The sequence below is a fragment of the Akebia trifoliata genome, chromosome 10, assembly GCF_017979445.1.
Source record: "Akebia trifoliata isolate Shusen 1 chromosome 10, ASM1797944v1, whole genome shotgun sequence".
NCBI lineage: Eukaryota > Viridiplantae > Streptophyta > Magnoliopsida > Ranunculales > Lardizabalaceae > Akebia > Akebia trifoliata.
In genome coordinates, this window is record NC_141384.1 from 22,770,879 (window position 1) to 22,915,057 (window position 144,179).

The 144,179-nt window shown below is 36.4% G+C and overlaps 2 protein-coding genes and 1 pseudogene across 7 annotated transcripts; 2 read left to right on the forward strand and 1 right to left on the reverse strand.

Moving 5' to 3' along the window:
- The first annotated feature begins 4,691 nt into the window (after positions 1 to 4,691).
- LOC147393309 (tRNA/rRNA methyltransferase (SpoU) family protein) lies at positions 4,692 to 111,930 on the forward strand. Of its 2 annotated transcripts, XM_086454984.1 has the most exons (36): positions 4,692 to 5,443; positions 8,956 to 9,052; positions 10,177 to 10,271; positions 10,361 to 10,824; positions 10,958 to 11,168; positions 11,313 to 11,624; positions 12,926 to 13,079; positions 13,213 to 13,350; positions 15,806 to 15,887; positions 17,662 to 17,927; positions 18,028 to 18,141; positions 28,237 to 28,299; positions 35,746 to 36,008; positions 47,344 to 47,592; positions 47,686 to 47,841; positions 66,672 to 66,809; positions 67,033 to 67,275; positions 67,611 to 67,738; positions 74,998 to 75,121; positions 75,866 to 76,030; positions 77,253 to 77,400; positions 77,506 to 77,606; positions 81,162 to 81,323; positions 82,189 to 82,236; positions 82,346 to 82,453; positions 85,054 to 85,128; positions 105,680 to 105,730; positions 105,833 to 105,979; positions 106,072 to 106,202; positions 108,132 to 108,219; positions 108,346 to 108,405; positions 108,474 to 108,726; positions 109,920 to 110,071; positions 110,195 to 110,265; positions 110,423 to 110,579; positions 111,032 to 111,930. In XM_086454984.1, exons 1-36 carry the CDS (start codon positions 5,294 to 5,296, stop codon positions 111,209 to 111,211), a joined length of 5,544 nt encoding a protein of 1,847 aa, XP_086311110.1. In that variant the 5' UTR covers positions 4,692 to 5,293; the 3' UTR covers positions 111,212 to 111,930. The 2 variants fall into 2 exon arrangements, with proteins under 2 accessions (XP_086311110.1, XP_086311111.1); XM_086454985.1 differs by lacking the exon at positions 28,237 to 28,299.
- Positions 111,931 to 126,844: 14,914 nt separating this feature from the next.
- Positions 126,845 to 130,263, forward strand: LOC147393310 (putative pentatricopeptide repeat-containing protein At5g52630 pseudogene; annotated as a pseudogene). The gene is made up of 2 exons (XR_015182399.1): positions 126,845 to 128,670; positions 129,441 to 130,263. The product of XR_015182399.1 is annotated as a putative pentatricopeptide repeat-containing protein At5g52630 pseudogene (transcript).
- Positions 130,264 to 132,478: 2,215 nt separating this feature from the next.
- Positions 132,479 to 138,696, reverse strand: LOC147393311 (Tetratricopeptide repeat (TPR)-like superfamily protein). Of its 4 annotated transcripts, none has more exons than XM_086456435.1 (6): positions 138,358 to 138,696; positions 136,205 to 136,256; positions 135,150 to 135,194; positions 134,718 to 135,010; positions 134,247 to 134,393; positions 132,479 to 132,910 (listed from the first exon to the last, which is right to left on the reverse strand). In XM_086456435.1, exons 1-6 carry the CDS (start codon positions 138,574 to 138,576, stop codon positions 132,608 to 132,610), a joined length of 1,059 nt encoding a protein of 352 aa, XP_086312561.1. In that variant the 5' UTR covers positions 138,577 to 138,696; the 3' UTR covers positions 132,479 to 132,607. The 4 variants fall into 4 exon arrangements, with proteins under 4 accessions (XP_086312561.1, XP_086312563.1, XP_086312562.1 ...); XM_086456437.1 differs by having other exon boundaries at positions 136,205 to 136,260; positions 138,358 to 138,468; XM_086456436.1 differs by lacking the exon at positions 135,150 to 135,194 and having other exon boundaries at positions 138,358 to 138,695.
- Between the last annotated feature and the right edge of the window lie 5,483 nt (positions 138,697 to 144,179).

A 144,179-nucleotide genomic window follows, 5' to 3' on the forward strand; every position in this document is an offset into this window, starting at 1 on the left:
CTAACACCTTCCAACCCCGTAACGTGATCCCCGGACTCTTTTTCTCTTTCGTAGATTAGTTTGCCTTTTTTAGAGTCAGTTTGGTTCCTAGACCTTAACAACTAGGTGGCGACTCCCAAACCTCAAGGGTCAAAAGCGGATCCGCGCACCCCGCGAATCGAGGGCACTTTCAATATCCATAAGGCAACTACGGGATAAACACTCAGAAAATTCTTTCGTAGATGTGAGATTGACCTTCCTACCACCCACCTTTTCAGACTGGTTCGACACAATTGAAGTCTCCAGACAAGACCCACGACATTCTAATAACATTAGCAGATTCGGTAATCTCATCCCATAACTTCCTTCTCTCCATTATAGAATTGCCCCCATAAATCACTGTTAAGAAGAAACCCTTATTCGTTTTGGAATTAACAAGAACATGAATTCTTTGCTCTATTTTACTTACAAGAAGAACGTTAACAACCAAGGGGTCCCAACAAATCCAAATCAAATCATTCATGACTTTGTCATAATTATCAAGTCTTCTCCAAGAAGGACATAACCTCTTCATCACTCTATCAGCATTCTGACTGTTCACCTTAGTCTCAACTAACCCAATAATCGACAGCTTCTTCACCTTGATGAGGTCCCTGACCTCCCTATGTTTAGTAGGGTCATTAAGACCCCTTATGTTCCAAGTTCCTAGAATCATTGGGAACTAATCACAGAAGTCCCTCCTGCCCCTGTTACTGCCTCAGAGTGAGCTGTAACCTCATTTTGATTCTTGCCTTTAGCCTCAGCATTGCCTTTAGGCCTATGTTCGTGCCCAGTTGTCCTAGTAGGAGTGCACTTACCTATGCTTATATCAAAGGAAGAGTCAATGGAGCCGGAAGAAGGCCCCTTCTCTGGGTAGGACTTAAGCTTGTCATTGGTTTTGCCAACCCCTACTACTGATTCAGGAATCGCATCAGCCAAAGCTTGGAATCTGTTGGCATTGGGGCTGCTTTTATTTTTCTTCTTCCTCTTCTTTGGAGGGCCTGTGCTACATCCACTACCAGCAACAATACTAGTGGGGGACTTAAGAGCTGAATTGGGAGGTTCCTTGCGCACACAACCTTCAGATAATTCAAGACCTTTGGATCCCTCACCTTCTTCCACCTCAATCCATTCTATATCCTCATCTTCAGAAGCCTCCACATCATCCTCTGATTGGGAGACAATTGTTTCTAGCTCTTTATCTAGCCATCCTTCCTTGATTACTATCCCAATGTTCCCATTAGACCTTCTCTTTTGGTGGGAGAGCTCAGCCCAACCCTCCTTGTTAGCATGAGAAGCACAGGTTTCCACTCCACCTTCCGCATCAACCACCTTACTACGATCATTAACCTTTTTTGAATAAGCCTGTGATGGTTTTTTAGGTTGGGTACATTTAGCATCTGAATGCCCAAAGGTTGGGGGGTACCAATCATACTCAATCCTCACATCAGCCCTGAGGGCTTTGTTAATCTTCACTTTAAGCACTCGGGGAAGTACAGAATCTGTCTTAACTTCGACACAAATCCTGGAAAAAGATAGTTTGCTGCCTTCATTTGTAGCATTGTCCATATATAGCGGCTTTCCCACTCCACTAACAACGTATCCCAACCCTTTAGTAGTCCAGAACTGCTTCGGCAGATTGTACAACTTAATCCATAAGGGAATTGATGCCTCTTCTCTTTTTTCCAATTCCACTATGGTGTCCCAGCGTTTGACCACCATGTGCTTCCCTCCTACAAACCACGGGCCCTTTGTCCAACACCCCAGCAAGGTCCTCATCCTCTCCAAATTTGAAGAAAAACAACCTATTGTCATCTAAGAAAACTTCCAAAGCCCCATTCACCTTCCATAGGGTGCTGACTGCATTCTTGACCAATATGTAAGGAATTTTAGCATTGAAGAAGTGCCCAATCAAGCATTTGTCCCATTTGGAAACTTCTTTTAGGACCTCATCCGGGCACTCAATTAGGATATCCTTCCCTTTTCTTGAAGGCTCAAAGAATGGAATTTCTTTCAGGCTCTTAGTTGAAGCTGTCGAGTTGAAGAGCTTGCTCCAAGGTTTGGAAACTTCCCCAATTGGCCCCCTGAAACCAGTGGTGCCCACTGTGCTTGCTGTTCCCTTTCTGCCTCTAGCACCATCTCTTGGAGACCTTTAGACAAACACCTTGTGGTTGCCTTTCCTGTCGGACCCTAGCAGGTGGCCTAGCTGAAGCAGAGCTTCTACAGACTGAGAATGGGGTCCCTCTTTGGCTGAACCAGCAGGGGGATTAGCCTTTACTGTCCTTTCCATAGCAGTTGCCGCTCAAATACAGGCGCCCAACGATCTCCCCACCCAAGAGATTCAGAACAAGGAAGTGTGTGTGACAGAGAGAGATAGAGAGAGAGAAAGGGATAAGTTTTACCTGGAAGAATGAGAGAGAGAGGGCAGAGACTCATGTTGAAGGTTTACCTGCTTGCTGTTCTATCGTTTAACTATTATCTCAAACACCAGTTTACATTGGAACCACATCAGGAACCCTAATCTTACTTTCATTTGGTAATGATTCTAATAAAAAATAGTTTAAAATTATAAAAAAAATTAGTTTAAACCCTAAATAATCACAGATTTTTCCACTTCAAATCAAAGCGTGCTTGCAATTGTAAAATATTTGACTTACTAAGTAGCATTTTCCAAAATTATTAAAGCCCTATCGAAGATTAGGCTAACTAAGTAACATTTTCCTTTTGAAATCCTTGTTCAACTTGAACCAAATTAAAGAAACAAAGTTGCTTTTGTGTCTGAAATTACCTCATTAATCATATTTCCTTTACAAAGACTCTAGGGTTTCTCTCTTCCCACAAAAAAAAGCTAATATGGTTCTTCCTCTAGTATTAATTAAAATCATAACATGATCATCAACTAGAAAATAAATAAACCTAAACAATGAAATCGAAAATCAAATTGTCAATCCCAAAATTAATATAAAAGAGTGATGGGAGGAGAGAGAGATAGAGTACTTGTCTTCGTTGAGAGGGAGTTGCAGCGCGTGTGAGTGAGAGTTGTAGCGAGAGATGGAAAGGTTTTTTGCAGTGAAAGGTTGAGAGGGAGGTAGTTGCAGCGAGAACGAGAGAGTGGGAGAGAGGGTTGAGAGGGAGGTAGTTGCAGCGAGAATGAGAGAGTGAGAGAGAGGGTCGAGAGGGTTCAGCGAGAGAAACGAGAGAGAGAGGGTTCTGTCAAACAGAACATAACTCTCTATTTTGTTTGGGTTTTAAGAGACTAGGGAGGTAGTACTAATTATGTAAAAACTTAAGGATGACGTTGTAAATAGTCGAGATTTTATAACTTAAATGTAAGTTTCAATCTCGTCCGTCCATCCGACCCTTATCCAACGATTTCAATATGTTTGGTATAACGTCTAGTGACTGGTGAATAATAGGGCGGCGAATGCCTCCCATATATATATATATATATATATATATATATATTAATATGAATATTAACATGAAATCTTGAAGGCTATTGTGTTAGATTTCCAATGTGGTAATCCATGTGTGCCTAACAACTCTTAATAAGATTTAAAATCTTACGAAGTTAGAAAGGCAAATATTTTTCTTTATTCTATAAAAACGTGAAAAAGTGCAATGTGTGAGGCAAGTGTGTCCTATTTTATAACAACGTGAAAAAGAGAAACATGTATTTTTTAGGAAGTGATCTCAATTGTTGGATTCTTGCAATACAATCTTAGATCGTTAAATATGTTTATGAGGAGTATAAAATCATGTTTTATATATAAACTAGCGGATGCTCGTGCCTATGACACGGGTCATTCATTTTTGTGCATGTGTTCCTTATGCGTAGTTGGATTATGAACCTTAAAATGAAAAAACATAAAAAATATCCCTTAAATGAATATTATCAATGAAACACTATCAACAATTTTTTATATGAAAACTTGATATATAAAGACCACTAATATCAATCCAACACCACACCCTCTACATTTTATTGAAGAAATCAAATTGAAAAAAAATAAAATTCAGTCTTCAAAAAAGAATTTATTATTCATTTTATAATTTTTGTTTTGATTAGTTATAATGTGTTGATTTTTTTTTTTGAGGGGGGGGGGGGTTCTAATATTAGTCATACGATGCCTAAAGCACGTCTAAATTTTATGCATTATTGAATTATTTTATAATAAATTTAAATCATACTTTAAATAATTCAATATTGTAGGCCATTTTCTTTGTTAAAATTTTTAAGCAAGCTAATTTGAAGATAACATAATAAAATAAAATAATTTTATTTGTTTTTTCAAAAATTTATTCTAATATTAAAGTTAAATGTAAATGGGTTGGAAATTTTTGATCCTTCAAATTTTTATGTCATATAAGTTTTGGTGAGAGACTGTTAAAATTATTATAATGCCATCATTTTCAATTTTTGTCATTAGAAAGAAAAAAAAAAAACACCTTCCTTACTAAGGGTATTTGGCTTCACATCTTAGGTGTTAAAAATAACAACTACCGAATTTCCAAATCTTAAAAATGAAATTTAACAATGAAAAATAATATTTGTTTGATTTTGATTTTTTAATTTATTAATTTTGTCTTTTAAGAATCTATTACTATCACGACCCTTACTAAGTTAATGAGGTTAGACCGATTTTTTGTCAAAACCTTGACCTCCCTCCCCCAAACCCATGTTGGAGGGCATGATCGATTCTATTAGATCCTGTTTTTGGATGCTCCAATATGAGTTCACGACCTTAGTAAGATTTAAAATTAAATCTTACTAAATTAGTTGGGTTAGTCCGACTCTTCTTTTATTTTATAGGAACGTGACACTTGATCGAAAGATTTGTAAAGTATGGGAAGTCAGGTAGTTTTATTTAGAAAGTAATCTTCATTGTTGGTTCCTCGCAACTCAATCTTAGATACAAAATGTCTTTATGAAGGTATATTCCGCTTTACATAAAGATGCCCTCAATGCTCGAGACTTGAGAATATTTTAGTATTAATTAATAATGAGAAACATAATCTATGATTATGTGTACGTGCCACGTCAGGAGCGTCGTCGCTCTGACTCTTCTAATAATCGACGCTCCCTCGCGTTCCATGCACGCTCCGACCCGCTTCACGGTCACTAAGAACCGCCCCCTTTAGGGTTTTTTCGTACTTAAGCCCTCCCGCCATCACTAAAAACGAACTCAACCTCTTGACCCTTTTTTTTTACGCCCATTTTTCTTCAGTTGAGCTGCATATTAAATACAGTATTTATCAGTTCTCTGCATCAGTCATGGATTCCATCCATTTGTTAACAAAGACCTTTGGCACTGTTCCTCTTTCAGCTATTCCAGTAATCCTGGATTGCGTTTTAACTTCAACTGGTCTCTCTTCGAATTCTCTTTTCGATTCTCTTCTCGATGATTTCTTCAATTTCACAAAGGTACTATTTTCTAGAACTTTTTTTTGAATTAAAGTTCACTAGATTGATACTGTCACTATGAAGTTAACGATTCTTAGTTTTAGAAATTACTTGACGAGGAATGATGACTTTTATAATTGGGGACCTTTCTACATCTAAGGCTGTTATGTAATGATTAGATGTATGGCAAAATTTTTGTATGAGAGCGTGATTTGAGTTCGTCGATTTGAAAAATTGTGAAATATTGGACTCATGGAAAGATAAGATGAGAGTTTTTTGATTTTAATATGTTATACTTTTGAGGATATATATGGGACCAAAAATTGGCACATATGTGCAAATGTACGCATGGGGTTTGTGCGTGCGAAGTAACTCTATGACTATATGATGGAAAAATTTCATATTTTTATGATCTTATTTAAGTCATTCCACTATTTTCTCTCTCTCTCCAGCTAATTCCCTCCAGAGTCACATGTGTTTAGAATTTTTCTTATTTCATTTAATCCATCCTCCCAAAAATCTCTTTATTCCAAACTTAAACTTCTCATTGAGTGCCTTACGCTCGCATATGAAGTAGAACGTAAATATCCCCTTAAACAAGAAGGAACTCCACTGTTGTGCTTGCTAGCCAAATATAATGGTATTGGAATTTTTTCCTTCGTCAAATCATAGGGAGCTAGAGAGTTCTAGAAGGACATGAAAACTCTTGAATTTTGGAGAAATGCATAATATTCTCTAGAAGTTTTGAAGAATATAGAAAATTTTAATGGGATTCTCTAATATACCATTAGATTATTGTATAGTCTTATATACCCTTTTTGTTCGTAGAGGGTCACATGTCAAAGGGCTGATGCACGCTGGCCAGATATGGTGGTGTTTGTATTTTTTCCTTCACCAAATCATAGGGAGATAGAGAGTTCTGTAAGGTCATAAAAAAGGCTTGAAGATTATAGAAGATTCTGGTGGATTCTCTTATATACCATTAGGTTTTTCTCTATTATTATATACTTTTGTTCTTCGTAGATGGTCACATGTCGAGGGTTGGTGCACACCTAGCCATATATAATGGTTTTGGAATTTTTTTCCTTCATCAGATTATAAGGAGCTAGAGAGTTTTGGAAGGTCATGAAAAACTCTTGAAGATTTTACAAAAATGTAGAATATTTTAGGGAAGTTTTTGAAGAATGTAGAAGATTCTAGGGGTTTCTCTAATATACTATAAGATTTGTTTATTGTCTTATATACCTTTGTGCTTTGTAGAAAGGGTCACATGTCAAAGAGTTGGTGCACGTTAGCCAGATATGATGGTTTTGAAAAATTTTCTTCACCAAATCATAAGGAATTAGAGAGTTCTGGAAGTTCTGAAAAACTCTTGAAAGTTCTAGAGAAATGTAGAATATTTTAGAGAAGTTTTGAAGAATGTAGAAGATTGTACAAGGATTCTTTAATACACCATAAGATTTGTGTATAGTCTTATATACGTTTGTGCTTCCCAGAGGATGTCAAAGTGTTGGTGAACGCTAACTAGATATAATGGTTTTCGAATTTTTCCTTAGCCAAATTAGGGCTTAAGATGAGTTGGAATTGGGCTGGATCTGAGTGTATCCATATCCATATTCGATTTTTTTATCTGGATTCGAATCTGTGTTCGACTCGGATCCTACTAGATGAAATCTTATCCGAAATCATTTTGCTTTCACTTAATCAGGATCTGACTGAATTGCTTGATTTGTGGTCGAGTTGGATAATTCCATACCATTCGACATTTTTTCTTCTATTCTTTTTGATATTTCCTATACTATTTTATTTTATGATTATAGTATTTTTATATGAATTCATCTTAGTAGAAAATGATATTTTGTAAAACCTAAAAATAATTTCAAAGTAATATATCATTCGGATCTAGGTATGGATCCGTATCCAACTCGGATCAAGAGATGTCAAACCATATTCAACTCCTTTCTTTTTGGTTAGGATCCACTCCAAGGGTCCAAACCTGCTAAATTCGGATTTCAGATCACTTGGATTTTGGATAAAATCGGACAAATCATAGGGATTTAGAGAGTTATAGAAGGTCATTAAAAAATCTTGAAGACTTTAGAGAAATGTATAATATTCTAGAGAATGAAGAATATAGAAGATTCTTGGGGATTTTCTAACATGGTATAAGATTTTTATATAGTTTTATATACCACGAGAATGATGCAAAGTAGAGATGTTCTAGTATAGATTAGGATAGTTGTAGATGCATCGTAGGAATATTATGGAAAATATAACTCATGATATAATTTTTGAGAAAGCCTTTATAAGGAGGGAGATGTTTCTATTCATAATCATCCCTTTGAGATCACTAGAGCTCGAATGAGGGTGAGAAAAGCTTCAAGAGTTAATCTCTAAGGCCTTGTTTGGATCTGCTCCCAGCTCCAGATACCCAAGGGAGTAGAAGCTGAAGTGTTGTTAGGATTAGGATCTGACAAGTGCCTTGGGCTAAATTGGCTTTTGACAACCATGTTGGAGAAATGCCCTTGTGTTTAGAAATTGGGGAATAGTGTTTGGTAAATAAAGCTCCAAACTACTAGATTTTGGCAAAATGACTAGGAAGCCTTTATATGCAAAATGAAGCAACAACTGATATTTTAGCCATCCTAAGAAAAATATTATGCGCCGAACTACATTTTATGGGTCTTATAAAAAAATAACATTACAAAATGTTACCATACATAAAAATTAACAAAATATAACAAAAAATTGAGTCCAACACCCCAATGTCAATGAGAACAGGCTCAAGGTTAGATCCGATGTGAATTCATAGGTGTTCAATAGATAGAGTGTCCTCAAGATGAGTGAGCAAGAAGATGGTTTGCTAATCAAATCAGTCCAAGGAGGGTGATGCCTCAAAGTTACGGTCCAGCTTTGCCGCGGACTATTGTTTATGAGATACGTATTTCTTTCCCTATGGTTGGAAGCTTAATGTAAGGCTAAGGAGTGGAAAGTGTTGCAAGTCGGCACTAGAATCCAAAGTTGGTGAAATGAGCAACATGAATTCTAGTTGGGAAGAAGTGCATGGCCAATATCAGTGGTTGTGGGAGGGAAGTAGAGAGGTGTCTGTTTCTTCCATTTCGTGAATGACATTTGATAGACAACTCTTTCCTGTAATTAGATTGGTTGCGTAGATAGGGACCTTTTCAACTCATGCCTATACCCGACTACATGTTGCATTTCTTTTGTGGATTGCGGTCATTAAATTTTTAATTATTTTAAGTTGTAAACAAAAGGGCAAGAGAAAAGTACCACCTTTTACCTTTTGGTGAGTGTTGCTGTATTGAAAATTGCCACGTATGGATTCACCGAGGTGGTAAGAAACACATGGATCACTTCAGCCAAGCATGTCAATTGCCATGTAAAATAAAGTCCCATTCTTGTAAGTGATCTGGATTGTCCTCCAGCGGCAACTTCTCCTTCATTTTGTTATATGAAATGTATTGTTTTTTATCTTCCTTTTATACGAATCAAATTTGATTGTTATTGTATAGGATATTCTCAACGAGGGGCATGAAAAATTGGATTCAGTTCAATCTAGCTACATTGCATCCTTCACAACTGCACTCTGTTACCTTCTAAAGAAGTCCGGTGAGTTAATGCTCCTCCCCCTGAAGCCAATCTGGAAATTGGGTATATTATCTAATTTTTCTTTTTTGACTGGCATTTTCTTGTGATTTGGATGAGAATGAAATTGGTCTTGTTATTCTGATCGCTTGGGAAGCCTATTTTGGAAAGAAGATAATTCTTTGTGGCTTTATCGATCACAATCTTCTCAATATCCAAAACAACCCTAACAATCATTAATCCCCCCTCCCCACCCCCCCAAAACACACACACACACACACACACACACACACACACATACACACGCACACATGACATGTTTTTTTTGGGTAAGTTAAATTTTCATGGAAGAAAAAATGGGAAGAGAGGTCGAGGTAACCCCAGAATTACAAAAAAAACTTATCAAAAAAGAGATGATTACAATTAGCCACATTAGCTAGCGATCTCAAAATTACAAATAAGCTCTCATCTAACTACAAAATCCTCAAAAAACACCCTTTGAACTCCTTAAACGTCTTTCCCCAGATAAATAACAGTCCCAAAACTGAGAGAATAAGATCGTGAAGTTGTAGTTCCTTCTCTTAGAAGATCCTATTACTCCTCTCAATCCAAAGTCCCCAGCATATGGAAAATGGAAGAAGACTCCATAGAATGCACTTCGAAGCCCTTAAAGAGAAGCCCCAAAATAACCACAACTCCAATAAGTCCCCAATAAAGCTCGGCAAACAACCAGTCAACCCCAAGAGGCCTAGGAAATGGGACTAAACCTGCTGGGCAATGTAACAAAAGATGATCAACTGTCTCATCACTCCTCCTGCATAAAGTGCAAACGTTTGGAGAAATAAAGCCCCTCTTTATTATTGGTCCATTGTGGTTAATCTTCCCAAAACAGCCTGCCACACGAAAACAGAGACTTTTTGGAGGGAACCTTAGTACCCCAAATGACCGAAGCTGGAAAAACTGGTGTCGTGGTAGGCAAGCCAGCAACATACATAGACCTCACTGTAAATCTCTCATCTCTCGCACCATCCCACACACGCCATGTTGAGAGTCAATGTCTGGTTGGATAATCTAAAATGTTCAGTATGGTATACGGGGTAACATCAAGGCTTCCTTCAGTTTCACTATTTACAAATTTGTCACTGCAGGAGCTAATCGTGATGCTTTGGAATCATTTATTTGGAGAGGTTTTATTCCACCACTGAAGATTACAAGTGTAAATGACCACCAGTTACTTAACCAGGTAAAGCTTGGTTTTCTCATTGAATGAATTTTGTGTCTTCTTATCTTTCTTCATGCTTGTTATGTTCGATTACATTTTTCTGATTTTAGATTGCAGAACAACTCTGTGATGTTGTTATCGAAACTAATGGTTGGGAGGTCATAGAAATGACCCTGGTGCCTCTTTCTCTACGTTCGGTCGGTCTTTCTATAGGCATGCTTCAAAACGAAGAGTCAGCCATTTATCAATGGAGTAGAGACTCTGTGCCACCTCTATCTGTATCCTTTCCATTGGCTACCGCCTGCCATATTTTAACTTCCCTACTTGTTACTTCTCTAAGAAGTCATCAAGCAGTGCAGAGCCGACCAGAACCAATAATGGTCAATGGGTGTTGTGCAGAAAATTTTGCTAGAAATCTGCTATGGGACCTCTTTGATATGGCAGTAAGAATGCTTTCACAATCTCCAAGAAACCGTTCCTGTACGATTCGCCTCCTTCTTCCGTTCGTTTTCAGGGCATGTTTTTCTCATTCTTTTCAAATCTCAATGCCTGGGCAGACATGTGTACTTTCCAGGTAGGAAGTTGAAACCTGGATGCATAGCAGAATGTCATATATCATTTATTTGACATCACTTGCTTTATATTTACACTGATATGCTTGATTGTCTTATTATGCTTCTCCTGTTTTTGTTTTATTTTTTTGACAGAGAGTATTTCTTTGGGAAAATTTGGGGATGCTGCAAATCACTATTTTCTCTTGGACCTCAAGAGCGAAAAGATGCATATAATGTACTCTCTTTGTGTTTTTCTTTTTACTTTCATAAAGAAGGATGTGAAGATGTCGCTGCAACTAATGGAGTTGAAGAAATCAATATAAGAGATGAACAAGAATTTTGGGATGAAATAAGAAGAGGCTTGGTACTCTTCCACAATTTACGTATCCATTCTTTCTTCTTTCTTTCTTTATTTACTTACTTTTAGCTGAGAGCCACTAATCAAAGTAGCAGTGCCAGAATCTTTTATTATGTGCATTTTTTAATTTGTTTGGTTTGATAATGATAGGTTGATAAGGAGAGCTTGGTGAGGAAGCAGTCACTATATATATTAAAAATGGCACTGCAAACAAAAGATGGAAGGGAATGTTGCACTGGTGTTTCAGAGACGATTATGTACTCAAAAAGTTCAACACCTCGTGGTATGACAAAGAGGGAGCAATGGGCTGAGACGGAAGCCAAGTCGTTGGGTGTGGGGAAAGTATGGGATTTGGAAGATCCATGTTTGAGCAGTCAGCAGAGATGGGAGGCATTCATGCTTCTATATGAAATGCTTGAAGAGTACGGTACACACTTAGTCGAAGCAGCTTGGAATCACCAGGTCAGTTATCTGGATTCCTACATTCTCTTAGTCAATTGACATGATTTTCTAATTAAACATTATATACTTCAGCAGCCTATAAAGATGAGGCATCTTTTTTTTTTTTTTTTTTCTATTTGCTAAAGAAGCTATTTCTAATGGTAATGGTGCTACAAACTTGATATGTTGGGATCAAGGTTGTGTCTATTTTGGATGGTGCTCTTCGTTTTGATGTTATGAACTTTTTTTCCTCAATTTAATGATTGGATAAAAGAAAAAAGATTGTTCCTCTTGTTCATGAATCATGACGTGGCAACAGAAGTGTGCTTGTCTTTTTGAATTATGGTAACATAAAAACAACTAGATCTTTATGGAAAAATAGACTGAAAACCAGAAATAATAGATCTGAACATCAACTCTCTACAAATTCGATGTCATTTGCAAATTTTTGTTTCAACAAAAACTTCACGTGTACTATTCATGCAGTAATGTTAACATATTGCCCATGAATGAAGAAAAAAGGATCCCACCTCACTTTGATACCAATTTGTAATTTGTCTGAACTCGAAAAGAATGAAAGATGAAGATAAAAGGAAGGATGAGAGAGGAAGAAGAAAGGGAAGGAGAGTGCAATTCTAAGCTTTCTACCTCTATACTTATATATAATATTCCAGTTAGAGAAATGTACATGAATATCTTGATTCTTACATGATTATCCATGCACACTAAATTGACATTTCTACCCTTACATAAATGTGACACGTTTTACAACACATACGACCGACACATGCAAGTGGAGGCTATTTATTTTCTAAGTCTTTAATCTTTATGAAGCATGAGTTGGAAGCTTTCTGTACCTCCTTTATTAACTTTGAGATGTTTGGCTGCATGGATGTTGTGTATAAATCCAGGGTGACAAAAGCTTTCTAAGCCCATGTTTTTTTTTTTTTTTTTTTTCTGTTTTTTTTGTTTCTTGTTGTGCCAAGAGAAACATATTTGGATGAGACATCCATGCAATTTGGCGTGCAAGGTGCCTTATCTTTAGATGGCATGGCCAAGCAACTTCACAATTTTCACTTTCCATGGATGGGGAGGCACAAAGCTTGAAAAGCCTTCCTATGTCCTTGCTTTGAAACACCCCCATTTTCTAATAGTGACATTTTATCATTTGGGACTATTTTGGTGAATATTCATGGTCCCATGGTTTCATTGAAAATGAGTCATCATCATCATGGCTAATAACATACACAACTTAATACATTGTCACTACTTGTCTGTTCTTATTACCTAATATTAAGTATTGACCAAATATTATCTTTCAGATATCATTGTTGCTTCACTTTTCTTGCGCTCAACATACTTCTTCAAATCCTGTTAATGGAGGAGTTCATCAAATTCAAATGGGTACTTTAAAGGGAATCTTTAGCTGGTTAGCGGTTTTATGGGAACAAGGCCTTTGTCATGAAAACCCTCAAGGTATACCCATCGTTTGGTGCTTTTAGTTCAATGGTATGTTTGAATTATGTAGTTTGTTCCTAATTAAACTATTTTTCCCTAGTTTCTTATGCAATTATTTAGGTGACGTAATACCATTTATTTCATATTGCAGTTAGGTGCTTGATCATGCAGTCATTTTTGGGCATTGATTGGAAGAATTATGAGAACTGTGCAAAACTAGTGCCTGAAAGTTTTATACTTGGTCCATTCATACAAGGATTAAATGACACTGTACACCACAGAGATTTTGGTGAGTTTCTGGTCGAACTGCTTATCCTCTTAGGCAGTTTTATACTTTGTCCTGTCATACAAGAGTCAAATGACAATGTGCGCCACAGATTTTTGCTAGTTGGTCAAATTGCCCATCCTTTTAGCCTAGCTAAAACAATTCTTCAATATGTAATATATACATATATAATCTAATATGGACATAAACTTTCTAAAAGATTCCTTAAAAATCTTGAAATTTAATATCTGATTGTTTTATAAGTTGCTGGCTTTGGGCAACAAGGCAGCAAGGTCATGGTGCCCCCCACAGCCAGTGAACAAAATAGCAGTGATGAAGCTCAATGTTGTGGCATACTGTTGGCCCATGTCTTTAAACGAATACTGTCTCAGGGTTTTGTCCATTGTGTGATGATGCAATGCAACACATAGAGCAAGGTATCCTACAGGTGTTTGTTGCAAAGAAAGTTCACGCTTCTTGAAATAATATTTTATTAATGATTCTGGCTTCTTGAAAACCTTCTTTTGTCTTTGTGAATTGTTAACCGATTTGTTGGCTTATATTTGTTTGTGAATTCCCTTTTTGCTGATTAGGGATGATCATCACTTCCCTTTGGAAGACTGGATACAATTCTTAGTGTCCAGCTTATATATATAGGACAGCATTCGGTAGACAAAATTACAGACAAAGTTTTGTGCTATATCTCTAAAAAGTTTCAGAATGGGCTGATTTTTTTTGGGAGGATGATCTCTTTGGTGAGGAGATCGTCCTCACAAAAAAATCAGCCCATTATGAAACTTTTAGCCTAGGACAAAACACTTTGTTTCTTGAACCCGGCCCATATATATATATAGCTAGTGAAGAACATTGCACAATTTATTATGTTGATAATAATGATATTATTTGCACTGTCGAACATGTCGTAGTACTAAAACAAGACACATCTTAAATAAGTTTAATCTCACATTGCTTGTCAAGTCACGATAAACATACAAGGTTAAAGGGATCTGGGAAATCCCTTTTTCATAAGAAGAATAGCATGACACAGAGGTCGAGATTATTTGGAGGTGCTTGCAATGAGCCTTGGATAGGTGAGGAGTTCTTGAGATTCTACCTAGACTATTGACTGGAGTAATGCTAGGCCACCTTAAAAGTCTTGTGGGCAAGGTTGACAGAGGATGTCAACATTATTGTGGTCTAGGTGTGTGTGTCGGGAAGCTAGAAGGCTCCGTCAGAGTTGTTAGTGAAAAATCTTAGTTCAGATTTTTTCTTTTGTTTTCTTCCCTCTAATCTGGTGGTTGTCACCAAGGGAGCACTTTTCCTTTGACATTTGGCATCTGAGAGCCAGGTGTAAGGAACTAGCAAGGAAAGCAATTGGGTTAGACATTTGGTCTTCCTCTGCATCTTGGAGTATGTTGACTTTCTAGGCTGTTGTTTTGAGTCCATACTTTGTTAATCTTTTTGTCGCGGCCTCTGATGCTTCACATCTTCTTTTGGCTGGAGTTCTTGTTCGTTATGACAGTGACCAGGGGTGATGGCCAGAAAATGACTAGTGATAGTGCTACAGTTTGTGATGCAGGGCAACCCAACCATTTATCCGAAAAGCCATGACTGATGGGAAAAGCGGACTCAATCCCTTTATCCCATAGCCCAAGGTTCCAGTCAATTGGGTGGACTCACATCAGTGCGGGGATGCTCCTGCATCATTCACCCACACTGAAAGACTCTCAAACTCGAGATCTTTTGCTCTGATACCATTTGATGCGGGGAGACCTAACCATTTATCTCAGAAACCATGATTGGGAAAGGCAGAATCCCTTTATCCCGTAGCCTAGTGTTATAGTCATTCGAGGGGGGACCCATATCAGTGCGGCATGCTCTACACTTAGGATGCTCTTGCATTACTTTGATTTTTAAGAAAGGATTAGGCTAGCTTAAGGATGTTCCAAGGGTAGCTTATTTTATTACTGAGGTAGATCAAAGGGTTAGCACCCATTCTTAAAGAAGAGGCATTGTTTTATTACTTGGAAGATCTTGCTGAAATGTGATGTACACCCTCTCGAATAAAAATTAAAAATGATTTTGGCATTATGATTTCTGCAATCTCTGTTAGGATCTTGGAAATATCAATTGTGTTCACAGTTTATTTTATTAATGATTTTTAAACTTTATCAACTCTGCTAATGTGAGCATTAGGCTTCTATTGCTGTCCCAGCCCGTAGAGAAGGGTTGTGTTAGGTTGACAACCAATGTAAAAATAATGTCAAATACCATCATGTATCTAATAATTTGAAGCTTTATCTCCTTTTTAATCTTTTTTTTTTTTTTTTTGGGTTTATTTATTTAACCCAAAATATTGACTCTCATAGTTCCATGGGATTGTTGAATTATATCTTATACTATTATTAGTTTGAGAATTGAGTATTTCCTGGATTCTGTTTCTAATATGTTATTATGCTTATTACATCTTCTGTTCTAGGTGTAAAAGGAGTTTATTCTTCAAAAACAGTCGACGGTGCAGCTGATTTTTTATACCAGTTTTGTGGTCATTTCTCTGAGAGGTAAACAATCAATACTTTGATGCTTTTCAGAGTTCTAGTAATTGCTTAGTTCCTAACAAAACACAAAATGCCATGCTTCTGCCAGGGTCAATACACATTTCTTCAATATTTATGTCATTTTCAAAAATTGTATTAATTTCTACACTAATCAAAATATTTCCATTTCTAGAATAATCGAAATAGACATTGAAATCAAAATTGAATACCTTGTCACCTGGACATATCTTAACATCTTGCAGTTTCTCAATAATATGTGAAACTATGTGCTGTAGTAAGTTATTTTTTACACTATCATCATCTACACTTTATCTTTGTTTTCCCTGCCGAGAAGTGTTGAAGTGCAATTGGACAGAATTTGTTGGGATTTCTTGTGGCTTGGCAAAGGGGGCACGAAGAAACATCATTGGGTTAGTTGGAGGAAGCTTTGTTTGCCTAAGAAAAATGAGGGTTTGGGTTTTAGAAACTTTGGATCTAGGAACTCGTCGTTATTGGGGAAATGACAGTAATTGTGGATAAATTTGGTGCGAGCAGAAATAGGTGGGAGAGAGGGCCGGTTAGAGGTGCTACATGGTGTGGGGTGTGGAAAGGAACTCTAAGAAGACTTCCACTATTTAAGAAAAAAGTGATTTTTATAGTCGGGAACGGGAGTAAGGTGCGTTTTTGGAAAGACTGGTGGTGTGGGGAAGGTCCTCTTAAAAACCTTTTCCCGGATCTTTTTGTTTTATCTTCGAAAAAAAATCAAGTGATTTCTCTTGTCAAAAATTTCATAAATGGGGTGACTAATTGGGACTTTGGGTTTAGAAGGACTTTTAATGATTGGGAGGTGGATATTTTAGGGAGATTAACTTGCTTGGTAGAGAATAGCCACATGAGGGAATCCTCGGACGACCAGAGAACGTGGAGCGGCATAAATCTATGTATGCTGGTATCACCTCAAGGAGTGTGTCGTCTTTCCCTCATTCTTTAGTCTGGGGCGGTAGAATCACTCCTAAGATATCGGTCTTTCTTTAGATGGCGGCTTTGGGTCGACTCCCAACCTTAGACTAGTTAATCAAAAGAGGGTTTATTTCTCCGAATCAATGCTTATGTGTAGAACTCAGGCGGAGACGGTGGGCCACTTACTCCTTCATTGTTGTGTGGCCCATCACGCTTGGTCGCATTTCTTATCTCTATTTGGTTTGGTGGGTTGCTTTTCTTGTTCGGTTAAGTCGACTTTGGAGTCTTGGCTTGCCTGGGAAAGCTCGTTTACGTCATCAAAACGGACTCTGTGGTTCTTGGTTCCTTTTGCGATTTGTTGGGGCATTTGGTTAGATCATATAGGTGTATTTTTGAGGGGAAAGTATCTTCGTTGGATCGATTGGTTTTATAGATTTTGGAGCTTCTTTTCACTTGGAGCAAAATTTATAAGGAATTTAAGAGGGTCTTCTTTGAGGATTTTGTTGTGAGATGGGATAGGGTCTGTTCTTTGTAGCCTGTTGGTGTTTGGTTTCTTTGTTGTTGTCTTTGTTTTGGGCGGGTCCCCTCGACCCCCCTTGTTTTTCTTTGTTTATCAATAAATTCATCTTTATCGATAAAAAAAAAAGTATCCTAGCTTTTGTCCCCTTTGTATGACACTGATATCTTCTCATACATTAGTTCTGATTACATGTCTTGGAGGGCCACTGATTAGTTTTTACTGTTACCATTTTTTCCCCTATGTTCTGGTAGATTATGTATCCATAAATATTAGTGATGTGTGGAAATAGTTGATACAGTTGACTCAGTTTTCTTGCAGGGAACAGATAGCATTTTTATGCAGTTTAGCGTCTGTAGTGGTTCAGCAGCCCTTAGGGCGAGCTGGATTGATGGCTCTTTCTGTTTGCATTGCTTCAGCTGCTTGTGGAGGAGCACAATGTTGTGAAGTTGGTTCATGTGACATGGTACCAGTTGAATCTGCAGATGGGAGATTTTACCATAATAACAAGGCAGATTTATTGGATATTTTGAGACTTGTTATTGAGAGCAGCAAACCACACTTCAATCCAAGTTATCGTCTTCAAGGTCTTTTATTTTTGAGTTTGTTAGATATTCATATTATTTTCAATTTTCATATTTATTTAATAGCTCAATTGAAGTTTGGTGTTTGTGATGGTTTTTTCAGTTTGTGAGAAAGTCTTGGAGGCTGCTGCTTCTGTGATGTGTACCTCTGATGTTCCTCTTGAGACACTCATGCACTTCTTTTCATCAGTGCCACGGGAATTTACTGATTGTGGTGGTAGGTTAGATAATTGTCAGCCAATTCAATTTTGTTTCACAGCATCTTGTTCTCTAATAATTGCAATTTCTTGTATAGCTAATTCTTTCTTCCTTCTTTTTTGCATATCATGATTTCACACAACTTGTTTTGCAAGATTTATATTATTATTATTATTGTTGTTGTGGGATGGTTGTACTTCTTGTGCCTTTCATTTGTATTTAAATCATTAAAGACTATAAGTTTCACTAGGTGCAACAATCAAGGTACCCATTTTTGCCATTTGGATTGATTTCTCATTTCAATTGGTTGGGAAGCTGATTAAGTAAGCATTACCTAAGAGACCATACCAAAGCCATGTTAGGATCATAAGCCAAGCGCTAAAGAAGTCTAGGTGGTGAGGGAAAGGTCAACTCTTAAGTCCTATTGATATTTAGAATATGCGGTTGCAGGATATGGAGTTCACAAATAAGGTTGAGGAGTGGTGGAGTTCTTTTTTGGGCTCGGTGTTGAGCCAGTTTATGCATACCAAGTGAAGTTGAAGGCTTTTAAGGACAACTCAAAGAATAGAACCAGGTGACTTTTGGACATGTGAATCTCATAAAGAAAGAACTCATGGACTAAATCGATTCCTTATCTATCGATGCCATTGATGGAAGGAAGAGGATAAGGGATTTCTAGTATATGGAAAGAGAAAAGGTAGAAATTCAGTTGTTTTGTACTTTCATAGAAAGGAGATTCATTGGAAGGAAAAAACTTGAGAGTAGATAGCTATAAGCAATGGATACACATTTTAAATTCTTTCATTTTGTTGTGTTGGGACATTAAAGTTTGAAGAGAACATTTTTCCTTTTTGGATTTTTTGTTTTATCTTATATTTAGCCAGAGACTATATTGTTAGAATATTTACAGCTTTGGGTTTATAAATAATTATAAGAATTATAGGGGCCTATGACCAATTCCTAATAGTTGTAGCAGTAGTAATAATTCAAAAAAGTTTTATATATGTTTTATTTACGTGGAGATCAAATCCTTCTGTTATTTGGTTTCTATTTTAGTAATCTAATCTTGTTAGGACTCTAGGATTATGTTCTTTAGTTTTATTAGAATTCTTAGATAGGGTTTTCTTTATATATAGATTGTATTAATATTTATTTTACAGAGAGTATGATGAATAAATAATTAATTTCTTTCGCAATGGAGTTTGTTGGTGTGATTTCTCCATTATTCTTGGTGTAATTCCAAGAAACCCTTGATGTGATTTCGAGGTTCTATCCTTCCATCCCTTCTCTTTCTTGCCTAATCATACTTCTCTTTCTTGATTTTCTTTTAATTTTCTTGTTTTTGATTTTCTTCTATTTCTGTTAGTAATGGAATTGATGGTAAGAATGTTTATGAGCTTTTTCCCTGGAAAGGTCATCTTAATCCCCCTCTTGTATTGCTATTTTTTTTGCTGGCAAAAGAAAGGAATTAAATTAAAAAGCTGGTTGAGATAACCAGCAAATAGTATAAAAGAAGAAGAGGCATACTTCTCCGAATACAAACAAACAGTACCTAAGAAACTAATACCCGAGTACAAACATTGCCCCACCTAAACATAAAATCTTCAAAGAATACCCGTTTTCGTTCCTTGAAAGATTTACTCTAATAAGAATTTCCACCGAGCACTCCTTATCTTCAAAGATTCTCCATTATGTTTCTTCCATATCGCCCAAACAATCACAAACAACAACAAACTCCACAAAATTCGCTTGCCATTTAAGAATAAACAGCCCAAATGTGACCATGATTCAAACACCTCTTCGATGGAAGAAGACAAACACCCCTCCACTCCTAATAACTTGAAGAAATGAGACCAAATTTATTTTGCGTTATTGTAATGGAGCAATAAATGATCCATTGATCCACCATCTCTGTAACACATACAACATACAACTGGACCACAAAATCCTCTCCTCATAAGCTGTTTTGAAGTAATTATTTCCCCCCTCATTGCCGCCCATATGAAGAATGAAACTCTCGAAGGAACTTGAGGGTCCCAAATAGCTGCATGAGGAAATGTAAGAGACTGGCCTGACAAAAGCTAACTGATAGTAGAAATTTTGAATCATGAAAATCCCCTCCCTGCCTCCAACCCAACTCCTTCCATCCTCCCTTCCTATGTCATTCACAGTCCCTGAAACCTGATGCAAGAGAGTAACCACATCTGGAATCCCCCAATCGTTGAGCACCCTCCAAAAACCCAGGTTCCAACCCCCACATTCTGACCCACACACTCCAAGATGGATGAAAATCTTTTCCTTGAAATCGAATATATAACTCAGGGAACTGATCTTTCAGTGGCCTATCTCCACCCCACCCGTCCTCCCAAAGTTTAACTCTATCACCCCTCTGAAGCTTGAACCGCTTTATTTTCTTAACATGTGGCAGTACCTTCATGATTCCCTTCCACATACCACACCCATACGCCTTCTTAGGATCCTTACTTTCCCAATCAAACCTATCACCCCCATATTTTGCCATAATCACTTTGCGCCACAAACTCTCCCTTTCCTCCCCAAATTTCCAAAGCCATTTACCCACAACACTTGGTTCATTAACCCCACGTTCCTAAACCCAAGACCTCCCCACTTCCTACTTGCACATACCCGGTCCCAACTTTTTTTTTTGATAAGTAAACCCAGTCCTTACCAAATGAAACTTGATTCTCCCTTCCTTGTTCCACAAAAAGTTTTAGAAAGGCTTATCCAACTAGGCCTCGACATTCCTCCTTTTGATAAATACACATTCTGTCACATTCTCAACCTTCTTTTAACCTTCTCAATTACCGGATCCCAAACAAACTTACTATTATAAGGAGCCTCAAGTGTGAGACCCAGTTACAAAGAAGGGAATTCACCAATGCCGCACTCTAAATTCAGCACCTGATCCACTTCAAACACCTTATTTTTAACCACGTTAACTGAGATCCCCGTAACTGCCTTGAAGCGGCAAAGAACTCCTCCCTAGAAATCTGATATGATGCAACTCTGCATCTACGAAAATCAGTGTGTCATCCGCAAACTGAAGATGTGAAAGTAAGGGCCCTCCTGCTTGGATCGCGAAACCTTCATACTACCATTTTCCACAGCCCTCCCAATCATCCTACCTAACACCTTGGCCACGATCAGGACTAAGTACTTCAAAAAAAGACCCCCTTGTCTCAAGCCTCGGGAACTCTTGAAATACCCAGTGGAGCCCCATTAATTAACACTGAGACATTATGAGTGGACACACATTTCATTACCCACTTTATCCACCTTTCCCCAAACCCCATACGGTCCATAAGATATCTCCAACAGCTCCAACTCACATGATCGTACGAGTTTCTTGATCCAACTTACATACCACTCCTAGCTTTGCAGATTTCAATCTATACATTCGTTGGCCACTAAAACACCATCTAAAATTTGTCTCCCTTTCAAGAATGCCCCTTGACAAGACCCAATGACACTACACAAGACTTCCCTAAGTCTGTTAGCGAACAACTTCGAAATAATCTTGTAAGTAGCCCCCACCAAGCTAATCGGTGTCTGATCATATATATCTTCAATACACTCCTTCGTTAGAATTAGAGCTAAATAGGAATAATTCAAACTATGATCTAAAAACCTAGAGTAATAGAAATCTACCTACAAAGCCGTCAAATCATCCTTTAGAATATCCCAACACACTTGAAAAAAGCCAAAGAAACTCATTTGGGCCCGACGCTTTATCCTTGCACAAATCATCTATCATCAAATGAACTTCCTCCCCACTGAAGGGCCCCTCAAGTCACAACGTTTGATATGTAGAGATGCTATCAAAATACAGCCCATCTAGCTTGAGTCTCACATCAAACTCCTCGGTGTACAATGTCTCATAAAACTTGACCGCCCATTCCCTGATTTCATCATCTCCACTCAACCATTCTCAACCAACTCTCAACCTTGAAATGAAGTTCTTATGTTGATGCCGCACTGTTGACCAATGAAAAAGTCTTGTATTGTTGTCTCCTTCCTTCAACCATCCGATTCTCGATTTTTGTCTCCTACACACTTCTTCGATTGTCACTAAGGACTGAAAACTCTCCTTCAAAGATCTTCTAATCTTCCCATTCGATGAAAGAATCCCTCCTTCCCTCTTGTCCAGCTCCTCCATTTTGAGCAATGTTTCCTTCTTCAATTCCACCCTTTTGAATACCCGCTTATTCCATTCCCTCAAATTTTCCATAATCACTTTCAGCTTCTTGCGAAACACATTCCCAGGATGCCCTTCAAATTGCTACTCCGCCCACCAATCCCTTATCAATTCCTTAAAGCCAGGATGTAACACCCACATGTTTTCGAATCTAAAAGGAGCCGGTCTTCGGATAAACTCACCCACAAGAAGAGAGAAGGGATAATGGTCCGAAATTGGGTTGGGTACAATTTCTTTCACAATGCTTGGAAAAAATTCCTCCCAATCGTCTGAAACCAAAAATCTATCTAATCTGTTGATCACCAAATTCGCCTGATTATTAGACCAAGTAAACTGATTCCCACACAAAGGCAAATCAACTAAGCCATTATCTGCCACAGACCTCCCGAAACTTCTCGTTCTTGATGAAATTCTAGTTCCCCTTAACTTCTCAAAATAAAATCTAATAACATTAAAATCCCCACCAAGACACTACGGGCGATCCCATTAAGCTAGCGTATCACTCAGCTCCTCCCAAAATTGATGCCGATCTCTTTCAAGGTTTGGACCATACACTCTAGTAAGAATCCACCAAAAATCTTCACCCACACGCTTGCACAACATTGAAATCGAAACAGCTCCCACTAGAAAGTCCATTTCGATGAAATTTTTATCCCACATTACCACAATCCCACCTGCTGAACCCATTGTCGGAGCATAACGCCACCCTATATCCCTGGAAGCTCATAGCTCACCAGCTAACCTTTCATTAAAACCTTCCAATTTTGTTTCCTATAAAGTTACTAATTGTGGAAAAAAACTTAGTCGACATCTAAAACAGCTCTTAATCGCTCTGCTCTCCCTCTAGGGGAAGATTTCATTGGGAATTCAACTATATTCGTCTCCAAATCTACTAGTTCCTTTTTCAGTCTCAAGTTTTTCTTCTTAGTAGTCTCAACAATTTTCTCCCCTTCATCACCAGCCACATCCCGGACCCTCCAAATCCATATCTTTTGCCTCTTCGTCCAAGATCTCCTCATCCACATAACTCAATTTGTCAAGCACTTTCTTTTGTAAAATCGTAGAAACGCTATGAAGAACCAGGCCTTCCTGTCCCTCCATCTCCGTTAACAAATCTACTAAAACTCCCACTTTGGCCAATTATCCACCAACGAACTTTAGTCTACACTCTTAGTTCCAGTTTGCGTTACCACTTGAGTTAACAAATACCCGACTTTCCATAGCAGGTTGATACACAACCCAATTATTGCGAGGCGTAACCCTAATGAAGGATTAAAGAAAGGGAATAACAAGCTTGGGTTTCCATCAAACTTGAATAGGAGAAGCTGATGAGATCCACTACAATAAACCTGTGGAGCCAATGAAACCCAAATTGACCTACCAAATGACTCATAAACCTCCATAACCCCCACCTTGCACAGTTCGAGTTGCTCTCCGCCCCTTCTGTCCTTATAACTTTCTTTTAACTTCGAAACAAGTTGGTCCTCAGAGAGCCTCTATTGGAATAAATTGTGCTCGACTTTGGATACCCCGAAAGGGTCCAAAAGATTGGAATCCAAGGCCTGCTCATAGCCCAGCCTAACCGAACAAACACAAACTATCCCTTCATCATGTTGAAGTCTTGGTTCGTTATTAGGCCCTAAATCCAATAAAGGCCTAACCCTACTAATTGGCCCTACCTCTATAGCCCTACTTAAAACAAGGGGATTAACCTATTCCTTTAAACACGACACCTTAGCTAACTCACCCACTCCCTCTTCCACTGAGCACAACACCCTAGAGATAATGTCTTCATCCACATTTGAGGAACTCTTCCTACTACCAGCACCCAATATATTAACTAACTTCTTTCTCTAGACCGTATTGCTATTTTATCTAAACTATCTGTCATAATATTTGCTAAATAACCTTATATTGTTTCATAATATGGCTTATAATTTTGATTAATATCTTTGTCGTAATTTTTGCTAAGCAATCCTTTTCTACATGATGCTTTTTTTTTTCGATAGGTTTAAGCGTGAAGGCGAGTTTCATTCAAAATCTTCTATATTTTAAAATCTTATTGAATCTCATAGTCAGCCAATACATTCTATTGTCTCATGTGTTTCCATACTTGCATCGGAGATTCAAGGTTTATAGTCTTTCATATCCTCATCTATATGTGAGCTTCAACTTTTGGTACCTTGATCATACTTTTGTTCTCTTTTGTGCCCCGCATGAAAGCATTATCTTCTAGTTTTCAACCCCCACCCATGTGGTTGTCATATAACATTTAATTTTAGCTACCTTTTGTTATAGGTCAAAAGTGGCTCAAGATCTATTAGTCATCATAAAGCAACATTTTTCACCTCATTTGTGTACCTAGGGCATTTTGCAATTCTTTTAGTCATTGGGGTACATTTTGAAGTTTTCAGAGAAAAATAAATGGCATCATTTTAATTTTGTAAGGAGGGAGTGTACTTTTAATTTTGGAGGTTCCCTCAATATGAATAGGGATGCATTCTCTCTATTTTATGTTTTTTTCTCTCCACATTTGAAATGGAGAAACATTTTTGGAGGGAGAGAAATGCATGTACATATGATGAAGTAACAGAGGAAGAGTTCCCCCTCATCATAAAGTTAATGTTGGGTGTTTTTTATGAATTATTATGTGGGCCACCTCCACTGATCAAACAATAGAGGAAATTTTATGAAACAACAACCACATCAACTATGTTTTATGAATTTGAATGTTGGGTAGTGCCTATATATAAGAACTTAGCCTTCGGTATTGCATTTGTTGTTGAGCTTATTGACTAGACGTGGCTGGAAAGCTGGCAGTTATATGCTGTCAAAACCTTAGCATTCTTGTTTATTACAAATTGTTAGGTGTTCTTGCTTGGTAAGTACAAGAATTTAAAAATAAAAATAAATGACTTGTTGCCGCAAGGAATCCCCTAATAAATGCATTTTAGAGCCACTAAAATGTCACACCCCAAATCAGACTATATGTCGACTTGGCAACATGATTGAGGGATACTCGATGCTGCCCCAAACCCGAAACTTGAGCATAAATCTCAATACTATTGGAAATAATCTAAGTTGTTATTTTAGTTCTAGTTGTTTTCTAGTAATAGCTTTTTTATTTATTTCTTATATGCAAGGGCAATTGTCTTTTGACTCTTTTTATTATTATAAATTCTTGGTAAGATCTCAAATTGAGACTTGACTTTATTCTTCTCAAATTCTTAGTATCAGAGACAAGGAATTTCGCCCCCCCTCTTCTTGGTCCTTCTCCTTCTCTTTATTCACTAAACCCCTAACCTAGAGCAGCCTCATTCGATCTTCTCCCTTTCGGGGTCTTTTAATTTAATTTTTTTCTTTTATCACATGTTGCAATAACCTTTTGTGCTGTGTTTCTACTCTATGTTAGGGTTTGTTCATTTGAATTAAATTTTTTTTCTGCAATAATCACTACGATAACAGCAGTGGCTGTTTTTGGGGTATGCGACAACAACTAGGCCACAACAGTGGCTGTTTTTTGGTGCTGCGGTACAACAACCTCTTATTGAATCCTGCCTTGCGACAACACTGCAACTTGGCCACAACAGTAGCTGTTTTTTGGTGCTGCGACATCAACCTCTTCTTCAATCTTGCCTTGCGACAGCACTGGGAGTGCTGTTGGGGATATTTGTTACCTACAACCCCTATTAGGAGCTTTACAGCCCTGCGACAACACTGAGAGTACTGTTGGGAAGATCAGTGACCTTGTAACAGACCTATTGGGAGCTTTACAGTCCTGCGACAACAACCTCTAACAGATTTCTGCCTTACGACAGCATTGGGAGTGCTGTTAGGAGGATCAACATCCCTGCGACAACCCCTATTAGGAGCTTTTCAGCTTGCCACAATTATTTGTAGTGTTGGGAAGACCTGTGGCAACATCTGCATAGCCTTGGGAGGCTTGCGATTGCACCTAGGGTGCTCGTAAAGTTTTTTTTTTTTTTCTTTGGCCTTCCAAATTCTTCTTTAGATCTCCTTTCAAACCAAAGCAATGTCTTCGGAAGAAGGAATTACAACTTCCGCTATAGTCCTTGAGTCTTTTAAGCCCAACGTATCACTACTGCTCTTCTCGATGGTCGGAATTTTCGGTCGTGGTCCCGATCTGTAGGACTTTATCCAGGTAGTAGAGGGAAATTGGATGGCTCTCTAGGACTGTTACTAAACCACCACTTACTGATCCTAAATTTAAATTATGAGAGATCGACAACTGCATTATCCTTGGGTGTGTATTTAACTCCATGGAACAACGCATTTATACCATGTTCATGTATCATGAGACTGTCACATTTTTATGATCAGTACTTACTCAGACAAACTTACATTCCAGGAATGACTCGAGGATTTATGAGCTTATTGAGACATTGCCTAGGTTATTCAAGGGACTCAGAGTGTAGTGGATTACTTTGGATTCCTTTAGTCATGTTGGGAGGAACTTTCTCATTGTGAGTTATGGTTGAGTTGTCTTCAGAGGCAATCGGTTATATGGTTAAGAGGATTGCTCGACATCAGACCTACCAATTTCTTATGGGTCTACATTTTGAATTTGAGGCACTTCGGACATAGATCCTCAACACCACTCCTTTACCTTCTTTATTTGAGATATTTGCGACCATTGACATTGACGAGTGTCGTTGCTGTACTGCTCATTCTCAGACTCAGGTCCCTGGCATTCTTTTTGCTCCAGCTACATATCAGATGGCCTTAGTTGCCAACTCGAGTTTTTTCGACTCTCGTACTTCTGGATTAGGGAATCGTGGTCGTGGTAGTCGAGGTCGTGGTAAAGGGAGTGACCTTACTTGCAGTCATTGTGGGAAAACTGGCCATGAGAAGGCCCGCTGCTTTCAGTTTTATCCTCATCTGATACCACGATCTCCTTCCATTTCGTCTTTGGGACAGTCTGTTCCTCGTGCCGCTATAGTGGAGTCATCATTTATTCCTCTCACTAATTCTCTTTCTTTGCTTGGCATGATTGACTTGCAATAGTTACAGACTTAGATTGTCACATTTGTTCAGGATTAGATTCATGCTCGCACTCACTCATCTTCGACTGTGGTTTTTATTACTACGCCTCCAAGTACATCCTCTTCTTTTCATGTCACTCAGTCTGGTTCTGCTCCTTTGACATGGGTTATTGATTTTGGTGCCTATGATCACATGACCGGTGAGTCTAGCCATTTTACTTATTCTATTTTTTTTACCATTCATAGGGAGGTTCGTCTTGTTGATGGATCCCTTACACCTATCCACAACAAGAGTATCATCCTCTTATTATCTAGGATTTCACTAGATTCTGTGCTTCATGTCCCTCACCTATCTCTCAATCTTTCGTTTGTGAGTAGTATTACTAAATCTCTAAATTGCTCAATTACTTTTTTTCCTATCCATTGTAGTTTTTAAGACCTGACTTTGAGGATTTTTGACAAGGGGAATGAGAGGGATGTGCTGTACTTGTTTGGATTTCAACTGACTGCTGCTCCGGCTTCTGGGCTTCCTTCTTTTGGGAGTCACACGTTTTCATCTCATACTCTAGACTTATGACATGCTCGCTTAGGACATGCAAATTTTCAATACTTATGTTCTTTGTTTCCTTCTTTAAAAATTGTTTGTAGTGGCCATAAATTTCAATGCTCTGTGTGAACTTTCTAAACACACACGTGCTTCTTATATTCCTCGTATGCATCGATTTAATGCAATGTTTGATTTAGTTCATTATGATATTTGGGGGCCTTCCTCTGTTACTGTTTTTAATGGTCATAGATATTATGTTATGTTTATTGATGACTATTTTCACTGTACTTGGGTTTATCTGATGTGTTCTCATTCTGAGGTGTTTCTTATCTTTGTTAAATCTCTTAGGTCTGATAATTTGCGAGGGGGGATATATATTTGATGGGATTCGCTCCTTTTTTCATGAGCATGGTATGCTTCATCAATTCAGTTGTTCTTATACTTCTATATAGAACGGGGTGGCGGAATATAAGAATCACCATCTCATGAATATTGTTCGATGTCTTCTTCAATGGATGCATGTTCCTAAGGCATATTGGAATATGTCAGTCCTCACTGCAGCTTTTCTTATTAATCGCGTTCCGAGTTGTACCTTAGAGGGACAAGTGCCCTTCTATATCCTTTAACCTGATAGTATACTTTTCCTCATTACACATCGAGTTTTTGTATGCACGTGCTTTGTTCAGGACAGAACCCCTAAGTGCACGAAATTGGATGACAAAACTATTCAGTGCGTTTTCTTAGGTTACTCTTCTATGTCGAAAGGGTATCGTTGTTATGATCCAGTTTCTTACCATGTTATACACTCCTTGATGTTACATTCTTTGAAAATATACTATACTTTCATGCCACATCTACTTTGCAGGACCCGTCTCCTATAGTGTTGCCTTATCTAGTCTTTTCTCCATCATCGTTGACGCTCAAGATGTACACTCGTTGCACTCGCCCTCTTCTAACTTTACTAACATTCTCCTTGTATTCAGGTATATCCCCTTTTATTTTTACACATATACCTGTCCTTACCTCTTTTATTTTTGACTCTCACTTGCCTATTGCCATTCGCTAAGGTAAGCGGGGGTGTGTGATTGATCGCCCTATTGCCAATTTATTTCCTATCAGGGTCTTTCTTTCTCTTATCAAGCCTATCTTACTGCCACTGATTCTATCTGCATTCTTTGGTCTATAATAAAGGCTTTGCGAGACACTCAGTGAACTTGAGCTATGACTGTTGAGATGGATGTTTTGCATAAAAATAAAACTTGGGAGCTTGTCATCTTTCTATCTTGGGAGCAAACTGTTGGTTGTAAATGGGTCTTCACTGTAAAATATCTCGTCGATGGGAATGTTGATCGGTATAAGGCACACCTCGTTGCTAAAGAGTTTACACAGACTCCTGAAAAAGATTTTGGTGCCACGTTTGCTCCTGTTGCCAAACTTTCCACTGTTTGGCTTATCTCTTTAGTTGCATGTCATTCTTGGCCATTTCACCAACTTGATGTGAATAACGTTTTTCTGAATGGTGATTTGAGTGAGGTTATTTATATGGACCCCCTTCTTGGGTTTTGTCTTCAGGGGGAGTATTCTAGGAAGTTATGTCGCATTCTTAAATCTTTGTATGATCTGAAGCAGTTCCCGCGAGTCTGGTTTCAACATTTTTCCGTAGTTATTTTATCTATGGAGTTTTTTAGATGCTATTCAGATCATACTTGCTTTATTCGTCGAGTAGTGGATGGTCGTTGTACCATTGTCTTGGTTTATGTCGATAATATTATTGTGACTGGTGATGATGCATAGTGGATTGATAGAGTTAATATGCTGTTGGATTGTGTTTTTGAAGTTAAGGACTTTGGTCCACTCAAATACTTCTTGGAGATAGAAGTGGCTCGTTCTCATTGTGGTATTTTGCTATCTCAACGTAAATACACATCGGATCTTTTTCAGGACATTGGGATGCTTGGTTGTCGTCCTGCTTCGTCCCTTATGGATTAAAATTATTGTCTTTAGACCGACTTTGGTGATTTTTTATCGGATCATTCTCCTTATTAGAGACTTGTAGGTCGTCTGATTTATTTGATTAGCACTAGACCGGACTTGTCCTTTGCGGTTAGTGTGGTCAGTCAGTTTATGCATATTCCATGTACTTCTCATCTTAATGCCGTTTATCGTATTCTTCGCTATTTAAAGTTGCATCCTGGTCTTGGGCTTTTATACTCTTCTACTACTCAGCCGCATTTGTCTTATTTTACAGATGTTGATTCTCTCACAGATAGGAGATCTACCTTTAGTTTCTGTACTTTTTATGGTGATATCGTGGAAAAGTAAGAAACAAAATGTGGTTTCTCGTTCTTCTGCAGAAGCTGAGTATCATGCTAAGGCGCTCGACACATGTGAGCTATTTTGGCTTCGATTTTTGTTGACAAAGTTGGGATTTCTTGTTTTTGGCTCTTTTACTTTGTTCTGTGACAACAAGTCTGCTATCAGGCTTGCTTCTGAGTCAGTTCTTCATGAAAGAACTAAGCATATTGAGGTTGATATTCACTTTCTTAGGGAGAAAGTTCGATCTGGTGATTTTCAGACATTCTTTGTACCTTCTTCCGATAAGCTTGCAGATATGCTTACGAAGTCTGTTGGCCCTTCTATCACTAATTCTCACCTTGTCAAGTTAGGTTTAGTTGATATATTTGTCCCATTTTGAGGAAGAGTATTGGAAATAATCTAAGTTGTTATTTTAGTTCTAGTTGTTTTCTAGTTATAGTTTTTTTATTTATTTCTTATATGTAAGTGCAATTTTGTCTTTTGGCTATTTATTATTATAAATTCCTTCTAAGATCTCGGATTGAGACTTGGCTTTATTCTTCTCAAATTCTTCTAATACTATGCGAGAGAGAGATCTGCTAACACTTAAAGCTTATTACCTAAATCTTATTGGTCTAGATATCACGCCCCAGGACTCCTGTGATTCCCAAGGTATGGGTTGAGAGCTGAGGTAACTCAAAGATTTTTTTACCTGAAGAAGTTTCAAATTACTTAGTAATAGAAAGAATTAATTATTCTACAAGCTAATAATTTGCAACACAAGAATTTTGATTTAAAGTATAAGTGATACTATCATATAAAAATGTTCAGTGACATAACATATCATAGTAATATCAAAAAGTAGTACATAGGGTATAACAAAAGTAAGAAACCATGTACGTCCCGAAGGACAATATACATAAATAGACAAAAGCCATCCCAACATCTAATAAAAGACCTACTATCGAGGAAAACAGATTGTAGTAGCGACAAACAGATGGCTCCTCAAGGCATGACCTCTGAATCAGGATTTGGCTCGTAGTACGGCTTTGGCTCCGACTCTCAGTATGGCTCTGGCTTCGACTCTCAGTATAGCTCCAACTCAACGTACTCCTCCATCAAGAAGGTGTCCTCTATAGGGAAACCTGAAAGGTGGAAAAAATGGTATGAGCGACAAAGTCGCCCAGCACGTACCGACTAACCCTAAGCTAGTCACCTAGGGGTGAGAAAACAATCTAGTATCTACGTTTTGTGTCTTTAAAATACAATATGTGAAATGAATTTTATTTATGAAAATCATGATACATAAATCGAGAATTATATCTAACTATAATTAAATGCATCTACTATATGTCATATACTATTAGAAGAAAACAAGTAAATTTCATGATAGTCGCATATCTAAAGCATTGCAATGATAACCAATTGATTATAATTCAGTTAGAGTTATATTATGACATAATAAAGATGCATAAAACATCACATTACAATACATGAGGCGAGGCATATCTTCAGCAAGTCCAAGCTTGCGACTGATCTTCTGATCAAAATTGGCCTACCTAGTCGTGCAATGTTCTACTATGCACCGGCGTAGAACGGAACCGGGGTCCCATTAATTTACCGATGAGAGATCTTAACATTGTTGGCTTTTTAACGTGGGTCGGGCGTCTTCAACTGTCTTGATTTTTTGGTCTGGCGTGGTAACTGTTGACTTCCATGGAGAGCGTGGGGTCATTCACAATATGCATCTTTTTTATCCCAGGTCATTATTTGACAATAGGGTCAGCGGCCCAACTAAATCTAATGGCAGCCAACCATTCGACGACTGCAGTCTAGGATGGATCCATGTCTAAATTAGGTGTGAACCTCGCGTTTAATGCCTATTGGGCGTATGTGTAGTCTCAAAACCCTTTAGCTACTGACCTCAACATCTTTACAACCAAAATAAAGGTTTATTGGAAAAGATATAACCAGTACTTCCCAGACTTCGTTGGGAGTGACTGTTTGCATCCTATACCACTAGGGAGCAAGTCAAATCCATCGGCATCTTAGGTAATTCATTGTTTCCGGAAGAGCCAAGGGATTACCTGCAAGGTAGTTTCACGGTCCTTTTCTGGCTCAGCAATTATACTAAAATAATATAAGTATGTGTTTTATTTGCAAGAAATCCCGAAGAAATCGGTGAGATGTTAAATCATCGGTATAATAATTGTTTTAATTCCGGATCGTTAAAAAGAAAATCAAAACAGGAAAACAAAACATTACAACACATTCCATGGATACCCAGAAATTGTCCGTTAATTCTAATGTCGTATTTCATCTTGATGTACTCATTGAATAACCCATCCATAATCATAAATAATGTACTATCCATATCTAAGATTGATTGTCCACCATATCACCCTAAACTACACCATCGGGTATCCATGTGACGAGTACACATCACAAGAATCATCTATATATACTTGGTAAATGCACATACTTATATCATAGCTAACTTTGAAAATATAAGAGGTTTCTTTGTTTCCAAAACAGAAACATTTGATTAGAAAATGAGATGTTCTTAAGTTATTAAACATGATATCTCGTAGTAAACATAAGTGGTTAAGTTAGAAATTATAAATTTCTTATGGTAAATAGGAAACATTACTACGATTTACAAAGCAAAACCTTTCATGGGTGAGATGAGATGGTTCTAGATTATTAATCAATGTTACAAAATAGAAAATTTCTTAATAAAAAGGAGTGTTTGTATGATGTAAAACATAAATATTTGAGAGCTTTTGAGGAATAAAACATAAGCATTTCATGGTAAAATGGTGTATATTTATAGAGTAAAACAGAAATATTGAGAACTTTGTGGATGATAAAACATATACACTGCATATTAGCAGTTCATGGTAACAATGATATACTTCCATATTATAAAACAGAAATATTACATGAATAACTTAAGAGTTTTATATGTTATAAAACAAAAATATTACATAACAATTATGAAAGATAGGTTGTAAGATTTCTAGTGATGTTTTTTCTTCGAATAGTTATTTCCTAGTGTCTAACAAGATGGTGAAAACAGTCCATAATTTAGAAGTATATAAACATTTAAGGATGAAACTTTCTTCTCTAATGATTCATATCAAATAACCAAGTCATTTATAATTAAGCCAAGAAAATCATTCTATATATGACAAGTGAAATATAAAACACACTATCTTTCCCTCCTATGTCAAATAAGTTGAATGAAGTAGATTTTTGTAAACTATTAGTTTTAAAATCAGCAATTCAAGTATTTTAGAAACATGTCGGATGGCCTACCTAGGATGAGAAGGTACATACATTCTCAAACCGCAAGCACAACTCACAAAAATCCCATTCTTTGATCTTGGTTCCATTCTTCGGCCCCGCCACTTTGAGTTCTTTTGGGGCCGAAATACAAAGATTTCATATTCTAGCTAAAGTTTCCTTTACTAATAGATCTTACTTAAGGTTATATGTGTTCTTTTTCAAGAATGCTTGAAGGTGGACTCTCCGAGAGGAGTTGATGTTATAGTTTCTAAGTGAAGGGAGAACCTAATAAGCAAGAATGGTGTAGGAATAAGAATTTGGCTAAAAGAAAATGAAAAAAATAGAAGAATATGTAGTAATGGGAAACCAGTTACCTTAATAAGTATAAAATGAAGACTTCTTCTCAAATACCAAACTAGGTGATATAAGAAGGTTGCTAATTTTTTTCTTCAAGAATCTTTTAGAACTTCTTAATGGTATTGAGAGAAGAGTTTTAGAAGAGTCATATGCACTAGACTTGAGTTATGAAGATTTGTGGAGGTAATTGAGGGGGATGAGAGGTCTGTAGAGATCTGATTATAGGTAGAGATAAACTAATTAGGGTCAAGTTAGTTAGTTAAGATTAGTTAGAATTTCCCCCTAGTTAAGGGTTGGTAAGTGTTGGTTAAAGTTTAAAGCAACCATGGTTAAGTTAAGTTCTTACTAGGGGTAATGCATAGGGGTTAATTAGAATCTTGTCTCTTAGCTAAAGATATGAAGTCTTTGAGTGGAAATTTGATGTGGCAGCTATGTTGAGGTGGATAGCACTGAGAAGGCTAAATTTTTAAGTGATAAGTGTGATTGCATACATGGTAGGTGGGTTGGACACATGATAACCAAGTCTTACATGCAAGAACATATGTAATAATTTGCAACAATGATGTTGCTGATGTAAGCAATCAATTTGAGGTGACTAGGGATGGATTTTTTTTATTGTATGCTATATGTAATAACATACAAAGTTACCCCTGATGGATGAGATTTCGGATCATTCTTCTAGACTCGTTTTGAGTCCAATTTGACGATCAAATAGTTGATTCTCATCTATTAGATGAGACCTACGCAATGGTGTAGTTCAATCTCATCGATGATGCTTTGATTAAGGATCATCTTACAAGTAGTTATGTGAATCTTGAGGCAATTCCTTGAGGTCCGATTTATGCGATCTAATAGTCTATCATGTTTGATTTATCTATATCTTTCTATTGGTCATATCTGATTAGATCTGATTTTTTTGTTGTTGCACGTATCTCGAGGTAATTCCTTGATATTCGTATCAACTTCGATCTAGGTGATCTTATAATCCATGCTAAGTATTATATTTTTTTCTTTATTTTTGAGGGGTAATCATTGGTGATGTTTGTTCACTTGGTTAATTCCTTGATTAACCTTTAATCCTTATCTAATCCTAATGCATATCTCGATGAATTATTGAAAGACATAGTTATGATTGTATAACCATTCCTTTTGAGATTAATAGCTATATAACCTATAAAGTAACATGAAACAGTTAAATCACATGTTCTTTCTTCGCTTGTCTTGATCGACAGGTCTCGACATGTGTTTCAAGAAAATTCTTAATAACTAAAATCAAGAATCTGAAAGTGAACCGGCCTATCTAGATGAGTGTCGTTTGGGGCTATCACATAAAAACTTTTGGAATTTGTCTTGGATTCATTTAGATGGCATTCTATTATTAGTCCATGGAGTGGGTTTTTCAGGGTTGTGGATGTGGGGGTCAATAATTCCTTTTTCGCTCCTTGTGTATCTTTCTTGGTTTGGTTTCCTCCACCACGATGGGGATTTGTTTATTGTTTCATATTTCAATAGAATCAACAGCCCCCCCACCCCCCCACGAAAAAAAAAAAAAAAAAATCCCAAAAAAGAAATGAAGTTGTTTGGCACTTTTTCTTTGTATAGGCCAATTCTTGATTGCATGATTTGCATATTTTAGCATGATCAAATTTGAATTCTATATATATTTTTTTGATAGGTTAGCTGAACTTGATCCCACAACCCCAAAGTTGCATTGCAATTTGTCAATCAGCGGAGCTATGGGTCCAAGCCCATTAAATTTGAATACCATGTACTCATTTGTGGATAATATCCAAAATTATATTGTATATTGTCTATTGATTTCAATTTAAAAGTTGGTCTGCTTTTGTTTTCTCATGCTTGTATCTCGATATATGGATACACAGGTTATAATTATTCTTTTGATAATGTGAATTCTAGGTTCTTTGAGAGGAAAAGCACAAGAATGGTTTTCTGAGTGCAGAAAGAAAAATTGGAGTTGCAACTCTTCCAGTTCTAAAATTCATCTTTTGAACTGTCTCTTTGATTTTCCTAAAAGGTTCATAGAACAATATCATTTTCCTGATGCTTTTGTTACTTATGATGATGAAGATTTGGATGCATGGGGATTTGAGGCCCAAAGATGGGCAAGGGTGCTTTTCCTTGTAATCACAGAGGAACACCATTTGGAATCTATTTTCAAGGTTGGTCATCTTAAGATCTGCCATCATTGCTAATGTTTTCTGCTGTAGTAACCTTTTCATTTCTTTCACAATCTTTTGGTACTTCGTTTCTTCAATACTATTTGTTGTTTACTGATGATATTTACTGTAAGAGAATACTCATGGATTAAAGTTTCATCTGGAGGCATTGTCTATGGTAAGGGTAAAAACCAAGATCATCTTGTTCTATACATTAAGAGATAAATCAAGACAAACCTGAGACATAGACGATATGAGATTTTTAGCCATGGGATTGGTTGATATCTTTGGTTGAAGAAAGTGGATTGTGGGCCATTGCAAGGTTGAACAAGTGGTTTTAATTCCTTCGAGTCAAGTGAAGGAATTGTTTCCCTTGTCGTATTTTGTTTCTTTAGGAAGCTCAAACTTTGCAATGCAACCCTAGTTAGGTTGTATGTCGTACATATTTTTGCTTGTACCTATTTAATATAATTCGCTAGAGAACTTAGACTTCCTTTGCAGTGAGATATTATTCGTTTTCTCTGTACATTCCTTTTTTGCTAACTTTGTTTCCATCATCTTTTTTTTTGGATAAGTACAAAATATTATATTAATTATTAATAGTGAAAAAAATGATACCAAAATAATCATGTAAAATTAGTTAATTATGTAAAATTTATCATTTGGAAAGAATTTTTAGAGGCAATCTTGAAGGATTCTAGCCTTCGAATTAATAAAAGCTATCCATTTCTTCAATCATCAAAATCCTTTTGCACTATATCTCATCGTGTTTGTTTGATTGGCATAGATTTATTCAATAGAAACAAAAAAAGAGGTCAAGGAGATCATAAAAAAAAGAAGCTGCCCAAAATACTAGTAAGTAGTAATGACCTTGTGAATGGAATGCACTTTTGCTCCAAAGGCACGACTATTACACTCCTTCAAAAATCAATGAAGGGAAAATCCAATTCATGTAGAAGAGTAAAATGAAGTGAGACCAAACAACTCGAGTGAAGGAACAAGGATTCAAAAGATGATTAACCAATTCTCCCTATCTATGCAGAGGGAGCAACTATAAATAAGCATAATTTCTTGAGTAATAATGTTATCAAAAGTCGAAATCTTATCTAAAGCTTTGACCAAATAAAAAAGGCCTCCTTGGATTGAACTCTGGGACCCCAAATAATTGAGATGGGAAAATTTAAAGACGAAGCCTGAGTCAGATTGTGATAACCCCAAACTATACTCGTCTAGATAGGTCTGGTCACTTTCAGATTCTTGATTTTAGTTAGCAAGAATTTTCTTGAAACACATGTCGAGACCCGTTGATCGAGATGGGTGAATAAATAACTTGCAATTTAGTTGTTTCATGTTACTTTAGTGGTTATATAACTATTAGTCTCAAAATGAATGATTATATAACCATAGCTATGTATTTCAACAATTCCTTGAGATATGTGTTAGGGTTAGATAAAAATTAAAGGTTTACCAAGGAATTAATCGATTGATCAAACATCACCAATGATTATCCCTAAAAAATAAAAGAATAAAAAAAACTACTTAGGATGGATTATAAGATCACCTAGATCGGAGTTGAAATGAATTTAAAAAAATTACATCGAGATATGTGCAAAAATCAGATCTGATTGGGTATAATCAATACAAAGATATAGAGAAATTAAGCAACATAGACTATTAGATCATGTAAATCGGATCCCGTTGTATTGTCTCGAGATTCGCACAAATTACTTAAATGATCGATCATCAATCGGAGCATCATTGATGAAATCGAACAACATCATTGTGTAGATCTCATCGAATTGATGAGAATCGACTATTGGATCGTTAAAATCAAAACGAGTTCGGAAGAGCGAATCGAAATCTTGTCCATCAGGGGTAATTACATATGTTACTACATGTAGCATACAATAGAAAACTCTGTCTCTAGTCACCTCAGACTGAATTCTTATATCAGTAACATCATTGTTACACATTATTACACCTAATCTTGCATGTAAGACTTAGTTGTCATGTGTCTAGCCTACCCACAATGCACCCAATTACACTTTCACTTAAGATTTGACCCTCACATTGCTATCTACCTTACCATAATTGCTACATCAGATTTTCACCTAATAATACCATCTCTCTAGTTAAGAGACAATTGTCAAATTAACCCCCATGCACTACCCCTAGTTAGAACTTTACTTAATAATGAATTCATGATTGTTTTTAAAGTTAAATCAACCCCAACCACCTATTAACTATGATGAAATTCTAATTAATCTTAGTTAACTAACTTGACCCTAGTTAGTTTATCTCCATCTATGATTAAATCTTAGTCCAATCCATATAATCCTATGCAAGCACTTCTTACAACTTGACCCCTTCTGCTTAGTCCATATGGCTCCATATTGCCATTTCAACTCATATTTCTCATCATTATATAGAACTTGGGTGAATCTCCAAGTCTTTACTCTTTCATACCTTCTCCATTGCATAAGCATCTCTTGAGACCTCTCATTCCCTCAATTACCTATCCCAAATTTCCATAACTCAACTCTAGTAGATATGACTCTTTTAAAGCTCCTCTCCAACACCATTAAGAAGTTCTAAGGGTTTCTTGAAGAAAAATCAGTAATCTTCTTGGAAGAAGGCTACACTTTATTCCACCGAGCTTGGCATTTGAGAAGAAGTCTTCCTTTAATACTTATTAAGATAAGTGGTTTTCCATCACTACATATTCTTTATATTTTTCATCTTCTTTTAGCCAATTCTTATTCCTACACCATTCTTGTTTATTAGGTTCTCCCTTCACTTATAAACTATAGCATCAACTCTTCTAGGAGAGTTCACCTTCAAGCATTCTTGAAGAGGAACAGATACAACCTTACATAAGCTCTATTGGTAAATGAAACTTTACCTAAAATATAAACTATAGTCATTCATTCTTAATGTAGTCTTTTGTATATTCTAGCTAAAAAAGAATTCAAGGTAGCGGAACTGGAGCACGGAATTGAGGCCGAAGATTGGGACTTTTGCGAGTTGTGTTTGTGATTTGAGAATGTATGTACCTTCTCGCCCTAGGTAGGCCACCCGACATATTTTTAAAATACTTGTGTTGTTGACAAGGACGGAATGATAGTGTGTTTTATACTTCACTTGTCATATGTAGAATGATTTTCTTAGCTTAATTATGCATGACTTAGTTATTTGATATGAATTATTAGAGAAGAAAGTTCCATCCTTAAATGTTTATATACTTCTAAATTATGGATTGTTTTTACCATCTTGTAAAACACTAGGAATATAACCATTCGAAGAAAGAATATCTTTAGAAATCTTACAACCTACCTCTCATAATTGTTATTTAATATTTCTGTTTTATTACATAAAAAACTCTTATATTATTCATGTTATATTTCTGTTTTACAATATGGAAGTACTTCATTGTTACCATGAAATGTTAATATGAAGTGTTTATGTTTTATTAACTATAAAGCACTTCATTGTTACCATGAAATGTTAATATGAAGTGTTTATATTTTATTAGCTATAAAGCTCTCAATATTTCTGTTTTGCTATATAAATATACATCATTTTACCGTGAAATGATTATGTTTTATTACCTAGAAAGCTGTCAAATATTCCTATTTTACATCATACAAATACCTCATTTTTATTAAGAAAGTTTTTGTTTTGTATCATAAATTTATAATCTAGAACCATTTCATCTCACCCATGAAAGGTTTTGTTTTGTAAATCATAGTAATGTTTCATATTTACCATAAGAAATTTATATTTTATAACTTAAAAATCTCTTATATTTTATAACTTAAAATTTTTTGGGTATCCATAGAATTGTTTTCGTGTTTTAGTTTTCTTTTTAATGATCCGTAATTAAAACAATTATTATACTGATGATTTAACATCTCACCGATTTCTTCAAGATTTCTTGCAAATAAAATACATACTTATATTATTTTAGTATAATTGCTGAGCCGGAAAAGGACCGTAGAAAAACCTTGCGGGTAATCCCTTGGCTCTTCTGTAAACGAGAAATTACCTAAGATGTTGATGGATTTGACTTGCTCCTTGGTGGTATGGGATGCCTTGGAGACGGTCACTCCCAACGAAGTCTGGGAAGTATTGGTTATATATTTTTATGATAAACCTTAGTTTTGTTTGTGAAGATGTTGCGATTAGTGTTAGAGGGATTTGAGATTGCACGTATGCCTAATAGGCATTAGATGCGAGGTTCACACCTGATTTAGAAATGGATCCATCCTAGACTGTAGTCGTCGAATGGTTGGCTGCCATTAGGTTTAGTTGGGTCGCTGACCCTATTGTCAAATGACGACCTAGGTAAAAAAAGATGGCATATTGCGAATGACCCCACGTTTTCCATAGAAGTCAACGGTTACCATGCTAGACCAGAAAATCAGGGTAGTTGAAGACGCTCGACCCTCGTTAAAAGGCCAACAATGTTAGGATCCCTCATCGGTAAATTAATAGGACCCCGATTCCGTTCTACGCCAGTGCATAGTAGAATTCTACACGATTGGGCAAGCCAGTTTTGATCAGGAGATTAGTCGCAAGCTTGGACCTGTTGGAGATACGCCTCACCTCACATGTATTGTAATGTGATGTTTTATGTATCTTTATTATGTCATTATATAACTATAACTGAACTGTAATCAATTGGTTATCATTGCAATGTTTTAAATATGCAACTATCATGAGATTTACTTGCTTTCTTCTATTGGTAGATGACATATAGTAGATGCATTTAAACATAGATATTTTTCTCGATTTATGCATCATAGTTTTATAAATAAAATTCATGACACTATATTTTAAATACACAAAAGTTAGAAACTGGACTATTTTCTCACCCCTAGGTGACTAGCTTAGGGTTAGTCGGTACGTGCTGGACGACTTCGTCGCTCGTACCATGTTTTCCCACCTTTTAGGTTTCCCTGTAGAGGACACCTTGTTGGTGGATGACTACATTGAGGGTACTTGGCTCTAGAGTTAGTGCCTTACTACAAGCCATACCTTGGTACAGAGATCATGCCTTGAGAAGCCATCTGTTTGCCGCTATTGCGATCTACTTTCTCCTACCGTAGGTCTTTTGTTAGTTGTCGGGATGTCTTTTTCTTATTTATGTATATTGTCTTTTGGGATGTACTTAGTCTCTTACTTTTATTATACTTTATGTACTTTTTTTGTTATCACTACAATATGTTATGACACTAAACATCTTTATGTGATAATATCACTTATGCTTTAGATAAAATTTTTGTGTTATGAATTGTTAGCTTGTAGAATAATTAATTCATTCTATTACTAAGTAATTTGAAATTTCTTTCGGTAGAAAGGTCTTTGAGTTACCTCAACTCTCGATCCATACCTTGGGAATCACAGGAGTCCCAAGGCGTGTATCTAAGACCAATAAGCTTTAGATGTTGGCGGCCCCCGCATAGTCTTGAGCTTTATGCTTAAGTTTCGGGTTTGGGGCGGGGTCTAGTATCCCCCAGTCATGTTGCCAAGTCGACATATAGTCGGATTTGGGTCTTGACACATATTGATATTATGTTTTGACAGAGAAGAAACCATTTCAACTCCATGGACAAACTTGCTAGTCCTCCTCTGTATAGAGATGGAATATCAAGAAATCTCGCTTCCAATTTGAGCCTTGAAATTTTGTTGCAGATGGTTTTTCTTAAAACAATAAAGATTTGGAAACTGTGTCACACCCTGAATCTGACATAACGTCGATTCGACAACTTGACTGGGGAAAGCACGATGTCGCCTCAAAACTCTAAACTTGAGCATAAACCTCAAGAATATGCGGGGAAAAAGATCCACCAACACTTAAATTCTATCGGTTTAGATACCACGCTTTGGGACTATGTGAGTCCCAAGGTATGGATCGAGAGTCGATACAACTCAAAGACCTTTTTACCCATAAAATTTTCATTTACTTAACAATGGAAAGAATTAACTATTGTAGATGTTAACAATTTATAACACACAAATTTTATTTAAAGGATATGTGATACTATCATATAAAGATGTTCTTTGTCATAACATATCATAATGATAACAAGAAGAGTAATACATAGGGTATAACAGAAGTAAGAAACCAAGTAAATCCCAAATGATGATATACATATAAGCAATAGACATCTCGACATCTAACAAAAGAACTATAGTCGGGGAAAACAGATTGTAGCAGCAGCATACAGATGGCTCCTCAAGGCACGATATCCGTATTAGGGTCTGGCTTGTAGTACAGATCTGGCTCCGGCACGCAGTATGACTCCTCAACATACTCCTCCACCAACAAGGTGTCCTCTATAGAAAAACCTAAAAGGTGGGAAAACATGGTACGAGCGACGAAGTCATCCAACACGTACCGACTAACCTTAAGCTAATCATTAGGGGTGACAAACAATCTAGTTTCTAAGTTTTCTATCTTTAAAATATGGTGTGTCATGCTCTTTATTTATAAAATCATTATGCATAAATCGAGAAATATATCTAACTATGTTTAAATGCATCTACATATGTCATCTACTAATAATAGAAGAGAACAAGTAAATCTCATGATATCCGTATATTTAGAACATTGTAATGATAACTAATTGATTACAGTTCATTTATAGTTATATAGTGACATAATAAATATTCATGCAATATCACATAATAATACATGAGGTGAGGTATATCTCTAGTGGGCTCAAGATTGCGACTAATCTGTCAATCAAAACCGGCCTGTGCAGTCGTGCAGAGTTCTACTTTGTACCGGCGTAGAACGGTAACGGGGTCCTATTAATTTACCAACGAGGGATCCTAATTTTTCGGTTTGGTGTGGTAATCGTCGACTCTCATGAAGAGCGTGGGGTCATTTGAAATATGCCATATTTTTCAGCTCAGGTCGCCGTTTGACAATAGGTTCAATGACCCAGCTAAACCTAATGACAATCAGCCATTCGACGACTATAGTCTAGGATGGATCCATGTCTAAACCATGTGTGAACTTCATGTTTAAGGGCTATCAGGCATGTGTGCAATTTCAAATCCCTCTAGCTATTGACCTCAACCTCTTTACAACAAAAACCATGGTTTATTGGAAAAGATATAACCAATAATTTCCAGACTTCGTTGGGAGAGACTGTATTTAAGGCATCCCATACCACCATGGAGCAAAGCAAACCCATCGACATCTTGGGAATTCCTCCTTTTCAGAAGAGCCAAGGGATTATCTGCAACGTAGTTTCCAATTCACCAATTATGCCAAATAATGTAAGTATGTGCTTTATTTGCAAGAAATCTTGAAGAAATCGGTGAGATGTTAAATCATCGGCACAATAATTGTTTAATTCTGGTTCATTAAAAAGAAAATCAATACACGAAAACAGAACATTACAACTCGTTTTATGGATGCCTAGAAATTGTTCGTCAATTCCAATGTTGTATTTCATCTCGAAGTACACATTGAATAACCATCCATAATTATAAATAAGATACTATCCTTATTCAAGATTGATCGTCCATCATATCACTCATAAACTACACCACCGGGTATCCATGCGACGAGTACGCATCACAAAAGTTATCTGTACATACGTAGTAAATGCACATACTTATATCATATGTAACTTTGAAAATAGAAGAAGCTTCTTTGTTGTAAAACAAGAACATTTCATAAAATTAATTATATATATATATATACTTACTTACCAAACATAATATCTCATAGTTAACATAAGAGGTTTTTAAGTTATAAAACAAAATTTATCATGGATGAAATGGTTCTATGTTATAAAATAATGTTACCAAACAAGAACTTTCATGATAAAAATGATGTATTTGTATGATGCAAAACAGAAATATTTGAGAGCTTTGTAGGTTATAAAACATACACATTTCATGGTAAAAATGATGTATTTTCATAAAATAAAACAGAAATGTTTCATGTTAAAATTGAGATATTTCAGTGTTATAAAACAAATATTTCATGGCAGTTATGGGAAGTGTTTATTAGGTTTTCTATCGATGTTCTTTCATGGACTAATTATAATCCTAGTGCCTAATCACATAGTAGAAACAGTCCATAAAGTATATTGATTTAGGACTAAAACATTCTTTTTCTCATGGTTTATATCAACTAGATAATGCATAATTAAGGCATGAAAGTTATTCAAAAGTATGGTAAGTGAATTATAGGACACACTATAATCCCATCCTATGATAAAGAAATTGAATGAAGTAGATTTTGAAAGTGATTAGTTTTAAAAATCAGTAATGCAAGTATTAGAAAATATACCAGGTAGCCTACCTAGGGTGAGAAGGTACATACCTTCTCAAATCACAAGTACAACTCACCAAAGCCCATTCTTCGGCCTTGGTTTCGTGCTCCGGTTCCGCTATTTTGAGTTCTTTGGGCTGGAATGCATATAAGATTATTAAATACGAATAACTATGATTTTTATTAGAGTATCTTTGACTATATCTTCCTTTAAATTTACCTAAGGCTTGAGTGGGTGTGTCTCTCTTCAAGAGTGTTTGAGGGGAGACTAATATGATGAGTTGAAACTGAAATTCCTTGGTGAAAGGAGAACCTAATGAACAATGTGGTGTAGAAATTATAAGACTAAGGATTAATAAAGAGAAGGTTGAATAGAGAAAAGAGTATGGAGTTGTGAGGAACTGCTCACCTTGATGACTATTGAAGGGGACTTCTTCTCAAGATTCCAATTTAGGTGACTTAAAGAGTAGTCTTCTCCTAAAAAGGTTGCTGAATTTTCTTCAAGAATCTTTGAACAATCTTAGTAGAGTTGGAGAGGAGCTTTAGGTGAAATTATATTTGATGGAGTTGAGTTAAGGAGATTTGGGGAGGCAATTGAAATAATGAGAGGTCTTTAGGGATGCATATGATAATGAAGAAGGTATGAACGTGTAAGGACTTGGAGACTTACGTAAGTTTTATATAATGAGGTGAAGTGTCTAAGTTGAGGTGGTAAGATAGAGCCACATGGATTAAATAGAGGGTAACTAGGGTAAGGTTAGTTAAAGTTTTCACATTAATTAAGGAGTGGTTGGGGTTGGTTTTAGTTTAAAAGCAACCATGGTTAAGTTAAGTTCTAACTAGGGGTAGTACATGAGACTTAATTTGACACTTGTCTATTAACTAGAGACATGGTGTCATTGAGTGGAAATCTGATGTGTTAATTATGGTAAGATGCATAGCAATGGGAGGGTCAAATTTTAGGTGGCATAGTGTGATTGGATTCAAGGTAGGTGAGCTGGACATATGACAACTAAGTTTTACATGCAAGACCATGTGTAATAATATGCAACAATGATGTTGCTGATGTGTGCAGTCAGTTTGCGGTGACTAGGGACATATTTTTCTATTGTATGCTATATGTAGTAACATACAAAGTTACCTAGATGGACAAGATTTTGGATTGTTTTTCCATACTCATTTTGAGTCCGATTTTGGCTATCCAATAGTCGGTTCTCATCGATTCAATAAGATCTACGCAATGTCATTGTTCAATCTCATTGATGCTGCTCTGATCTAGGATAAATCTTTTGAGTAGTTTATTTGAATCTCGAGGCAATGTCGTGAGGTCCGATTTACGCAATCTAATAGTCTATCTTACTTAATTTCTCTATATCTATCTATTGGTCATACCCAATCAAATATTATATCTTTTATTTCTTCTATTTTTATCTCTATGTTGCATGCATCTCGAGGTAATTCCTTGATGTTCGTTTCAACTCCGATCTAGGTGATCTTATAATCTATCCTAAGTAGTTTTTTTGAGGGATACTCATTGGTGATGTTTTATCACTTGATTAATTCCTTGGTCAACATTTAATTCTTATTTAACCCTAATACGTAGCTCAAAGAATTGTTGAAAGGTAAATTATGATTTTAAAATTATTTCTTTTAAGACTAATAACTATATAACCACTAAATTAACATGAAACAACTAAATTACAAGTTTTTTCTTCGCTCACCTTGATCGACGGGACTCGGCATGTGATTCAAGAAAATTCTTGATAACTAAAATCAAGAATCTGAAAGTGACCCAATCTATCTAGTGGAGTGTAGTTTTGGGTTATCACACTATGCTTTAAGTGTGGTGTTGCCATTCCAACAATCTTCCCATGACCAAACCTATTTCCTCTTCCCCACTTTAAGAACTATCCTCTTACGAAACTCAATAAGCACTTTGAGAACACTTTTCCAAACACCGAACCCATTAGATGATCTCACTAAGCCACTTTCCCACCCTTAGTCACCCACGTGATATTTTTCCTGACCAACTTTTTTGCCAAAGACTATCCTAATTAGCTCCAAAATTTCGTAACCATTTTCACACAATGTTCAATTCATGGCCCTAAGTTTTCAGAAACAAATTCCATTTGTCTCAGGTGGACAAATGGTCTTTTAGATCACTAGGTTGAATTTGTGAATCCCATCCTTATTGTTTCAAAAAAGCATGATTTTTTTTTTTTTCTTTTCCATTTGAACTTTATACTCCTCATATTATATAATAATGAGAGAGATTACATAGGAATGCTTGCAAGAGTTCTCTTGATAAGTGTCATTTTTTGACCTTCCAACAAAAACCTTGACGTCTATGAACCTTGACACTTCCACTTTCGATCATTAGATCCTAGATAGCTTTACTTGTATACGCCGCTCCAATAGACAAACCAAGAGAAGTTGCTAGAAATGACCCTACATGACAACCCACCCTGTTAGATTGGATGGCAACCCAACCCCAAAATAATGAGATTAATTTCTAGTCCATGTACTACCCCAAAACAACAAAATAACCTTCTAAAGAAACCTAATTTAGTCAAGGGAAGCGTTTACGAATATAAAGTATCATTGGTGTCATGACAGAGAGTGACACCACTTCTGCAATATGTGAAAAATTTAGATAAAACAGCCTGGCTATCAATGTTAGAAGACCATCCAGTTATTGAGAATTTATATCAAGAAGGTATAATAAGTACATAAATAAGGAGCTTTCCTCCAAGACTAACAAGAAAAAGCAGATTTAAAGTTTAAAATAATAAAATAACCATTTCTTGTCAATTAAAGCAAACTTAGCCCTTAGGAAGAGGCCCCTAGTTGTAATTAACAACTCTCCTAATGAAGATTTTTACTGTCTTTCGTTTGAGTGAGCTCTACGTTCTGCATACCATTTATATTCCGTTTAGTAATGTCTTCTTTTGTGGTTTATCTAGATGCTTGACTGGGTAATCTTTGGTGAATCATTTTGTTTTAAGGAGCCCCTGACCTTTTTGTTTAAATGTATTTTTGCAGTTTCTCCAGAATTATGGCATTAATATATGCATCAAACAAAATGACCGTTTGGACTGGATTCCTCCAAAGTTTCTAATCCTTGCTATAAGTTTGGTCCAAGAGCTTCGAATTATACAGGAGAAATCCCCTGATTGTGCTATGAAAATAAGAAACATGAAAGTTGGCATGTCTGACTCCTTGAATCGATTCAGTTTAACAGAAATTTCCATTGTTTTTCGGAAATTTTCTAATACTTTTCTCTTTATATTGGTATGGAACGCATAAGCCTATCACAGTCACTCACTTTGTATTCTTTAACACCACTAATTTTTGGAGTATTGTAATCTTTGCATACGCATGCAGGAGGAGCTTGTCTTGTTTGCCAAATCAGCTTGTTCAATATTCTGGTCCAGCCCTGTGGTTGTGGATGCACTTTTGCCTTGTTCTGTAAGAGGAAAGCTTGGAGGTCCGAGTCAACGACGGTTGGCTTCTAATACCACTCCTGCTGTGTTGCAAGCTGTATGTTTCTTTTGCATTCTTTTTTGTCTGGTTTAAGAACACAATTTATTCTTTAAACAGAACATATCCTTTACTCATCGTATTTGTCTTCATGTTCTGTTCTAAGGAAATGGGCTGTAGTTATGTTAATTCAATTGATTTGTCATTGTCATTTTGGCTGATTGTCATCACTGGTCATAGATAAAATTTAATGAAATGATTGAAGGTGCTCATCAAGTGTAGCCTAAGGATGCTTTACTGTTGGATCAGTGGTCAATTAGGCATACACAGGGTTTCAGGTTGCATTAAGATTCTAGTGCCTAAACCTCCATGCCATTTTTCCTCGTAGGTATTGATGAGGAAAATGACTTATTTTTTGCTGCAAATATCTATCCTTTTTATTTTTATTTGAGGATAATGAGTTGTGCTAACTGAAGGAAAAGATAAGTGGCCAATGTCCGAGTATAGGAGATGAAAGCATCGAGGAGGAGACTATCACAGGGGAGGTGGTTAAATATCTGCAAAAATCTGTATAAGGAACAATATCAGTTCAAAAATCGTTGGACAGTCGTGATTTTACTTAGATAAGCCCTTTCAAGCTAAGTTTAGAAAGATAAATTGGGTAAGAAGTTAGGCAGGCAATTTTGCATTTGTGTGTAATGGATTAAGTATCACCTTTTTCAGATAAAAAAGTAAAGTAAGAAGTTGGTTTAGGAATTCGAGGATGTTTACTTGGATTCTGATTAAAATTAGACCTGTATAACTTTGCTGCCTAGAAAGGATCAGGAGATCCATGTGGACACTCTCATACATTCTACCTTTTATTTTGGTGGGCAGGGCTTATAGATCATTAGTGAGGTGCTTGTATTCAGGTTGATGGAGGTGGTGGATCCATCTTATCTCCATTCCAAAAGTGCTTTTATCAAAGCAAGGCAGATATTGGGTGAGCTTCCCATCGTGAAACGAATTTGTGGATCCAAAGGTTAGGTCTGAGAATCCGAGTGTTTTTTGCAGTGTTTTTTCAAAAGAATTATGATTATATTAGTTGGGGTTTTCTTGATTATATGCTCAGAAGACTAGGCTTTATTTTCAGGAGGAGAAAATTGATAAATGATTGTGTATTGTCTGCTTCTTTCATTGTTTTTGTTGACTTTAAAAGCTCAAAAAGGAGGCAGTGGGATCCTCTGTAGAGCATATGATTAGCAAATAGAAAATGATCCCTAATACGCGTTACATTTTGGGATATTGGATAATCTCTTTGTTTTTTTCTTGTTGATAAGTAGATCAATTTTATTAAAAGACGGTCTGGTTGAGGTAACCAGCCAAGGTACAACAAACGCATACAAATAGGAATTTTAGTAACCAGCAAAAAAAAACTACAAACAAAACACTAATTATTGCACATAGCATCCCTTCTGAAAGCGAAATCGTCAAAGAACACCCCTTTAAAATTCACCTCCATTTTGCTCCAAAAAAACATGAGGCCAAGCACCTCCATGATGATATCTTGAAACTCCATCACCTTCCCCCTGAAGACTCTTCTGTTTCTTTCTTGCCAAATCACCTAACTCACAGTAAAGGGGGTAATAGACCATAAGTATCTTTTTTTGCCGACGAAAGGATTGTTGTTCCAAATTGATACTGGATAATCTCTAGTCCCTCTCTTTTTTAGTATAGCTTGCAAGATTAATTTGGAAGAAATTTTGAGGTCTTTTGTTATGTTATGGACCTTTCCTCATAGTTTACTTGACAAAGTAAAGGGATGGAGTCCTTTGTCTTTAACTTGAGAGGTCGATTACCTTGAAAGGTTACCTCATTTTTTATTTGTTTGGCTATCTGGAAAGAAATAACATGAGATCTTTAAAGACAAATAGGTGGATGAAGCTTCTGTAATTATTTATGATAGAAGAGCTCCTTCTCAATTGGACATCTTTTCTTTTGAACTACTGGGGTAGAAGATTTGATATCTTTGTTATAGAAGGGATATAGTTGAAAATGTTTTATAGTGTCTCTTTTTGTGAGCCATTAGAGTGAAGCCTTTCTCATTCTAGCATCCTCTTGTTTTTTGTTTTCTTTTATTTTCAGTAGAAATTTGACCTACCCAAAAAAACACTTAATGCCTTCGATCGACAGTGTTTGTGCGTCCATGAGTGAGTTGCGTGCGAGGGTGGGGGAGGGGTGTGGCGTGTGTGAATGCGTGGGGTTCACGTGCGTGTGTGTGCACTGCAATGCGAATAACACTATATTTGGATAATACTCATTTTCCAAATTGAATGAAATTGATTACATTTAGCAACAAGAATACAAGAACTCAAGAAGCTAAATAGTCAATAATATATAAACTATTCATGATACGAATGTGGCCTACTTTAATTATCAAGTTCTAGTTCTAGATAATTAAAGTGGACTCTGTTTTAATAGTTTAATCATTGGATACTATGATCTTATGTTAGAATGCATAAAATCAATATTTTGAAAAAATAAAGTAAAAGTAAGACTTTAAGAGAATATGCGAGTGAATGAATAAAAGAAATAGCTTAGAATCACTCAAGTGTTTTTAAGGAACCCTTGAGTGATTCTAGGTCTTTTCTCTTCTTTTTTCCTTTCTCTACAAGTTTCATATTGCTTTTTAATGTTATTATTGCTGCATTATTTAACTTGTGAAGCTTGAAGATTGATTGAAGACTTCTTGTTGATTGATATTTTTGCAAATAAATAAAGTAAACCCAAATTCTTGTTGGTTCTGCATCAATTGTTATTAGAGTGAAGGTTGACTTTTAGAGGAAGATTAACTGATGCTCAGCGAGAAGTGTTCCTCTTCAAGCTGGTTGAGAGGGTAGATGAACTTGGATTTCAAGTTAGAGACTGCAAAGCCATTCAATTGGTCCCAACCTTAATGAAGGCAAGGTTTAAAATCTAGTTTCGATTCGATGTTTTGGTTTTTTCAAAAATCGAAATGAGACCGAGACATTATTGAAACATTCGATACATTCAATACATTGATTAATGATTAAATAGAAGTCTTTTATAGAGGACCATGGTCAAGGGAAGTGTTATTAGTTTAAAAAACGAGGGTATCTCAAATACTTGGCAAAAATATGAGGATCTTTCTCTAAATAACCAAGTCTTCTAGAGAAGACTACGGTCAAGGGTTTTTCATAGAGTTAAAAGCAAAACATTAAGCGTTTGAGAAGGAAGTAAACCTAGAAAAAGTTGTAGATAAGAGAGGAAGAAGAAGGTGAGAAGGAGAAGAAGAGGAAGAGGAAGAGGAAGAAGAGGAAGAGGAAATGGAAGAGGAGGAGGAGGAAGAAGAAGAAGAAGAAGTGAGGTGCACAAATCCGATGATTCAGCGACAACCCACAAGTACCTCTCTCTCTCTCTCTTCTTTTCTAGATTTCTCATTCATGGAAAATCACCGAAACTAACTAATATTTTGATTTCATAGTGGTTTCGTCTCGGAATGTTGAAATAGCAAAACGTTTCGGCTGAAACATTCGGAAACGAAATGAAATTTTAAACCATGAATGAAGGAACAAATGGTGGAGAAAGTGGTGTTGGAAGCTCATATAATGAGGCAGAGGTTGACACATTCAATAATGTTGTTGGACAACGGGTTAACATGACACCTAGAGCCTATGAGGGTCACCTATTCAAGGAATGTTACTCCACATGTCACTTTAGATAATGTGTTGCAAAATATGCTTCAACAGTCCAAATTTGGATATTATGACCAACAAGATGAAATAACTAAGAAAGTCATAGTTGAAATATCTAATTTCAAAGGTTATATTGATCCTCAAGCCTTCTCAGATTGGCTTGCAGCCCTAGAAGAATATTTGATTGGTATGATATGACAAATGATAAGAGAGTTCGATTTGCTAGGATAAAGTTGTTGGGTCATGATAAAAGTGTGGTGAAGAAATTTTGAGAAGAAGCACCATAATATGGGAAGTTTCCTATCAGTAACTGGGAAGAGATGGCGACCTATCTCAAGGAAAAATATTTACTTCATGATTTTCAAGATGATCTTTACGAGGAAATGATCTCACTCCACCAGGGCAGCCTATTTATAGTGAAATACATGTGGCACTTTAATCAGTTAGCTATTCGTTGAAGATGAATGGCAAAAACTTGCTCGTCTTAAAAATGGGTTGAGGGATGCATTCAGAAGAGATATGGCTATTTTAAGGGTTTATGATTTGGAAGATGCATTCCAAATGACATTGCGGGTTGAGAAAAACCTATGACCACCTATGACGAGGAGGTTTGGAAACCAAACCAGAGAATCATTAACCCTTAAGACTTTTGATGGGGAAAGACATCTAGGCCAGCATTGCTTAATGCTAACACATCTAATCCTGGTGGATCGCAACCTTATCTAGGGGTCGATCCAAGAGGAAGATGTGCAACTACAGATGCAAACAAGAAATTAAAAAAACCAATAAAAACCCAAAAAAATCACAAGATCCATCCTCATATCAAGGCTTGCTTATTAGTCCTTTTCATCTTAGAATAGTTCTTCAAAGGTTGTTTAGGATTCCCATCAATGAATTTTTCTGGGATGGTTTCTTAGATCATGGCTCAAACTGTACATTTGTAGCCCTTATTCCAATAAAGGACGGAGTGGAGATATCTTTGATTTGAGACTGATCAGTTTGGTTAACTTTTCTTATAAGATTATCTCAATGCTATTGGCTTTGAGAATGAAATAGGTGATGTATGGTATTATTAGTTCTGCCTAGGGAGCTTTCATTAAAGGGACGCAGATCTTGGACGGTGTTCTTATTGCAATGAATTCATCAATTCCAAAATTAAGGATGAAAATCCAGGTTTAGTTTGTAAGATTATTTAGAGAAGGCTTATGATCATGCTAATTGGAGTTTCATCAAATACTTGCTTTTTTCGTATGGGTTTTGTTAGAAATGGATTCAATGGGTCATGAAGTGTGTTTCGATGCCATTTTTCTCAAATTTAATTAATGGATCTCACCTTGTGATTTTTTCAAGAGTTTTAAGGGCCCGAGGTAGGGGATCTTTTGTTCCCATTCTTATTCATTGTGGTAGCTAAGGTATTGAGTAGGATGTTGTCTTTGGGAGATGGACATGGATTTATCAAGGGTTTCTCAATTGATAGTAGGGGGCTGAGGTTTCTTGTTTTTAATTTGTTGATGACACTTTGGTTTTTTTTGATATGTTTTTGAGTCAGCTAAGATTTTTGAGTGAAGTTTTGTGTTGTTTGGTGGTAGTCTCTTGACTTTTAATTAATCTTTGTAAGCTTAAGGTGTTTGTGGTGGGTAATTTGCCTGAGTTAGAGTTGTTAACGGCTTCTATTGGTTGCCAGTGGAAAGCTCTTTTGTCTTCATATTTGGGTTTGCCATTGTGAGAAACATATAATAGTAAGACAAATTGGGATCAAAAGTTGGAAAAGATTGGTAGGAGGCCTAGTTTATGACCGGCTAGATAGTTGTCTAAAAGAGGTAAGACCACTATGATTAAAAGCTCCTTGACTAGTATTCCATTGTTTTTGCTGAAAAATCTCCAAGGCTTATTTTAGGAAAATAGGACATTCTTGATTATTTTTTGTTTTTCTTAACTTTCTAGAATATTCTTGTAATCTTCTACAATAGGATAGTTTTCTAGAATGTTCTTGTATATTCTTATAATCTTCTACAATAGGATAGTTTCTAGAATATTCTTGTATATTCTTATAATCTTTTACAATAGGATAGTTTCTAGAATATTCTTGTAATCTTCTACAATAAGATAGTTTTCTAGAATATTCTTGTAATAGGATAGTTGGTCTATAAATACCCTATTAGGGCATTTGTAATAGATATACAAGAATTCTCAATAAATTCAGTTTCCTACATGGTATCAGAGCCTTAGGTTCATATCCTGGGAATCGATTTTTTTTTTTTCTCTTTTTTGCCATCTTGTTCGTTGTTCATCTGTTTTTACCCTCCCTTTATTTTTTTCCTTGTGATCTTTGCTAAATTCACGATGTCAGAAGAGTCAGGAGCCACCAATCAGTCTGTGATGGTGACACTTCATGGGAGACCACAAAACTTTTCTAGTAGAAATGGGGGAAGATCAAGAAATTGGCAACAGAATTGGCAACAAAAGTTACATGCTAATCTGGCACGAACCGGCAGTGATGGCTCGGATGCTCAAGAGAATTCTAATAGCAAGGAGATCAACAAAGAAGACATTGAATGGCTAAGATCACTTCTCAACTCCTTGGAGAAACCATCGGGTATGTGTTCATTTGCACATTCAGGTATGGTTTCTTCTTCTCATGCCTTTAGTGTCTCGGATAGTAACTATTTCGACTCTTGGATCATTGATTCAGGAGCAACCGACCATATGACTCATTGCTCCTTTATATTCTCCACATATAGTCCATGTTCTAGTAACAGAAAAATTACATTGGCCGATGGGTCACTTGCTACTGTAGCAGGTCAAGGAGATATTCACATAAGTCCTTCATTAATTCTGAAAAATGTTTTGCACGTTCCAAAACTTACAATAAATCTAGTCTCTGTCCAAAATCTTACAAAGGATTTGAATTGTAGCTTGACCTTTTCATCCACCTCTTGTATTTTTCAAGACCAAGCTACGGGGATGACGATTGGGCATGCTAAGGAAAGCAGTGGCCTCTATTACCTTGATGTGCAGAATAAAAATAAGAGTTGTAGGATTGACAATCCATCTTCCTTATTGTCAGATACAAGATCTCCAATAAAAGACCAGATTTGGCTTTATCACCTTCAGTTTGGACATCCTTCCTTTAGGACTTTAAGTGTCATGTTTCCTTCCTTATTTAAGAATATTGATATTCGTGAATTTCATTGTGACATTTGTGAGTTTGCCAAACACAAACGAGTTTCTTTTCCTTTGAGTAATAAAAAATCCTCATTTCCTTTTCAATTAATCCATAGTGACATTTGGGGACCGTCAAGAATTTCAAATATTTCAGGGGCTAAATGGTTTGTCACGTTTATTGACGACTGTACTCGTGTCACATGGGTTTTTTTGCTAAAACAAAAATCTGATGTTTGTACGGTTCTCCCTATCTTTCATGACATGGTCAAAAATCAGTTTGGGGTTAAAATAAAAAAAATAAGATCTGACAACGCAAGAGAATATTTTAATCAAGTATTATCTCCATATTTTCAAAAAGAGGGGATAATACATGAATCCTCTTGCATAGATACACCCCAACAGAATGGAGTGGCAGAAAGGAAGAATGGCCATCTCTTGTCAACAACTCGTGCACTGTTATTCCAACGGAATGTCCCCAAATACTTATGGGGTGAAGCAGTTCTCACATCAGCCCACTTAATAAACCGTACTCCATCTCGAGTTCTTGATTTTAAAAGTCCCTGGGAGGTCTTTTCCAAATTTTTTTCTGATTTTGCATCTCACAATCGATTGTCACCTCGAGTTTTTGGATGTGTCTCGTTTGTTCATATTCATTCTCATGGTCGTAGTAAACTTGATCCTCGAGCTCTTAGGTGTGTCTTTGTGGGGTATTCCTCAACTCAAAAGGGTTATAAATGTTATCATCCACCATCTCGCAAAATCTTTGTGTCCGCCGATGTAACTTTTGTTGAAGGTGAAAGTTTTTTCCAACCTTCTCTTCAGGGGGAGACACTTACTAGTGAAGATAAGGATCAAGGGGATCATGGCTTTCTAATGGACTTTCCTGCTCAAGCTAGCCAACCACCAACCCAAAACACTCCACCATTTCTCTTGCCTGAAATTGAACCACCAAAACAACTTGAACAAGAACAAGTTGAGCCTTCAAAACAACCCGAAGTTGGACAGCTTGAACCTATAACCCCAGGACATACTTGTATTGAATCAGTTATCACGAAACCATTGCAAGTTTACTCAAGGAAGAGAGGTTCCACTGCTAAGCCGAAGCTAACTCAAGCGTCTGAACCAACTCTCGGAAATGAGATAAATATTGATATCCCTGTCATCAACTTGTCTTCTGAAGTTGTTGAAAAAAATGATCTTGACTTACCCATTGCAGTTAGAAAAGGTACCCGAAATTGTACAAAATATCCATTGTCTCATTTTGTGTCATTCGAAAAAGTGTCACCATCACACAAAAGCTTTCTCACCCATCTAAACTCCACAACCATACCACAAACACTATCCGAGGCCCTAAGCAAAGAAGAATGGAAACATGCTATGAAAGTAGAAATGGATGCACTCGCGAAGAACAAAACCTGGGAGTTGGTAGAGCTACCCAAAGGAAAGAAACCTGTTGGATGCAAATGGGTGTTTTCTCTAAAGTATAAAGCTGATGGATCACTTGAACGATACAAGGCCAGGTTAATTGCAAAGGGTTATACACAAACCTATGGAGTGGACTATGAAGAAACATTTGCACCGGTGGCTAAGATGAACACAGTAAGGATTTTGTTGTCATTAGCAGCCAACTTAGATTGGAGTTTACACCAATTCGACGTGAAAAACGCCTTTCTTCACGGAGACTTAGAGGAAGAAATTTATATGGTGAGGCCTCCAGGATTTGATGACAATTCAGGAGATAAGAAGGTATGCAGGTTGAAGAAAGCATTGTATGGGTTAAAACAATCTCCACGAGCATGGTTCGGAAGGTTTACAAAGACAATGTTAGGAATGGGCTACAAACAAAGTCAAGGTGATCACACTTTATTCATAAAACACTCAGCCTTTGGGGGAGTAACTGCACTACTGGTATATGTGGACGATATTATTGTCACTGGTAATGATGCGAAGGAAGAAGGAGCACTCAAGAAACGTCTTGCAGAAGAGTTTGAAATAAAGGACCTAGGCAAGTTGAAGTATTTCCTAGGTATAGAGGTTGCTCGTTCAAAGGAAGGAATATTTGTCTCACAACAGAAGTATGTGCTAGATCTTCTCAAGGAAACTGGAAAAATAGGTTGCAGGCCCATGGAGACACCAATAGAAGCAAATCATAGGCTAAGTGAAGCTCTAGAAGATGAGATTGTAGACAAAGGGATGTATCAACGTTTGGTTGGAAGACTGATTTACCTCTCTCATACTAGGCCTGACATAGCATATTCTGTTAGTGTGGTTAGCCAATCATGCACAATCTTAAGAGTATACACTTGCAAGCCGTATACCGCATCCTCCAATACTTAAAAGGTAGTCCAGGTAAGGGAATTTTATTTAAAAAGGGAGCAAACTTGCGTTTTGAAGCATACACAGACTCAGATTATGCAGGGTCCATGGTGGATAGAAGATCGACATCCTGTTATTGTACATTTCTAGGAGGAAATCTAGTTACATGGAGAAGTAAAAAACAACCGGTTATACCAAGATCAAGTGCAGAGGCAGAGTTTCGGGCAATGGCACAAGGAATTTGTGAACTTCTGTGGATCAAAATAATTTTGGAAGATCTTAAAATCATCTGGGATAGTCCAGTGAGATTGTATTGTGATAACAAGTCAGCCATCAATATTGCTCATAATCCAGTGCAACATGATCGTACAAAACATGTGGGAGTGGATCGACATTTCATAAAGGAAAAACTAGACAGTGGTTTAATTTGCACCCCATACGTTTCAATAGAAGGGCAACTGGCAGACGTTCTAACGAAAGGATTACCTGGAACCACATTTCAAAAGGTCATTGGCAAGCTGGGAATGGAAAGCATATATTCACCAGCTTGAGGGGGAGTGCTGAAAAATCTCCAAGGCTTATTTTATGAAAATAGGACATTCTTGATTATTTTTTGTTTTTCTTAACTTTCTAGAATATTCTTGTAATCTTCTACAATAGGATAGTTTTCTAGAATGTTCTTGTATATTCTTATAATCTTCTACAATAGGATAGTTTCTAGAATATTCTTGTATATTCTTATAATCTTTTACAATAGGATAGTTTCTAGAATATTCTTGTAATCTTCTACAATAAGATAGTTTTCTAGAATATTCTTGTAATAGGATAGTTGGTCTATAAATACCCTATTAGGGCATTTGTAATAGATATACAAGAATTCTCAATAAATTCAATTTCCTACAGTTTTTTATGTCTTTTATCTATCCCTCTTTATGTGGGAATTAGGTTGGATAGAATGGTTTGAGATTTTATTAGCATGTGGTGTGTGGTAACCATTTTTGTACCCCCTAAGTTCATGACATGTGTCCCCTCTGAACCGAGCCCGATTTATAGGGTATCATTGCACTCTTCCTCAGGATCAGCACTTGTGTCAGGGGATTTGGTAACATCCCGTGCACTAGGTCAAAATGAACATTGAGTCAAGTCAGTAAGATGATGGAAGTCCCCATTTGAGTAGACATCACCCTGTCACAATCAATTAGTTTGGTGAAAACCTTGTTCTCAGACGGAGGACATGCATAGCAAGCTTAGATTATCGTTTAGCTCGGCCAAATTGTCATGTGGTGACACTTGCCCTAGGGAGAGCAATTATAAAATTCCCTCTCAAAGATTGAGAGACGGTTCACAACTTGAAATCTCATCTAAACGGCTCCAAAGTCGCTCTGCAATTTCACTATTCATCTTTTTCTACTCTTCACTTCATTTTCAGTTCCATACACCCTTTCTTTCACCTTGTAACCAACTTGATCATCAAGGCATCTTTGGCATGCACCACATTGACGTTTCCACCTTCTCTCCTTAATAGAAGTCATCTTTGAAGCCAGTTGAAGAAGCAACCCTTAATCAAGAACAAAACAACCACTAGATTAAGCCAAAGCCCATCCTAGAAGCATCGCCCAATTCTTGAGAAGTGGAAGCCTAAAAAAGCCTCCATAGTGTTGCAGGAAAGATGAAGGATCCCATAGTCAGTTGGAAGCCGGTTTTAAGCGCAAGAAACAAGAAGGTTTGAGACCTAGAAAATTGGGTTAGATGGAAGCAACTCTCTTGTTTAAATGGTTATGGAGATTTTATTAGCGTGGAGGGAAATAGTTTATGGAGACATGTAATTGCTGAAAAAGTTTGTGGTGTTGAGGAATGGTTGGGAAAATTAGTCTAGGCCACGAGTTGTATGGGTGTGGTGTTTGGAAAGGGGTCATGAATATTCAACTAGTGGTTAAGAAAAATTGCATTTTTTTTATTGGAAAGGACCAACATGGTTCAATTTTGGGAGGATTGGTGGTGTGGGGAATACGGAGCAGTTCCTAGAATTGTATTCAATCTCTCATAGAAAGAGGCAGCTTGTCTTAGCTTTTATTGTAAGGGTGGGAATGATGTTTTGTGGGAGTTCAATTTTAGGTCTTTTAATGATGTCTTGTGCAAGATTTATTAACGTGTTGATTTGATTCCGTTCTGTGTTGATATTGTAGATTGTGGAGTGTGGCAAGGTCCTTGTAATGGATGCTTTTTAGTTAGATCTTTTTATACCTTCATTAATCAGGTGGAGTCTGACTCCTTTCTAGTGGCATTTGTTTGAGATGCCAAGGTTCCTTTAAATTTTTTATATATTTTTTTTGGTCTACCTCTAAGGCAAAATTCTTACCTCGAATCAGCTAATCAAAAGGGGTTTCTATGGCCCAAGTTTATTCTTCCTTCGTAAAATTGGTGTTGAGATGACGGGTCATATTCTTATCCATTGTGATTTGGCTTTGGAAGTTTGGTGACGTCTCCTTTCCCTTTTTGGAATTGCAGGGTGTTTTTTGTCGTCGCTTAAGGCTCTTCTTCTCTCATGGTTGTTGTGGGGGGTCAAATTTTCTTCCTCCAAGAGAGTTATGGAACATTATGCCCTTCGTTTGTTATGGGCTTTGGAAAGAGAGGAATCACAAGATTTTTGATAACAAAGAACATACTGTGAATGATATCATCATTTCTATCGCGGGTTTCATGTTCTTTTGGTGTACGGTGTTTATGAGTCCAAGGGAGTATTTTTTTAATGATATTTTTGGGAGATGGGATTGGGTTTTAATATTTACTTTCCTTAGCTCTTTTGTATGTGCTTGTATGTTTTGCTTTCTGTGGGTTGGTCTTCTTGGTCATCATCCATTTTCTTATAATATTCCTTTCATTTATGATAAAGAAATATGTTTATTGTTTCTTCTTGTGGTCCATTGCATCATTTGTGCAAGAATTCTCTCCAAACTATCTATTTTTCCTTTGCTACCAATATCTTTTGTTGATTTGACTTGATACAACTGAATAAATTCTACTTTTACATCGTTCTAGTTTTTTACTTAAATTCTACTTGATGCTCACTTGATTGTGCTTTTAAGGCAGTGATTGGGTAACATAGTTATTTGAAATATTGGTTGAGAAACTTTTAGTTTTACCATTTTGGTTGCATAATACATTGAAAAGCCTCAAGGAGACATCTTATGGAGTGATAGAGATGTAAAGAAGAGGTTCCATCTTTTGTAATGTAAATTGGTCTATCAATCAAGAATGTTAGTGAGATTAGTTTGAGAAGGTTAAGAATACATCTTAGAAAATGGTTGTGTAGCTTCAATATTGTAGATAATGCTGTTTGGCGAAGGATCACGAACTATCAATATGTAATGCAAAATTGTAATTTGGAGAAGAAGATTCCTAAATATGTTGTAAGAGGACTAATAGGGAGTATAGAAAGAGAATTGAATCAGGAAGTAATTTATTTGGTGTTGGCAAGTTTTGCAATGGTTCGGCTTTCTTGCCTCTTATGTCATAATCGGTCGGTCATTCACTTGGGCTCTTTATGTATTTTCCCATTGAGTGGTTAAGGCAGAACTCTTAGTTGGTAGAAGAGATGAAGAGCTGGTCTGGTGTCAAATCTTTAGGAGGAATCAATAGAATGGAGATTGAGGAGTCTGTCTTAATTATCTTGAAGGGGCGAACTTCCGTACAAATAGGGAGGATTCTTGTATGTGGAAATAATTCAACAAGGACCTTTGAAGATTGTAGTAAACCATTGCTGGAGGTTTGCAAGTCTGTTGGTGTTCCATGTGCAATGAGTGAGCCTTTTGAAAGATTCTATGTACTCAGATGGAAGGTTTTCCAAGAAAGTAGGTATTTTTTCCTAGATGTTCATTTTTTGTCCTTTTTTGGAAATTAAGCTCTTCCCTTCTATTGCACCTTTGCACATCCTTAAAAATAATATAATACATTTTGTTATTGATAAAATGAAAAGTTCTATCTAGCATTGAGAGTTAAGATTTCTTGATGTTTAAGAAGAATTATAGAATAGTAATTCTCAAGTCTCGAAACTGAGAGCTTGATATATATATATATATATATATATATATATATATTTGTGTAACCTAAAAAGTGAATAGACATAAATGTCCTTACAGAATTAACATAAGCAACTACTAAAGAAGCTACTACAAAAAACTACAGTATTTCCAATACTTACCCTCAAGCTGGTGCAAATATATCAACTAAGCCCAGCTTGATAAGATAAGAGTTAGTGATAGAAGGACCAACATGCTTCGTAAGCATATCAGCAAATTGTTCTGAAGAAGATACAAAGACTGTCTGTAGAGCACCAGAACGAACTTTCTCTCGAAGAAAGTGAACATTAACCTCTATATGCTTGGTTCTCTCATGAAGGATTGAGTTAGAAGCAAGCATGATGGCAGACTTGTTATCGCAAAACAAAGTAGAAGGGCTAGAGACCGGAAAACCTAACTCTATAAGTAAAGATCTAATCTAAGTAAGCACGCAAGTGCCAATGGCCATAGCATGATACTCAACTTCAGCAGAAGAGCGGGAAACCACACCTTGTTTCTTACTTTTCCATGAGATCAAGTTACTACCATGGAAAGTACAGAACCCAAAGGTAGATCTCCTATCGGTTAGAGAACCAGCGTAATCGGCATCAGTGAAACATGACAAATGTGGTTGAGCAGTGGAGGAGTAGAAGAGTCCAAGACCAGGACGAGACTTCAAGGAGCGAAGAATACGATAAACTGCATCAAGATGAGAAGTGCGTGGGGCATGCATGAACTGATTGACCACACTAATCGCAAAGGTCAAATCTGGTCTTGTGTTAGTTAGATAAATCAGGCGGCCTACAAGTCTTTGATAAGAAGAAGGATCAGATAATAAATTACCAGCTTCGGCATGAAGACGATAATTCTGATCTATAGGGGAAGAGGCAGGACGACAACCAAGCATACCAGTGTCCTAAAGGAGATCCAATGTGTATTTGCGTTGAGATAGCGAAATACCACGGCGAGAGTGGGCCACTTCTATCCCCAAGAAGTATTTGAGGGAACCTAAATCCTTAACCTCAAACGCACGACCTAATAACATCTTAACCTTGTCAATCCATTGTACATCATCTCTAGTTACTATAATATCATCCACATAGACCAATACAATAGTACAATGGCCATTCACTCCTCGATGAACAAAATAGGTATGATCTGAGTGGCAACTAGAGAACTCCATAGATAAATTGACCTCAGAAAAACGTTGAAACCAGGCTCGCGAAGATTGCTTCAGACCATAAAGGGATTTGAGGAGGCGACAAACTTTCCCAGAATACTCCCCCTGAAGAAGAAACCCGAGAGGGGGATCCATATAGATAACCTCAGTCAGATTCCCATTCAGGAAGGCATTCTTCACATCCAACTGGTGAAGAGGCCAGGAATGACAAGTAGCTAAAGATATGAGGAGGCGGACTGTAGATAGTTTAGCTACAAGAGCAAATGTAGCACCAAAATCCTTTCCTGGAGTCTGCGTAAATCCCTTAGCAACTAGGCGGGCCTTGTATCGATCAACAATGCCATCCACGAGATATTTGACAGTGAAAACCCATTTACAGCCAACAGTCCGTTCCCCAAAAGGAAGAGGAACAAGTTCCCAGGTGTGATTTTTCTGCAAAGCATCCATCTCAGCCGTCATGGCTCTAGTCCACTTAGGATCACGTAAAGCCTCTGATACAGACCGGGGAACTCGAATAAAATCAGTAGCAGCAATGTAGGCTTGATAAGAAGAAGAAAGTCCCTAATAGGAAATAAATTGGGCAATAAGATGATTAGTAACACACCCTCGCTTACCTTTGCGAAGTGCAATAGATAAGTGAGAGTTAGAAATAGAAGGAATAGGTGTAAGAGTAGAAGAAAGTATACCTGAGTCCAAGGAGGAGGTTGGCAAGTCCGGAGAGGGGTGAGGACGACGAGAATAGACCTGAAGAGGCGGCAAAAAAGATGAATCCTGCAAAGAAGATGAATGTGGAGAAAAAACTGGAGAGGGTAGCACTACAGAAGAAGGATCCTGCAAAGACGATGTAGTACGGAAAAAATGAACATTTTCAAAAAAAGTAACATCTAAAGAGTGAATTACACGATGAGAAAGAGGATCATAACAGCGATAACCCTTTGACATAGATGAGTAACCCAAGAAAACACAACGAATGGCTTTGTCATCTAATTTAGTACGATGAGGAGTCCTGTCCTGAACAAAACAAGTACATCCAAAGACTCTGGGTGTAATGGGGAAGAGAGTGCTATCAGGTCGAAGAACATGAAGAGGCACTTGTCCTCCTAAGGTGCGACTCGGAACGTGGTTAAGGAGAAAGGCCGCAGTGAGGACTGCCATATTCCAATATAACTTGGGAACATGCATACCTCGAAGAAGACAACGAATAATGTTCATGAGGTGACGATTATTGCGTTCTGCCACCCCATTCTGTTCAGGAGGATAGGGACAAGTCAACTGATGAAGTATACCATGCTCATGAAGGTGAGATCGGACCCCATCAGAAATGTATTCCCCACTATTATCAGACCTAAGAGATTTAACTGTGACGTTGTATTGGGTCTGAATCATTTTAAGAAAATTAACAAAAATGTGGAGCACTTCAGAACGAGAACGCATCAAATAAACCTAAGTACAACGAGAATAGTCATCAATAAATGTAACATAATATCTATGACCATTAAAAGCAGTAACCGGGGAAGGTCCCCACACATCAGAATTAACTAAATCAAACATTTTATTAAATCGATGCATGCGAGGAATATAAGAGGTGCGTGTATGTTTAGAAAGCTCACACACAGAGCACTGAAACTTATGTCCACTACAAGATGTTTTTAAAGTAGGAAATAAAGAACTTAAGTGCTGAAAATTAACATGTCCTAAGCGAGCATGCCATAAATCTAAAGTCTGAAAAGAAAAAATATGATTCCTGGAGAGTGGAAACACGGATGCCGGAGCCGCAGTAGGTTGAGATCCAAACAAGTATAGCCCATCTCTCTCATACCCCTTGCCAAAAATCCTCCTCGAAGTCAGGTCCTGAAAAATACAATGAGTAGGAAAAAAAGATTACAGAGCAGTTTAGAGATTTGGTAATACTACTCACAGATAAAAGGTTAAGAGATAGATTAGGAACGTGAAGCACAGAGTTAAGAGAAAACACAGAAGATAAGGGGATGGTACCCTTACTGTGGATAGGAGTAAGTGACTCATCAGCAAGGCGAACCTCCTTATGGGTAACAGGAAAAATAGAAGAAGTAAAATGGTTAGACTCACCGGTCATATGATCAGAGGCACCAGAATCAATTACCCAAGTCAGAGGAGCAGAGCCAGACTGAGTAACATGGAATGCAGAAGATGTACCTGGGGCCATAGTAACTGATGGTGCAGTTGAGGATGAGTATGGATCTGATCTCGTACAATAGCAGCAATTTGAGTCTGAAGTTGTTGTAAATCAATAGTGTCAAGGGAGGCAGGCATATCAGTAGAAGGAATTGATGACAACTTTACAGTAGCAGCACGAGGAGAAGATTGTCCCAAAGAAGGGGTGGTAGAGGATCGCAACAGATGGGGATAGAGCTGAAAACAATGAGACTTCTCATGTCCAATCTTCCCACAATGACTGCAAGTAAGACCATTCCCTTTACCACGTCCACGATCTCCACGACCTCGACTCCCAGATCCCTGAGTGCGAGAGTCAGAGAAACCCGAATTGACTGTTAAAGCCATCTGATCTGTAGCTGGAGCAGAGAGAATGCCAGGGGCCGGAGTCTGAGAGGGAACGACACGGCGACGACGCTCATCACTATCAATGGTCGCAAATATCTCAAATAATGAAGGTAAAGGAGTGGTGTTAAGGATCTGGGTCCGAAATACCTCATACTCAGGACGTAAACCCATAAGAAACTGGTATGTCTGATGTCAAGCAATCCTTGTAACCATATACTTGGCTGCCTCTGCAGACAGTTCGGCCATAGACTCATAGTGAGAAAGCTCCTCCCAACGAGACTGGAGGAATCCAAAATAATCAGCGACGCTCTGAGTCCCTTGGGTAGCTTGGGCAATGTCTTGGTAAAGTTCATAAATCCTCGAGTCGTTCCTAGCATGCGCGTATGTTTGAGTGAGAGCTGTCCATAAAGAGGAGACAGTCTCATGATACATGAACATGGTATAGATGCGCTGCTCTATGGAGTTAAAAAGCCATCCAAGAATGGTACAATTATCGACCTCCCATTACTCAATTTTGGGATCAGTAAGGGGTGGTTTATTAATGGTGCCTGAAAGCCATCCAGATTTTCCTCTACTTCCCAAATAGAGCTGAATAGATCGAGACCATGATTGAAAATTTCGACCATCTAATAAGGCATTGGTGATTCGTTGTGCTGAGAAATTTGCTCCAAGAACGGTGTTGGAGTCTTTGGTCTCTTGATACGATGCCATTCTCAATCAAAGAAGAAAGAATCACCAAGCAACAAGTGTTGCAGTCGCCAGTCAAACGAACCACAAAAAAAAAAAATCAGCCGAATTGCTGCCGCAAGTCTCAAAGAATGATCCTAGGTGCTATCGTAGGGTTGTAACAAAGTAGAGAATGACAGCAGCACAAATCTGATTGCTGCTGTCGTGGAACTGCACGTAGCCTTCAAAGACAAAATTTTCCCAAACAGCATTCGCAGCAAAAAACAGCAAAAAAAATAATAATTATAAAATTACACAGCAGCAATTAGGCTGGGCGGCAAAAATATTGGGCTATTTTCTTCACCGAGTTTTCAAATCATCATGGAATCGAGTGAGACCACTTCCAACGTGTAGAGAATTTTCATATGGACCAGATCCATCAAGTAAACCTTTGCGAAAACCCCCCACGAAATTAGACGAACAGAACTTCGAGAATCTGATTTTTTTTAATTTTTCTGAAAAACCTTCACAAATTAGATCAAGAACTCATCTAAAATTCTGGCAAAAAATACCAAAAAACACTATAAATCATTGTAATTCAAACCATGAAATTTTCGACCAAACCCTGATGATGTCAGCAGATGACGTCAGCAACAAATTCTGTGTTCTTCGATGGAAACGTGAAAAACAAATAAATTGGATTCCTTGGCTCTGATACCAAAAAGAATTATAGAATAGTAATTCTCAAGTCTCGAAACTGAGAGCTTGATCTATATATATATATTTGTGTAACCTAAAAAGTGAATAGACATAAATGTCCTTACAGAATTAACATAAGCAACTACTAAAGAAGCTACTACAAAAAACTACAGTATTTCCAATAGTTTACTGTCATTTGCATTTTTTAAGTTTGCTTAGTAGGCTGTTCACCTTATGTTATTGTTTTATGAGGTTCTTAATGTTGGTAATAAGTTGTATACATGGTAAATATTTTTTTGCCCCCATCTTTTCCTCTTTAGCTTTCCTTTGGAGTTCCTAATTCCCTTTTATTTTGTTCGGGGTGTTCTTCTTCGCACTCCATGGTATTTATGTTCTTGATTGGTTCTTCCATTTTGGATTTTGGACATCTTTATCTGATTGGTTTTTTATGTGGTTTCTCAATCTATTGGGTCATCGACTAATTCCTATAACTTGTATTGTTAATACCTTGTTTGCTTTTTTATTTATTTATTTATAATTTTGTTGTCTTTTGTCTATTTGATTGAACAGATATTATCCATAAAGACTGTTGCATCTATATCATCATGGTGTGCTCAGTTTGAAAATGATATTTTGCTTGATTCTGCTTTTACTTTCTTATGGAGTTTCTCACAAAAGGTTATCTCATCTCCAACATGTGACTCGGAGGTATGATCTATTGTATCTGCAATTTTTATGTAAAATTTTGACCAATTTATGTGAGAATGAAGATGCCCGTTATTATTCTTAATTTTTTCTATCGGCAAAAGAGAAATTTATTGATAAAGACAGACTTTCTTTTGATGCCCTTTATTTTGGAATGCTTTCTAGTTCTTCATGATTTTTTTTCTCTTTTTTCCTGTCATTTGATCTTCTTGAAATGCTCGAGTAGACTGGAGCAGAAATTCATCTAGCAGCATATGAAGCATTAGTTCCCGTTTTAAAAGCACTAGCTTCTGCAGTCTCTCCGATGATTGTTAATTTGATAATGGCCGATGTCACATCACTCCAACCAACAGTAGAAGACAAACCTTGGCTAGATCCTTTGGTTCTTGGGTTTCTTCAGAACATCAATAATTTCCTTGCAGTTGGAGTTCTAGCACGGAGTCGAAGGGCTGTTTTGATGAATTGGAAGGTGAGTACTCTGTTTTCATGTAAGCTTCTCAAATGTTGTCCAGTACCTACGGTTGTATTGTTCAGAAGCCTTGTGATGCCCATTTCTGACTACGTTGTTGCCTATTGTGTCTGGGTTGTCCATGCATAATTACTCCATAATTTGTTTAACTTGGTTTATGGATATTATATATTGTTTATTTTTAGGAGTAATTTATGTGAACAAATCATTCTCTTCTTAGAATTTTGCTGCTTGTTGTTGATGGCTTTGCCTGCAACCACTCGGTAAATTTACATAATACATGCATTTAGTGTGAATTCAAAAGATAACTAACAATTCTAATCTTTTTGATTCAGTGGCTCTGTCTAGACTCTCTGTTGTCAATTCCGTATTGCACCGTTGAAAATGGAGTTCATCTAGGCAGCACTACTGCGTTCTTTTCAGGTGGGGCTATCAAATGCATTTTTTCTGATCTTGTTGAGAGGTGAGTAACAATCTGAGCATTGAAATTCTATTTTGTGGCAGCGATGTAATAATGGTGTTATTTACTTGAGCCAGTATGTTCCATCCATTTTCGTCATATATATTTATTTCATGTGAATCATAATGTGTGTATTAAACTTTTTCTTTGGAAAATTATGGTTTCCATGTTTGCTTAATCAAATTTCCGTCTTTTGCATGTTTTGAAAATAATCTAATGTCACATAACCATGTTGCAGAGAGATAGACTTAGGGAGTTGTTGTGACTAGGAGGCCCGCAATGGGTTCTTTTTAGGATTGTTGATCGTTGTTCTGAGCCTCTTGGTGTTCCTCACCTCCTGCAAGGCGTGGTTGAAAGAAGGCTGTTACAAGATCTCAGACAGATCTTAGAGACAAGAACCTACAAGTGGCAAGCTAGAAATCATGCTGTGAGATGTGGCTGATCTTTGTTCTGAGCCTCTTGGTCTTCCTCACTATCTCCAAGGCATGATTGGAAGAATGATGTTACAAGGGCTCCGATGTATCTTAGAGATAGGATCCTGCAAGTGGTAAGTTAGAAACCAGGGTATGAGATGGGGTAGGCTTACAAGAAATTTGTTGATCTTGATTGACATAAGGTCAAACTCATGAAAGGGTTTCACCTCTTTTCGGAGGTTGGAAGGAGGTGGGAAGAATCCTGGATTCAAGGATGAACGGGAGATGCAAAAGGGTTCCCTAAGAAGTGATGGTTAGTCAGAAGAATGACCATTTGTTTCTGTTCATATTTCACTCTCTAGAAGAACCCAACCAAGTGTTCAAACTTAGAAGAGAGACAAAGAAGAGTTGGCATATCACTTACTCAATTTTGATTGTTCCATTCCAGGCTGGGTATGCCTTGCCTTTGCAGTCTCCAAGTTGCAAATTGATGGATTTGGATTATGGGCTTGCTACCATATCTTGTTTCTTTGTTAAAGTTGAAAACAATAGGTAACTTGTGGTATGCCTTCATTGAAGTGGATGAAAACACATCTCTGGTAAGAAATACTGGTGGTCTCAATTGATGGCAAAGGCTGATGGACTGATCCCAAAAACGGTAGGGATAGGGGTGAAGACGTACCTAGTCCAATATCAGTGGAGGCGGCGATGGAGGTTGTGGCTAAGCCTTCATTTTTATAAGTGGATTGTGACGAATGAGCCCATTGTTCCACTATAGAGTGGAGGTTGGCAAGGTAGAACTTGTTCTTATTAGAACCTTGATGGTTCTCTTGTATCCCTATTAAATGATGAGATTAGATTTGGATCAGGAGCCACTGTGGTTTATTAACAGTAGAATCCTTCTACGATGACATGTTTTCTTATCTTGATTCTATTATTCTGGCCTCCACTATGTGGATCAAAAGTTCCCTCTAAAATTACCTTTCTTTTGGGATGCATTAGACCATGTCAAAATCAAAGTTCCCTCTAAAATTTACTTGTTTTTCACAGTTGGCATACTCTAGTTTTCTCCACTACTGAGAAAATAAGGACATGTAATATACTTGATGACTGGAGAAGGTGCTTTTGATAAGAACCTCTTTACCCCATACAAATAGTGGGATTTGTGAGTCGCTAGTTTCCCAAACCTCTCAATGATTGGATCCCACAAGGTCGTAGAACTTAGCTTTCTCATCATTTGCAAAGAATGCATATCCCTTCCTCGGATGTTCTTAAGCTCCCAATGTTTTAACCAAACCCCCTTTTTCCTAGTTTACTGCTCAACTCATAGACGACTTTATAACAATTAAAAAGATTAAGAACCTATAGAGGACCCAACAACAAAAAATTGTATCATCAACAAACTACAATGGGAAATTGTCACTCCATCACTACTCTTTTCAAAACTTTCCAAAACTCCCCATTTCTTTTTCTTGGAAACTATCCTTCCAAAGCTTCCACCACCAAAATAATCTGGAAAGAGAATAGAGGATCCCTTTGCTCCATGCCCTTATAACTCTTCATAGCTAGTAGGGGATCCGTCCACTATGATTGAGAAGGTGACATAAGAAGCACATTTATTAGTCCATTTTCTCAAATTGAAGTCAATTCTCAAGCAAAAAATGTCGAAAACTCCCAATTTGATCCGTTCACAACATCTCATCTTTAGTTTGCCGACATTACCTTGCTGAAAGCTTTGACTGTACAAGTTGGTGTCCTGAGGTATGTGTGTTTTGAGGCGGAATGTTGCATTTGTATTTATCTTCAAAGATTAGTGTTTTGTGTTGGGGAGGTTAATATTTGGGAAGAATCACAAAGAATTTGAGGTGCAAGTTGGGTGCTTGAGTCATTAGTTATTTGGGCCCATCTTTGGGGACTTCCTACATATTGAAGTCTATATTGGTTTCACTAATTGAGTGTTGAGAAGACTTGCTTCCTGGAAAAGAGGCTTTCTATCCTAGGTAGCTATGCTTATTAAGTTAGTGCATTTATTCAGTTTTCCCATTACCTATCTTTCATTATTTGTCTCCTTACCAACTTGTGTTGCCAAAAGATTGGAAAAATCCAAGAGTTTCTTTCGAGGGATAAAAAAATTGAATTTAAATACGGTCTTGTTAGATCGAAGAAGTTTTTCCATGCAAAAGAATGGGGGTCAAAGCTTGAGACAGTTCTATTTGGTTATTGGGCAAGTGATTTTGGTGATTTGGGGCTGAGTAAAAGGCCCTCTAGAAGAGGGTTCTTAGCAATAATATGGAGGTTGAACAAGGGGATGAAATTTTCTTACCCTACGTCTTATTGGCCTAGCATGCAGAAATATATTTGTAACAATTGAATTGAGAGAAAAACTTGATTAATTACAAAGCCTTAATTAGGTTTTAAAGGGATTACAAAATCTAATAAGTGGAAAAGACAAAAAGGATAAAAGACATAAAATAGAGTTATTCAACATTCCCCCTCAAGTTGGTGCGTGGATATTGACAACTCCCAACTTTGACAAGATACCTTCAAAGGCGGTTTTGCTGACACCTTTGGCAAGAATATTGGCAAGTTACTAGGATGTAGGAATAAAGGGAGTACAAATCTGCCCAGAAACAATTTTCTCTCTAATGAAATGTCGATCAACTTTGATATGCTTCATTCTGTCATGCTGAACTGGATTTGCTGCTATATTAATTGTTGATTTATTATCACAATATAGTGAAAATAAGGCTGTTATTGGAAGACACAAATAAGCTAGTAAGGTCTTGAGCCACAACAACTCACACATTCCAAGGGCCATAGCTCTGTCTTCTGACTCAACACTTGATTGAGAAACCACATCCTATTTCTTACCGCGCCAAGTTACCAAGTTGCCACCAACTTTAGTACAATACCTAGAAGTGGACCGTCTATCAGTTACTGAACTAGCATAATCTACATCAGTCCATGCCTCAACGCGAAGATGACCATGATTAATGAACAAAATACGTAAACTGCAGTAAGAACTGCGTCGGCCCAATAGGATTGTGGTACGTTAATGACAATACAGAGGACATGAGCTAACTTTAGAATATGGCGATTTTTCCTTTCTGATCTACCATTCTGCTGAGAGGTCTTAACATTGGACATTTGACACTCAATGTCAGACTATAAACAAATTTTCAATACCTCACTATAGGTGTATTCGGTACTATGATCAGAATGGAAAGTCTTGACGGTACAACCAAACTAGGCATGAACCATAGCAAGAAATTGTTTGAATATCGATTGACCCAAGTGATACGATTGTGGTCATCAATGAACAAGACAAAATAGTGAAAACTAAGAATGGATGTGACGGGGGAAGGACCTCACACATCATGGTGAATTAGGTCAAACAGAGCAGGTGTAGTAGTATTCATACTAATAGGATAATTAGAACGAACATGTTTAGCTAATTGACAAGTTTCACAAGAAAAATCAAGCAAATTTGTATCATTAAATAAAGTAGGGAACATGTGTTTCAAATATTCAAAGGAAATATGGCCTAAGTATAAGTGCCAACACATTACAAGTGCCTTATTAGATTGACGACTACTACTAAGTTAAGAAACAGAATGAGTGCTAGGTAAAACAGACATGTCCAAGAGATATAAGCCATTCACTTCACATCCAATGCTAATCGTCTTCTTCGACTCTAGATCCTGAAAGACACAATGGGAGGGATAAAAGATTATACTACAATTCAAATGTTTGGTAATGCTACTAACAGAAATAAGATTAGTAGTAAGTGGAGGAACATGCAGTTTATTAGTTAAGGATAAAGAAGGTGTAACAGAAACATGACCTTGACCAGCAATAGAAGATAAAGAACCATTAGCAAGGTAAACCTTGTGATGACCAGAGCAAACTCTATACGTTTTGAACAGGGAGGACATACCTGTCATGTTATTTGAGGCTCCGTGAGTGAGTGAAAGTAGAGACCAGCTGAGATGAAGTCTCCATCTGATTGAAGAATTTCCGGAACTTATCATGCTCAGCCTGAGACATAGATACCGACTCCGATGAAGAGGTAGTAGTGGAAGGGAGTGCTTGATCAGTAGTCGATTGAGACAACATGAGCTGAGGATCGGTCAGACAGTTGACATTGCTGATTAGGACGACCATGAAGTGCATAGCAATGGGTCTTCACGTGACTCAACTTTCCACAATGATCACACTTATGTCGTTGACGTGGAAGTAAAGATTTGTTATAAGACTGTGGAGAAGGTATGCGAGCAAGCATAGCAAAGTGGTCTCCTGAAGAGTGGGGTAGGACAGTTGTATGATGACTCTCATCAGCTAAGACATAAGAATACGTAATCTGTAAGGATGGAAAGGGATCCATACCCAATAAATGAACTTTCGCATACTCAAACTCATCCCAGAGCCTAGTTAGAAACTGAAAAACTCGATTCTTATCTAGAATCGACACATATAATGCCTCATCAAGAGAGTCCTCCCAAGTAGGATGAGGAGTAGAAGGTCAACTCTTCCCGTCAAGCACGTAGCTGTGATATATAGGTGGTGACTGAAGAGTCACCTTGCGAAAGGTGGGAAATTTCACACTTTAAGTTAAAGATCCGGACATTATTTTGACGTTGTGAGTAAATACTCTTTACGGAATCCCATATCTATTTTGCGGTCTTGGAGAATATAAAACCAGCCGCAATGTGTAATCGCATAGATTTAACCAGCCAAGAATGGACCATAGAGTCATTAACAAACCATTAGAGATAAGAAGTATCAGTCAGTGCAGGTTGTTGGTCTGCCCCTGTGAGGTAACCAATAAACATTTCAACCGATCGGGCCCAAAGAAGGTAATTAAGACCATCTAATTTCACGGTGGTAATTTGGATACCTAGAAAGTAGGTCGAATGAGAGGGAAGACCTCTCGATCCATCACTATTACCGGTGATCGAGGAAGAAGATGTCTCGGAGACTATAAAAAAAAAAATCTATGTGTTTTGGTTTGAAGGGAGTTTAAATAAGAAACTGATCGCAACACCCTAAAAGTGGCAATACACTGTCGTAAGAGGCATGGAAGGTGATCAAACACTATTGAAGGTGACCCGAACCACCATTAACTTAATCGTAGGGCATCAAAAAGCAGCCCTGCGGCTGCTGTAATCGCAGCCTCCAAATAGCAGGTCCGCTATTGTTTCAACCCTCAAACAGCAAGCTGTTGTGATCACAGCCTCCAAAACAGCAGGTTTGCTGTTGTTGCGACCCTCAAACGGCAAGCTGATGTGATCGTAGCCTCCAAAACAGTAGGTTTGTTGTTGTCGCAACACTCAAATAGCAAGCTGCTGTGATCGCAGTCTCCAAACAATAGGTCTGCAGTGATCGCAGCCTCCAAACAGTGGGTCTGCAGTGATTGCAGTCCCCAAATAGTAGATCTGCTATGATCTCAGCCTCCAAACAGCGAGCATGCTGTGATTGCAGCCCTTTAGGGTGGTTACAAGACCCTATCACATGGTGCGATTAGGCTGTGGAGCACAAAAAACAACAAAATAGAATGCGAGAGATTTTGGAGTTGTAGCAAGGTTGGGTGTTGGGTGGCGATGGAGGTAGGCTCTGATACTAAATTGAATTGAAAGAAAAACTTACTTGATTAATTACAAAGCCTTAATTAGGCTTTAAAGGAATTACAAAGTCTAATAACTGGAAAAGACAAAAAAGGACAAAAGACATAAAATACTAAATAAAATAGAGTTATTCAACAGTAATATCCATGGGTAGATGGGGAAAAGTTCGGTTTTGAGAGGACATTTGGTGTAGGGAGGATTCCTTCAAGAGCATTCTTCCCTTTTTTACTTGGTATTTCTGATTCAAAGGAAACATTTTTGAAAGATTGCTGGAAGTTTGAGGGTGGTCACTATGCATGGGGTTTGGAATTTAAAAGAAACTTTAACTATTCAAAGATGTCCCTTGCATATTTCTTGCTATTCTTCATGATAGAGACTGGATCCAGATGTGGAGGACATGGATGTGGATATGGAGCAATATTGACACTTTTCTTGGTTAAATCATTTTTTTCGTAAGATTAGTTTTTGGGTGAAATAAACCTGTTCCAGCTAAGGTGGTTTGTGTCAAGTAGATTTCTTCAAAAGTAGCCTTTTTTATGTGTACAACCTCTCTTGGGAAGATCCTTACTATTGATAATTTGATTAGCGTCTAGAAAAATCCTAAATTTGTTTATTCCTTGGTTAGCATGTTGGAGAGTCTATTCATCATATCTTCGTCCATTGATGCTTTACTAAAACTTTGTAGATTTGGATATTGTTGTCCTTGGGTGGATTTTCTCATAATCTATTTTTAGTGAACACTTCAAGAATTTTAGTCTTCAATTTGTTAGGCAGGGTGTGTTGGAGGCTGATTTCATCTGCAGTGTGTTAGGTTGTTAGGAGGGTAATTAATGAAAGGTTTTTTCAGAATTCGAGGATGTAGATTTGGTTCTTTTGGCTATTAAAGTTCTTCTGTTTTATCGGGCCTCTCCTATTCATGGTTATAAAGGTCAATATATATATATATATTTTAAGATCTTATGTAATTTTCGTGAGCTCACTGGGTTTTTATTTTGTTTTCTTTCCTTTGTCGTTTTCATTAATAATTCAATCTCTCATTGTAAAAGAGGAATATTCTTATTTATAACTTGTAAGCTGGACTTCTGTGCATAATAACAAACTCTATTGAAGCTGATACTCTTGGAAAATTTTGCTCGTAAGCTAAAGCACTTTTGTACTAAAGGGTTGAAGGATAATGCTTTGAACTTTCTTGTACTGAATCGGTTCTCTCTGAATGGATATGCAGCCTTGAGAATGCTGGTGAGACTTCTGTTTTACCCTTATTGAGATCTATCAGATTGGTTTTGGGGTTTTTGGCTTCTGGAAGAACGGGTGCAATTGTTTCCTCATGTGATGGTGTGAATACTAAGGTTTGTCCATCTCATTATCAATCTGGGAGGCATGTACTTATGTATATATCTGTATGTGTTTAACACTTGTGCAAGATTTTCTACTTATTATGACCGATTGACAATGAAAGTTTAAAATCTTGTCCTAAAGTTTCTCACTCAAAGGCAAACCCTAATATGAGATGAAACATTCACAAGGTTATGAAAAAATTGCAAGAACAAACCAAAACATTCCAATACAAAATCTGAATCTTCCGTTGCATACTTTTTATAACCATTTATTAGGAAAAACACACATTTTCAGATCGATAATGTACAAATTACACATTGATAGGCGAAGAACACCCTAAACTTGGTTGCATTAAACCATGTTTAATGCTGATGAGTTACCAAATACTCATAGCCTAATAAAGGATAAGGAGTATGCCTTTTAATTGGTTTTTTCGGGGTCAACTTCCACTAGGTATGCTTTTCTATATATCTATCATATTAAAAAAAAATATGAAACATTGTGAAAGTTTAAGTAATGCAAAAGAGTGGGCTTGAAAGTGTGTTTCACGTGGAACTTTTGGTGGAGGACCATAGCATATCAAGTACAATAAACTGGGTCTATTATGAATTTATGGAGAAAATATGTTGCTCTCTTACACTTCATGAATTTGATGATGCTCCTGCCAAGTTCCATGTGAAACTCTTCTTTGTTCCATACGGTTTCCACGAAAATTTTGTAACTTGTTGACACCAAGATTCTGCATTTCTGTGCAGATGATGTTGCAGTTGGTACATTCGTCTTGGATACTACATGTCAGCTGCAACAAGCGTAGAGTTGCATCTATTGCTGCACTTCTATCTTCTGTATTGCATTCCTCTGTGTTTGGTGTTGAGAGAATGCATGAGACTACCGACAATGGTCAAGGTCCTTTGAAGTGGGTGAGTGGTACTGGTCAATCTTCTTTGAATTTCTTTTGGGTTGATAGGCGGCCATTTTGTTATATTTTTCATATATGATGTTTTCCAATGTTCCATGTACTACAAATAAATACATGCTTCTGCAATAATATTAGTATCCTCTAAAATACTTGCAGACATTTCTCTGGTTTGGGGCAAACTTTGGCTCTATCTCAGGTTTGCAGTTGGTGGCATATCTGATTCTGAAGCATATACAGGAATTTTCCACACAAAATTTGTTCAAACTAACGATCTTGATCATTTAAAAAAAATGGGTGGTTCCAGGCTACAAACATGCTGATTATTGTTTCAAATGCACAAAGCCTTATCTGGCATAGAAACACTTCATTTTGCTATGGAACTGAAGATGTTGCATATCTATGTTCCTGTGGAATTGATCATATTGCATTTCTATGCTCCTTTTTTTTTTAAAAGTGAGCAAAAAATTTATTTAAGAAAAAAAAAAACAGAGGTTACAACAGCATTCACGTGGTCGAGGTGGCAAACCAAAAGAAAAAGAAAACAACAGACCCTCTTGGAAAGCTTACTCCACCACCAAATTACAAACCCTATCCCATCTTACCAGAAAATCTTCAAAGAACACCCGCTTAAACACCATTATGACTTTAGCCAATAAAACAAATAAGCTACAATTGAGATCACAATGTCATGAAGATGAAGAACTTTCCCTTAAAAAATCCTTCTATTGCGTTCCTTCCAAATGCCCCTACAAATAGTGAAAGGAGTGATGCTCCAATAAATCTGCTTAGCCTCGCTAAAAGAAGAGCCCTAGTAAAGCGAAGACTCGAACAATGAGACTGTACAGTACGAGGTAAGCAGCCTAAAATACCGAACAAGGAAAGGAAGTGATCCCAAATCTGATTTGCTCTACTTTCCTATGGAACAGATCTGTTACGCACTTTCATCAAATTTCACTTGAGAGTTTGTTTTCTTTAATTCATTATGGGATAGTGAAAGATGGTATTGCATACAGTCTCTTTCTCGTTCAGACTTCAGACATCGTCATCTCTCATCCGGACTTCACTCACACATATAGATATGTGTGTGTGTGTGTTTGTGTGGATATGCGTCTATGTGTCTGCCGTGCTGTCCAGAACTTTTTTTTTTGCTTAGTTAAAAAACCGTAGGTATGCTTTCAGTAATTGGTGTATTTTTTCTGATACCCTCAATTTCTTTCCTGCAGTTTGTTGAAAACATTCTTCAAGAAGGCACAAAAAGTCCTCGAACAATTCGTCTTGCAGCTTTGCATTTAACAGGGTTGTGGCTCTTAAATCCAAGAACAATAAAGTATTATATTAGAGAGCTGAAGCTGCTGTCACTATATGGTTCGGGTATTTGTTCGCTTTCTCACAGAATTTTTCTAGGTGTATCCCATGGAAACAAAGTCCTTGATTTTGCATTTTTCCACTTTCTTATGTACAAGTTTTCTTTATCAGTGGCTTTTGATGAGGATTTTGAAGCTGAGTTAGCTGAAAGTCATGATGCAAGGATAGAAGTCTCCATGCTGGCAAAAGGCCCTGACTTTGAGCTGACTGAAGTAAGCTATAGGCATTCTGTTTACAGTTTTCCTTTTCACAGTTATATTATGTCAACTATTATGAGTAGTAGATTTTACCTTATGTACCAATGGAACCCACCTTGATATCATTTTATAGTACTGGAGCATCGGAAATGAATTAAAATCTTCTTCTTTCACTGGCACCGACCTACTCGTCCCTTTAAAGCATTTATGTTGTATATATTTTTGTTATCAGGATAGTTTGTTTGTGAGTAGAAGAGTAAGCTTGTGCTTCCAACTTTTGTCAAAAGTTTCTTGATTCTCATATAGCTTATAGAATGGAAGGATGCTATAATGTTAGACAACAGAAATTATCCACAAATATACGAACTTTATTTCTTCTTCATCATCTTGTTTTTGTTTTCTTTGATATGCATAAATTAAAGAAATTTATTGATAAAGAAGAGAAAATACAAGGAAACCACGGTGGTTGAGAAGACCTCTACGGATGAAGGAATTAAGATGGCAGCTTATCCCAATCACAATTAGAGCCCACTTGAAGACAAAGTCTTCAAAAAATAACCTCAGCATTCTTGAAAACATTTAGATCATTTAAGAGTTTTGAATCTTTAAAATGAGGTCATGGGTTGCATTTTTCTAGTTCCTACCTTCAAAGATCCTCAAATTTCTTTCCCTACAATCCCCCAAATGATGGAAAAGGGCCCCCATTTCAATTGCCCTTTGGAGGAGAGGGCATTAGTACCAACCACTAAAAATATCAATGGCTTGATCTTTGAAGGTCCAAATAATCTCCAATGATTAAAGAGATCGACTGTTTTCCCGCCTGATTGAACATGGAACAAAAATTAACAATAATTTTCTTTCAATGATTCAAATGATCAATAGTCAAGATTTTTGTCTAGAGCACTTGTCCAAGCAAGGTTTTGATGGGATTATAAAACACAAATAAAAAAAATCTAGAAACTTGGACCTGGAAGAGAAGTCCAAAGCATAATTAAGATTAGACCATAATTCTGATCCATGACTACAACCGCCTATTGTTGTCCGATGAAGAAAAGTGACATAATTTGACAAGTTAGACGCACTGTTGATTTCCCAGTCGGTAGTTTTAAGTGCTAAGCTGTTTCACTTGCCAAGGTTTGAGGCTAAAGCCTCATGAGCATGCATTAATTAATATAAAATAAATAAATAGTTAAAATTATAATAGAAAGAAATTCTGGAAAATTTTAAATTTTTTTATTATTTACAATTTCATGTTCCAAAGTCTAATATCCAAATTTCAAAATCATCAAAATAAATTAAAATTGAACTATATCCATAGATTCATCCTTCCAACTTTCCAAGCTCCTACCCCTCAAATAAAAACAACTCTTAGTATTACAAGTACTCTAACTGGAAAAGTGTAACACTTCTCTAACACTAGAAGAGGACAAAGAAGTAGGGGAGTAGGTTCTGGATTAGCAAAAGAATAGAAATAGGTAAGAAACATAAACTTAGTGAAAGAGGAATAAGAGGAGCAAGAGACCGTTGAGGTTGCGAATCAACTAGGGATTCTGGAGATTAGGGACATGAGAAAATACGCAATACATATAGTTAAGGACCTTTATATATAACCTAAATGTTATAACATGCATGGTTGAAATCATCTTTTGGGGATGTTTCGATCAGGAAAAAAGCCAAAGCATCACTAAGACAGAACATAAATTATCTAAACATTCATTAGACCAAACGGACTTCACATTCCTAAACATTCCTATTTTTTGGTTCTCTTTTTGGATAAGGCTTTGATGAGGATGATGAAGTTGCTTCTAATTCAATCACTCATCCTTAAAATTGTGGGCTGGAAGCCACATATTTTCATAAGATGACGATTCAACCCCCACAATATAGAACCAAGGGAATATGATCTGTAGTAGGTTAAAAAATAGCCATATGAACCACTCTGGAAAATGCTCCATCCAGCTCCCATTGACCGAAAATCTGTCTTGTCTGGAAATAATTCAATTTTATTTGTTGTTTAGCCTAGTATGCAAGCCACCCCTGTTTCCATGGGAAATCATTAAAAAAAATTCATGTTCAAAGAATTTCCAAGATCTCTCATATTGGTCACCCTAATCACTCTTTTCTCGTGGGAAATGTCTAATGATGTTAAATTTACCTCTAGTGCACCTACTGAGATTCCAAAGACTTCCTATATCATCCAAAAATTGAGCCATGACTATTTTCATTCAGCCCACCTACAAAAATCCATTGGAATTTGTCCCCCACACAAGTTCACTAAAACGACACTGAGAAAGTGTCCATTAATTCCTCCATGACCCAATTAACCGTCTTTTTCCAAGTATTCTCTACTACATTTACAGATCCCAAAGCTGGAAGATTGCATCAGCCTACATCTTTTGCGCCCCAAATATCCTCAATGATTTCTTTTTTTGATTAGTAAATATCCTCAGTGATGTTGGAATTCATTTTTTCAGTTTATTTTTCCCAAGTGACCACTATGCTAATACCCAAAATTGCTGATCATACTTTTAACGATGTTCCTCTTTTCTTTGTTTCCTAAACCTCTAACATTACAAGATATTATTTTCATCTTCTTGTTGTTGTGGAAGAAAAAAAACCTTCCGAAAGAATTGTTAGGCTTCACTTAAGCCTTGCCCTACTTGAGGGTGTTGCTAACACTTTTGTTTACATATATAATATATTGATGAACAATTATACTTTCCAGCCTCTTTTGTTTATGAAAAATAATCTTCACTAAAAAAAAATGAAATGTTAAATTATGAGAAAATATGAAATTATCATATTCATTGCTTAACATCGTATTTATTTGAAAGCTAGATATTTTACACTGCTTTTAGAATATAATAGACATGCATAAAATGTACGTGTAGCTGTAGGACTTGAAATAGTGCATTCTATGCTTAAAAGCATAATAAATTACCCAATTTACCCTTGTTAAAAATTTTGAGGCAAAAAGAACCATGTTATAAGTGCAGAATGGAATTATGTTTCAATAGTTTCTTAGGGAAATAACGTATTTATTTAGTGTGTCACTTTGTTTATCCTAACCAAGGTTTAAAATCTCATTTTGGTGGGAAGTTTTGGTCAGGAGAAAAATTGAAATGGTCTCGACCGAAGCATTCCGAAACAAAACATTGAATGTTTGTTCTGATCTCGATCCATACCGGAATGCTATGCCAAAATATTCTGAAGTGGCAAGAAACTTTTGACCAAGATCCTATCTACTAGTTGCATGTTTACTAGTGTTGCACTCCACATACTTGGTCTTGATGTGGCTTCTGATAAGAAAACAATTGGGTTCTTACAAACTACTTATGTTAAAAAAAGCCTTGACTTTAAAAAGTTCAGTTTGATTTTTGTTATATTATTCAACTACGATAAACACACCTTTATTTGAGGGTAGTATGATTGCTAATGAAGGTTGTTGCTTTGTAAGTTTTAGGTTGTTTTTATTCATTATGAGCATGCATCACTCTTTTGGGATATTGTTTTATTTATATCGTAAAAAATTTCTAATTATATATCTTCCAATGCTGTCTCTTTTATTAGGCATTTATCAATACGGAATTGTATGCACGTGTGTCTGTTGCTGTTCTCTTTTACAAGCTAGCAGATTTGGCTGACAAGTTGGGATCCATAAAGGAAAATGAAAATCGCCATACAGTGCTTCATGCTGGAAAATCCTTTCTTTTAGAGCTTCTTGACTCTGTGGTATGGACCTTTTAGAATGGCATTGGAGTACTAGAATTTATTCTGTTTTATATTCAAAAGACAGTACATGACTATTGATTTATGCCGGGTTATATGAATCTATTGCAAATACACTTTCTTTCCATACTTTTAAAAAAAAAAAAATAATTCTTTTAAGTATGCATTTTTTCCTCGTGGAATTTCCATTTGTTTGGAGAATACAAGTAGTGAAGTTCTATATTTTAAATCATTCAACATATCACATCTTGGTGAATATTTGCTTGTCTGTATTCTTTCCCTTAATGTTATAATTTTTTTTTCTAATTGTTGAACAACATGGTTTAGGGGTCATGGTCTGAATTTGGATGACACCAATCCTAAAGTTGGATCTCTCTATCTGGATAATCCAAGCCAAAATTTAGTGATCCCCAAGTCTGAGACAATATGGAGCCAAGCTTGAGTCAATTCCGAATCAGGCCAAACCTAGATTGGCACTGATTCACCTTGGTTTTTGGACTCACCGTGTATTGATCCCTTAAACCACATAGATGTGTCCATGAAGGCCTGTTTAATAGAACCATCATTCGAAAAAAAGGTGGTCAAGATGCTAGCTGAAAAGGTACGAGAGAGATAACCAAACCTATCAAAAAACAAAAACTCCCCCAGGCCGCAACAGCTAATCCATAGTTAAATTACAAACTCTATCCCACCTAACAAGAAAAGCCTCCATAATTGTACATGGTAGGATCTAGGTGTGTTCTGATCTCGATCTTGGGCATCCTTTTAGTACTTTATCGTGGTTCCATTTTGAACATTACTGAAGATGAACATGACTGTTTTTTATTACTTAATTGAGATTATGCATTTTTTACATCATTCAATGCAGGTTAATGACAAAGATCTTGCGAAGGAGTTGTATAAGAAATATAGCGGGGTGAATATTGGTTCAAATTTATTTTTAATTTTTTTCCTTTTCCTTTCTTTTCGTAGGTGCAGTTGCATGTTATGTTTTGCAGGATATCTAAACAAACTGGTTTTCATAGATCCACAGGCGAAAAGTTCGTGCTTGGCAAATGATATGTATATTGTCACGATTTGTTGATGAAGATATAGTGCAACTAGTTACATCCAGCTTGCACATATGCTTATATGTAAGGAAAATCTTACTTCAGGATCTTTATTATCTTTAAAATGTCACATCAAGCTTTCTCATATTCCTATGTGTGAGGACATCTACTTCATGACTACTTGCTGCTTAATTTCTTGGTAATGAATGTTGATCAGGAGTCACATTTAAGTTTTCTGACAGACTGCAATATTATGATTTTGTGTATAGAGACAACTTTGTGCAACATTGTCATCTAGAACGTGTGAAAGGAATATTAGGACCTTAGCCATTAGATCCATACTTTACGATGCTGAACAATCCCATTTCTAGGCCTTAAAATGGTTATCCATATCCAAATCCTATTTTTTTATCCGATCCAGTTCTGGATCCGGATCCGAATATGACTTGGAACCTATTACCTAAAACCATATCCGAACAATTTTGCTTTAAACCCATATCCAGATCCAACCGGGTCGGATAATTTTGAACCTCCCACCCACCCGTACCCACCACACACCAGATTATTTCAAGGAAAATCCTTTAGGATGGCAAAAAAAGAAGCTTGAACTCAAGACCTCTCCCTTATGGAAGGGAAACCACTACACCCAACACTTGTTTGTCGAAGAAAGGTATTTTGAAAAAATATAAAAATACAATTTTCAAAGTAATATATCATTCGGATCTAGGTGGATATCGGGATGGATCCCTATCCGACTCGGGTCTAGGGACATCAACCCATGTCCGACCCAATTTTTTTAATTCTGATATACTCAAAGGAACCAAGCCCGCTAAATTCGGATTTCGGAAAAAATCTGACTCATTTATGCCCTATTCATTTCATGTGATTAAGCCCATGAAACAATATACTATCGTTCGGGACTCTAAAAGGACAAGCAATTCATGTTGTTCGACAAAGTTCTAAGTAGGATATTCTTATTAATAGGGGTTTTGAGATTCCAACATATGTTTAGTATGCAAAGTGATAGAGTTGAATGTCTATCTTTTTGCCGATTATGGGGTATGGGTTATCTCCGTTCAATAGATTGGTATGTTTTGGACTATTTAAGAAGTGAGCTTCAGGGATGACATTCCATGGCTATTTCTCAAGGAAAGAATATGTTGTGGAAGCTTTTCCTTCTACTATTGCTTGTTCAAAATTTACAGAGATAATCCTGTTTTTATTAATAGGGAGAGCTCCTTGGACTTGGTGTTCTGGATCAAGAGTTTATTGTATAAACTGGTGTCTATACTGGATGGCTTTGCACTTTGTTTTGAAGGGTTTGTGTTTAGATGGGAAGATTTAGTGAGGAGGACTTATGGTTCTTATGTGGCTTAGTGAGATCCACACTCTCTAGCCTTTTCCATGTCTTCCTCTTAATATTTACAAGTTTATTGTATAAAACTGGGGTCTAAACTGGATGCTTATAGGGGGACCTTGTTTTGAAGAATTTGGGCAGCATCTTCTACATAGACATAGAAGAGGCAACATGGTAAAAAGGCACATAATATTGATGAAGTCAATGATGCTAATTGGGATAATTGACCGTCTTAACAATCTGTCGAAGACCGTTGATGCATTTTCTATTCCGACGAAGTGTTACTAGGAGATAATGAAGACTGAGGGTTTTGTGTAGATTACCTAAATGTTGCATTTGATATCATTAGCGAAGATCCCTCCGAAATGAACTAGTTTTAGTAAAGAATGCATAATTCAGAAAGAGAATGTTGGAGTCATGGTGTGGTCAGATTGGGGATCTGTAGGAAGTTTCTTTAGATGATCTACTGTATTTTGTTTCATGAACTTATTTAATTTTATGTTTTTTTGACTTGTGGTATAATGACTGGGATGATTTCGTTATGACTTATCTTATGATTTTGTTATGAATTTATGAATATAATTATGTGCTTACAGGTTGACTTGTTTTGATGTAGTTTATGGATATTAGTTGCAGACATGTTGTAATTTTGAGGAATGATATTGGGATTGAATGTATTGTTATTTCGAATAAATTATCACCTGGTTGAATTTACTTGAGCTAAATTACATGGACTATAAAGAATTTGTATAATAAAATTGTATTTCTTTTAACATTAATTTTTTTAAAAGTAAAATCATAATTTTTCTACAAAAAAATCATGATTTTTTTTGCGCGACTTTCCAATTGTAACTACCAGCATTTCAATCGCAAAAAATAGTAAAATTGCATAAATGTAAATCACCGCAAACGCGAAACTTTGCGTTTGCGGACTTTTCCATAGCAATCAAGCAGGACCTTAGTGTGGATAGACATAAGATTGTTCATACTGGTTATAGCTAATCACCTCTTATCTAGACATGTGGATAGACATAATCAAAATGGATCTTGAAATATGAGAATTTGCTCACAGCAGCATCTTCAACTCAACTTACTTCCACTTTTCTGTTTAATCCCCTCAGGTGATGTTATATTAAGAAGAGATAAAATGTTTAGCTGCAAGATTGTGTTGAATACATGTGATGTAACTTTCTCCAGGATGGAAACAAAAGATGGACATGGTTGTGTTCATTAGAATTCTAAAATAATTTTCATAGTTATTACTTTGTTGGTTATATTTAGTTGAGAAATTCTAGAAAGTTATCTACTTGCTTTTTTTTCATTGTAGAGAAACAACTTGCCAGCTGTTCGACAGTACTTGGAAATATTCGCAATCCAAATTTACTTAAAATTTCCATCATTGGTAAGAAGTTTTCATGTGCTTTCATTAATAAATGTGGGCTATTTATTTTTCATTGAAATCGGGTTAAAAGATATTTTTATTATGTAGTTCCTACAGAGTTCACCACCTTTATTTCCATTCATATGTAAATAATTTCAATAGAAATTTTTGTATCAATAGATATTACAACACCAAGCATTTAAATGGGAGTATAGGATAGTCTTTTTTTGTGTGGATTTTACAAATTTCTAACTCTTTCTCAATCACATGAAAATAAAGCATGAGAGGAAAAGAAAAGTTAAAGCATCAAATAAGATGATATACATTACATGTGTGGAAACAGCAGGACTGTAGAATAATGTTGCTAGAGAGAGAAAAGAAGCAGATTGAGGGTTGGAGAATCCACAGTTAGAGAGAGGAGAGGACAGATGAGACTACAAGACTAGTAGGTAGAGAATGCATTTAAAGAGGGACAAAAGAAGACTGATAAAAAGAAGGAAAAACAGGAACATAAGAGTACAAAACCTAGCTGGGAAAGAGGAAGCTTGTGATGTCCAAATGAAGCTAGAGATGGAACTACTTACAATTTCAAGATCAAAATATCACACAAGGAGGAAAAATCAGCAAACAAGAGCGATCTTTGAAAAATAAGTTGGAGAAATCTAAGGATAAAGAGAAAGACCCTGAATCAAAATAGAAAGCTTTGAGGGAGACGAACAGCTCGATAAAAGTTGAGGAGATGAAGATGGAGTTGGAGAGGAAATAATAAAATTTCTGGTTCTCAATTTTGATCTACAAAACCTCCTCGCCTACAGGTCTTTCAATCCAGATGCTGCACTCATGGCTTATCTTATCAACATGGTGGTTATCTGGAAATAGTCTCATGTATGGGTTTTTAATATAGAACACACTACATCTCTGCTAGGGTTATCTTCATCCTCCAACATACTAGCATTAATAGCTAACCTAGGTATGATATTATTTCTTTGTTGTCCATTGGCCTTGGATTAAATTTTTTATTTTTTTTCTATTGTCATGTCCTTCCTTTAGCAATCTGACCGTCAATTTTCTTAGACTCCACCCTACCAAAAATCTCTTTTTCTTTGCCTTGAGCATTTCCATGAGAGCTTTTGCTTTCAACCTGAATCTTCTTGAGAAGGAGAAGGAACCTGTTCAAAAACACAGAGAATATTAAGTTGTTGATTAATTAGCCCTAATTAGGCTATAAGAATTACATAAGATAAACAGAAAAGGGAAAAGACTAAAATAACCCTAAGGAGACTAAAATAACCCTAATTACTTATTTAACACTCCCCCTCAAGTTGGTGCGTGGATATCAACAATGCCCAACTTGGATAAGACATCTTCAAAGGAAGTTTTACTAACACCTTTAGTAAGAATATCAACAAGTTGTTGAGAGGTAGGAACAAAGGGAGTACAAATCTGTCCAGAAACTATCTTTTCTCTAATGAAATGACGATCAACTTCTATGTGCTTCGTTCTGTCATGCTGAACCGGATTTGCAGCTATGTTAATAGCCGATTTATTATCGCAATATAGTAAGAAGGGGACCGGCACAGGAAGACATAAATCAGCTAGTAAGATTTTGAGCCACAACAACTCGCATACTCCAAGTGCCATAGCTCTGTATTCTGACTCAGCACTCGACCGAGAAACTACATCCTGTTTCTTACTACGCCAAGTTACCAAGTTACCACCAACTTTAGTACAATACCCAGAAGTAGACCTTCTATCAGTCACTGAACCAGCATAATCTGCATCTGTCCATGCCTCAATGCGAAGATGACCATGATTGTTGAATAAAATACCTAGACCAGGACATCCCTTAAGGTATCGAAGAATACGATAAACAACAGCAAGATGAGATGTTCGAGGCGAGTGCATAAACTGACTTACAACACTAACAGCATAGGCAATGTCAGGGCGAGTCATAGACAAGTAGATCAACTTTCCCACAAGACGCTGATATTGACCAATATCTGACACACACTCCCCCTCAGAATCAGCCAACCTGTGATTCTGCTCAATAGGAGTATCAGCTGGACGAGATCCAAGCTGACCAGAGGCACTGAGTAAATCAAGAACATACTTACGCTGAGAAATAAATATACCAGACTTGGACCGGGCAACCTCAATACCCAGAAAATAGCGAAGATGGCCAAGGTCCTTAATCTCAAATTGACGTCCTAAGTAAGTTTTGACCTCAGTAAGACCATCGGCATCATCTCCAGTAAGAACAATATCATCCACATACACAATCAGAGCAACAATTTTGCCTTGGGAGTGACGCAAGAACAAGGTGTGATCAGCAGAACTCTGATGGAAACCAAACTGATGCATGGCCTTAGTGAAGCGCTCAGACCAAGCACGAGGAGACTGTTTCAGACCATAAAGAGACCGGCGAAGACGACAAACATGAGCAGGAGAAGCAGAAGGAAGAAACCCAGGAGGTTGGACCATATAGACTTCTTCTTGAAGATCACCATTAAGAAAAGCATTCTTGACATCTAACTGAAAGAGAGGCCATCCGCGGATAGCAGCAACAGAAAGAAGAACATGAATGGTGGTCATCTTGGCAACCGGAGCAAAAGTTTCTTGATAATCAATCCCATAAGTCTGAGTATAACCTTTGGCCACTAGACGGGCCTTACAACGAGCAATGGAACCGTCTGGATTATGCTTAAGCGTGAAGACCCAACGACAACCCACAGCTTTCCGTCCAGGCGGAAGAGGAACAATGTCCCAAGTGTGAGTCTTGTCAAGAGCAGTCAACTCATCAATCATAGCTGCACGCCACTCAGGATGAGCAATAGCATCTGCAACAGTAGTAGGAAGAGAAACAGTGGAAACAGAAGCAAGAAAACTCCGATAGGAGGGTGATAGTGCAGAATCAGATATATAATTTGAAATAGGATAAGTACAAGTGCGCTTACCCTTACGAGTGGCAATAGGACGATCATCACAGGGAACAGACGGAGGCGGAGCTGGAGGCGAGGAGGCGAGCTGGTCGGACATAGAAGTGATGGTAGTATCACGGGGACGTCGAGAGTAAACCTGCAATGGAGGAGAAGACGAACGGACGGGGGGTGGAGAGGAGGAACAGGCATGGGAAGGGGAAATAAAGAAGGAAAAGAATCATCAGGTAAATCTAGAGGAAACCACTCAGATTGAATACCAACGGACCCACTATAGTAAGGAGTATGCTCAAAAAAAGAAACATCTCGAGAAATGAAACGCCGTCGAGAAGGAGGATGGTAACAACGGTATCCTTTCTGGGTAGAGGAATAACCCAGAAAGATACATTTTACGGCCTTAGGGTCAAGTTTAGTACGAGTTTGGGCAAGAATTTGAACAAAACAGACACACCCAAACACGCGCGGAGGAAGTGGAAACACAGGACGATCTGGAGACAGCTTAGAGAGGGGTGTGGCAAACTGAAGAACACTAGAGGGGGTCCGATTAATAAGGTAAACAGCAGTAAGAACTGCATCTGCCCAATAGGATTGAGGCACATTCATGCCAATGGAAATAGCACGAGCTAACTCTAGAATATGGCGATTTTTGCGTTCTGAACGACCATTCTGCTGAGGGGTCTTAACATTGGACATTTGATGCTCAATGCCAGACTCTAAACAAAGTTTCAAGACCTCACTATAGGTGTATTCAGTACCATGATCAGATCGGAAGGTCTTAATGGTACAACCAAATTGGGTATGAACCATAGCAAGAAATTGCTTGAAGATCCCATAAACCTCACTCTTGTGTTTCATAAGATAAACCCAAGTAGTACGACTGTGGTCATCGATGAACAAAACAAAGTAACGAAAACCAAGAGTGGATGTGACAGGGGAAGGACCCCACACATCAGAATGAATTAAGTCAAACATAGCAGGTGTAGTAGTATTCATACTAATAGGATAAGAAGAACGCACATGTTTAGCTAATTGACAAGTTTCACAAGACAAATCAAATAAATTGTTATTATGAAATAAAATAGGGAACATGTGTTTCAAATAACCAAAAGAAATATGGCCTAAACGTAAATGCCAACGCATTACAAGAGCCTTATTAGACTGACTACTACTACTACTAAGCTGAAAAGCAGAATGAGTGCTAGGGGAACCGGGAACGTCCAAGAGATACAATCCATTTACTTCATGTCCAGTGCCAATCGTCCTCTTCGACTCCAGATCCTGAAAGACACAATAAGAGGGATAAAATGTTACACTGCAGTTCAAATTTTTTGTAAGACTACTAACAGATACAAGGTTAAAGTTGAGGAACATGAAGTGTGTTAGTTAAGGATAAAAAAGATGTAACGGGTAAATGACCTTGACCAGCTATGGAAGACAAAGAGCCATCAGCTAGTCGGACCTTGCGATGACCAGAACAAACACTATAGGTTTTAAATAGGGAGGACGTACCGGTCATGTTATCTGAGGCACCAGAATCAATGATCCATGGTGAGGAAGTGGTAGAAACACTGTGTGCAGATGCAAAGGTACCTGAGTGAGCGAAGGTAGAAACTGGCTGAGACGAGGTTTCTATCTGATTGAAGAATTTTCTGAACTTGTCAAGCTCGGCTTGGGACAGAGATACCGAATCCGACGAAGAGGTAGTAGCGGAAGGAGGTGCTAAATCATTCGTTTGCTGAGAAACTACATGAGCTGAAGACCGTTGAGACTGTTGACGATGCTGGTTAGGACGACCATGAAGTGCATAACAGCGAGCCTTCACATGACCCAACTTTCCACAATGATCACACTTATGTCGCTGACGAGTAGGCAGAGACCCACTGGGGGACTGTGAAGAAGGTAGACGAGCAAGCATAGCGGAGTGATCTCCCGAAGAAAGGGGTATGACAGCTGCACGACGACTCTCATCAGCCAAGACATAGGAATACGCAGTCTGTAGGGAAGGAAAAGGATCCATTCCCAATAAATGTACTCTCGCATACTCAAACTCCTCCCGGAGACCAGCCAGAAATTGAAAAACCCGATTCTTGTCCAGAATTGACGCATATAATGTCTCATCAAGCGGGTCCTTCCAGGAGTAATACGAAGAATAGAATGTCAACTCTTCCCACCGAGCACGTAGTTGTGATATATAAGTAGTAACAGAAGAGTCACCCTGTGAGAGTCGAGAAATCTCACGCTCTAGGTTAAAAATTCGAACATTATTTTGACGTTGCGAGTAAATACTTTTTGCGGAATCCCATATCTGCTTTGCTGTCGAGGTGAACATAAAACCGGCTGCAATGTGTGGTTGCATCGATGAAACCAGCCAAGAACGGACCATAGAATCATTAGCAAACCACTGGGAATAAGAACTGTCGGTCTGTGTAGGTTGTTTGTCCGCCCCTGTGAGATAACCGATCTTCCCTTTTCCACCAATGAACATTTCAACCGATCGTGCCCACAGAAGATAGTTCGGACAATCTAATTTCACGATAGTGATTTGAATCCCAGGAAAGTCGGTTGAATGAGATGGAAAACCACTCGACCCATTACTAGTACCAATAATCGAGGAAGAGGATGACTCAGAGGCCATCAAATAATCCAAATACTTTGGTTTGAAGAGAGTTCAAGAAGATGAGAGCACAACTCCCTAGGATAGGTGATCGCAGCACTCGTAAGTATAGGTAATCAATGACCAAGATAAGTGGGAGAGAAGCCTCAAACAGCACTCTAATGTGATCGAAAAAACTTCGTAGGTGTTCGAAACACTGCCGGCACCTTCTTATAACCACTACGTGAGTCAAACAATTACAAACACAGCCAACTGATGAGTCGTACAGGTCAGAACAGTAACTTGCTGTGTTTCAAAAGTCCAGGCTGCTACGATAGGTGTCGCACGACCTCAACACAGCCACCAAAGGCATCACACGACTTCAATACCGTCACCAGAGGCGTCGCACGACCTCAATACAGCTGCCAACAGCGTCGCACGACTCACTACAGACACCAACGGCTTCGCACGACTGCACTACAGCCACTAGAGGCGTCGCACGACTTCACTACAGCCATCAGAGGTGTCAAACGACTCAAACAGCATCGTTGCTGTGAGTATAGCCTGATCGCAGGCTTTGAATCTAGTTGAATCCCTATCGCATGGGGTTTTCAGCAACAAATAACCCCCGTAGGGGCAATATAGGATTTTGTTTTCAAGGAAGAATGAGTCGATTGTGTTTGTAGAGGAAGAAGAAGGAGTTCGAGTTCGATTCAGTCGCAGGCTCTGATACCAAGTTCAAAAACAGAGAGAATATTAAGTTGTTGATTAATTAGCCCTAATTAGGCTATAAGAATTACATAAGATAAACAGAAAAGGGAAAAGACTAAAATAACCCTAAGGAGACTAAAATAACCCTAATTACTTATTTAACAGAACCTCTCCACTCACCTATTTGATATATGAAATTTTAATGTTTTCAACGGCAAGGCTTATGTCAATTCACTGATTCTCCAGCATCCAATTTAAGGGGGTGTGGCTTGAAGTTGGTCTAGGAATCATTACTCGATGGAAAATGTTCCTCCCGTGAGCTTGAGAGCAGACTTTTGTCCAAAGCTGACACTAGTGGGATTTTCTTGGTTGTTACGCCAAGTAAAGGTGTTGTCCCAAAGGAAGGTCCATTAGAAAGTCGAGGCCCACTTTTCTTCTCTGAAAAGTACTTATTCACATTAAAAACCCCTTAGTACACCCAAGGAAATCCCAAATCCTGGTGATATTAAATAGTTCTTCTCAAAACTAGCTTTTCTCCCTACTCACAGATGGGTCGTACAACCTGAAGAAGACCCATATGAAATCCTCACCAACAAGATTACACAAAACTGGCACCAAAAAAGGCTCTACCAAAATGTGTGATAGGTCACTCACACTTTATCCCACTACACTCCAATTCTTGTAGCTTTTGGTACTGCTAGAACTTCTAGGAAACTGCGTTCGGTAGATGCAATGAGGGAGGCTTGGGTCACTGGGTTATAGGTTTGAGTTCATTATGATGGTTGTGTGTTTCTTGCTTGTTAGTTATTTAATAAAGTGGGTAGGTAAATCATGTTAATGGAAACTGTAGGAGAACCAGGAAATCTGATCTCATAGAATCAAGAAAATAAGATATTCTTTTTTATTATTCTTGATCACTCTTGACTTTCTAGAATATTCCTGTAATCTTCTACAATAGGATAGTTGGTTTATTATTCTAGATTATTCTTGAATTTCTAGATTATTCTTGTAATAGGATAGTTGGTCTATAAATACCACTATTGGGGCATTTGTAATGATCATCCAAGAATTCTCAATAAATTCAATTTTTCTACATGGTATCAGAGCACTAGGTTCTGATCTAGGGATTACCTATGGTGGGCCAAAATCCGTGGAAGACGGCTTTAACCGGTGCGACCAGCAAGGACTCAGCGTGTCACGCCCCGAAATCCCAACACGAATCCCTATGATTCATTAGTCAGAATCTCGAGGTGTGAGATAGTCAATCACACAACCTGATAGAACATTCACAAATAATAATACTTATGAAAAGAAAATATACGCAGCGGAATAAACATTTGACTAACATATATACGAGATTCTAGAGTAAGCGGAAGAAATCGACAAACACTGATATAAGTCAAGATCCTAAATCTCATAATTTATCAGGTTACAAAAATTTCTAAACTAACATATTTCTTATCTACAAACAAAAACCCCTAGGATTCCCTACTAATCCTCAAAGACACGGTGGTGGCAAGACATCAATTTGTTCTTCCTCAAGGACCTCCTCAAAAGACTCCTCAAAGAATGGCTCTTCAATAGCTGAATAATCTGAAATGGGAAGGATAGGGTGAATAACAGGGGAATGTTACTCAGCAGGATGAACGTCGTTCTAACAGCGAGTCATACATGCACAAGTAATCATCAGAACAATAAATAATGCAAGTTTTCATAATGTAACATACGATAAATGTCTAAGTATACTCAGTAAACAGTTATAATAACTTTCAATCTATCATTTTCAATCATTTAAAGTAACATATGCATCTTTTAAATGAAAACATCTATCAATCATTACAAAATAAGAAAAAAATACATAATAAGAACACGGCGGTGTAATCGATAAGAGAGCAGAGGAACACGCCGATATAACCGCCTCAGCTATGGCAATACGATATTCCAAACTTAACCTCCGATGTGGAATCCCATTGTTATAGATCTGATTTTGTGGCCGGTCTAGCATACCACGTTTGGATGACCATTTATCCGGCTCAGACTGGCCGTTGACCAAGAACCCAATACTGAGTTCAACTAACGGTGAGGTCGACCGTTTGACGACTACAGACTAAAAGTGATCACTAACTAGCCTAGGAAACCCCTCGCGTCGAAGCCTATCAAGAGGCAATGCCTGTGAACCCCGCCTAGCTCTACACTATACAGAGACCGCCTTTACACACAACGTTCCCCAGGAAATAAGTAGGAGAAATTCCCGGATTTCATAAGCTGTAATATGCTCTAAGGTATCCCATACTACCGAAGAGCATATGACATCTAGTGTTATCCTAGATTGACTCGCCGCTTCCGGATACACAGCAACGCGTCACTCTTTATGGGTTTTCTACAAACCTTTACTGGTAAACAAAATAATTTATTTTGTATATAATATATCATTTATTTTAATCGAAAATACAAACAAAATCTGGTAGTGCCCTCCAGTGACAGTTATCTGTCATTTCCATCCATCAACCATCTCATCCCTCTATCTATCTATCACGTTTTACGTGGCATGGCCATTACGTAGAACTGGAGGCACTGTCTCATCAATCAGTCGAGCACATACGTTCTTTCTATCCATCCATCAATTAAATCGATCAATCTATCATCTAATTTCCTACATATCTATTAAAGTAATTTTACTTTTAAAGTAATTCGAAATCCATAAAGCATCAACCAATTCCATTCGATGGTTTTGGTTGAGTCGAGAGACTCGAAAACAAAGATAAAACCATAAGACATAAAAGCTGAAAATCTATGAAAATTTAACTAAGTGTTGAAAAATGATTTTTCAAAGTCGAAATTGAAAACGAACTATTTATTTATTTATTAATGAACTTAAAGTAATACTTAATTGTTTTTGATGAAATAAAGGTAGGAAATGGGTATACATACTATATGGAAGCAACACAAAAAAAATTAGAACCAAACTCAACATTCGGATACTTTTCCGAATTGCTGATTTTTCGTCGAAACTCGACCAAAATCGATCCAAATATTATACCAACTATAAAATGCTTATATTACATCAAATGAACTAAAATCAATCATAAATAAGCAGGCAAACATGATTCAAATCGTTCAAATATGTATAAATTTAATGAAACGATCGATTTATCAACAATCATATGGATTTTCTATGAAATTATCGCATAACTAGAAGGTAGAAGGGAAGGCAACCTACTTCAAGCTATTTTCAACGGTTGAATGGACTTATAAATCGCCTCCGGCCAATCTCCAAAATTTTCTTGCGGCGAAAATTGGATTTCTTTACGTCCACGTGTAACCCTCGGCAAGAGGAACAACTTTCCTTCTTGCGCCTAAGCTCGGATCGTTCTCATTTGGCGTAGATCTGAGTTTCAAATATTGAAGGAAAAGGGTTGAGATTTGTTTGGAGAGGAGAATAAGAAAAATCTGATTTTTCTAATAGAATTTAGATATTTATATAACTTAAGTTGGGACATACTTGTCATTTTGCAGTTGTTTTTCCCAAATGTCGAATTGGACAAACTTATACTCTATTTCGGGTGATTTTTTGACACGAATCTAATGGTATGATCGGTTTCCTCAAATTACGTCTCTAAGGTGTCGTTTACCTATTGGGAAAATATCTAATGCGAAACTCGAGGATTTGATAACTTTTTCAATCGACTTCAGATTTAGGCGTGCTTATAGGCTAAAGTATGTTTCTCGATCCTTCTAATTCTATTGGTGAAGTTAATTTTCCTCAAATATTAAAAATTAAGAATCTATACTTTTAAATCAATGCACGGATCTAAAATTCTTTCCTTGAGATACATTTTAGGATTTTCAAGTCATTACACAGCGGCATCAGGGGAAAGTACCGCAAGTTCAAACCTGAACTCCTCCATCTCATTCAGTGGTTCGGAAGGGTCCACGAATTCGTTCCAATTGAATATCCACCGTCTAAATGGAAAAAACTACATGGAATGGTCGCAAATCGTTCGTTTGATTTTGGAAGGCAAGGGGAAGCTTGGATATCTGACAGGAGAAGTGACAAAACCTGCTGATGGAGATTCAACTCTCAAGACCTGAAAATCAGAAATTTTTTTGATTATTGCGTGGTTGGTGAACTCAATGGAACCCACAATTGGCAAGCCCTTCATGTTCCTGCCGACTGCCAAAGATGTTTGGGAAGCAGTCAGGGATACATATTCCGATCTAGAAAATTCTTTGCAGATTTTTGGTTTAAAATCCAAACTTTGACACGCGAAACAGGGTGACCGAGATGTAACCTCCTACTGCAACGAGTTGATTACATTGTGGCAGGAGTTAGACCTCTGTTATGATGACGTCTGGGAGTGCGCGAATGATAGTGTTTGGTTCATGAAACGACAGCAGAATGATCGTGTATTTATGTTCTTGGTAGGACTTAACAAAGAATTAGACGAGGTGCGGGGCCGAATTTTAGGGAAAACTCCTCTGCCAATAATTCCTGAGGCCTTCTCAAATGTTCGGAGAGAAGAAGCACGACAGAGTGTGATGCTTAACAACAAATCGGTTCCTAGTACTACTAACTCGGAAGTAGAAAGTTTTGTCCTTGTAACTCGGGGTTTTCAGGAGGAGGTGAAGAAGGATGGTAAGCGTTCTGAACGACCGTGGTGCGATCACTGCAAACGTCCGTGGCACACACGGGAAACCTGTTGGAAAATTCATGGCAAGCCTCAAAATTGGAAGAAGTCTAGTGGAGAGGGGCGTGCACTTCAGGCTAGTGTCTCGGATCAAGAGCAGCAGTTTTCTTCAAGTTCGTTTCCTTTCACCAAGGAGCAGATAGACCAACTGTACAAGTTTCTCGAGTTTCAGAAAAATTCTTCTTGTTCTTTGGCTCAAAAAGGTAATTACCTGAAAACAACTCTCATTGGTGTCAACCCTGATCGCACCTGGATCATCGATTCAGGTGCAACCGATCATATGACAGGGTTGTCAAATCTTTTTTCTTCGTATAATCCTTGTGCAGGTAATCAGAAAATTAAGATTGCAGATGGCTCTCTTTCAGCCATTGCAGGAAAAGGCTCTATTATAGTATTTCCATCACTCACTCTTCACGATGTTCTTCACGTTCCCAAACTTTCCTGTAATCTTTTGTCTGTCAGTAAGCTAGCCCGTGATCAAAACTGTCAAACTAATTTTTTCCCAACTCATTGTGTGTTCCAGGATTTGACCTCGGGGAGGATGATTGGCAGTGCTAAACAGAGTGGAAGATTCTACTTCCTTGATGATGAATCTGAATCGAGGCAACAATCTCAACAAATAAGTTCCTGCTTTGAATCTATTTCTGTTTCCAATAATAATATTATGTTATGGCATTTAAGATTAGGTCATCCAAGTTTCAAATATTTAAAACATTTGTTTCCTAAGTTGTTTGGCAATAAAGATCCATCTATGTTTCATTGTGAAATATGTGAATTTGCAAAACACCACCATACATCTTTTCCTTCACAACCATATAAACCATCAAAACCTTTCACTATTATTCATAGTGATGTTTGGGGTCCTAATAAGATAAGTACACCTTCTAACAAGAGATGGTTCATCACATTTACGGATGATCATACTCGACTCTGCTGGGTGTATTTATTGAAAGAAAAATCAGAGGCCGAACGCGTTTTTAAAAATTTTTACAATATGGTGCAGACTCAATTTCAAACTAACATACAAGTTTTCAGGAGTGATAATGGGAAAGAGTATTTTAACATGACCTTGGGAAATTTTTTTCTTGAAAAAGGAATAATTCATCACAGTTCTTGCAACGATACACCCCAACAGAATGGTGTTGTAGAAAGAAAAAATAAACATCTGTTGGAGGTGGCTCGCGCGTTACTTTTTGCAACTAAAGTTCCCAAGTATCTGTGGGGAGAGGTTTTAACTGCTGTGTACTTAATAAACAGAATGCCCTCCAAAGTTTTACAATTTCAAACTCCTTTCCAAGTTTTCACAAATTGTTTTCCAACTGCTAGACTTTCTGCTGATCTACCTCTAAAAATATTTGGTTGTACGATTTTTGTTCATGAACATCGAAAAATTGGAAAACTTGAGCCTAGAGCTATAAAATGTGTCTTCATTGGTTACTTCCCAACTTAGAAAGGCTATAAATGTTTTGACCCGATATCGAAAAAATGTTTTCACAATGGATGTTACATTTTTTGAAAAACAACCATATTTTAAGAATATTCATCTTCAGGGGGAGATTTTTAAGGAAGATTCATTTAACTCGGGCAATGTTTTTCTCTCAGATGATGTGTTTCTCTCGCAAGAGTCTGAGTCTAGTATCTCTGCACCCATAGTAAATGGTCAAGATTCGTTCCTTGAAACTCCTCCTATTATGAGTGATATTTCCCCTGAGTCTAGGCCTACATTTGAAAAACAATCTAAAAATCAGAATTCTGAACAACAATTTTTGGAAACCAAAAATAAGGAACAAGCTACTATAATGTCACAACAGGATAATAGATTCAAGGAAGGTGACCGAACTTGGAAAGGGATTGTTTACTTGAAGAATAATCATAAGAAAAGGAAAGACGAATTGACTCTACAACACAGTCATGATTCTGAACCAAGGACGAATCAACAATCTGAATCTGTTACAAGTAATTCTCTTTCTCTTCCCAACAATCAGTCTAAGTCTTCTGATTTAGACATTCCTATAGCTCTTCGTAAAGGGGTTAGATCTTATACTAGTCATCCACTGTCTAAATTTGTGTCATACTCGAAATTGTCTTCATCTATTGCTGCTTTTACCTCTCAATTGTCCAGTGTAGAAATTCCTAACAGTGTACAAGAGGCTCTAAAGGTTCCAAAGTAGAAGGAAGCAGTACTTGAAGAGATGAGAGCTCTTGAGAAGAACAATACTTGGAGTGTTGAGGCATTACCACCTGGGAAGACCACTGTGGGTTGTAAATGGGTCTTCACTGTGAAGTACAACTTTGATGGGTCAGTGGAAAGATACAAGGCTAAGTTGGTGGCAAAGGGATTCACCCAGACATATGGCATTGATTATTCTGAGACTTTTGCTCCTGTTGCAAAATTAAACACGGTGAGAGTACTTTTATCTATTGCTGTTAATCTGGACTGGCCCTTGCAACAACTAGATGTGAAGAATGCCTTCCTCAATGGTGACTTGGAGGAAGAAGTGTACATGGATAGTTCGCCGGGTTTTGAAGAGAAGTTTGGCTCAAGAGTATGCAAACTAAAAAAATCCTTGTATGGTCTCAATCTCCAAGGGCTTGGTTTGAGAAGTTCACACAGTCTGTCAGAAAACAAGGATATTCTCAAGGACAAGCTGATCATATCTTGTTTTTCAAGTTCTCTCATGAAGGAAAGGTTGCTGTGCTAATAGTTTATGTTTATGATATTATTCTGACAGGTGATGATGTGATCGAAATAGAGAGACTGAAAAAGAGCCTTGCATTAGAATTCGAGATCAAGGATTTAAGATATTTCCTTGGCATGGAAGTTGCTCGTTCAAGGAAAGGAATCGTTGTCTCTCAACGAAAGTATATTCTTGATCTTTTGAAGGAAATCGGGTTGAGTGGTTGCAGACCGGCTAAGACTCCCATGGATCCCAATGTAAAGCTTTGGGAAGAGGGAAGTGTTCCTGTTGATACTGGTAGATACCAAAGATTGGTTGGAAAACTAATCTATTTATCTCATACTCGACCGGATATTGCTTTCTCTGTCAGTGTTGTTAGTTAATTTATGCACGCACCTTATGAAGAACACCTCGAGGCAGTCTACTGAATTTTGAGATATTTAAAGTTTACTCCTGGAAAAGGTCTGTTTTTCAAAAAGACAAATCAAAGGAGTGTTGAGGTATTTACTGATGCAGATTGGGCAGGTTCGGTGAATGACAGGAGGTCTACTTCAGGGTATTGCACCTTTGTGTGGGGAAACTTGGTTACCTGGCGAAGCAAGAACCAAAATGTTGTTGCCAGAAGTAGCGCAGAGTTTATAGCAATGGCTCAAGGGATCTGTGAGGTATTGTGGATATACAGAATCCTAGAAGAACTCAAGATGACTATGGAACTTCCTCTGAAGTTGTATTGCGACAGCAAGGCTGCAATAAGTATTGCTCACAATCCTGTCCAGCATGATAAGACGAAGCACATTGAGATTGATCGACATTTCATTAAGGAAAAAATTGAAGCTGAAACTATTTGCTTGCCGTTTGTACCTTTCTACTCAGCAAACAGCCGACATCTTGACTAAGGGGCTTGCTAGACCTAACTTTGAACATCTGATAAGCAAGTTGGGCATGATTGACATCTATGCACCAACTTGAGGGGGAGTGTAGGAGAACCAGGAAATCTGATCTCATAGAATCATGAAAATAAGATATTCTTTTTTATTATTCTTGATCACTCTTGACTTTCTAGAATATTCCTGTAATCTTCTACAATAGGATAGTTGATTTATTATTCTATATTATTCTTGAATTTCTATATTATTCTTGTAATAGGATAGTTGGTCTATAAACACCACTATTGGGGCATTTGTAATGATCATCCAAGAATTCTCAATAAATTCAATTTTTCTACAGAAACAAATCTTGGACTCATTCATTTTCTAAGAAGACTTGAGTTAGTGCTTGATAACTGGCATTAAAGGAGAACCTTTAACTAGCCAAGGGAGTCAGAAAGTTCTAGTCCTCATCTTAATCATATAGGCTTGATACCACAGTCTAACTGTTAAATAAGTCTTAATGACCTTTTTTAGTCTTTTAATGTTCTTTTTAGTTTTTTTCTCTACTTATATTATGTAATAGCTTTAAAGCCTAATTAAGGCTAATTAATCAAATTTAATCTCTCAATTTTAACTTGGTATCAGAGCCTTGTTCTCTCTACCTCCATTGAACTCCAACTTCTTCTGCTACAATCTCCATCGACCCAATCTTTCTTAAAACAACACCCTACACCTTTCGTCTTCAACTGATATCACCCTTACGGGGGTTCTCTGTCGCTGCACACCCTAATCACAACATGCGATAGGGAGTTGAAGTTTGTTCAAAGCCTGCGATCAGGCTGTACTCACAGCAACGATGTTGTTTAGGATCTGCGACACCCAAGGTGGCTGTATCTCAGCCCTGCGACACCCAAGGTGACTATAGTTGGGCCTTGTGACACCCAAGGTAGCACCCTCGACGTCTGCGTTCATAGCAGGTGAGTTTTTCTCACTTTTTTGACATAACGGGTGGTTGCTCTGCTTTGTACGACACAGTAGGTGGCTGTCTGAGCCTTATAATCATTGAGCAAGCGACACTAGTAGGTGGCTGCTTTGCCTTGTGCAACACAGCAGGTGGCTATTTTCTCGATCTTGTGGCTACTTTTTTCGATCTCTTTTTAGCAGACGACACCAATAGGTTGCTGCTCTGCCTTGTGAGACATAGCAAGTGGCTGTTGTTGATTTTTTTTATCACCATAGTGGTTATATGAGGGTGCCGGCAGTGTTTTTGAACACCTACGGAATTTTTCGATCACAACAAGGCGTTGTTTTCACATTAGTGTTGCTCCTTGATTCCCTTCACTTGCGGGAATGATTACTTGGGTCACCCACAGCAGTGGTTAATCAGCCTTTACAACTCTTTCGATCGTGCATTGTCACCTTTAGGGTGTTGCAATCATTTTATCCTAGGGAGTCGTGCCCTCATCTTACTTGAACTCTCTTCAAGCCAAAAGTACTCAGATTATTTGATGGCCTCTGAGTCATCCTCTTCTTCGATCACTAATACTAGTAATGGATTGAGTGGTCTTCCTTCTCATTCAACTGATTTTCCAGGCATTTAAATCACTACAATGAAATTAGATGGTCCTAACTATCTCCTTTGGGCACAATCGGTTGAAATGTTCACATAGGAGCGGACAAACAACCTACACAGACCGACAATTCTTACTCCCATTGGTTTGCTAATGATTATATGGTCCGTTCTTAGCTAGTTACATCTATGCAATCACACATTGCAGTCGGTTTTATGTTCTCCTCAATAGCAAAACAGATATGGGATTCCGCAAATAGCATTCACTCGCAACGTCAAAACAATGTCCGGATTTTTAACCTAGAGCGTGAGATCTCTCGTCTCTCGCAAGGTAACACTTTTGTTACTACCTATATATCATAGCTACGTGCTCGGTGGGAAGAGTTGACATTTTATTCCTCGTCCTACACCTGGAAGGACCCTTTTGATGATACATTGTATGCATCAATTTTGGATAAGAATCGGATTTTTCAATTTTTAGCGGGTTTTCGGGATGAGTTTGAGTATGCGAGAGTTCATTTATTGGGTATGAATCCTTTTCCGTCCCTACAAACCTCATATTCTTATGTTTTGGTTGATGAGAGTCGTCACGCAGTTGTCCTACCTCTTTTTTCAGGAGATCACTCCGCTATGCTTGCTTGCCTACCTTCTCCACAGCCCCCCAGTGGATTTCTGCCTACTTGTCAACGACATAAGTGTGATCATTGTGAAAAGTTGGGTCAGGTGAAGGCTCGTTGTTATGTACTTCATGGTTGTCCTAATCAGAACCATCAACAGTCCCAACGATCTTCAACTCATGTAGTCTCTCAGCAGACAACTGATTTAGCACCTCCTTCAGCTACTACCTCCTCATCGGATTCTGTATCTCTATCCCAAGCCGAGCTTGACAAACTTAGGAAATTCTTCAATCAGATGGAGACCTCATCTTAGCCATTTTCTACCTTCGCTCACTCAGGTACCTTTGCATCTGCACGCAATGTTTCCACCACTTCCTCACCATGGATCATTGATTCTGGTGCCTCAGATAACATGACCGGTACATCCTCCTTTTGTAAAATCTATAGTGTTTGTTCTGGTCATCACAAGGCTCGCTTGGCCGATGGTTCTTTGTCTTGTATAGCTGGTCAAGGTCATTTTCCTGTTACATCTTCATTATCCCTAAATAACACACTACATGTTTCTCAACTTACTACTAACCTTATATCTGTTAGTAGTCTTACCAAAAATTTGAACTGCAATATAACTTTTTATCCCTCTCATTGTGTTTTTCATGATCTGGGGTCGAAGAGGACGATTGGAACTGGACATGAAGTGAATGGATTGTATCTCTTGGATGTACCCGGTTCACCTAGCACCCATTTTGATTTTCAACTTAGTAATAGTAGTAGTAGTCAGTCTAATAAGGCTCTTGTAATGCGTTGGCACTTACGCTTAGGCCATATTTCCTTTAGTTATTTGAAACACATGTTCCCTGTTTATTTAATAATAACAAGTTGTTTGATTTTTCTTGTGAAACTTGCCAATTAGCTAAACATGTGCGTTCCTCTTATCCTGTTAGTATGAATACTACTGCACCTACTTTATTTGATCTAATTCATTCAGATGTGTAGGGTCCTTCCCTAGTCACATCTACTCTTGGTTTTTGCTATTTTGTCTTATTCATCGATGACCACAGTCGTACTACTTGGGTCTATCTTATGAAACACAAGAGTGAAGTTTGTGGGATCTTCAAGCAATTTCTTACTATGGTTCATACTCAGTTTGGTCGTACAGTCAAGACCTTCTGTTCTGATCATGGAATTGAGTACACCTATAGTGAGGTCTAAAGCTTTGTTTAGAGTCTGGCATTGAGCATCAAATGTCTAATGTTAAGACCCCTCAGTAGAATGGTCGTTCAAAACGAAAAAATCGTCATATTCTAGAGTTATCTCGTGTCATCTCTATTGGTATGAACGTGCCACAATCCTATTGGGCCGATGCAGTTTTTACTACTGTATACCTTATTAATCGAACCCCCTCCCAGGTTCTTCAGTTTGCTATGCCTCTCTTTCAGCTCTGTCCGGATCGTCCTGTGTTTCCCCTATCTCCACGTGTATTTGGGTGCATCTATTTTGTTCAAATTCTTGACCAAACTAGTATTAAACTTGACTCTAAGGCCGTAAAATGTTTTTTTTTTTTTTGTTATTTCTCTACCTAGAAAGGTTATCCTTGTTACCATCCTCCTTCTCGATGGCGTTTCATTTCTCGGGATGTTTCATTTTTTGAGCATACCTCATACTACAATGGGTCTGTTGACATTCAATCTGAGTGGTTTCCTTTAGACTCCCCTAATGATCCCCTCCCTGTCCCTTTTCTTCTTCCCTTACCTGTTCCTCCCTCTCCACCCCCTGTCAATTTGTCACCTTTTCCCCTGCAAATTTACTCTCGGCGTCCACGTGATACTACCATCACTCCTATGCCAGACCAGTTCGCCTCTAGCTCTGCCTCCTTCTATTCCCTGTGATGATCGTCTTATTGCCACTCGTAAGGGTAAGCGCACTTGTACTTATCCCATTTCTAATTATGTATCTGATTTTGCATTCTCACCCTCCTATCGGAGTTTTCTTGCTTCTGTTTCTGCTATTTCTCTTCCTACTACTGTTGCAGATGCTATTACCCATCCTGAGTGGCAAGCAAGTATAATTGATGAGTTGACTGCTCTTGAAAAGACTCAAACTTGGGAAATTGTTCCTCTCCCACCTGGAAGGAAAGCTGTGGGATGTCGTTGGGTTTTCACCCTTAAGCATAATCCGGATGGTTCTATTGCTCGTTATAAGGCCCGTCTGGTAGCCAAGGGTTATGCTTAGGCTTATAGGATTGATTATCAGGAGACATTTGCTCTAGTTGCCAAGATGACCACCATTCGCGTTCTCCTTTCTATTGCCGCAAGCTGGCCTCTCTATCAGTTAGATGTCAAGAATGCATTTCTCAATGGTGATCTTCAGGAAGAAGTTTATATGATCCAACCTCCTGGGTTTCTTTCATCTGCTTCTTCTACCGATGTTTGTCATCTTTGCCGTTTGTTTTATGGACTGAAGCAGTCTCCTCGCACATGGTCTGAGCGCTTTACTATGGCCATGCATCATTTTGGATTTCATAAGAGTTCTACTGATTACACTCTGATTTTGCGTCACTCCCAGGGTAAAACTGTTGCTCTGATTGTTTATGTGGATGATATCGTTCTTACTGGAGATGATGATGATGGCATTACCGAGGTAAAAACTTACTTAGGCCGTCAATTTGAGATTAAGGACCTTGGACATCTTCGTTATTTTCTGGGTATTGAGGTTGCATGGTCCCGGTCCGGTATATTTATTTCTCAACGCAAATATGTCTTGGATTTACTCAGTGACTCCGATCAGTTTGGTTCTCGTCCCGCTGATACTCATACTGAGCAGAATCACAGGTTGGCTGATTCTGAGGGGGAGTGTGTCGGATATTGATTAGTATCAGCGACTTGTGGGAAAATTGATCTATTTGTCTATGACTCACCCTGACATTACCTATGTTGTTAGTGTTGTAAGTCAGTTTATGCACTCGCATCAAACATCTCATCTTACTGCAGTTTATCGTATTCTTAGATATCTTAAGGGATGTCCTGGTCGAGGTATTTTGTTCAGTAATCATGGTCATCTTCGTGTTGAGGCATGGACAGATGCAGATTATACTGGTTCAGTAACTGATAGATGGTTTACTTCTGGGTACTGTACTAAAATTGATGGCTACTTGGTAACGTGGCGCAGTAAGAAGCAAGATGTGGTTTCTCGATCGAGTGCTAAGTCAGAATACAGAGGTATGACACTTGGAGTGTGTGAGTTGTTGTAACTCAAGATCTTACTAGCTGACTTGTGTCTTCCTGTGCCAGTCCCATTCTTATTATATTGCGATAATAAATCAGCTATTAACATAGCGGCAAATCCGGTCCAACATGACAGAACGAAGCATATTGAAGTTGATTGTCATTTCATTAGAGAAAAGATTGTTTCTGGATAGATTTGTACTCCTTTTATTCCTGTATTTCAACAACTCGCTGATGTTCATACCAAAGGTGTTAGCAAAACCACCTTTGAAGGCATCCTGTCCAAGTTGGGCGTTGTTAATATCCACGCACCAACTTGAGGGGGAGTGTTAAATAAGTCTTAATGTCCTTTTTTAGTTTTTTAATGTCCTTTTTAGTCTTTTCCTCTACTTAGATTATGTAATAGCTTTAAAGCTTAATTAGGGCTAATTAATCAAATTTAATCTTTCTCTCAATTTTAACTCTAACAAATCCACCTTTATCGATAAAATCACCTAAAAACGATGGTCAATATTGACAAAATAACACTTAAAATGATGTCAATTCTGGTAGTGGGTAAAATGTTTGTCAAAATTGGATTTCAATGCTAATTAGTATACTCTTGAGTACCTGTAAAACTTAAGTCTGTTTTTATTGATTCAGATTGTTGCAACCTCCCTGATGAATGTTTTGTGATTGGTTTTTGGTAGGTTGCAGAGCAATTGAGCCCTATTTTCCGAGACTACGATATGAGGCCTCAGGTAGATTTGATGTTATATTTCGTGGTTGATGGTTCAATCCTTGTGTACTTCAAACTGATAAAAAATAAATCCTCTTAATCTTCATTTTGGAATCAAATGCAGGCTCTTTCGTCATATGTTTTCATAGCGGCAAATATTATTCTCCACGCAACTAATGAACTTGTTCGGTTTAGACATTTGGATGAGTTGCTTCCACCAATAATTCCACTATTAACGTCTCATCACCACAGCTTAAGGGGTTTTACTCAGGTAAACTTCCTTGTCTCCTCCTTTCATTGTGGTTACTTTCACATTTCTAGTGTCAATAACTACCCATTTTCCCGTTTTGGTTTTCTTTGCAGTTGCTAGTGTACCAAGTTCTTTGCAAGATGGTGCCTGCCTGTGATTCTAAGGGATCTGAACTTGTACCTTTAGAGAAAAGGTGCTTAGAGGATTTGAAATCATATTTGGAGAAAAACTCTGACTGCATGAGGTACATGTCCTTGTGCTTTATGACAAACTTCTTTGAAAGTTAGCTTGCTCTAGGTTTGCTGGTTTTATGGTCCTTATTCTGGACAGTTTGATCATTGCAAGTAAGAACTAATTGTGATGAGAACTCTTCTGAGTTGCCTAACAACATAGAAGTTCATTAAAAGACGCAAAAATATCGGGGAAACCACACCTTCAATAATATACATTTTGGCTGTCTACTGCTGTATTACATTTCTCAATGAGCATCTGCTTCATTCTGTCATAGATCAAAGCAATTTTGGGGTTTCACTAATCTTTTGTAGCGATGAAACCCTAGAATTTTCCATGCTTGTGAATGTGTGCCTTTTGGTACATTTGCTCACTGGTCCTTGTCCTTCCTTTCGTCTTATTCCTCTTGGATGGGTTGTGACATAGAAAGCTGATGGCATAAAGGCTTAGGAAGACAAGTGTACACTAGATCATTACCCCAATAGTATTGCACAAGCATATTATTTAAATCAACCGTATTCTTAGTGGATTTGATGAATAAATTTATCTGAAATATTTGGGTAATGTCTTTAGAAGAGATGAAATTTATTTTCAATTTTCTTGCTTTTGGGTGGTTCTAAGTGTAAAATGATCACTTCACTGAGGATGTTTTGGGTTTAAAAAAAAAAAATCTATTGTTGATCAAATGCTCCTCGTTGAAACCCAATTTTCTCTATGATTACTTGTTTCTTTCATACAAGTAACACTAGTGTGCAAATATTGTAAATTTATCAGATTTAGAAGTTTATTACGGATTTACACAGGAATTTTTATTTATTTTTTAATTTTTTTTTAACTTTTTGGATTTTGAAGGTTCGAAAGGAAAAAAAAGAAAGGGAAAACCCATTTTTTTCTCCTTCAACAAGCATATTTAGATTTAGATGTCCATTTGTCAATGAAATACCGATATTGTCTTTAAAGGTTATATATTTAAAGTTATTCTCATTTATTGTCTACCATTTGGGCCCCAAAAAATTTCCATCCAAAGTTCTACAATGTTCCACAGCAATCAGAAAGTGACGCTAACTTCAAAACAAAAAGTTCCAAAAATAAAAAATTCTGGGTGCAACCATATTGGGCCTTGTGGCTTTTTCGAGAAGCACTTGTTTCAAGACCTTGTGAAGGTTGTTTCTTTGTTGTTTGGTTTATTGTTGTTCCCTCCTACATGAATTGCTTGTCCTCCATGTTTGTTTGGTACATGCCATTATTTGTAATGTCAACATTTGTGATGAGTAGTATTGAAAAGAATTCTAGGAATTTCTTGTGGTATGATAGGCTAGAAGCACATAAGTATTGTCTTATTAGGTGGGATGACATGAGTGCTCCAAAAGCAAAAGGAGGGTTGGGTATAAGAACGATTTGAACTGTGAGTCGAACCTTTCTTGGGAAGTGGATACAGAGATTGGAAAGGAGCTAATTGTAGAAATATTATCCTTGAGAAACATGAATGTGATAGTTTCGGATTGGAATCTAGTAGATTGAAATCTAATCCCTTAATAAAGGGATTAGATTTTGGGGTATAAATTGGTGTAAATTTTGAGTCTAGCACACAATTGTCTTGCCTAACATGATGCTAATTAATTAACTCTGACAGTCCAACTATAAAATAAATTACTACAGATGATTAGACAAGAGTTACTAAAAATAAATTATAGTCTGTTGGAGCCACATTCTAGTACTGTATTTCATCTTATTTCTAGGCTTCAACAAAAAGATGCTTATCCTCCCAATTCATACGCTTTTATTTATCACCAAATAGTCCAACATAGCCGTCTTGATTGGGAAGCATTTTTCATTCCCTATTATTTAAAGTGCTCTTAATGATACAAGTAAAAAAAAAAAGGTAAATTATTCTGAGAATTTCGCATGCTCGTCATCTTATTTTAATGTATCATTGTTTAAGGTTGAGGGCATCAATGGAAAGGTTTCTTGATGCATTTGATCCCATATCATCTGCTGCTCCTGCTGGAATTTTCACCGCTCGTGATGAGGTCTGACATATTTCGATTACACTGTACTACCACATCTACTGAATTATAACACTCAATTTCATTTTCTTTCACTTTTATCAATGACCTATTTTAGGTTTCTGAATTATTATATCATTCCTATTGAAGGGACTTGAATTCGAATGTGTTCCAACATCCCTCATGGAGCAAGTGATCATTTTTTTAAATGTAAGTACCTAACCAATTCTTATTTCTTGTAAATTGTACCATCCATATCTCAAAATTCTGCATTTCAGGATGCTCGGGAAGATCTCAGACGTTCTATGGCAAAGGATGTAGTTACTATCAATAATGAAAGCTTAATAATTGGTGAAAATTTTAATAGCATGGAAGTACCACTAATTGCTGATCAAGAAAGATCGTCTTCCCTGGTTCCTAGAGATTTATCTTTGGATTTCCAAAAGAAAATTACTCTCTCCAAACATGAGAGACAAGATGGTGATGCTATTTCAATTTTCGGCAACATTGAACCTTCCAAACTGCTTGTAGGTATGTATGAGCCTTGAAGGTTTTTATAGGAGCACAAGAAAACTATGGATCACAAGCAAATAACAACTTTACTATAGTAATGACGAATGAGAGAAGGACGAACAGGTGTTTGTTTACACCAAACTTTGAAAGACCACAAATGACCACACTTTTACATTTAACCTCACTATTATCAAGGTCAGTTTCATCAAAAGAAATAGAATTATATACCACGATCTACTATAACCACTTTTGTTAGTTTTTTGCTTTCTAAATTACAAGAATATCCCTTTTATTATTTTACCTACAAAGTCATCCAAGTTAAAATTTAAATTACAAAAAATAACCCTATAATATATTTTTTGTTAAGTAATCCCTTATAATATATTAAATGATAAAAATAGAGGGTTGCTATTTCCATACCAACTTTTCTAACGCTACACCATCTGTGTGCAATTCTTTGGTGATTTATATAGAATTGGTGTGGCGCCAGTAAAAGTTGGTGTGGCAATAGTAGCTCTCTAAAAATATGATATAAAATTAGATTGTCCATTTAAATTTTTTAAAATAATTATTAAAAATTAAAATCATGTATAAATCCTATTTTTGGAAAGTCATATTTCCTTTATTTGTTGTGTTGTCTCACCTTGGCATTAGATCTTGACATCTTTCATGAAATATCAAACTACTTTCATTCCAAAGATCACCTGAATATTTCCATTTTATAATAAAGAATATAGAAAGCTAATTATTAATTATTTAATGGTCTATAAGTAGTAGTGAATTAGACACATAGTGAGGACCCAACAATAATTAGCTCATGAACTCCAATGGGCATGAACTAGTTTTCATTTAGGATATTAAGATATAAAACTAAGATGTGTGTATGTTATAAATCCCTGTTTTGATGTATGAGCGCTACAGTTTTTGCTTTTATGTATTAAATTACACAATTATGAATATTTACCTGTGCAAGTTTGATTGTCAAAGCTTGAGTCCCTGTTGCACACATAAGCATATGTTGAGTTTTGATTTTATAGTCTAGTATGAACAGTTACGAGTATATGTTTTCCTTTTTTCAATTTATTGGTTCCTAATATTTTAGTGCACATTTGCTTTATTCTTATTTCCCTATTGTCTTTGATCCACTTTTCAGTTTGTTTTTGGGTTTTCCCAAGTTCCTTTCTGTTAATTGCAATGGAATGTTTTTGTAGAAATGGAGAAAGAAGATCAGCTTCTTAGTCAAGTGTTGCATTCAAGAAGTGTGGCTATGGAAATGATAAGAGCAAGTCAACAACCTTTTATCCTTGTTGCATCACTACTTGATCGCATACCTAACCTTGCGGGATTAGCACGGACATGTGAGGTCTGTTATAAGAAGTGCATGACATTGTTTTTGATAACTAGTTGTTTTTGCATATATTGGTGTTTTTTACTTATTTCTTTGCTGGTCATTCCCTTTATTTGTTTCAAATCTTTCTCCTAACAGGTCTTTAAAGCATCAGGTTTAGCCATTGCTAATGCAAGTATTGTACATGATAAACAATTCCAGCTCATCAGGTCAGCCTATGTTCATCACATATGTGGACCTTTATTCCTTTAGTTCCTTTTGGGGTTTCTTTTTTTTTATTTTTATATAAATGTTAGTAGATATCCAAATACCTTAACTGCCTTTGGCCATTTATCAATTGTCCATTCACACACTTTTGTTTGCCAGTGTAACAGCTGAGAAGTGGGTTCCTATCATCGAGGTTCCGGTTAGCAGTGTGAAAGCTTTCTTAGAGAACAAAAAGAGAGAAGGTTTTTCCATCTTGGGTTTAGAACAGACTGCGAATAGTACACCCCTCGACGAGTATACATTCCCGAAAAAGACTGTAAGTCTTCACAAATCCTTCAGTTTCTTTTCTTTCTCTCTTTTTTTCTGTTCTTTTATTTCGCTGTTAAGGAAATATGTGATTTCTAGGCTTTCTCGATTATAATAAAACTTATTGCATTGCATTGTTCATTATTCATTTATACACTTCACTCAACCTTAAGAGGGTAGAACTTGATCTTTTTTACACCTTCAAGATATGCAAAATGATATTTCTGGTTCCTAGCAAGAAGATTGGTGTACATAGTTATACTCTCTCATACATAAAATTCCCCTAAAATGTGTATTTAATCTTGTTTCGGTTTTACAGTGGAAAATCGAATCAACTGACACAATCCAACATGATCCTGAAACATTGAATGTTTTGTAATCAATTTTTAGTTCTGGCTGAGACATTCCAGGATGGTTCAAAACTTTCTACCTTAGTTATGCTTACTTCATTTTTTTTTACAGGTTCTGGTTCTTGGGCGTGAAAAGGAGGGCATACCTGTGGATATAATCCATGTTCTGGATGCTTGTATTGAGATTCCTCAGTTGGGAGTTGTTAGATCGCTCAACGTTCATGTCAGTGGTGCTATTGCTCTTTGGGAATACACTCGGCAACAAAGATCTCAGCGGTCCAAATCATCCTAATGCTAAATTTAGTTCGAACTTCCGAGTGCACATGAATGATGTAATTCATCAACCTAAGTAGCATCCAATTGGTGGGATACGACGTGGCTGCAAATGACACACCAATTGATTCTACTCAACAGAATGTTTAGAATCATCCCTAGTATGAGAATGTTTGGATTGCTAGGAGAACATTGGCTCATCAATTTAGTAGGTATGCGAAATGGTAAAGGGATCTCACTGGGAATTAAATTATTGATCGATGAGACCAAATTCTCTACTCCCCAGAGCTGAGTTTAGACACTGATGCCACCTGTTCCATTAACTAACAGTATAGTCACGTCCATCTGCGGGTTGTTAAGGAGTTGATTTTGAAAAACTGGATTCCTCAGAGTTGGGGATCCGAACATTAAAGCAAAAGATTGTTGCATTTAAATTTATTTCAGTGTCATCAAGAAATCTATGGACAAAATCTACCTTTAGGCAAGACCTTTTCAATTGTTTTTTTCTTTCTTCAAATCTTGTTTTGTATGCCCAAATATTAGCTGGGCAATCTGTGTTCAAAATTGCACTTAAGAATGTTATTACATGACTAAATGTTGGTTTCATCACCATCTCTCTCTCTCTCTCTGCGCATGCGGGCGCGCACATTTGGATTTGCGATGTACCAAGAAGGGTAGTAACATGCAACAAGAGTACTAATTTCTGTGAAAGAAAATGATGAGATTATATTTTCTTAATGAGCTTCTATTGCAAGAGTTATTCAAAATTTTCATGCTTGAAAATGATTTGATTTCAGTTTCTAGTCAAAATGATGAGTTTTGGTTGAAGAAGATTTCAGAAGGCCTAAATTTTATTTGGAGAGGATGACACTAGTTTATTGAAACCCTTTTAAACAGAAAAGTTACAATGCTTAGCATGGAAGAAAAGCTAGGGTGGTTTAGACAAACCCCTCTGGGGTTTTCCATCTTGTGTTTTCAAACTTATGCACTTGGAGAAATTGAAGACAAATGGTTTTGGGTAGAAAATCAAGAGGAGTCATACGAAAGAGGCTTAAGATTTTGAAGATCATGGGTTTTCGAGAGAAATGTTAAAGAGGTTTGTTATCTGAAGCTCAAGAGGGCGTTTAACTCTTTTTGGTTAGAGAAATTTAGAGCCCATTTGGATATAAAGTAGAAAGTAACTAGGAAGAAATTAATTTTTATAAAATAGAAATTAATTTTTTTTAAAGTAATTTTCTAAAATGAATCCAAACATTAAGACTTTGTAACTTTTTTACATTCAAAACTGAAAATGTTACTTTTTTTGTGTGTATCCAAATGGGCTCTTACTGGACAGACTTAACTGTTGATTTTTTATTACAAAACCTCCTTTAGAGTTGTGACAACTCTAAGGGAACCGTACTTTGTAATGTTTGTTACCCAACAAACCTTGTAGCAAGGATCACGTCATAAAATTGATTAATAGAATTGATTTATTACATAACATACCTTGGAGTGGATCCTAAACAAATTAATTTGTGACATCCAAAAACATGAGCAGATGCCAAAGGGTTATAGAGTACAAAATTCTAAGAATTCTAAACAACAACAAAAAAAAAAAGTTTAATTTTCACGGTGGAATTTTAGTTCTAAATTTGAGAGTTCGATAGCCATCCATTTTCAACACCTTCAATCAAGCTAAAAAAAGATTATTGTGTTACACATTACATCTTATAAGTTGAATAATGATAATTACTTATTATTTTCCAATTATACCCCTTTATAGCTATAATGTAGGGTTACTAGAGTTCAAGCACATGCATCCTCTCAAGGGTTTAGAGGGGGCAAAGTGGAAAAAAAATAAAGTTGGAGGGTTATTATTAAATATGTGAGGTGAAAGGGGTAAACGATGAAAAATAATAAAGTGGATTAAAAAAGAAATATAATAAAATTAGAGGGGGAGAAGAGGAAAGAAAATAAAGTGGCCCCGTTACAGTTTTAGCTAGATAGGGTGTTAGTCTTCAACAAAATTGTAGCATATGAGACGTTTATCCCCCCATAAAACTGTAGCAAGTGGGCTCTATCGTTGTGTTTTATCATATAAATAAATATATGTCTTTATAACTTGATAGTAGATGTTGATAATGAATTCTTCAAGCAAATCAAACCTTTGCGAATAAAACTTTGATTTTTTTATATAAAGTATTGTTTTGAGTTGAAATTTAGAAGGACTAGAGAATATAATACAAATTTATGTGAAAGAGAAAGTTAAAAAATAAATAAATACACCACATTCTCTTCAGATTCTAATTTCCATAAAAGTATATTTAATTTTAAATACTCTTGATTAATATTTAATTAGACTACTAATTTTCCTACAATTAAGTTAAAAATAAAACAAATCTATTAGTTGGGGTATTCATCGCGTACTCTTGCTTCTTTTGTTCAAATCGAATGAGACCAGTAACTTGATACTAATCAAACTTGAAACCTAAGTAGATGGTATCATTGCCCACAAATTTATTAACTAAGTAAACTTGCACCTACAAATTTTTGGTGTTGCAACCAAGTAAGCCTATTTTTAATGACATCCGTTAATAATTGGAATTTGTCCTAGATCAACGATATCATCATCTATAGATTTTACCAATTAAATTAGTTGTCACATTAAAAAAAAATTGGTGTTGTCACCAGGTAAGCCTGTTTTTAATGAAATCAGTAATTCAATGATAGTGGGAGTCAAACTCAATAAGAATAACAAGAATACCTAATTCTTATTGGGTTATTCTTATCAGCTCTCTAATATGATTACCCAGAATCAAACAAAAAAATGATCATGCTCATTATGGTAGACACGTTCGGAGCTAGTAAGGAGCCCCACTCCTCACCTCCCTCCCTATTCCTTCTTCAACTTCCAACCAAAAACCTCTGAATTTCTCTCCAAAATCATGCTATTATAAAATCATGGCCCCGCCCTTGATGGTAGACCTAAGACCGACAAATCTATTTCATGCATCTCGAGTAACTAGGTACCCATTGACATCTTTAGCATTGTTGAGATTACATGATTATTTATGAGTCATTTTTCATGAATATATATAATATAGGGTCAGGTTCGGTTGACACTCCCCTAAACCTAGATCTACACAAATTGTCTAGACCATTGGATAGGTCATAATCCAACGACAAAGATAAAAAAACATCTATACAAGTGAGACATTAGTTCACTTAACATTTTATTTTAATATGGATCTACCTCGTTACGTATTCAAAACCCCAAACACCAGTCGTCTTCTTCACTTTCAACGTCCCCAAACACCACTCATCTTCTTTACTACAATCAAGAACACACAACAAAGAAAAATCTATTTTTTAATTAAAATGACAAAAACAATGATTTATATTAAATCAAATTACGACTTCTTCTCTCAAATCAAATTTGGATATTCACATATGGAATGGTTCATATCTGATTTCTCAAGTATTAAGTATAACAAGTTCACTTTCGAAAAAGAAAAAGAAAATAAAGTCTATTCTATACATGGGTTTAGTCCCCCATTAATGGTGGTTCAAATCTGATTTCTCAAGTATTAAAACTCATTCTATGTTGGATTAATGTGGGATTTATCCTAATATTTTAATGGAAGTAGAACTCAAAGTAAAGTAAAAGTAAAAAAGTGAAAGTAAGAGTTAACTAGTTTGTTTTTCAAAGTTGTCGTGTAAATTTTTTAGTCTCACATTGGATAGGAATAACTAAAGAGTGTAACTCTTATATGGAAGCTTTCACATAGTGTAGAAAGTAGGAGAAAGCTATGGGTAAAACCCACACACACGTGAGGGCTAATGGGTTTTTAAAAGGATTTGGACTCATTGATCCGAAAAAACCTTAGTATGTGTGTGTGTGTGTGTGTGTGTACGCATACGATGTGCACTCAAGGGGGGTGTAAATCTTCAGATTTAAACCTCACGTGGGTGCGCGTGAAAGGCTCACTTTTGCTAAAATTTTGTTGGACTTAGTTGAACTCAATGAATTACAACTTGTGATTGTTCAAAAAGATTTAAGGCTAATAGTCATTTACAATATTTCAAATTTTCTTTGTTATTTTATTTCACAATCTTTTCTGTTTATTGTTTATAATCTAACATCACAAGTGTTAACAATCTTAAGACAGATTTATTAATATTTCTGTATCGATTAGATTTTTAGAAAAGAAAATGAATTTTACAATGCATACTCCACAAAAGAAACTTGAAAAGTTTGATGGCACAAACTTCAAAAGGTGGCAACAAAAGATGTTTTATTTAACCACATTGAACTTGACAAAATTTCTCCAAGAAGATCCTCATATTCTCAAAGAGAACGAATATGACACAACCATTATTACTGCTATTGAAGTATGAAAATATGCAAATTTTTTTATGTAGAAATTATATTCTCAATGGATTGAATACACACATTATATATATATATATATAGTTCAATTACTACTGCAAAGGAATTATGGGAATTCTTAGACAAAAAGAATAAAGTAAAAGATGTCGGACTTAAAAAAATTGTTGTTGGCAGATTCTTAGACTTTAAAATGTTGGATTCCAAAATAGTGATAAGTTAAATCCAAGAACTTTAGATTATCCTGCATGAAATTCATATAGAAGGTATGCCAGTTAGTGAATCTTTTTAAATGGCATCAGTAATTGAAAAATTACCGTCGTCATGAAAAGATTTCAAAAAGTATTTAAAATACAAATGTAAAGAGAAGAAGTTTGATGACTTAATTGTAAGATTGAGGATAGAAGATGACAACATAATAAGTGAGAAAAATGCTAAACACAACTCTTTCAAGTCCAAAGCCAATGTGGTGGAAGATAAAAAGCCTAAGTCGAACTTTCACATTAAAAGAGGAAATTCTCCGACCAAGGTAGTTAGGATACTAAAGGCAGGGATTATAAAAGATTCAAGGGGAATTGTTATGTGTGCAACAAACCTGGACATCGAGTAAAATATAGTCATAGACGCAAGAAGCAAGATTCATTAAAAAATAAATCTGTTCAAGTTCAATTGACTGAATTAAAAAATCTTGCGGTAGTTGTTTCCAACATCAATCTTTCTATAGTTATCTCTGGAATCAACTTAGTTGGAAATACTAGGGAATGATGGGTAGACACAAGGGCGACTTGACATATATGTTCTGATAAGAATTTATTTTTTGAATATAAGAAAGTGAAAAATGGAGAAAAATTGTTTATGGGTAACTCTTTGATTTCAATAGTTGAAGGTCAAGGAAAGGTTATGCTGAAATTTACTTTAGAGAAAAATATGATTTTAAATGATGTGTTGTACGTATCCAACATTCAAAATTTTTTGTATCAAAATCATTATTTAGTAAGAAAGGTTTCAAGTTAATTTTTGAGTTTAACAGATTTGTACTTACTAAGAATGAGATGTATATGGGGAAAGGGTATTTGATCGATAATCTATTTAAAATGAATGTAATGACTATTGTACCTAAAGTTTTCAATATTAATAATATTAATTTTTCTGCTTATATGCTTGAGTTACCTTATGTTTGGCATAGTAGATTAGAGCATGTTAATTATGATTCTTAAAAAAAATAACTAATTAAGAATCGTTGCCTAAATTTATTTTTGATACTAATCATAAATGTGAATTTGTGTAAAATCTAAGTTTTCAAAACAATCTTTCAAATCCATTGAAATAAATTCTAAATCTTTAAATTTGATACATAGTGATCTTTATGACTTAAAATTTATTCAAAGTAGAGGAATTAAAAAATATTTTATTACCTTTATTAATGATTGCATTCGATATTGTTATGTGCATTTACTAAGAATCAATGATAAGACTATAAAAATATTTATTAAATATAAATATGAGGTTGAAAATCAGCTTAATAAAATAATAAAGGTTCTAAGAACGGATAGAGGTGATGAATATTATTCATTACCTTTTGATTAGCTTTGTGTTCAACATGAAATTATTCATCAAACAACAACACCATACACACTTCAGCAAAATAGAGTTGTTGAAAAGAAAAAAATCAAACATTAAAAGAAATGCCGTATGCAGTGTTAATTAGTTCTGGTTTACCATAGAATTTGTAGGGGGTAGATTTGTTTTTTGCAAATTACATTTTTAATAAGATACCCTACAAGGAAAGTAATAAGTCGCTTTATGAATTATGAAAAGTAAAATGCCTTCGAATAAATTCTTGAAAGTGTAAGGGTGCCCAATTAAAGTAGCGGTTCCAATTCCTAAAAGAACCAAGTTAGATCTAAAACTATTGACTATGTATTTATTGGTTATGCTAATAATAATAGTGCATATCGTTTTCTTGTGCATAAATAAGACATAACTGATATGCATCAACATACAATCATTGAATCACAAGATGTATTTTTTGAAAATAAGTTTCTATACAAACTTATAAATGATGTACATTCTAATAAAAAAACACATGATACTACATCAAATGATGATCATGATAATAATATAGATCATGATAATTAATCAAGATGTAGTAAGAGAATAAAGATCTCTATGTCATTTGGTCCAAATTTTCTAATTTATTTGTTAGAAGATGAACTTGAAAGCTTTAAGGAACCCATATCCACACCTAAAACACCATATTAGAAAGATGTTGTGAATAATAAGATTAAATCCATTATGCAAAATCATACATGGAAATTGGTAAATTTTCTATTAGGAAGCAAATAAATAGGTTGTAAATAGATTTTAAAGCGAAAAGTGAAATCCGATGATTCCATAGATAAATATAAAATAAGACTTAGGGTATGTTTGGTAACACTTCTGAAGTCTGAAATCTGAAGTCTGAAATCTGAATTCTGGAATCTTATTCTGAAAAAGTTGTTTGTTTATAACTTTTAAGAACTTCTGGTTACAAATAGAATTTTAAAACATAATGGTCATTTTGACAACATTACCCTTTGATAATTCTAATAAATTGTTAACCAAAAACCAACATGTTACGCATAATGAAACCATCAACATATTTCAAATTAAATAATCCAAAAGTATTGTTTTTAAATTGAATTCATACTTGAGAAATTACATTCTAACAAAGTAATACTCAAACAATAAACAATCATTCATTTTCTAGTTGAATTGCAATTTGATCACGTAAAGTGATCATATCAGCTTGTGCTTGCGATGAGAATATGTCATTATAACACGGTGGATCATGTGATGGTTCGAATTCTACTAAAGAATTACTCTCTTCGTCGACATCAACTTCATATTGTCTGAAACTATGGTTATGGTTAAAATATCTGAAATTATGGTTAAAAAATCTGAACCAATTCTTTTTGGATTGTTTTCCAATAAACACTGGTTAAAAAATCTGAAATTATATGGTTAAAAAATCTGAAACTATGGTTATGGTTAAAAAATCTGAATCAATTCTTTTTGGATTATTTTCCAATAAATACTGGTTAAAAAATCTAAAACTATGGTTACAAAATCTGAAACTATGGTTATGGTTAAAAAATTTGAAACTATGATTAAAAAATCTGAAATTATGGTTATGGTTAAAAAATCTGAAACTATGGTTAAAAAATCTGAACCAATTCTTTTTGGATTGTTTTCCAATAAATACTGGTTAAAAAATCTAAAACTATGGTTAAAAAATCTGAAACTATGATTAAAAAATCTAAAACTATGGTTATGGTTAAAAAATCTGAAACTATGGTTATGGTTAAAAAAATCTAAAACTATGGTTATGGTTAAAAAATCTGAAGCTATGGTTAAAAAATTTGAAACAATACTTTTTAGATTGTTTTCCAATAAACAATGGTTAAAAAATTTGAAACTATATGATTGAAAAATCTGAAACTATGGTTATGATTAAAAAATTTGAAATTATGATTAAAAAATTTGAATCACTTCTTTTTGGATTGTTTTCCAATAAACGCTGGTTAAAATTTTTGAAAATATGGTTTAAAAAATCTGAAACTATATGGTAAAAAACCTAAACCAATTCTTTTTTGATTTGGTTTTCTCAATATTAGATTCACATGGTGTGATTAATCAAGAAAGAACAATAGAGTGGTGGTAGATGCACATACCTGCGTAAGAGATGAAGAAGAGAGAGGAGGTAAGGGTTTAACGGTTTTTTTTATAAGAAAGGGATAATAAATAGAAATATATTTTTTTTATAAGGGTATTTTAGGTAAAAATAATTTTTTTAGAATTCAGAAGTATCCTCCAGCGACTTTCTATCGCTGAATTTTTTCCACTGAAATCAACCTCTTATTCTGAAATCTGAAATTTAACAAGCATCTTTAACAAATCTGAAGTCTGAATTTGAATGGTGGACCACCTCCATTCAGACTTCAGAACTGTTACCAAACACACACTTATTATCAAAGGATTCAAACAAAAAGAAGGTTTGAATTATTTTGATACATATTCACTTGTTATAAGAATAATATCTATTAGGATGTTAATAGTAATTGTTGTTTTATATAAACTTGAAATACATCAAATGGATATGAAAGAAGTATTTTTAAATGGTGAATTAAATGAAGAAATTTATTTAGAGCAATTAGAAAGGTTTATTGTCAAAAGATAAGAAAAGAAATTGTGTCGACTTATAAAATCACTTTATGGATTAAAACAAACTCCAAAACAATGACACAAAAAATTTGACAGTGTAATGATAAAGAATGGGTTCAAAATCAATTAGTGTGACAAGTACATTTATTTTAAAAATATTTGGTAATGCATGTATAATTCTTTGTATTTATATTAACGATATACTTATTATGGGAGATTAATAAAGATATTATTAGATCCACTAAAAAAATGTTGACTAGTAACTTTGATATGAAAGATTTTAATGTTGATAATATTATTCTTGGAATTAAAATTACAAGAATTTTAGATGGACCAGTTTTGTCTCAATCACACTATATTGAGAATACATTGAAGAAATTCAATGAGTTTGACATTAGTCCTGTTAAAATACCTTTTGATCATAGTAATAACTTAAAGAAAAATACTAGTCCTAACAAATCCCAACTAGAATATTCTTGGATAATAGGCAGTCTAATATATATCATGAACTACACAAAATCGGATATTTTTTTTTCGATTGGAAAACATAATAGCTATACAAGTAATCCTAGAGTTACTTATTGGGAAAAATTAGCAGAAATACTTGAGGTATACTCTAAACTATGGATTACATTATACTAGATATCCAGTTGTACTTGAGGGATACATTGATGCTAGTTGGATATCAAACTTTAAAGAGTCAAAATCCACCAGTGGTTATGTATTTATACTTGGTGCTACGTCGTTTCATAAAAATCTTCAAAACAAACATGTATAGCATGTACCATAATGGAATATAAATTTATAGCTTTAAATAAAACAAGCGAAGAAGCGGAATGACTGTCATTTCTTAGAAGATATTCCATTATGAGAAAAACTTGTGCCTGCAATTTATGTACATTGTGATAATTAAACAGCTATCTCCTAGGTACAAAATTTTGTTTATCACGAGAAGTCATGATATATATATATCGTAAACACAACACCATTAGACAATTGCTTTCAAATGGAGTTATTTCTATTGACTTTATAAAATCTAAATAAAACTTTATGGATCCGCTTATTAAAAGTTTGTTTAGAGAGTAGATATATCATACATCAAAGAAAATGAGATTAAAGCCTATATTTATGAGTTACTTCAATGAAAACCTAACGTAACGATTGGAGATCCATGGACTAGGTTCAATAGAAAAATTGGTTGTGAGTTACTCAACCGATAGCATTCAAATTTTTTTCTTCTACCTATTTTTATGAAGCATTAAGTGTTGCCTACCGCGAATGTTTAAGACAAGCTAAGCTTTTAATGATGCATATATCTTATATTTACAAGTGGGGTATAACAGGGTATTATTAATATGATATCGCCTATGCGAGTGTAGGATTAGGTTGATTCTATAAGAATCTTAAAAGACTGGATTTTCTAGAACACTCATGAATTTAGGATTGTTCAAGATCAAAATGAAAATAACCGTAAGAATTTATTGTGATTGGAAAGGAAATGTGTGAAGTCTATTATCTTAATTTATACGAAAGACTGAATAGTTCAAAACTTATTTTCACTACTTAGTTTAATAAATCCGATAGACTTTCACTAAAGAAAGTTCATAGTTACAAGCTATTTCTCCTGGTGTAGTATCTTTTCTATTGTATTCTCTATGATTTTTAAAATATTTTATTGTATTCGCTATCTAATTTCGACTTTCTCTATTCATGTAAGGGATTGTTGGATTAATATGAGATTTATTCTAATACTTGAATGGAAGTGAAAGTCAAAGTAAAAAAGTGAAAGCAAGAGTTAAATAGTTTATTTTTCAAAGTTGTGTAAATTTTTTAGTCTCACATCGGATAGGAACAACTAAAGAGTGTAACTCTTATATGAAAGCTTTCAAATAGTGTAGTGAGTATGAGAAAGATATGGGTAAAACTCACGCGGACGTGATGGCTAAAGGATTCTAAAAGGGATTTGGACCCATTGATCCAAAAAAACCTTAGTGCTTGTGTGCGCATATGATGTGAATGCAGGGGGGTGCAAATATTTGGATTTAAACCTCACGTGAACAACACTTTTGCTAAAACTTTGTTGGAGCAAGAGGCACTTTTATTTTCCTCATTCGGATTCATTCAATTTTTGATTTTTTTATTTACATAACACATTTTTGTTTTTAAGAGATTTCTTTGTGTCTTTGAGAGTACAAATTCAATTGTACATGTACACTAGGAGTGTTGTCTTGTACATGTGTGAAGCGTTGCATCTTGGGAGACAAATGTCTAAAGATTGTTAGCACAACACAGAAGGGAAATCTGTCTTAAGGCTACTGTGACTAATACAAGCTTCGCTCATTTCAATATTAAAATAGTCATTTACGGTATTTCAAATTTACTTTGTTATTTTATTTCACAATCTTTTCTGTTTATTATCTATAATTTAACATCACGGGTGTTACCATTTTATACATGGGTTCAGTCCACCATTAATGGCAGTTAAGATATGATTTCTCAAGTATTAAAACCCTTTCACTTTTTTTTATCATCCTCACTCAAGTTCATCTCTAACCATTTCAATTTAGAAGGTTCAGTCTAACAAAAATCAAAAGTCATCTCCAACAGCTTCGCTCATAGAAGAAAGAAGACAATGAATTGGGATAGGGGGGTAATTACAATTTTAGGGAGGTAGTTGCAATTTATTAAAGTTTTAAGTGAAATAAAGAGCACATGATGTATAATTCGCACTCTATCGTAGGATTATCGCAGATTGAAAAAGATCCGACACTCCATACAATTTGTGTGGATCTTGGTTTGGGAGGGTGTCAATCGAACCTGACCTATATCTAACGACTGTCTCATTTTGTGTGGATCTTGATTTGAAACTTTGGCTATTGATCTCGACCATAGTTAGTAAATTCACGAATTATACATGAATCTGATGTATATTACTCTTTTCGATCAAGACTACCATTAGATTCAAAGATTCGAATTAATTCGCGGATCTTTGAATCCCAACAACTAGATCACGACTTGGTCATATATTACTTAAGTTTTCTATTAAAATATGTAATATTCTAAAAATATAAATTCATTTTTACCTTCTTGTTCTTACTTCAAGAGAAGCAAAAAAAAAATCCTAAGTCGAAAATCATCCCCATCGTGGAGTTTACTCGTTGGCCGTTTGGTGAAATTTCTGTTGTCAGATTTTGAGTAACCAAGAAATATCTTCAGTCCTCTACGCATCCTCACTGTAGGTAATTTCCTCTATCTCTCTCTCTCTCTCTCTCTGTGGTCTGTCTGTCTATTAATGGTGGTTCTGTGTGTTAATCCTAGATAGTGGAGAGTGGAGATAACAAACTAAACAAATATTTAATTAAAAATAAAAAATAATATTTTATTGTTTTGATAACACACACACACACACACACTCTCTCTCTCTCTCTTTATGCATGAGTTAATGCTCGTGTTAGTTGTGTGTAATATTTAATTTAATTGTATGTAATATTTAATTTAATTACTTGTGTATTATTAGTAAAAGTTTAATGTGCCAATAGAAGTTGTCTCTCTCTCTCTCTCTCCATTTTGTTTTACACTAGTGAGTCCTGCACATGTTATTTTGTTTTACGCTAGTGGGCATTGAAAACTTTTTGTTGTTGAAATAAACAAAGATTGTTTATAAAATTGTATGAGAAAGCTATTGTTTACTAATTTGATTTATGAGTTGTAAATTTTAAAATTCTTACAAGAATTGAATTATGGATTTGATATAAAAAAAATTGGTTTTATTCAACCAATCAAGGACTATTTATAAAATCATGCAATGGAAGCTATGAGATTCTTTACTATTTAAATTTCTTAGTTGCGAATTTTAATAATTTTTCAGAAAGGTAGTGTGTTCACTTTTGACATGAAGGTAATTCTTCCATTAATATTATGTGTTACTATTGTAGAAAGAAATAGTGAGAAGAATGGATAAATTTTGAGAATATACGAATAATCTAAAGGAACGTTTCATTTGTAAATTTTGTAATAAAGATTATCTTGGGGGAGTGGCAAGAGTGAAGTCCTATTTATCTCAACAATCAGGGCGGGATATTACATATTGTCCTCGTGTACCAGATGATGTTCAAGCTGCAACTCTTTTAACTATTAAAGAGAGTGTCAATTTTAACAAGAAAAGAAAGACAACACCCTTTTCATCACAATTTGGGGAACGAAGAGTTGAATCATCATTTAGTTTTGAAGTACCATCTAATGATTCGAAGTCAAGTTTACATCAAATTATACTACTACTAATGTGTCGCAAGAAAGATAAAGAATTTGTAGATAGAGAACTTGCTCAAACATTCTTTATGAATAATATTTCATTTAATATTATTCAAGATGCATCATTTATTGAATTTTGCAGGGCTCTTTCAAAATATGGTGTTGGTTATTCAATGCCATCATATTCAACTTTACGTACAAAATTAGTGCATAATGCCAAGGTTGAATTTGATTAATATGTTTCTTAAATTAAAGATTATTGGATTCGAATAGAATCAGGGTGCACACTTAAGTTTGATGATTAGACTGTTTTGAAATGATGGTCTTGTATAAATATGATTGTATACTCTCTAAAATGGGCTATCTTTTTAAAATTAGTTGAAGAGTCAAGTAAGAGAAAGACAAGTGTGTATCTTAGAGGCTTATTTTGTAATACCATAGAAGAGATTGAAACGAAGAACGTTGTGCAAATTATCACGAATAATGTATCTAATTATGAAAATATCAGTTAAATGGTTAAGAAATTGTATCCACATATTTATAAAACACGATGTGCTGCACATGGAGTACAATTGCTTCTTAAAGATATATACAAGAAAGTTGATTGGGTACAAAGGGTTTTTGATAATGTAAAAGAAATAGTGGATTACATGTACAAGTATATTACAATCTTGGCATTGATGAGAAAGATGACAAATAAAATAAAGTTAAAAAGGCCTTGTAAGACTAGATTTGCATATCATTTTCTGATAATTTAGTTAAATTTAGATGTTAAAGATGGATTGCGCCAAATGATTGCATCATTTGAGTGGAGAAGCATGAAATATTCTATTTATGAGATAGTAAAGAAAATAACAAATACAATTTAAGAAACTATATTTTGGAACGATAGAAGTGAAGTGATTTCAGCATTAGAATCTATAATTATTGTACTTTGTTTGTTTGATGGTGAATGATCAACTACGAGGTACTTGTATGAAACGATGAAAAAGGCAAGGGAGTCATTAAAACATCAATGTGATAATAATCAATCAATGTACGTCAAATTGTGTGAATTAGTTAATTGAAGAAGAGATTCAAATATTTTTCATAATGTTCATGTGGTTGCTGTATTTCTGAATCCGTTATTAATGTCAAGTGAAAAGATTAGATATGATAATCTGGAAGTTAAAAAATGGTTACTTTTTATTGCTAAGAAAATGTTTAACACAAGTGATGAGCGTATGGCATTTGGTACACAAATAACATAGTATAATACTCAAAGTTCAGATATTTTTACTACTCTTACAAGAGATCAGATGAAAACAATTCACCCTCGTAAGTATTTTATTATATTATTTTCAAGTTATTTATTAATTACTACTACAAAATAATGTGTTTTTCATTTTTTTTTAACTTACATATTGGTATATGGTGGTTACAAAACGGTGGACCGATTCGTATAGTTCAAAAGATTGCAATTCGTATATTAAGTTAACCATGTAGTTCTTCACCATGTGAGCAAAATTAAAGTGCATTTGAAGCGACACATATGAAGAGGAGAAATAGATTGACACCTTCTATGATAGAAGATTTTATTAACATAAAGATGAATTCAAAGATGAAGACTAATTGTGGTGATCTTGAAAAACGTGATAAAAAAATAATTAATTTTGAATAACTTGGGTAGCTTTTAGAATATGTTGATGATGGTTGTGAAAAGTTTGAAAAAGAAGACGAAATTACACCTAATTATGAAGATATTCTTTTTGACAAGTTATTTGGTCCATCTACTTCGCATTAATACGACAAGAAATTTCTTTTTGAATTTAATTAAGTCATGGGATATAATGATTTTGGCATTAATTGATATATCATGTTTTATACTTTTCATTTACATTTTTTATTAGATAGATTAAAACTAAATCTTTAATTGCGAATATATATTTTATTAGATGAATATGTTTGTGGATTGTTTACTTAAGATAATTTTAATTTAAATATTGATAATTAGATTAATATATTAGAATTGTTAGGTCATATCATATGTTATATATATCCGAATTTTTTAAAGTTTTAAAAATTGATGGATCTAAATCATTCTCAAACTATTTTCGTATCGTATTTTTACCATCCTGCGTTTTTTTCGTCGAATTTTCAAACGAACTAATGCACCGTTACTCTGAATAGTACTCGATTTATTTCCGTGCCATTTTTTTCACTTCCACCGAATTGCTAACTATGATCCCAATTAGGGGTGTTAATGAGTCGATTTCAATTTCATTCCTAAGGGATTTATAACCATAACCACCAAAAATCACGGGTACCCATTGATTTCGATTCTCAAGAATCGAATGAGACAAAAAGTATTTCAAAGCATTAGCATTATAAAAAAATTCCTTTTAAACAATTAACATTTTCTTAACAAAATAATTAACTTAATTATAATTTTTTATACTAAAGATACAAATTAATGATTTTTTTCAAAAATAAAAAATTATCTTTATAAAAAGTAAGAAGCTTTTTGAAGAGTAACTCATTTTAAGCTCCAATCGGCAATTTATATGAAAAAATGAAGAATTTTATATAATAATATGCATTTATTTTGAAATAAAAAATACTTTAAATTACCTATAGTATGAACAAAAAAGATAAAATAAACCGGTTTTGGGTACCTGTAGGTATCCATTGGAAAGAACTTAATGGTTCTGGTTCTTATCGGTTCGGATCCATTTTAGACCCGGCTCTAATTAGTTCCAACAGAACGGGATCCGGAATCGCGGGTTTTTGGGTTCCGGATTCGGTAAAATGGGTATCCATTGTCCCGACCCTGTAGTTTAAATCAGTTTTGAACGCTTGGACTCCCCCCAAGTGGGTGCCAATGAAAGGAGGAGACACAGCACCACAGCAAACAACAGTGGACCCACGCTGCATCCACGCCCTCCTCATCACGACTCCCTCTACTGATATCTCACTCTTCAACAACCTTATCACCCTTTACTCCAAATCTAACTTCTCCTCTCACTCTCTTCGTCTCTTCAATCAAATCCAATCACCCAACATTGTCTCATGGACGGCTCTCATCTCTGCACATTCCAACACTTTCCTTTCTTTCACACACTTCATCTCCATGCTTCGCCACCCTACATTACCCAACCAGCGCACGTTAGCCTCCCTCTTCAAAACCTGCGCCTCTCTTCTTTCTCTCTCCTTTGGCCTTCAACTTCATACCCTTTCTCTCAAACTCTCACTTTCTCACTTACCCTTTTCTGGATCCTCTCTTATTCGTTTCTACACAAAATGTCGACTACCCAGTCAGGCTCTCAAAGTGTTTAATGAAATTCCTCAGAGAGATGAATTTTGTTATGCAGCTATCATCGTGGGTCTCGCACAGAATTCTCGATCGTACGACGCTCTGTCTCTCTTCGCTAATATGAGATTTGATAATGTGGGGTCTACCGTGTATAGTGTTTCCGGTGCGCTTCGTGCGGCAGCGGAGTTGGCCGCTCTTGAACAGTGTCGAATAATTCATGCCCATGCTCTTGTTAGTGGACTCGATTTCAATATTGTTGCTGGGACCGCATTAGTTGATGGGTATGCGAAATCGGGTCTTGTTTCTGATGCACGTCAAGCGTTTGATGGATTATTACCGGATGTGAATATTGTTTTGTGGAATGCGATGATGGCGGGTTATGCCCAACAAGGGGATACTCATTCGGTGATCGAGTTGTTTAATGGGATGGAGTATCATGGACTCGTAGCTGACGAATTCAGCTTTCTTGCCATCCTCACGGCATGTTGCAATGCAGGTTCTGTTCTTGAAGCCGAGAAATGGCTTGATTCTATGAGATTAGAGTATGGAGTGGAGCCTAGACTTGAGCATTATACTAGTGTGATTGGTGCAATAGCGCGAGCTGGACGACTAGAGGAGGCTGAGCAGCTCGCCATGACAATGCCGGTCAAACCCGATGCGGCTGTATGGAGAGCCATATTATCTGCTTGTGCGGTCCACGGTGCAGGTGAAATGGGTCAGGTAATGGGCAGACGGCTCTTGGAGCATGATCCACGAGATGATTCGGCCTTTGTAATTCTTTCAAATGTCTATGCGGTTGGTGGTAGATGGGGTAAGGTGGCTGAAGTGAGAAAAAAGATGAAAGATATAGGGGCGAGGAAGGAAGGCGGATGTAGTTGGATTGAAGTGCGTGGGGAGGTTCATATATTTTTAGCTCGGGATAGGAGGCATGAACGATCAGTGGAGATCTATGCAAAGTTAACGGAATTGATGGAGGAGATTGGGAAATTGGGGTACAAAGAGATTTTAGATGCAACACTGCATGAGGTGAAGGTTGAAGATAAGAGGGAAGCACTTTGGTATCATAGTGAGAAGTTGGCAGTGGCCTTCGGGGTATTGAGTGGTGCGGCACCTTCAGGAAAAGCTCTGAGGGTGGTGAAGAATCTTAAGATTTGTAGAGATTGTCACGAGGCTTTCAAGTATATGAGCAGGGTTATAGAAAGGGAGATTGTCGTAAGGGACATTAACAGGTACCATAGATTTATGCATGGGAGTTGCACTTGTGGAGACTATTGGTGATCTAGTTGTTGAAAACAAGACACAAATATCTCTCAAAACAAAAACATACTTGAAGCCCAAGAAGGTCTTAAAAAGGGTAGATAAGGTAAGCACAGTTGAGGAAATTAACTTGAAGCCTAATAAGGGCATTTGTGGAACGTCCTAGTACTTTGGAGATTAACATGCTAATGGATTTTGAAGAGAAATTAATTTTATAAATTGCCATATTTGAATTATGTTTACTTTACAAGAATATCTGTGTTTTGTTCAATGGTGAAAAATAAATTTATTTATTTATTTGAGTTCATAGAATTTTGTCCTTTACAACACCTTGGTATCGGATCATGTTTTTGATTTGATCAAGAAATTTTTTCTTTTTAACGACGTGTCAAACGGCTGTGGCGCTGTGAGCAAAAAATCACTCCTACTCAACAGGCAAACATGAAATTTTAGAATTAGAGAAGATCTTTGGTGGTTTTTTTATTTTTATTATTATATATATATATATTTGGGAAAACAAGCAAGATTATGTATCTGTCTTATATGTTCTGCCATCCAAATACTTTTACTGGATCGAAGTATCTGGCATTAGCTTATTTGTATCTAATGGGGAAATATTTTAGTATTTCTGCTAAACCTATGGTCATTCTTTGGATTGGAGGACATAAATGATTCAATATGAACTCTAATATATCTAGTTCAATACTTTCTGATAGTTCCACATTTAGAGAATATGAAGGCTAAATACATAGTAGAAGCTACAAATCATCCTACTATTCCTGAGGCATAGGTGGTGAAGTGCTTTAATCAAAATCTATGAAAAATTACAGTTTTTCTCATAATCAGATGTCTTAACTTGAGATATTTCTATTGCAGATTTTATCCAAGGGGCTATTTTACTTCTGGACAAAAACATGTCAGTTACAAGGGTGACTTGAGTTATTTTGAATGGGTTTAGGTACCTGAAATAAAGAAGATAAGAGAAAAAAGAGAGAAGAAAAACATGTCATGCCTTCCTTTTATGTCTGATTTAAACATCCGAAAGCAACTCTATGCTGGGAGGAGTGTGTCAAAAACTGGAAATTGAACTAGTTTATGATCAGAAGCGGGAGTGGGAGCAAGATTCCAAAGCAGAAGCAATGTGATGGGTAGAAAATTACTGATACTAGGTGTTTGATTAATCGAGATATAAATCTAGTATTACATATTTCTGGAGAATGTGAAAGTTTTATGTAACTTCTTCAGAGCATTCAAGTTTTCATGTACTATGAACGAAAGGTGAACAATGAGTTGCAGAGCAATGTGAGATCTTTTTGTGACATCAAGATAATATGTCTGTCTTACGACTGCCACCTTCATATGATATACAAGCTGAAAGGTCACCCAAGAAACAAATAAATGAACATTCAACAATTTGGGTTTGAAGTTTGAACTTTATACACATTTCCATTTTGTTTTCTTGGCTGGCTTTCATAGTTTTGAAACATCTCAGGGTGTTGTTGCTGCCTTCCACTTTTTCGAAGATGGGAATTGATTGACGATGATCACAATAAGTAACAAGTACAATCCCATGAACCCAAGTTGGGCTTATATTCAAGAGTAGGGGTTCAGTCAGGTATCCTGTGCCTAACCAAGGTCAGGTGGCACTCCATTTTATGCTACGTAGATTTTTTGGGGACTTACTGACCGTATGGATAGGTGGTCCATCCCTTGGTGAACCTATCTATGTAGTGTTTGATAACTTGTATCCACTAGATCTAATCTCTTTTGAATCCAACGATTAGAAATCCTTCTCAAGACAATGCTACACACGTCACCAATTAAACTGATCTTTTGTGAAGGGATGGACAACATCTCCATACTGTCCGTGCGTCACCAAAATGGCACGTAGCGTAAAATGGGGCGCCATCTGACCTTGGTTAGGAATGGGGACACCTGACTGGATCCCTACTTTATAATCATTGTATGGTACCGATTATTTTTTGCTAGGCAAGCGAGTTTAATGACCAGTAATTAATAGGTAAAAGTAGGTTTTCGAAGTTGTGGTATTAACACTCAACAGACTTTAACCAACTTAGTCAGCTAGCATCAAAATTTGTTCTTGGGATTGTACCCATTTGTTAGGCTTCAGCCTTGGCCAAACCAATTCAGCCCTAAAGTTTCGCTTATTGCTTGCAGATAGATACTGCAAAGCCATAGAGTTTTTGTTTATCTGCCAAAACAATCCAACTCAGCTAGTGCTGCACAAATTTACAAGCAATTTTTTTTATAAAAAAAATAAATAATTATATGCTCAAATTGGTCTGATGTGAATGGAGATAGTGAAAAAGGTGGAGCAATAACTGAAGATAGGGTTCTTGATAAAATTAAATGGTGAACTAGGATTCATATTGCCTACTTCGTTAATTAAGATCTGTAGATGTTGATGATGCATGAAGGTGCACCTTTTGGTTTTCAACTCTTTTTTAACTGTCAAGATGAGTAAATAATATGCAACAAGTGCGGCCCATAAAAAAAGGGGAAATTCCTTAAAGGACCCTAGCAGCATGGTTTCAAAACTCGTTTGACATTGAGACGTATTGCCCGAGTCGTTTCGATATCAGACATGGATGAGATGAACAAACTAGTCAATTTTTCGGATAAAATTTAAAACACTACATTCATTTTTCAAATTTTGGAACGAGACGTCTCAAACGTATTGGTAAACTTGTCCAAGATGACTTAGTATCTGGCATGGCCGAGAAGTGAAACCAAATTTTAAAACCATGCCTGACGGAGGGACTTCTTTCTTAATAGTCCATATAGTAAACTTTTCTCTTTCTAAATAGTCCCTAGACGTCATCTACCACATTTCTCACGATTGAATGCCCTAACTGTTCAAATTCATAGTTTTCATCTAAAAAATTAGATTTTTGGCATCTCAATGGAGTTTTGGAGACTCAATTCCTTCACTTCTTTTTTCTTAATTTTTGGATGAAAGTCAATCAAGAATAATTCTTTTGGGTTGAAATCATCTAAACAAGTCGTTATCTCAAGTTTTTAGTTGATCTTTCCATATATTTTAGTCGAAAAAACTCAAAAATTGAAAATGGGTGGGTTTTACCAGTGTTGAGTTCGACAGTAAAAATTGTGAACTCAACAGTAACAAGGGACCATTAAGAAAGAAAAAGTTGACTAAATATCCTATCAAACTACCGTGCAAAACATAGAGACTATTTAGAAAGAAACCCTTCCACGACGGTCTTTTAAGTAATTTTCCCTAAAAAAAATGCAGCAACTGTTAGAGCTCAAAACATTAATCCTAGAAAAGGATAGGGAAGCAGGTATTTAATTCTTCACGGTGCGTTGAATACAATGATTTAAGTTGAAGGTCCTAAAAGAGCAAGAGGAACACTACGAAGAACTTGGATGGAGATGGTGAAAGAAGATATAAAGATTTGACTTTGGATAGAATGGAATGGTGGAACAAGATTCGTTTAACCAATCCCAAATCTTTGGGTTAAGGCCTTTTGTTGTTCCCACTTTGAAAAGTATGAATCACTGTTGTAACAAATGAAAATCAAATTTTCAAAAAATTTCTAATGAGTTGAGTTCGAAAATTTCATTTTAGTAAAGGGTTGAAACCCATGCTCACTAATTCAATTTCGAGTTTTGCTTCATTTCCCAATATAATGACCTCCAAAGAATCATCAGATAGCCATTTGAGCCTGTTTCAGTTGGCAACTTCTCAAATTGGTTTATTCTGCAGCAGCAAATGCTCTTCACAATATAGGTTTCAATGAAAATGGACCTTTTGTCTCATGGTAACACGCTCTAATACCCCCTTACGAAACTTGGGTTAGTCATACACCCCATGACCGGTCCAAAATGGGAACAAAGTTTTTCAGCATTTGATTCCAATTCAACCAAGTCGGTGAAAAACAAGTGAAACGAACATATAAATTGCTACTGAGAATCCAACTGAGAGTCCACCTTCCAAATGGAGAATTGATCAGTGTCAAAATTACAACACTGTATGTGAATTTACACAATGTCGTAGAAAATTACCTCTCCTTTGACTTCAAAGGAACATTCTTCGATTTCAAAGCAACTCCCTTGTACATTTGCACACGTTCCTTCAGAGAATCTCGCCTTGGTCGTGCCATCTTGTTGTTAGGATCAAAAAGAAGAACTTCTTCAAATGCCTTTAGAGCAGCTTTCAAGTCTTTCTTCTTCTCATAGGCATCACCAAGGTTGTTCCAAGCTGTGACGTAGCCAGGTTGAAGCTTTACAGCTTTCTCTAACTGAGTGATTCCCTTGTCAAGTTTCTCGTCACGGACATAGCAAACACCAAGGGCATTGTAAACCTGATCATACGTTTGATAAGAACAATAAAACAAAAATGAAACCTATCAGCAGGGCTGCAGAAATCAAGCTCTAACAATATTGTTATTTCAAAATGCCAATGATATACCAGTAGAAAAATGAAAATAATAGAAATGGGCAATGAAAAGTAACAATAAGCTACTTCGAATTTCTTTTGAGAACATGACCATTAGTAAGATAACTTCAAAATGGGCATGTGTGTACATGGATACAAGGTATCATATACAGTGTGATTTCAAGAGGCACGGTTACATCAAATCATCTGTATAAACATAGTAAGATATGGGGAATTAAGATATTAGTCTTATATTGTACACCCGATGAGGAAAAAAAGACGATGGATTTAGAGAAAAGAAAATGAATAGTTCCACGCCTGGTTGCATTGACGGAGGTCCATTTTGAAATTTGGAAAATACAACACATTAAAATGAGGACAAATTAATAATAAAAAGAAAAATTAAAAAATCATTCAATTTAAGATTTAGGAATTGTGGTACCGAATTGTTTCCATTTGATTCAGTAGTCATCGTGCTTTAGAACAATTACAGTTAGGGTTTTTCTATGAAATAGATAGAGATGAGATGAGCCCATTCAAGATAATTCTTTTTCATTTTGCTAAGTATTGAAGAACAGCCCTTGTGCTTCCTTCTTTAGAGTTTAGCACCAGTATTGGATGTGATGCTTTGCCAAAACCAATGTTCCACCCCCATTTTCAACACTCTTCAACTCTGATTCACTATGTGAGAATCATCTCCATCCTTGTCTACTGTTTCACTGAGCTTGTGGTGCCATCCATCTTGTTGAGTTCATCGATTTGAGAAGTTCTGATTTATCCCATTCTATCTGCATTTTCGGGTAAAGATCTCAAATTTAAATTTCCATTTTTTCATCAGTTGTGGTGACTAGTCATTTTGGGATACATTTATTGGTTAATTCATCATTTCGTGCCTGGGATAATCCATATATCATTTAATTGTTATGGGATCTGTAATTTGAGGTTTTTCCCATCTATTTGGGGTTTGGGAGCCCAATTTGGGATTAATAAATTGGGTTTTATATTGCTTGTTTGAATGGCCTTTTTATCATTTAATTGTTTCTTTGTGGTCTAGATCTGATTATAATCCAAGTACAGAGGAACATCACCAAATCATGTCAAGAGATATCCTGAATTTCCAATTCATAGACTCTTCTTCTATCGGAATATTTATGATGACTCTTGAGGCAATTTGATTGGGTAGTAATGCATATAGAATAACAACCCGAACGATATTATGAAAATGCCTAAAAAAATGTCCAAGGACGAAGATAATATCATACCTGCGCAAGATCTTGATCATCTCCATCCCATTTCTCAATCGCTTGGAGCAAGTATTTAGTTGCAGCCGGGTAGACTTTCCTCCTCAGCATCACTGCACCAAGTTCGAAGTACTCGGTGGCACTAGCATCACCACTTCGTACTTGCTCCTAAAAATCCAAAAACAAAATGAGAAGCAAATTGCAAACATAGACAGTATCTCAATAAATGGAATTGTAAGATGAAAGTTATGTCCAGTATTTAAATAACGGATGATAAATATTAAATTTTAGACTTCTAAAAGTCTAAAATCTCAACATTAACACACCAATGACCATTACATGGTCTTCCCTATCAAACATTACAATGATTAGCATTTTTCTACTTCATTATGAGTCCAGCAACAAACAAAAAACTCAATTTCGAGATGAGGAACATGTTTCATGAAATTAAGCCACAATTTCATAAGGAAAAAAAAGAAAATGATTGCTTACCTGCAATTCTTTAGCTGAAAGGTCAAGTTCTCTACGAACGACGACTTGGCGAATTACAAAAAAGGTACCAGCCCCAAGCAAGCCTAATAGTAAAAGTAGGTAAGAAAGTTGAATTCCCAATTCAAAGAACTCCCCGACCTCATAAACCACATTCATTTTTGTTTCTTCACTCGATTGTGCAAATTGTGCAGAACTCAACCATGTCATTGCTCCACATGAGGCAGCAGACACCCATGACAATGGCTTTTTCGCCATTTTAGTATCCTCGCTGATCAATGAGTCCCAATAGAAATCTGCAACACGGTCATAAGATTCAACGATTATCGGTTATACCTTAAAGCATAGAAAAATGTAATGTAGAAAACAGAATAATTAGAGAGGAGCAGATCAATTTTGTAAGAGTGATGGTGGATTGGGTAGAAATAAAGATACTTATTTTATGAAGTATGAATAGAAAGAGCAACCTCCCTCTATTACCTGCACAAATTGAGAAAATAATAGATGATTTTTATTGGGTAAATGGAAAATAATATATTCAAAACTGAAGTACTAAAAGCTAGTCTACAGACTGGGCATAACCAGTTGAATCAGTATAGTTGGGATTGAAGTACTGAGTGTAACATGAAGGAACTAATCATTGACTTGGCCAACCAGTAATCAAGGTTATTCAGAACTTTTGGACGTTAAGTCAAATTCGTACAAATATTAAATCTAAAATTCAACAGAATGAGAACTGAGGCCACGACTGTTTTGGTATACCACATTATGACATGGGAATGCAAAGGGATGGCAAAAAACCTTTAAATCATTTGTAAATAACAGTATATTTTAAAACCTGATGTTGGACTCATTAGTTTGCGAAGTAGCATCTTTGTCACAAGCATTTTTTCATCTTTTAGAGAGTAGTGTACTCTAATATCTTATTCAACAACATATCCAGCATTTAAAGGGACATGTGGGTGCCTTTCAGAATTTTTTTTTAGGTCATTGTGGCAATCACTTTCGTGATTATAACCAACGTATTATTTTGGAAAAAATATCTTGATAGACTCTAGGTCTTCATGACCTACTGCTTATCGACCTGGACCATTAAATCAATAGACCATACCACGAACAAGGTGCAACCAAGATAAGATAGCGGGTTTCTAGCTATCCAATGTATGGGCTCCTTTTAAGCTCATCTTTGTTATCAGATTTTTTTTTTTTTGATTGGTTACTATTGGCTTCTTGAAGACCATTAAGGTTGATCTAATTCTTGGCTATGCCCCATCCAAGAGATGGCCTACGATGGAATGGTCCAGATTGATAACTAGGAGGACTGCATGAATTGTATCACTACATTTAATTGAGGATGATGGACCACAGATCTTCGGCATGCCCTTTATTGTTTCTTCTATAAATTCAAAATAAACTATTAAGACACAGGCAAGAACTAAAATTACTACACAAAGAAACAAAATGAATCATGAAAGAGAACAAGGACTTGCCTTCATGATTTGTTGATAATAAGCATTTCATCTTCATTTCTCTTTTGGATATCTGCCTTCCTCCACAATAAAAGGCAAATTAATAACTTAAAATCTCTAGGTATTAACATAGACATGATTAATAACTTAATAATTCATTTCCAACTGCTCGAAAGCTCAAGAGTTTAGACCATCTTGATACACAACACCATTTAACAAGTTTCTGCGTGGAGACAAGTAGTAGAGTGAAAAATGCTCGAGATAGATTAGAGAAGTTAGACAATGATGAAAATACATCGAGAAGAATGCAGTTTTTTAGAATTTTCAATTGAAGTGTTTAAGATGCTTCCAATAAAGCAATCAAGTGATGGTAATGCAGTTTTTTAGTATTTCAATTGGGCTATTGTTCTTTTTTCTATATCCTGTAAAACCTACAGAGTTAATATATAAAATTTAGTTTAGCAGAATCTAAATTTTCAAACAAGTACGTTGTGAACACATTTTTGGACGAATTTTGACATAATAAAGGGTCACAGTGCCAGTTTAACAAACAGAAACTGGCACACTTTTCAGCCGCACATTGGAGAAAGTTTTATATTCACGAATAATGTTAAAACAACTCAAACAAACAACAAATCAGTGAACTCTGCCAAAACCTAATTTTCTTCACATTCATTCTATATTTGGAAAGTTTTATGGGAACCAACTTCTTACAAAAACCAAATAACAAGTTGGGAAGTACGAAATCAGAAAATCCAAGTGGAATTTACAAAGAGCCTTTAGTAGACTCAAGTATAAGTTATTGACAAGGTTCTTGAATTCTCAAAAGTTTCACATTTGTAATTCAAAAACTATGCAAAGATGTGGGGTCAGTTAAAAAATCTCATTCTTCCATTCCACTCTATCCAAAGTCACATTTGTACTTCAAAAAATATATGGCCCTGCTTGGTATGCTGCAAATCATTTGCAAAGGCAAATAATTTTCTGAAATCAATTTTACTAGTGCTTGGTTACACAATGCAAATGATTTGCATTGCAAAATTTTGTATTGATCACCTAAATTCTTAAGAAATTTCAGCAAATGATTTGTGGCACGGCACAAAAAGTGCCGCAAATCATTTGCAAAATCACAATGAAATTTTTTATTGCAAAGATCAACCAATCACAAAAAAGATTCGCAAGCGATTTCCCGATAGTTACCAAGCAATAGTAAATAATTCATCGCAAACCATATGCATTGCAAAACATTTGCAGTGCAAATCATTTGTAGTGTACCAAGCAGGGCCATAGTGCGAAACATTGACAAAAACACTTAGTATATGCTAAACTTGTTGAACTAAGAAAAACTTGATCAAGTACTCAAGCAGACTTGGTTTGAGGTCTTTAGTTGGTATTTACAAGCGTATAACTCTATACAACAATGGTACTTCTTCTTTAAATTCAATATTTCAACAGATATTAATGCCTACAAATGCTTAATAATTTATGTGAAGATTAGTTCAAATAATACTTGAAATGTCAGATGGCCCTGCCACATTACACAAACAACCTTAACAATGCCTAGGCTGCCGTTGCAGCCATGCATGCTCCAACAGCAACTGATCATATAAACAATCCTAAAAAAAATTCCTTTAGACAGCTTGGGTTTTTGACATGTGGCATCTGAGGTGGCACCCTAAATTGGCCCCATGTGTTTCGGCACCACCTCACCCTTTCTCAATGGGTGAGTTTAAATTTAGATATTGAAAAATGACGGAGGGTTCTTCCACATTTTTTTTCTTTTCGTAAAAAATTAACAATTTCAATGGCTGTCATTCACTGTGGGGAAGATGGTAAAGGTCCACGTGGCCAATCCAGAAAGTCCTCTTACCATATGGACGGTCTGGATTAGCCAAGCAAGCCCACCAAAATAGCAATAAAAAGAGGTCTATCCACAGAAGAAATCTGCGCGGGCAGTGCAAAAACTGTTCCTCAAAGCCATTAACAAGTTGCATAAAATGAGAACAAAAAAGAATACATCTTTCTCCATTAAAACAGACCGAAACAGATAAATCAAAGTAAAAAAAAAAAAACAAAAGTGTTCAAAATTAACCAAAATTTCATGAGGAAAGAGAAAATTTAAAGGAAAAAGAAAAAGGAAATAAAATTGAGAGCAAATGTTGCTGAGAACTTACATGAGAATGAATTCTGAGAGGATTAGGAGAATTCGAATTCGTTTTTTGATGAGTTGTGCAAAATAAAAACTTCCCTTTAAGAGGAGATAAAGAAGAAATTCTTTGAGGGACTGACGGAGAAGATAGAGAGAACATCGAAGTTCTTGAAGAAGAAGATGAGGAGAAAACTATTACGGGCAGAATTTTAGGGTTTCTGTTCAAAATTGATAGTGAAAACATGGTTTCTAGGGTTTTCAGATTTTCACAATTAGGGTTTTTTTATAGAATTTTGAGTGTTTTTTTTAGGGGATTTGCAAGCTCTTGGTGGACAGTTAGTCTGGTTAGTTTTGAAATCTTTGGGAAAGAAGATGGGTTTATCCAAAGCTGATCAATTGACCAAAGTACCCCGAATGATCACCAAATTGACCGAAATCTGTGGCCCCACTGTCATCTACTAGTGCCTTTACTTTACAGTTAAACAACAGTTAACCGTAACTCTGAAGGTGGCTTAGGTGAATGTTTTAAAAACTGGACCCATCGTTGACCCGTAAGACCGTTCGGATCGGTCTAAATTGGCCTGACCGACGGGTCAAACCGATCAAATCCGAAAATAAAATTTAGAGTTGTGCTGGAGTGACCACAAGCTGGAACCTCACTTCTTGATGTGAAAGTGGATAGGAGCCATAGATGCTTTTTTGCTTGTATCGCGATGAAAAGAATCTATGGTTCCCATACACTTTTACGTCAAAAAGTGCGATATGAAGTTCCAGCTTGAGCCCACTTCAGCATTATTCGTATTTTCATGAGGTAAATATAATTCAATCTCTATTCTTGATAGTGAAAATGTGTTTTTTTTTTCTTTCAGAAATACGACTATAAGAATGAAAGAAAAATTTGAAAAATATCGCAACATAAACAAAGTTAATCGGTTGTTGATTCTTGCAGTGATTTTGGATCTTTGCTATAAGTTGGCCTATGTGAAATTTCATTTTTTAAAATTTTATTATGGTAGCAAGGTTGATGAGTTGATTTAAAATGTCAAAGTTGTCTTAAATCGCTTATACCAATACTACTCATCATTGGATGTGTCTTCACTAATGGAAGTCGATTCATGTCAACATGAAAATAAAGATCAAACATAAGATGTGGGAGATGCAAGTATTGTACTTGATGAAATTAAAGAAGATTTGCGCAACTTCTTAAAACGGAAGAAAGTTTGGCAATAAAATCTGAATTGGATAGGTATTTGGAAGAGTGTGTTGAAAAGGAGTTGCCTAACTTTTTCATTTTGAGTTTGTGAAAATTAAAAGTTTCTATATATTGTGTACTCTCTCACATGACACATGTCCTTTTATCAATTCCTTTATCAATTGTTGCTTTTGAATCAACTTTTACTATCGGGATCACATACTTAACCCATTTAGAAGTTCCCTGACTCCAAAAATTGTGGAATGTTTGGTTTATGCTCAAGATTGGTTGAGGACTTCGTCAACATCTATTGAAATTAAAGAAAACTTATAAGATCTTGAGGAGTTAGAGTTAGGTAAACTTAATTCCATTCTTTTAATTATTTTTAATTTATCCCTATATATTTCTTTTTATAGATGTCATAAAATTTCATTTTGGAACTATAACGGACGATATTGAAACTCTCTTTCATGGAGCTTCAACTTAAAGTGTTACCACAGAGGAAACATCCATTGAGATAATCTTTGAATAAAATTTTGCAAGTCTTGTATTATGAGTACTATCCCTTAGATAATTTATATGTTCTAACCATCTTATTTATGTTTTGTTTTATTATTTAGGAATGTGATTGACATTAAGAACTAAAGATTGGAGGGAAATATCATGGAGAATTTTTTAAATTCTAGTTTTTTGATTTTATCTCATTAGGGTGGCTTATAGACAATTAGTAGTTATTAATGTAAGATATGGTTTAATATGACATGTCTAAATATTATTTAAATGATGGATTTAGAGATTGTGTGCAAATTTATTTACTAGTGGTTTTATTTTTTATGTTATATTTCTTTTTTAAAATATAAATTCAAATTTATTTGTTAATCAATGAAATGAGCCCACACCCAACCTGCCCAAATTACTGGACTTGGGTTAACCTGAGCTCACCTGATTTTAGAAGCTCAATATCGAGTTGAGCTTTAACCCGATGGTCAGGCTGCGTTGAGCTCGGATTGAGGATTCTACAACTTGGGTTGAGCCTAGGTTGACCCTCCAACACACCAAAGTTACAACCCTAAGAGTAGTGGGTTAAATATTGCTATCTGATTCCTGTAAATACTTATTGAGTGCGATCATACCAACACTAATGTATCGACTCCAATAAAAAAACTCCGCAAAATATTAATACTTATTTTATTAATTATCAACCAAAAAAATTGAACACGAGCATCGACATTAATGTTGGATCTTTGATTATCTCTAATTTTTTTTATAAGCATCGGATATAATTAAATCTTCATGAAGACCAACGTGTTATACATCATTGACATTAGATCAGGTATTTGAAGTAGAATTGACTTGAATTGGAGTAGAAGAAAACTTACTTAATATTTCATTTTTGGGTAGTTGCCAACTAGCTTACTTGGTAAAGTATATGAGTGATGATATCAAAGACCTGGGTTCAAATCTTCCCAACATCGATGTAGACACCCCAATTTGCACGAACCCGTTAGGAAAACTCAAATTTTCTCGAATTAATTCCTAATAAGGACTCAAACCTATCACGGGTTCACATTGCCACGTGGCATCATTCTCATGCATACATGCATACATGCATCACGTTATATAGTTTGCATGCTCAACCTTGTCCCTAACCCACTCCAAATTCGTATCCATTTTCCCTTTACCCTCACCATCACCCATACCCTCACCATCTAAAGCCCAAAACAAAGTCCATCTTTTAACCTAAATTCAAGCCCATTCTCTAAGTCCTAAACCCAATGACATTCTAAAATCAATAACCCAAATCCATTACCTAGCCCAACCTAACCCCAAAACCAAATGCCATTATAAACCCATGACCTAAATCCATTTTCTAACCCAATCTAAGCCCAAGATGAAGTCCATTCTCTAAGCCCAACACCAAGCCCATTCTAAGCTCATTCTTTCACACCCCCTCAAAAGATGACACATGTTGATCTCTCATAAGCCCTCAATATCCAATGCATTATCTAATTGGTGAGTCAACTCCCCCTTTGTGAAAACTCAAGAATGCCCTTCTCAAAAGGTGTGGTCAAACCAAAAAGATACTTTGGTCTTTGGTAATAATTCATAAAGTTGAGAGAATTTCCAATCATACCCTAAAAAGGTGGGAATCTTCAAGTACATACATGGAGTTCTCTCATTAGTCCATTTCAAAATTATACTTCCACCCTTGCTTTATGTGTTATTTACAAATGAACCAAGGTCCACTTTTCACCTACCACTTCACCTTTACACATGTCATTCTCCTATTCACCCTCTCAAAAGTACTTTTGTTCTCCCATTGGTCCATTTCAAGCTCTTTCCCAACTATTTTCTGTCAAGGTTAGAGATTAAGACCTTCTCCTCTTAAAAGAAACTTTTCTTTCATTTCGTTATCTCTTCTCTCCTTTTTTGTTTTAAACCTTCACCCCCCAATGGCTAGGGGGAAAACCTATTCCCCCGCGCGTCTTTTACTATATGAGGTTAGGGAAGCTTATGTTGTCCCTAATAATGTGGGTATGTCTTACATGGACGAGCCCACATCCTCTCAATATTTCTCCTCGGGTACTATCGTGGTATATTGGGGGCAACTGAAGACAGGCCTCTAATTTCCTTTAAGCAAACTAACTTGGGAGGTACTGAACTTCTACAGGAGGGTTTTGGGCCAAATGAGCGGGAACTTCTTCTGCTTGATCCATGGTCTCGAGCAAATGAATGCTCGATTGGACAAAGGTCTGCAATTCGGACTCCTCGATGTCAGGGCTCAATTTGCCTTGAAGAGGTACCCTAAAAATCAAGGATTTTATTTAACCAAGAAGAAAGGAAAGTCATCCTTATTCGAGCTCCTCGACTCGGACAAGGAGTGGTTCTTGTTAGCTATAAAATTAATTGGTCAGTGGCAGAGTGCACCAGGGGACAAGCTTCGCCCTCTTGCCTTCAATTCCTTCAATCACCAAGGTGAATTTGTTTGCTCTTCCTTTTTCCGACTCTTCTTTGATTATATGGAGTTTTTAACTTCTCATTTTTCATTGATGCATGTCCGAGGAAAGAAAACGTCACCGGGGACTCGGTAATTATCACCCATCTGCTTTCCAATCCAGATCTATACCATTGAGCTACAAAGTCTTTCCTTCTGGTGAGTCAAGCTGCACAACCCAACTTCGATCCTCAGCTCTCCTACTACGAAAACATGTCTCTTCGTTCAAATCGTCCTACCCCACCGTCGACTCAGATGATTTCGAGGACGAGATGATGGAGGTGTTTCCAATTGAGACTAGAGACGAAGATGACCAACCATTAAGAGGCTTAGGAGGGCTACCGACACCTAGCCCTTAAGGACGGTTGCTCTTACTGCCCGATCTTCTCCCCCATCAATGATCACTATTACCCCTCTTCCCGCAGTCGAGCCATCTCAGGCTTTCCTCTACTGCTACATCAGGGCATAGGGAATCCAAATCCTAGGCCATCAGTTGGGTGATCAGCTTGCTGGTGGGCTGCTAGGTTGTCACAGATCAAGATTTCGTGCTAACCCAATCCAAGGTTGCGCGTGCTTTCTTTCAATCCTTGGTCCTCCCGAAAGACCTGGCTATCACCAACAAGCTCTTCACCGAGGACCTAGCAAAGCTTTTCAATGACACTGTTCAGGTTTTACTCTCGATAAGATTTAATTAAACCGACAATTTTTCCTTTTCTAATACATGGCTCCTTCTCATCGCCTTTTTCCGAATTATAACACTTGTGTCTTTTGATAATTTCTTAGGTACAATATGCCATGGCCAAGCTTGGTCAATCTAGGGATGTGACGCTGACCGACCTCGACAAGGCTGAGGGGCATGCCAAGAAGCTCCAAAGTGAGAGGGATGCCACCACGTCTTATTCTCTTAAACTTCAAACCAATTTGGATGACACAAAGTCTGAGCTGAAGCAGGTGAAAGATCACCTTGCATTGGCTGAGGGGGAGATTGCGTTGCTTAAAGATCTCTTTGAGGCCAAAGATATGGAAAAGGTGAAGGCGCTCGAAGAACAACTAGCCTCTCTACAATAACAGCTCGATGCTTCATAGTTAACTTGGGAGAAGGAATACAACAAACTTAAAATTAAACTGAAGAAAATTGAGATGGCCGAGAGAAATGCATCAGTGTCTTTTGAGCAGACAGGTGAGCAAGCCCCCAATGATGCCATTGGTGAAACCGATGCTTGAGTGGTTTTGTAATTTTTACTTTTATCTTCCCCATATGTAATGTAATGCACATTTTTATCAATGAAAGAGTTTTGCCATTTTGCTTGCTCGTCTTCCTTTGCAATATTTCATTTAAGAAACCATTTTTTTTTATTACACGATGCAAATCTAATCGCTCAAAATTATTGACCTAATAACGCCTTGCTCGGTTATTTTAATATAAAAAAATGAGCGGTTACCAAATTTCATATGATTCCGTTTTTCCCATCGTGACCAAATCTTCTAAAAACTTGTTGACTCCCAGGTTTGGTACAAATCATATAATCACTCGAGGGCTTATGTTAGGCTAACTTTGTTAACCCCTCGATTGGGCTCAGGGCAAGTGAAAGGCCAAGACTTTTTCCGCCAAATCAACCCCTTGGTTGGGCTCGATGCTAGTGATAGGCAAATACTTTTT

Bases quoted from the DNA above. Each gene is read 5' to 3' on its own strand.
- LOC147393309 (XM_086454984.1), top strand. From the start codon at position 5,294: ATGGATTCCATCCATTTGTTAACAAAGACCTTTGGCACTGTTCCTCTT. The intron at 77,607-81,161 runs GTAAGCTATAGG...CTCTTTTATTAG, and splicing joins CTGACTTTGAGCTGACTGAA to GCATTTATCAATACGGAATT. The intron at 110,580-111,031 runs GTAAGTCTTCAC...TTTTTTTTACAG, and splicing joins ATACATTCCCGAAAAAGACT to GTTCTGGTTCTTGGGCGTGA.
- LOC147393311 (XM_086456435.1), bottom strand. From the start codon at position 138,576: ATGTTTTCACTATCAATTTTGAACAGAAACCCTAAAATTCTGCCCGTA. The intron at 135,195-136,204 runs GCAAGTCCTTGT...CAATTTGTGCAG, and splicing joins ATTATCAACAAATCATGAAG to GTAATAGAGGGAGGTTGCTC. The intron at 132,911-134,246 runs GTATGATATTAT...ACGTATGATCAG, and splicing joins ATGATCAAGATCTTGCGCAG to GTTTACAATGCCCTTGGTGT.